General features: G+C 37.8%; 4 protein-coding genes and 13 pseudogenes across 17 annotated transcripts; all 17 read left to right on the plus strand.

Annotated features, from left to right (window-relative positions):
• The first annotated feature begins 77,653 nt into the window (after window positions 1-77,653).
• On the plus strand, window positions 77,654-78,725 carry LOC309558590 (annotated as a pseudogene). The gene is made up of 4 exons: window positions 77,654-77,785; window positions 77,945-78,153; window positions 78,308-78,417; window positions 78,559-78,725. The product of its transcript is annotated as an uncharacterized misc_RNA (transcript).
• Window positions 78,726-79,066: 341 nt separating this feature from the next.
• On the plus strand, window positions 79,067-80,139 carry LOC309558591 (annotated as a pseudogene). The gene is made up of 4 exons: window positions 79,067-79,198; window positions 79,358-79,566; window positions 79,721-79,830; window positions 79,973-80,139. The product of its transcript is annotated as an uncharacterized misc_RNA (transcript).
• A 341-nt stretch (window positions 80,140-80,480) lies between these two features.
• LOC309558592 lies at window positions 80,481-81,553 on the plus strand (annotated as a pseudogene). The gene is made up of 4 exons: window positions 80,481-80,612; window positions 80,772-80,980; window positions 81,135-81,244; window positions 81,387-81,553. The product of its transcript is annotated as an uncharacterized misc_RNA (transcript).
• A 341-nt stretch (window positions 81,554-81,894) lies between these two features.
• Window positions 81,895-82,967, plus strand: LOC309558593 (annotated as a pseudogene). Its single transcript has 4 exons — window positions 81,895-82,026; window positions 82,186-82,394; window positions 82,549-82,658; window positions 82,801-82,967. The product of its transcript is annotated as an uncharacterized misc_RNA (transcript).
• Window positions 82,968-83,308: 341 nt separating this feature from the next.
• On the plus strand, window positions 83,309-84,380 carry LOC309558595 (annotated as a pseudogene). Its single transcript has 4 exons — window positions 83,309-83,440; window positions 83,600-83,808; window positions 83,963-84,072; window positions 84,214-84,380. The product of its transcript is annotated as an uncharacterized misc_RNA (transcript).
• A 340-nt stretch (window positions 84,381-84,720) lies between these two features.
• Window positions 84,721-87,167, plus strand: LOC309558596 (annotated as a pseudogene). Its single transcript has 8 exons — window positions 84,721-84,852; window positions 85,012-85,220; window positions 85,375-85,484; window positions 85,626-85,780; window positions 86,119-86,265; window positions 86,425-86,633; window positions 86,788-86,897; window positions 87,040-87,167. The product of its transcript is annotated as an uncharacterized misc_RNA (transcript).
• Window positions 87,168-87,547: 380 nt separating this feature from the next.
• LOC309558597 (uncharacterized protein) lies at window positions 87,548-89,995 on the plus strand (the record flags this gene model as incomplete). The annotated part of the gene is made up of 8 exons (XM_082261669.1): window positions 87,548-87,679; window positions 87,839-88,047; window positions 88,202-88,311; window positions 88,454-88,608; window positions 88,947-89,093; window positions 89,253-89,461; window positions 89,616-89,725; window positions 89,868-89,995. 8 exons carry the CDS (start codon window positions 87,548-87,550, stop codon window positions 89,993-89,995), a joined length of 1,200 nt encoding a protein of 399 aa, XP_082117795.1.
• A 380-nt stretch (window positions 89,996-90,375) lies between these two features.
• LOC309558598 lies at window positions 90,376-91,448 on the plus strand (annotated as a pseudogene). Its single transcript has 4 exons — window positions 90,376-90,507; window positions 90,667-90,875; window positions 91,030-91,139; window positions 91,282-91,448. The product of its transcript is annotated as an uncharacterized misc_RNA (transcript).
• A 341-nt stretch (window positions 91,449-91,789) lies between these two features.
• On the plus strand, window positions 91,790-92,862 carry LOC309558599 (annotated as a pseudogene). The gene is made up of 4 exons: window positions 91,790-91,921; window positions 92,081-92,289; window positions 92,444-92,553; window positions 92,696-92,862. The product of its transcript is annotated as an uncharacterized misc_RNA (transcript).
• Window positions 92,863-93,203: 341 nt separating this feature from the next.
• Window positions 93,204-94,276, plus strand: LOC309558600 (uncharacterized protein; the record flags this gene model as incomplete). Its single annotated transcript, XM_082261670.1, has 4 exons — window positions 93,204-93,335; window positions 93,495-93,703; window positions 93,858-93,967; window positions 94,110-94,276. 4 exons carry the CDS (start codon window positions 93,204-93,206, stop codon window positions 94,274-94,276), a joined length of 618 nt encoding a protein of 205 aa, XP_082117796.1.
• A 341-nt stretch (window positions 94,277-94,617) lies between these two features.
• On the plus strand, window positions 94,618-95,690 carry LOC309558601 (annotated as a pseudogene). The gene is made up of 4 exons: window positions 94,618-94,749; window positions 94,909-95,117; window positions 95,272-95,381; window positions 95,524-95,690. The product of its transcript is annotated as an uncharacterized misc_RNA (transcript).
• Window positions 95,691-96,031: 341 nt separating this feature from the next.
• On the plus strand, window positions 96,032-98,479 carry LOC309558602 (annotated as a pseudogene). The gene is made up of 8 exons: window positions 96,032-96,163; window positions 96,323-96,531; window positions 96,686-96,795; window positions 96,938-97,092; window positions 97,431-97,577; window positions 97,737-97,945; window positions 98,100-98,209; window positions 98,352-98,479. The product of its transcript is annotated as an uncharacterized misc_RNA (transcript).
• A 380-nt stretch (window positions 98,480-98,859) lies between these two features.
• On the plus strand, window positions 98,860-99,932 carry LOC309558603 (uncharacterized protein; the record flags this gene model as incomplete). Its single annotated transcript, XM_082261671.1, has 4 exons — window positions 98,860-98,991; window positions 99,151-99,359; window positions 99,514-99,623; window positions 99,766-99,932. 4 exons carry the CDS (start codon window positions 98,860-98,862, stop codon window positions 99,930-99,932), a joined length of 618 nt encoding a protein of 205 aa, XP_082117797.1.
• A 341-nt stretch (window positions 99,933-100,273) lies between these two features.
• On the plus strand, window positions 100,274-101,346 carry LOC309558604 (annotated as a pseudogene). Its single transcript has 4 exons — window positions 100,274-100,405; window positions 100,565-100,773; window positions 100,928-101,037; window positions 101,180-101,346. The product of its transcript is annotated as an uncharacterized misc_RNA (transcript).
• Window positions 101,347-101,687: 341 nt separating this feature from the next.
• LOC309558606 lies at window positions 101,688-102,760 on the plus strand (annotated as a pseudogene). Its single transcript has 4 exons — window positions 101,688-101,819; window positions 101,979-102,187; window positions 102,342-102,451; window positions 102,594-102,760. The product of its transcript is annotated as an uncharacterized misc_RNA (transcript).
• Window positions 102,761-110,175: 7,415 nt separating this feature from the next.
• LOC309558607 lies at window positions 110,176-112,626 on the plus strand (annotated as a pseudogene). The gene is made up of 8 exons: window positions 110,176-110,307; window positions 110,467-110,675; window positions 110,830-110,939; window positions 111,082-111,236; window positions 111,578-111,724; window positions 111,884-112,092; window positions 112,247-112,356; window positions 112,499-112,626. The product of its transcript is annotated as an uncharacterized misc_RNA (transcript).
• A 384-nt stretch (window positions 112,627-113,010) lies between these two features.
• LOC309558608 (uncharacterized protein) lies at window positions 113,011-114,082 on the plus strand (the record flags this gene model as incomplete). The annotated part of the gene is made up of 4 exons (XM_082261677.1): window positions 113,011-113,142; window positions 113,302-113,510; window positions 113,665-113,774; window positions 113,916-114,082. 4 exons carry the CDS (start codon window positions 113,011-113,013, stop codon window positions 114,080-114,082), a joined length of 618 nt encoding a protein of 205 aa, XP_082117803.1.
• Between the last annotated feature and the right edge of the window lie 30,097 nt (window positions 114,083-144,179).

Genomic DNA, 144,179 nt, shown 5'->3' on the forward strand with positions numbered 1-144,179 from the left:
AATTTGACTGTGTTCTTCAACCAAACCCTGCTTGAGTTAATTCCTCTGGATATATCCTGCTCCTCCTACCAAGCAATGTAAGTACAAAGATAGCTAAGATAGAAAAAAAAAATGTCTATGGCTCATGAAAACTTTAAATGCTTGGCAGAATAAAAGATTTACAAGAGCCATAGACATGCTATAAACCAAATGTCTAAGACTTCTGAAAACTTTGAATGTTTGGAAGATTAAAAGATTTATAAGGAAAGCATACAAAGACAAATATTTAAGTCACAATCCCTGTTTTTCTCATCTATTTTGTTTTCTGAAACAGAGTGAAAGTATTTAGCCTTCAGTTTAGCTCAATGACAGATGACACAAGACAAGCAATCTATCAGTACTTCCTGAAACCATACTTGACAGCAAAGGTTACCACTTCCACAGGTACGTTTCCATGTCCCCTATTCTCTTGTGAGATGAAAGTGTTTCTTGTCTCTTATTGTGGTGAAAAAAAGTTTCAATTTCCTCTTCAACCTTGGAGCTTCTTTATGTCACATTGTTAAAAAGTTTCTGTGTTTACTTGTAGTTGTTTGTGATGCTGGAAGCTTCCATAGCTGGCGTGAAGTGAACTTTGGAGCCTTTTTCAACTTCTTCCAACTTGCAGAAATCTTACAACTCAATGAGAAGTTTACACCGGTAAGTCTAGCGCAAATGGACTGAGATTCATAGATCATGGATTGACAGTAAAAGGGCTAAAAGAGGTCAATAAAAAAGGCTTACCATGAAGTAAGATGATTAACAGCTATAGGTAGGCCTTAGCCACGTTATGTTACTGCACGCACCTTCCTTGTATCATAATGGGAGCATTGAAAAATGCTGGGGACAACCTCAAATCACTGTAAAAAAAGTCCAAATTATGTTTCTAGAATTGGTAGTTACAAAGGTTTGAGGGAATAGAACAGGAAATATCAAAGGTGGCACCTTTGCAAGAAATGAATAGAATGATTACAAATGCAAATAAAATTTAAACTACCGTAGCAATCGATTCCTAACATGGAATATGTCATAACCCTTTTCCAGGATGAAGTGGCTCCAGCAGACATGGCCTTACTCGTGACCAAATCTGAAGTTCTCCTCAATGAAACATTGCTGGAAAAATATCTAAGCGCTATTGCACCACAAAATATCACAGTCTTCCTGCAATCTATTTCTTCCGCAGCAACACAGGTATATAGAAAAGACCAGTTCTAAAAACATTGAGCTTTGACAAGAAGATATCTAAAAACATACTGTTTTGAGATACTCTGGTATTTATGCTTGATCAGCATGCAAGCAATAGCAACGTTTCCTTAACTTTTTTTTACAAATCTCTGATTTTTCCATGTAGGCAAGCCTGTCAGAGGAGCAAATAACAACAATAAAGACAACACTCCTAGCTACCCAGATCAGGGGTCTTCGGGCCGAGTTCTCTACTTATACAACTGAAGAGTGGACGGTCTTGTTCCAGGACTACTTGTTTAATTTGACTGTGTTCTTCAACCAAACCCTTCTTGAGTTAATTCCTCTGGATATATCCTGCTCCTCCTACCAAGCAATGTAAGTACAAAGATAGCTAAGATAGAAAAAAAAAAAATGTCTATGGCTCGTGAAAACTTTAAATGCTTGGCAGAATAAAAGATTTACAAGAGCCATAGACATGCTATAAACCAAATGTCTAAGACTTCTGAAAACTTTGAATGTTTGGAAGATTAAAAGATTTATAAGGAAAGCATACAAAGACAAATATTTAAGTCACAATCCCTGTTTTTCTCATCTATTTTGTTTTCTGAAACAGAGTGAAAGTATTTAGCCTTCAGTTTAGCTCAATGACAGATGACACAAGACAAGCAATCTATCAGTACTTCCTGAAACCATACTTGACAGCAAAGGTTACCACTTCCACAGGTACGTTTCCATGTCCCCTATTCTCTTGTGAGATGAAAGTGTTTCTTGTCTCTTATTGTGGTGAAAAAAAGTTTCAATTTCCTCTTCAACCTTGGAGCTTCTTTATGTCACATTGTTAAAAAGTTTCTGTGTTTACTTGTAGTTGTTTGTGATGCTGGAAGCTTCCATAGCTGGCGTGAAGTGAACTTTGGAGCCTTTTTCAACTTCTTCCAACTTGCAGAAATCTTACAACTCAATGAGAAGTTTACACCGGTAAGTCTAGCGCAAATGGACTGAGATTCATAGATCATGGATTGACAGTAAAAGGGCTAAAAGAGGTCAATAAAAAAGGCTTACCATGAAGTAAGATGATTAACAGCTATAGGTAGGCCTTAGCCACGTTATGTTACTGCACGCACCTTCCTTGTATCATAATGGGAGCATTGAAAAATGCTGGGGACAACCTCAAATCACTGTAAAAAAAGTCCAAATTATGTTTCTAGAATTGGTAGTTACAAAGGTTTGAGGGAATAGAACAGGAAATATCAAAGGTGGCACCTTTGCAAGAAATGAATAGAATGATTACAAATGCAAATAAAATTTAAACTACCGTAGCAATCGATTCCTAACATGGAATATGTCATAACCCTTTTCCAGGATGAAGTGGCTCCAGCAGACATGGCCTTACTCGTGACCAAATCTGAAGTTCTCCTCAATGAAACATTGCTGGAAAAATATCTAAGCGCTATTGCACCACAAAATATCACAGTCTTCCTGCAATCTATTTCTTCCGCAGCAACACAGGTATATAGAAAAGACCAGTTCTAAAAACATTGAGCTTTGACAAGAAGATATCTAAAAACATACTGTTTTGAGATACTCTGGTATTTATGCTTGATCAGCATGCAAGCAATAGCAACGTTTCCTTAACTTTTTTTTACAAATCTCTGATTTTACCATGTAGGCAAGCCTGTCAGAGGAGCAAATAACAACAATAAAGACAACACTCCTAGCTACCCAGATCAGGGGTCTTCGGGCCGAGTTCTCTACTTATACAACTGAAGAGTGGACGGTCTTGTTCCAGGACTACTTGTTTAATTTGACTGTGTTCTTCAACCAAACCCTTCTTGAGTTAATTCCTCTGGATATATCCTGCTCCTCCTACCAAGCAATGTAAGTACAAAGATAGCTAAGATAGAAAAAAAAAAAATGTCTATGGCTCGTGAAAACTTTAAATGCTTGGCAGAATAAAAGATTTACAAGAGCCATAGACATGCTATAAACCAAATGTCTAAGACTTCTGAAAACTTTGAATGTTTGGAAGATTAAAAGATTTATAAGGAAAGCATACAAAGACAAATATTTAAGTCACAATCCCTGTTTTTCTCATCTATTTTGTTTTCTGAAACAGAGTGAAAGTATTTAGCCTTCAGTTTAGCTCAATGACAGATGACACAAGACAAGCAATCTATCAGTACTTCCTGAAACCATACTTGACAGCAAAGGTTACCACTTCCACAGGTACGTTTCCATGTCCCCTATTCTCTTGTGAGATGAAAGTGTTTCTTGTCTCTTATTGTGGTGAAAAAAAGTTTCAATTTCCTCTTCAACCTTGGAGCTTCTTTATGTCACATTGTTAAAAAGTTTCTGTTTACTTGTAGTTGTTTGTGATGCTGGAAGCTTCCATAGCTGGCGTGAAGTGAACTTTGGAGCCTTTTTCAACTTCTTCCAACTTGCAGAAATCTTACAACTCAATGAGAAGTTTACACCGGTAAGTCTAGCGCAAATGGACTGAGATTCATAGATCATGGATTGACAGTAAAAGGGCTAAAAGAGGTCAATAAAAAAGGCTTACCATGAAGTAAGATGATTAACAGCTATAGGTAGGCCTTAGCCACGTTATGTTACTGCACGCACCTTCCTTGTATCATAATGGGAGCATTGAAAAATGCTGGGGACAACCTCAAATCACTGTAAATAAAGTCCAAATTATGTTTCTAGAATTGGTAGTTACAAAGGTTTGAGGGAATAGAACAGGAAATATCAAAGGTGGCACCTTTGCAAGAAATGAATAGAATGATTACAAATGCAAATAAAATTTAAACTACCGTAGCAATCGATTCCTAACATGGAATATGTCATAACCCTTTTCCAGGATGAAGTGGCTCCAGCAGACATGGCCTTACTCGTGACCAAATCTGAAGTTCTCCTCAATGAAACATTGCTGGAAAAATATCTAAGCGCTATTGCACCACAAAATATCACAGTCTTCCTGCAATCTATTTCTTCCGCAGCAACACAGGTACATAGAAAAGACCAGTTCTAAAAATATTGAGCTTTGACAAGAAGATATCTAAAAACATACTGTTTTGAGATACTCTGGTATTTATGCTTGATCAGCATGCAAGCAATAGCAACGTTTCCTTAACTTTTTTTTACAAATCTCTGATTTTTCCATGTAGGCAAGCCTGTCAGAGGAGCAAATAACAACAATAAAGACAACACTCCTAGCTACCCAGATCAGGGGTCTTCAGGCCGAGTTCTCTACTTATACAACTGAAGAGTGGACGGTCTTGTTCCAGGACTACTTGTTTAATTTGACTGTGTTCTTCAACCAAACCCTTCTTGAGTTCATTCCTCTGGATATATCCTGCTCCTCCTACCAAGCAATGTAAGTACAAAGATAGCTAAGATAGAAAAAAAAAAAATGTCTATGGCTCGTGAAAACTTTAAATGCTTGGCAGAATAAAAGATTTACAAGAGCCATAGACATGCTATAAACCAAATGTCTAAGACTTCTGAAAACTTTGAATATTTGGAAGAATAAAAGATTTATAAGGAAAGCATACAAAGACAAATATTTAAGTCACAATCCCTGTTTTTCTCATCTATTTTGTTTTCTGAAACAGAGTGAAAGTATTTAGCCTACAGTTTAGCTCAATGACAGATGACACAAGACAAGCAATCTATCAGTACTTCCTGAAACCATACTTGACAGCAAAGGTTACCACTTCCACAGGTACGTTTCCATGTCCCCTATTCTCTTGTGAGATGAAAGTGTTTCTTGTCTCTTATTGTGGTGAAAAAAAGTTTCAATTTCCTCTTCAACCTTGGAGCTTCTTTATGTCACATTGTTAAAAAGTTTCTGTGTTTACTTGTAGTTGTTTGTGATGCTGGAAGCTTCCATAGCTGGCGTGAAGTGAACTTTGGAGCCTTTTTCAACTTCTTCCAACTTGCAGAAATCTTACAACTCAATGAGAAGTTTACACCGGTAAGTCTAGCGCAAATGGACTGAGATTCATAGATCATGGATTGACAGTAAAAGGGCTAAAAGAGGTCACTTAAAAAGGCTTACCATGAAGTAAGATGATTAACAGCTATAGGTAGGCCTTAGCCACCTTATGTTACTGCACGCACCTTCCTTGTATCATAATGGGAGCATTGAAAAATGCTGGGGACAACCTCAAATCACTGTAAATAAAGTCCAAATTATGTTTCTAGAATTGGTAGTTACAAAGGTTTGAGGGAATAGAACAGGAAATATCAAAGGTGGCAACTTCGCAAGAAATGAATAGAATGATTACAAATGCAAATAAAATTTAAACTACCGTAGCTATCGTTTCCTAACATGGAATATGTCATAACCCTTTTCCAGAATGAAGTGGCTCCAGCAGACATGGCCTTACTCGTGACCAAATCTGAAGTTCTCCTCAATGAAACATTGCTGGAAAAATATCTAAGCGCTATTGCACCACAAAATATCACAGTCTTCCTGCAATCTATCTCTTCCGCAGCAACACAGGTATATAGAAAAGACCAGTTCTAAAAACATTGAGCTTTGACAAGAAGATATCTAAAAACATACTGTTTTGAGATACTCTGGTATTTGTGCTTGATCAGCATGCAAGCAATAGCAACGTTTCCTTAACTTTTTTTTACAAATCTCTGATTTTTCCATGTAGGCAAGCCTGTCAGAGGAGCAAATAACAACAATAAAGACAACACTCCTAGCTACCCAGATCAGGGGTCTTCAGGCTGAGTTCTCTACTTATACAACTGAAGAGTGGACGGTCTTGTTCCAGGACTACTTGTTTAATTTGACTGTGTTCTTCAACCAAACCCTGCTTGAGTTAATTCCTCTGGATATATCCTGCTCCTCCTACCAAGCAATGTAAGTACAAAGATAGCTAAGATAGAAAAAAAAAATGTCTATGGCTCATGAAAACTTTAAATGCTTGGCAGAATAAAAGATTTACAAGAGCCATAGACATGCTATAAACCAAATGTCTAAGACTTCTGAAAACTTTGAATGTTTGGAAGATTAAAAGATTTATAAGGAAAGCATACAAAGACAAATATTTAAGTCACAATCCCTGTTTTTCTCATCTATTTTGTTTTCTGAAACAGAGTGAAAGTATTTAGCCTTCAGTTTAGCTCAATGACAGATGACACAAGACAAGCAATCTATCAGTACTTCCTGAAACCATACTTGACAGCAAAGGTTACCACTTCCACAGGTACGTTTCCATGTCCCCTATTCTCTTGTGAGATGAAAGTGTTTCTTGTCTCTTATTGTGGTGAAAAAAAGTTTCAATTTCCTCTTCAACCTTGGAGCTTCTTTATGTCACATTGTTAAAAAGTTTCTGTGTTTACTTGTAGTTGTTTGTGATGCTGGAAGCTTCCATAGCTGGCGTGAAGTGAACTTTGGAGCCTTTTTCAACTTCTTCCAACTTGCAGAAATCTTACAACTCAATGAGAAGTTTACACCGGTAAGTCTAGCGCAAATGGACTGAGATTCATAGATCATGGATTGACAGTAAAAGGGCTAAAAGAGGTCAATAAAAAAGGCTTACCATGAAGTAAGATGATTAACAGCTATAGGTAGGCCTTAGCCACGTTATGTTACTGCACGCACCTTCCTTGTATCATAATGGGAGCATTGAAAAATGCTGGGGACAACCTCAAATCACTGTAAAAAAAGTCCAAATTATGTTTCTAGAATTGGTAGTTACAAAGGTTTGAGGGAATAGAACAGGAAATATCAAAGGTGGCACCTTTGCAAGAAATGAATAGAATGATTACAAATGCAAATAAAATTTAAACTACCGTAGCAATCGATTCCTAACATGGAATATGTCATAACCCTTTTCCAGGATGAAGTGGCTCCAGCAGACATGGCCTTACTCGTGACCAAATCTGAAGTTCTCCTCAATGAAACATTGCTGGAAAAATATCTAAGCGCTATTGCACCACAAAATATCACAGTCTTCCTGCAATCTATTTCTTCCGCAGCAACACAGGTATATAGAAAAGACCAGTTCTAAAAACATTGAGCTTTGACAAGAAGATATCTAAAAACATACTGTTTTGAGATACTCTGGTATTTATGCTTGATCAGCATGCAAGCAATAGCAACGTTTCCTTAACTTTTTTTTACAAATCTCTGATTTTTCCATGTAGGCAAGCCTGTCAGAGGAGCAAATAACAACAATAAAGACAACACTCCTAGCTACCCAGATCAGGGGTCTTCGGGCCGAGTTCTCTACTTATACAACTGAAGAGTGGACGGTCTTGTTCCAGGACTACTTGTTTAATTTGACTGTGTTCTTCAACCAAACCCTTCTTGAGTTAATTCCTCTGGATATATCCTGCTCCTCCTACCAAGCAATGTAAGTACAAAGATAGCTAAGATAGAAAAAAAAAAATGTCTATGGCTCGTGAAAACTTTAAATGCTTGGCAGAATAAAAGATTTACAAGAGCCATAGACATGCTATAAACCAAATGTCTAAGACTTCTGAAAACTTTGAATGTTTGGAAGATTAAAAGATTTATAAGGAAAGCATACAAAGACAAATATTTAAGTCACAATCCCTGTTTTTCTCATCTATTTTGTTTTCTGAAACAGAGTGAAAGTATTTAGCCTTCAGTTTAGCTCAATGACAGATGACACAAGACAAGCAATCTATCAGTACTTCCTGAAACCATACTTGACAGCAAAGGTTACCACTTCCACAGGTACGTTTCCATGTCCCCTATTCTCTTGTGAGATGAAAGTGTTTCTTGTCTCTTATTGTGGTGAAAAAAAGTTTCAATTTCCTCTTCAACCTTGGAGCTTCTTTATGTCACATTGTTAAAAAGTTTCTGTTTACTTGTAGTTGTTTGTGATGCTGGAAGCTTCCATAGCTGGCGTGAAGTGAACTTTGGAGCCTTTTTCAACTTCTTCCAACTTGCAGAAATCTTACAACTCAATGAGAAGTTTACACCGGTAAGTCTAGTGCAAATGGACTGAGATTCATAGATCATGGATTGACAGTAAAAGGGCTAAAAGAGGTCAATAAAAAAGGCTTACCATGAAGTAAGATGATTAACAGCTATAGGTAGGCCTTAGCCACGTTATGTTACTGCACGCACCTTCCTTGTATCATAATGGGAGCATTGAAAAATGCTGGGGACAACCTCAAATCACTGTAAATAAAGTCCAAATTATGTTTCTAGAATTGGTAGTTACAAAGGTTTGAGGGAATAGAACAGGAAATATCAAAGGTGGCACCTTTGCAAGAAATGAATAGAATGATTACAAATGCAAATAAAATTTAAACTACCGTAGCAATCGATTCCTAACATGGAATATGTCATAACCATTTTCCAGGATGAAGTGGCTCCAGCAGACATGGCCTTACTCGTGACCAAATCTGAAGTTCTCCTCAATGAAACATTGCTGGAAAAATATCTAAGCGCTATTGCACCACAAAATATCACAGTCTTCCTGCAATCTATTTCTTCCGCAGCAACACAGGTACATAGAAAAGACCAGTTCTAAAAATATTGAGCTTTGACAAGAAGATATCTAAAAACATACTGTTTTGAGATACTCTGGTATTTATGCTTGATCAGCATGCAAGCAATAGCAACGTTTCCTTAACTTTTTTTTACAAATCTCTGATTTTTCCATGTAGGCAAGCCTGTCAGAGGAGCAAATAACAACAATAAAGACAACACTCCTAGCTACCCAGATCAGGGGTCTTCAGGCCGAGTTCTCTACTTATACAACTGAAGAGTGGACGGTCTTGTTCCAGGACTACTTGTTTAATTTGACTGTGTTCTTCAACCAAACCCTTCTTGAGTTCATTCCTCTGGATATATCCTGCTCCTCCTACCAAGCAATGTAAGTACAAAGATAGCTAAGATAGAAAAAAAAAAAATGTCTATGGCTCGTGAAAACTTTAAATGCTTGGCAGAATAAAAGATTTACAAGAGCCATAGACATGCTATAAACCAAATGTCTAAGACTTCTGAAAACTTTGAATGTTTGGAAGAATAAAAGATTTATAAGGAAAGCATACAAAGACAAATATTTAAGTCACAATCCCTGTTTTTCTCATCTATTTTGTTTTCTGAAACAGAGTGAAAGTATTTAGCCTTCAGTTTAGCTCAATGACAGATGACACAAGACAAGCAATCTATCAGTACTTCCTGAAACCATACTTGACAGCAAAGGTTACCACTTCCACAGGTACGTTTCCATGTCCCCTATTCTCTTGTGAGATGAAAGTGTTTCTTGTCTCTTATTGTGGTGAAAAAAAGTTTCAATTTCCTCTTCAACCTTGGAGCTTCTTTATGTCACATTGTTAAAAAGTTTCTGTGTTTACTTGTAGTTGTTTGTGATGCTGGAAGCTTCCATAGCTGGCGTGAAGTGAACTTTGGAGCCTTTTTCAACTTCTTCCAACTTGCAGAAATCTTACAACTCAATGAGAAGTTTACACCGGTAAGTCTAGCGCAAATGGACTGAGATTCATAGATCATGGATTGACAGTAAAAGGGCTAAAAGAGGTCACTTAAAAAGGCTTACCATGAAGTAAGATGATTAACAGCTATAGGTAGGCCTTAGCCACCTTATGTTACTGCACGCACCTTCCTTGTATCATAATGGGAGCATTGAAAAATGCTGGGGACAACCTCAAATCACTGTAAATAAAGTCCAAATTATGTTTCTAGAATTGGTAGTTACAAAGGTTTGAGGGAATAGAACAGGAAATATCAAAGGTGGCAACTTCGCAAGAAATGAATAGAATGATTACAAATGCAAATAAAATTTAAACTACCGTAGCTATCGTTTCCTAACATGGAATATGTCATAACCCTTTTCCAGAATGAAGTGGCTCCAGCAGACATGGCCTTACTCGTGACCAAATCTGAAGTTCTCCTCAATGAAACATTGCTGGAAAAATATCTAAGCGCTATTGCACCACAAAATATCACAGTCTTCCTGCAATCTATCTCTTCCGCAGCAACACAGGTATATAGAAAAGACCAGTTCTAAAAACATTGAGCTTTGACAAGAAGATATCTAAAAACATACTGTTTTGAGATACTCTGGTATTTGTGCTTGATCAGCATGCAAGCAATAGCAACGTTTCCTTAACTTTTTTTTACAAATCTCTGATTTTTCCATGTAGGCAAGCCTGTCAGAGGAGCAAATAACAACAATAAAGACAACACTCCTAGCTACCCAGATCAGGGGTCTTCAGGCTGAGTTCTCTACTTATACAACTGAAGAGTGGACGGTCTTGTTCCAGGACTACTTGTTTAATTTGACTGTGTTCTTCAACCAAACCCTGCTTGAGTTAATTCCTCTGGATATATCCTGCTCCTCCTACCAAGCAATGTAAGTACAAAGATAGCTAAGATAGAAAAAAAAAATGTCTATGGCTCATGAAAACTTTAAATGCTTGGCAGAATAAAAGATTTACAAGAGCCATAGACATGCTATAAACCAAATGTCTAAGACTTCTGAAAACTTTGAATGTTTGGAAGATTAAAAGATTTATAAGGAAAGCATACAAAGACAAATATTTAAGTCACAATCCCTGTTTTTCTCATCTATTTTGTTTTCTGAAACAGAGTGAAAGTATTTAGCCTTCAGTTTAGCTCAATGACAGATGACACAAGACAAGCAATCTATCAGTACTTCCTGAAACCATACTTGACAGCAAAGGTTACCACTTCCACAGGTACGTTTCCATGTCCCCTATTCTCTTGTGAGATGAAAGTGTTTCTTGTCTCTTATTGTGGTGAAAAAAAGTTTCAATTTCCTCTTCAACCTTGGAGCTTCTTTATGTCACATTGTTAAAAAGTTTCTGTGTTTACTTGTAGTTGTTTGTGATGCTGGAAGCTTCCATAGCTGGCGTGAAGTGAACTTTGGAGCCTTTTTCAACTTCTTCCAACTTGCAGAAATCTTACAACTCAATGAGAAGTTTACACCGGTAAGTCTAGCGCAAATGGACTGAGATTCATAGATCATGGATTGACAGTAAAAGGGCTAAAAGAGGTCAATAAAAAAGGCTTACCATGAAGTAAGATGATTAACAGCTATAGGTAGGCCTTAGCCACGTTATGTTACTGCACGCACCTTCCTTGTATCATAATGGGAGCATTGAAAAATGCTGGGGACAACCTCAAATCACTGTAAAAAAAGTCCAAATTATGTTTCTAGAATTGGTAGTTACAAAGGTTTGAGGGAATAGAACAGGAAATATCAAAGGTGGCACCTTTGCAAGAAATGAATAGAATGATTACAAATGCAAATAAAATTTAAACTACCGTAGCAATCGATTCCTAACATGGAATATGTCATAACCCTTTTCCAGGATGAAGTGGCTCCAGCAGACATGGCCTTACTCGTGACCAAATCTGAAGTTCTCCTCAATGAAACATTGCTGGAAAAATATCTAAGCGCTATTGCACCACAAAATATCACAGTCTTCCTGCAATCTATTTCTTCCGCAGCAACACAGGTACATAGAAAAGACCAGTTCTAAAAATATTGAGCTTTGACAAGAAGATATCTAAAAACATACTGTTTTGAGATACTCTGGTATTTATGCTTGATCAGCATGCAAGCAATAGCAACGTTTCCTTAACTTTTTTTTACAAATCTCTGATTTTTCCATGTAGGCAAGCCTGTCAGAGGAGCAAATAACAACAATAAAGACAACACTCCTAGCTACCCAGATCAGGGGTCTTCAGGCCGAGTTCTCTACTTATACAACTGAAGAGTGGACGGTCTTGTTCCAGGACTACTTGTTTAATTTGACTGTGTTCTTCAACCAAACCCTTCTTGAGTTCATTCCTCTGGATATATCCTGCTCCTCCTACCAAGCAATGTAAGTACAAAGATAGCTAAGATAGAAAAAAAAAAAATGTCTATGGCTCGTGAAAACTTTAAATGCTTGGCAGAATAAAAGATTTACAAGAGCCATAGACATGCTATAAACCAAATGTCTAAGACTTCTGAAAACTTTGAATGTTTGGAAGAATAAAAGATTTATAAGGAAAGCATACAAAGACAAATATTTAAGTCACAATCCCTGTTTTTCTCATCTATTTTGTTTTCTGAAACAGAGTGAAAGTATTTAGCCTTCAGTTTAGCTCAATGACAGATGACACAAGACAAGCAATCTATCAGTACTTCCTGAAACCATACTTGACAGCAAAGGTTACCACTTCCACAGGTACGTTTCCATGTCCCCTATTCTCTTGTGAGATGAAAGTGTTTCTTGTCTCTTATTGTGGTGAAAAAAAGTTTCAATTTCCTCTTCAACCTTGGAGCTTCTTTATGTCACATTGTTAAAAAGTTTCTGTTTACTTGTAGTTGTTTGTGATGCTGGAAGCTTCCATAGCTGGCGTGAAGTGAACTTTGGAGCCTTTTTCAACTTCTTCCAACTTGCAGAAATCTTACAACTCAATGAGAAGTTTACACCGGTAAGTCTAGCGCAAATGGACTGAGATTCATAGATCATGGATTGACAGTAAAAGGGCTAAAAGAGGTCAATTAAAAAGGCTTACCATGAAGTAAGATGATTAACAGCTATAGGTAGGCCTTAGCCACCTTATGTTACTGCACGCATCTTCCTTGTATCATAAAGGGAGCATTGAAAAATGCTGGGGACAACCTCAAATCACTGTAAATAAAGTCCAAATTATGTTTCTAGAATTGGTAGTTACAAAGGTTTGAGGGAATAGAACAGGAAATATCAAAGGTGGCACCTTTGCAAGAAATGAATAGAATGATTACAAATGCAAATAAAATTTAAACTACCGTAGCTATCGATTCCTAACATGGAATATGTCATAACCCTTTTCCAGGATGAAGTGGCTCCAGCAGACATGGCCTTACTCGTGACCAAATCTGAAGTTCTCCTCAATGAAACATTGCTGGAAAAATATCTAAGCGCTATTGCACCACAAAATATCACAGTCTTCCTGCAATCTATTTCTTCCGCAGCAACACAGGTATATAGAAAAGACCAGTTCTAAAAACATTGAGCTTTGACAAGAAGATATCTAAAAACATACTGTTTTGAGATACTCTGGTATTTATGCTTGATCAGCATGCAAGCAATAGCAACGTTTCCTTAACTTTTTTTTACAAATCTCTTATTTTTCCATGTAGGCAAGCCTGTCAGAGGAGCAAATAACAACAATAAAGACAACACTCCTAGCTACCCAGATCAGGGGTCTTCGGGCCGAGTTCTCTACTTATACAACTGAAGAGTGGACGGTCTTGTTCCAGGACTACTTGTTTAATTTGACTGTGTTCTTCAACCAAACCCTTCTTGAGTTAATTCCTCTGGATATATCCTGCTCCTCCTACCAAGCAATGTAAGTACAAAGATAGCTAAGATAGAAAAAAAAAAAATGTCTATGGCTCGTGAAAACTTTAAATGCTTGGCAGAATAAAAGATTTACAAGAGCCATAGACATGCTATAAACCAAATGTCTAAGACTTCTGAAAACTTTGAATGTTTGGAAGAATAAAAGATTTATAAGGAAAGCATACAAAGACAAATATTTAAGTCACAATCCCTGTTTTTCTCATCTATTTTGTTTTCTGAAACAGAGTGAAAGTATTTAGCCTTCAGTTTAGCTCAATGACAGATGACACAAGACAAGCAATCTATCAGTACTTCCTGAAACCATACTTGACAGCAAAGGTTACCACTTCCACAGGTACGTTTCCATGTCCCCTATTCTCTTGTGAGATGAAAGTGTTTCTTGTCTCTTATTGTGGTGAAAAAAAGTTTCAATTTCCTCTTCAACCTTGGAGCTTCTTTATGTCACATTGTTAAAAAGTTTCTGTGTTTACTTGTAGTTGTTTGTGATGCTGGAAGCTTCCATAGCTGGCGTGAAGTGAACTTTGGAGCCTTTTTCAACTTCTTCCAACTTGCAGAAATCTTACAACTCAATGAGAAGTTTACACCGGTAAGTCTAGCGCAAATGGACTGAGATTCATAGATCATGGATTGACAGTAAAAGGGCTAAAAGAGGTCACTTAAAAAGGCTTACCATGAAGTAAGATGATTAACAGCTATAGGTAGGCCTTAGCCACCTTATGTTACTGCACGCACCTTCCTTGTATCATAATGGGAGCATTGAAAAATGCTGGGGACAACCTCAAATCACTGTAAATAAAGTCCAAATTATGTTTCTAGAATTGGTAGTTACAAAGGTTTGAGGGAATAGAACAGGAAATATCAAAGGTGGCAACTTCGCAAGAAATGAATAGAATGATTACAAATGCAAATAAAATTTAAACTACCGTAGCTATCGTTTCCTAACATGGAATATGTCATAACCCTTTTCCAGAATGAAGTGGCTCCAGCAGACATGGCCTTACTCGTGACCAAATCTGAAGTTCTCCTCAATGAAACATTGCTGGAAAAATATCTAAGCGCTATTGCACCACAAAATATCACAGTCTTCCTGCAATCTATCTCTTCCGCAGCAACACAGGTATATAGAAAAGACCAGTTCTAAAAACATTGAGCTTTGACAAGAAGATATCTAAAAACATACTGTTTTGAGATACTCTGGTATTTGTGCTTGATCAGCATGCAAGCAATAGCAACGTTTCCTTAACTTTTTTTTACAAATCTCTGATTTTTCCATGTAGGCAAGCCTGTCAGAGGAGCAAATAACAACAATAAAGACAACACTCCTAGCTACCCAGATCAGGGGTCTTCAGGCTGAGTTCTCTACTTATACAACTGAAGAGTGGACGGTCTTGTTCCAGGACTACTTGTTTAATTTGACTGTGTTCTTCAACCAAACCCTTCTTGAGTTAATTCCTCTGGATATATCCTGCTCCTCCTACCAAGCAATGTAAGTACAAAGATAGCTAAGATAGAAAAAAAAAAAATGTCTATGGCTCGTGAAAACTTTAAATGCTTGGCAGAATAAAAGATTTACAAGAGCCATAGACATGCTATAAACCAAATGTCTAACACTTCTGAAAACTGAATGTTTGGAAGATTAAAAGATTTATAAGGAAAGCATACAAAGACAAATATTTAAGTCACAATCCCTGTTTTTCTCATCTATTTTGTTTTCTGAAACAGAGTGAAAGTATTTAGCCTTCAGTTTAGCTCAATGACAGATGACACAAGACAAGCAATCTATCAGTACTTCCTGAAACCATACTTGACAGCAAAGGTTACCACTTCCACAGGTACGTTTCCATGTCCCCTATTCTCTTGTGAGATGAAAGTGTTTCTTGTCTCTTATTGTGGTGAAAAAAAGTTTAAATTTCCTCTTCAACCTTGGAGCTTCTTTATATCACATTGTTAAAAAGTTTCTGTTTACTTGTAGTTGTTTGTGATGCTGGAAGCTTCCATAGCTGGCGTGAAGTGAACTTTGGAGCCTTTTTCAACTTCTTCCAACTTGCAGAAATCTTACAACTCAATGAGAAGTTTACACCGGTAAGTCTAGCGCAAATGGACTGAGATTCATAGATCATGGATTGACAGTAAAAGGGCTAAAAGAGGTCAATTAAAAAGGCTTACCATGAAGTAAGATGATTAACAGCTATAGGTAGGCCTTAGCCACGTTATGTTACTGCACGCATCTTCCTTGTATCATAAAGGGAGCATTGAAAAATGCTGGGGACAACCTCAAATCACTGTAAATAAAGTCCAAATTATGTTTCTAGAATTGGTAGTTACAAAGGTTTGAGGGAATAGAACAGGAAATATCAAAGGTGGCACCTTTGCAAGAAATGAATAGAATGATTACAAATGCAAATAAAATTTAAACTACCGTAGCTATCGATTCCTAACATGGAATATGTCATAACCCTTTTCCAGGATGAAGTGGCTCCAGCAGACATGGCCTTACTCGTGACCAAATCTGAAGTTCTCCTCAATGAAACATTGCTGGAAAAATATCTAAGCGCTATTGCACCACAAAATATCACAGTCTTCCTACAATCTATTTCTTCCGCAGCAACACAGGTACATAGAAAAGACCAGTTCTAAAAACATTGAGCTTTGACAAGAAGATATCTAAAAACATACTGTTTTGAGATACTCTGGTATTTATGCTTGATCAGCATGCAAGCAATAGCAACGTTTCCTTAACTTTTTTTTACAAATCTCTGATTTTTCCATGTAGGCAAGCCTGTCAGAGGAGCAAATAACAACAATAAAGACAACACTTTTAGCTACCCAGATCAGGGGTCTTCGGGCCGAGTTCTCTACTTATACAACTGAAGAGTGGACGGTCTTGTTCCAGGACTACTTGTTTAATTTGACTGTGTTCTTCAACCAAACCCTTCTTGAGTTCATTCCTCTGGATATATCCTGCTCCTCCTACCAAGCAATGTAAGTACAAAGATAGCTAAGATAGAAAAAAAAAAAATGTCTATGGCTCGTGAAAACTTTAAATGCTTGGCAGAATAAAAGATTTACAAGAGCCATAGACATGCTATAAACCAAATGTCTAACACTTCTGAAAACTGAATGTTTGGAAGATTAAAAGATTTATAAGGAAAGCATACAAAGACAAATATTTAAGTCACAATCCCTGTTTTTCTCATCTATTTTGTTTTCTGAAACAGAGTGAAAGTATTTAGCCTTCAGTTTAGCTCAATGACAGATGACACAAGACAAGCAATCTATCAGTACTTCCTGAAACCATACTTGACAGCAAAGGTTACCACTTCCACAGGTACGTTTCCATGTCCCCTATTCTCTTGTGAGATGAAAGTGTTTCTTGTCTCTTATTGTGGTGAAAAAAAGTTTAAATTTCCTCTTCAACCTTGGAGCTTCTTTATATCACATTGTTAAAAAGTTTCTGTTTACTTGTAGTTGTTTGTGATGCTGGAAGCTTCCATAGCTGGCGTGAAGTGAACTTTGGAGCCTTTTTCAACTTCTTCCAACTTGCAGAAATCTTACAACTCAATGAGAAGTTTACACCGGTAAGTCTAGCGCAAATGGACTGAGATTCATAGATCATGGATTGACAGTAAAAGGGCTAAAAGAGGTCAATTAAAAAGGCTTACCATGAAGTAAGATGATTAACAGCTATAGGTAGGCCTTAGCCACGTTATGTTACTGCACGCATCTTCCTTGTATCATAAAGGGAGCATTGAAAAATGCTGGGGACAACCTCAAATCACTGTAAATAAAGTCCAAATTATGTTTCTAGAATTGGTAGTTACAAAGGTTTGAGGGAATAGAACAGGAAATATCAAAGGTGGCACCTTTGCAAGAAATGAATAGAATGATTACAAATGCAAATAAAATTTAAACTACCGTAGCTATCGATTCCTAACATGGAATATGTCATAACCCTTTTCCAGGATGAAGTGGCTCCAGCAGACATGGCCTTACTCGTGACCAAATCTGAAGTTCTCCTCAATGAAACATTGCTGGAAAAATATCTAAGCGCTATTGCACCACAAAATATCACAGTCTTCCTACAATCTATTTCTTCCGCAGCAACACAGGTACATAGAAAAGACCAGTTCTAAAAACATTGAGCTTTGACAAGAAGATATCTAAAAACATACTGTTTTGAGATACTCTGGTATTTATGCTTGATCAGCATGCAAGCAATAGCAACGTTTCCTTAACTTTTTTTTACAAATCTCTGATTTTTCCATGTAGGCAAGCCTGTCAGAGGAGCAAATAACAACAATAAAGACAACACTTTTAGCTACCCAGATCAGGGGTCTTCGGGCCGAGTTCTCTACTTATACAACTGAAGAGTGGACGGTCTTGTTCCAGGACTACTTGTTTAATTTGACTGTGTTCTTCAACCAAACCCTTCTTGAGTTCATTCCTCTGGATATATCCTGCTCCTCCTACCAAGCAATGTAAGTACAAAGATAGCTAAGATAGAAAAAAAAAAAATGTCTATGGCTCGTGAAAACTTTAAATGCTTGGCAGAATAAAAGATTTACAAGAGCCATAGACATGCTATAAACCAAATGTCTAACACTTCTGAAAACTGAATGTTTGGAAGATTAAAAGATTTATAAGGAAAGCATACAAAGACAAATATTTAAGTCACAATCCCTGTTTTTCTCATCTATTTTGTTTTCTGAAACAGAGTGAAAGTATTTAGCCTTCAGTTTAGCTCAATGACAGATGACACAAGACAAGCAATCTATCAGTACTTCCTGAAACCATACTTGACAGCAAAGGTTACCACTTCCACAGGTACGTTTCCATGTCCCCTATTCTCTTGTGAGATGAAAGTGTTTCTTGTCTCTTATTGTGGTGAAAAAAAGTTTAAATTTCCTCTTCAACCTTGGAGCTTCTTTATATCACATTGTTAAAAAGTTTCTGTTTACTTGTAGTTGTTTGTGATGCTGGAAGCTTCCATAGCTGGCGTGAAGTGAACTTTGGAGCCTTTTTCAACTTCTTCCAACTTGCAGAAATCTTACAACTCAATGAGAAGTTTACACCGGTAAGTCTAGCGCAAATGGACTGAGATTCATAGATCATGGATTGACAGTAAAAGGGCTAAAAGAGGTCAATTAAAAAGGCTTACCATGAAGTAAGATGATTAACAGCTATAGGTAGGCCTTAGCCACGTTATGTTACTGCACGCATCTTCCTTGTATCATAAAGGGAGCATTGAAAAATGCTGGGGACAACCTCAAATCACTGTAAATAAAGTCCAAATTATGTTTCTAGAATTGGTAGTTACAAAGGTTTGAGGGAATAGAACAGGAAATATCAAAGGTGGCACCTTTGCAAGAAATGAATAGAATGATTACAAATGCAAATAAAATTTAAACTACCGTAGCTATCGATTCCTAACATGGAATATGTCATAACCCTTTTCCAGGATGAAGTGGCTCCAGCAGACATGGCCTTACTCGTGACCAAATCTGAAGTTCTCCTCAATGAAACATTGCTGGAAAAATATCTAAGCGCTATTGCACCACAAAATATCACAGTCTTCCTACAATCTATTTCTTCCGCAGCAACACAGGTACATAGAAAAGACCAGTTCTAAAAACATTGAGCTTTGACAAGAAGATATCTAAAAACATACTGTTTTGAGATACTCTGGTATTTATGCTTGATCAGCATGCAAGCAATAGCAACGTTTCCTTAACTTTTTTTTACAAATCTCTGATTTTTCCATGTAGGCAAGCCTGTCAGAGGAGCAAATAACAACAATAAAGACAACACTTTTAGCTACCCAGATCAGGGGTCTTCGGGCCGAGTTCTCTACTTATACAACTGAAGAGTGGACGGTCTTGTTCCAGGACTACTTGTTTAATTTGACTGTGTTCTTCAACCAAACCCTTCTTGAGTTCATTCCTCTGGATATATCCTGCTCCTCCTACCAAGCAATGTAAGTACAAAGATAGCTAAGATAGAAAAAAAAAAAATGTCTATGGCTCGTGAAAACTTTAAATGCTTGGCAGAATAAAAGATTTACAAGAGCCATAGACATGCTATAAACCAAATGTCTAACACTTCTGAAAACTGAATGTTTGGAAGATTAAAAGATTTATAAGGAAAGCATACAAAGACAAATATTTAAGTCACAATCCCTGTTTTTCTCATCTATTTTGTTTTCTGAAACAGAGTGAAAGTATTTAGCCTTCAGTTTAGCTCAATGACAGATGACACAAGACAAGCAATCTATCAGTACTTCCTGAAACCATACTTGACAGCAAAGGTTACCACTTCCACAGGTACGTTTCCATGTCCCCTATTCTCTTGTGAGATGAAAGTGTTTCTTGTCTCTTATTGTGGTGAAAAAAAGTTTAAATTTCCTCTTCAACCTTGGAGCTTCTTTATATCACATTGTTAAAAAGTTTCTGTTTACTTGTAGTTGTTTGTGATGCTGGAAGCTTCCATAGCTGGCGTGAAGTGAACTTTGGAGCCTTTTTCAACTTCTTCCAACTTGCAGAAATCTTACAACTCAATGAGAAGTTTACACCGGTAAGTCTAGCGCAAATGGACTGAGATTCATAGATCATGGATTGACAGTAAAAGGGCTAAAAGAGGTCAATTAAAAAGGCTTACCATGAAGTAAGATGATTAACAGCTATAGGTAGGCCTTAGCCACGTTATGTTACTGCACGCATCTTCCTTGTATCATAAAGGGAGCATTGAAAAATGCTGGGGACAACCTCAAATCACTGTAAATAAAGTCCAAATTATGTTTCTAGAATTGGTAGTTACAAAGGTTTGAGGGAATAGAACAGGAAATATCAAAGGTGGCACCTTTGCAAGAAATGAATAGAATGATTACAAATGCAAATAAAATTTAAACTACCGTAGCTATCGATTCCTAACATGGAATATGTCATAACCCTTTTCCAGGATGAAGTGGCTCCAGCAGACATGGCCTTACTCGTGACCAAATCTGAAGTTCTCCTCAATGAAACATTGCTGGAAAAATATCTAAGCGCTATTGCACCACAAAATATCACAGTCTTCCTACAATCTATTTCTTCCGCAGCAACACAGGTACATAGAAAAGACCAGTTCTAAAAACATTGAGCTTTGACAAGAAGATATCTAAAAACATACTGTTTTGAGATACTCTGGTATTTATGCTTGATCAGCATGCAAGCAATAGCAACGTTTCCTTAACTTTTTTTTACAAATCTCTGATTTTTCCATGTAGGCAAGCCTGTCAGAGGAGCAAATAACAACAATAAAGACAACACTTTTAGCTACCCAGATCAGGGGTCTTCGGGCCGAGTTCTCTACTTATACAACTGAAGAGTGGACGGTCTTGTTCCAGGACTACTTGTTTAATTTGACTGTGTTCTTCAACCAAACCCTTCTTGAGTTCATTCCTCTGGATATATCCTGCTCCTCCTACCAAGCAATGTAAGTACAAAGATAGCTAAGATAGAAAAAAAAAAAATGTCTATGGCTCGTGAAAACTTTAAATGCTTGGCAGAATAAAAGATTTACAAGAGCCATAGACATGCTGTAAACCAAATGTCTAAGACTTCTGAAAACTTTGAATGTTTGGAAGATTAAAAGATTTATAAGGAAAGCATACAAAGACAAATATTTAAGTCACAATCCCTGTTTTTCTCATCTATTTTGTTTTCTGAAACAGAGTGAAAGTATTTAGCCTTCAGTTTAGCTCAATGACAGATGACACAAGACAAGCAATCTATCAGTACTTCCTGAAACCATACTTGACAGCAAAGGTTACCACTTCCACAGGTACGTTTCCATGTCCCCTATTCTCTTGTGAGATGAAAGTGTTTCTTGTCTCTTATTGTGGGGAAAAAAAGTTTCAATTTCCTCTTCAACCTTGGAGCTTCTTTAATTCACATTGTTAAAAAGTTTCTGTGTTTACTTGTAGTTGTTTGTGATGCTGGAAGCTTCCATAGCTGGCGTGAAGTGAACTTTGGAGCCTTTTTCAACTTCTTCCAACTTGCAGAAATCTTACAACTCAATGAGAAGTTTACACCGGTAAGTCTAGCGCAAATGGACTGAGATTCATAGATCATGGATTGACAGTAAAAGGGCTAAAAGAGGTCAATTAAAAAGGCTTACCATGAAGTAAGATGATTAACAGCTATAGGTAGGCCTTAGCCACCTTATGTTACTGCACGCATCTTCCTTGTATCATAAAGGGAGCATTGAAAAATGCTGGGGACAACCTCAAATCACTGTAAATAAAGTCCAAATTATGTTTCTAGAATTGGTAGTTACAAAGGTTTGAGGGAATAGAACAGGAAATATCAAAGGTGGCACCTTTGCAAGAAATGAATAGAATGATTACAAATGCAAATAAAATTTAAACTACCGTAGCTATCGATTCCTAACATGGAATATGTCATAACCCTTTTCCAGGATGAAGTGGCTCCAGCAGACATGGCCTTACTCGTGACCAAATCTGAAGTTCTCCTCAATGAAACATTGCTGGAAAAATATCTAAGCGCTATTGCACCACAAAATATCACAGTCTTCCTGCAATCTATTTCTTCCGCAGCAACACAGGTACATAGAAAAGACCAGTTCTAAAAACATTGACTTTGACAAGAAGATATCTAAAAACATACTGTTTTGAGATACTCTGGTATTTATGCTTGATCAGCATGCAAGCAATAGCAGCTTTTTCTTAACTTTTTTTTACAAATCTCTGATTTTCCATGTAGGCAAGCCTGTCAGAGGAGCAAATAACAACAATAAAGACAACACTCCTAGCTACCCAGATCAGGGGTCTTCAGGCCGAGTTCTCTACTTATACAACTGAAGAGTGGACGGTCTTGTTCCAGAACTACTTGTTTAATTTGACTGTGTTCTTCAACCAAACCCTTCTTGAGTTAATTCCTCTGGATATATCCTGCTCCTCCTACCAAGCAATGTAAGTACAAAGATAGTCAAGATGGAAAAAAAAACAAATGTCTATGGCTCTTGAAAACTTTAAATGCTTGGCAGAATAAAAGATTTACAAGAGCCATAGACATGCTATAAACCAAATGTCTAAGACTTCTGAAAACTTTGAATGTTTGGAAGATTAAAAGATTTATAAAGAAAGCATACAAAGACAAATATTTAAGTCACAATCCCTGTTTTTCTCATCTATTTTGTTTTCTGAAACAGAGTGAAAGTATTTAGCCTTCAGTTTAGCTCAATGACAGATGACACAAGACAAGCAATCTATCAGTACTTCCTGAAACCATACTTGACAGCAAAGGTTACCACTTCCACAGGTACGTTTCCATGTCCCCTATTCTCTTGTGAGATGAAAGTGTTTCTTGTCTCTTATTGTGGTGAAAAAAAGTTTCAATTTCCTCTTCAACCTTGGAGCTTCTTTATGTCACATTGTTAAAAAGTTTCTGTTTACTTGTAGTTGTTTGTGATGCTGGAAGCTTCCATAGCTGGCGTGAAGTGAACTTTGGAGCCTTTTTCAACTTCTTCCAACTTGCAGAAATCTTACAACTCAATGAGAAGTTTACACCGGTAAGTCTAGCGCAAATGGACTGAGATTCATAGATCATGGATTGACAGTAAAAGGGCTAAAAGAGGTCAATTAAAAAGGCTTACCATGAAGTAAGATGATTAACAGCTATAGGTAGGCCTTAGCCACCTTATGTTACTGCACGCATCTTCCTTGTATCATAAAGGGAGCATTGAAAAATGCTGGGGACAACCTCAAATCACTGTAAATAAAGTCCAAATTATGTTTCTAGAATTGGTAGCTACAAAGGTTTGAGGGAATAGAACAGGAAATATCAAAGGTGGCACCTTTGCAAGAAATGAATAGAATGATTACAAATGCAAATAAAATTTAAACTACCGTAGCTATCGATTCCTAACATGGAATATGTCATAACCCTTTTCCAGGATGAAGTGGCTCCAGCAGACATGGCCTTACTCGTGACCAAATCTGAAGTTCTCCTCAATGAAACATTGCTGGAAAAATATCTAAGCGCTATTGCACCACAAAATATCACAGTCTTCCTACAATCTATTTCTTCCGCAGCAACACAGGTACATAGAAAAGACCAGTTCTAAAAACATTGAGCTTTGACAAGAAGATATCTAAAAACATACTGTTTTGAGATACTCTGGTATTTATGCTTGATCAGCATGCAAGCAATAGCAACGTTTCCTTAACTTTTTTTTACAAATCTCTGATTTTTCCATGTAGGCAAGCCTGTCAGAGGAGCAAATAACAACAATAAAGACAACACTTTTAGCTACCCAGATCAGGGGTCTTCGGGCCGAGTTCTCTACTTATACAACTGAAGAGTGGACGGTCTTGTTCCAGGACTACTTGTTTAATTTGACTGTGTTCTTCAACCAAACCCTTCTTGAGTTCATTCCTCTGGATATATCCTGCTCCTCCTACCAAGCAATGTAAGTACAAAGATAGCTAAGATAGAAAAAAAAAAAATGTCTATGGCTCGTGAAAACTTTAAATGCTTGGCAGAATAAAAGATTTACAAGAGCCATAGACATGCTATAAACCAAATGTCTAAGACTTCTGAAAACTTTGAATGTTTGGAAGATTAAAAGATTTATAAGGAAAGCATACAAAGACAAATATTTAAGTCACAATCCCTGTTTTTCTCATCTATTTTGTTTTCTGAAACAGAGTGAAAGTATTTAGCCTTCAGTTTAGCTCAATGACAGATGACACAAGACAAGCAATCTATCAGTACTTCCTGAAACCATACTTGACAGCAAAGGTTACCACTTCCACAGGTACGTTTCCATGTCCCCTATTCTCTTGTGAGATGAAAGTGTTTCTTGTCTCTTATTGTGGGGAAAAAAAGTTTCAATTTCCTCTTCAACCTTGGAGCTTCTTTAATTCACATTGTTAAAAAGTTTCTGTGTTTGCTTGTAGTTGTTTGTGATGCTGGAAGCTTCCATAGCTGGCGTGAAGTGAACTTTGGAGCCTTTTTCAACTTCTTCCAACTTGCAGAAATCTTACAACTCAATGAGAAGTTTACACCGGTAAGTCTAGCGCAAATGGACTGAGATTCATAGATCATGGATTGACAGTAAAAGGGCTAAAAGAGGTCAATTAAAAAGGCTTACCATGAAGTAAGATGATTAACAGCTATAGGTAGGCCTTAGCCACCTTATGTTACTGCACGCATCTTCCTTGTATCATAAAGGGAGCATTGAAAAATGCTGGGGACAACCTCAAATCACTGTAAATAAAGTCCAAATTATGTTTCTAGAATTGGTAGTTACAAAGGTTTGAGGGAATAGAACAGGAAATATCAAAGGTGGCACCTTTGCAAGAAATGAATAGAATGATTACAAATGCAAATAAAATTTAAACTACCGTAGCTATCGATTCCTAACATGGAATATGTCATAACCCTTTTCCAGGATGAAGTGGCTCCAGCAGACATGGCCTTACTCGTGACCAAATCTGAAGTTCTCCTCAATGAAACATTGCTGGAAAAATATCTAAGCGCTATTGCACCACAAAATATCACAGTCTTCCTGCAATCTATTTCTTCCGCAGCAACACAGGTACATAGAAAAGACCAGTTCTAAAAACATTGAGCTTTGACAAGAAGATATCTAAAAACATACTGTTTTGAGATACTCTGGTATTTATGCTTGATCAGCATGCAAGCAATAGCAGCTTTTTCTTAACTTTTTTTTACAAATCTCTGATTTTCCATGTAGGCAAGCCTGTCAGAGGAGCAAATAACAACAATAAAGACAACACTCCTAGCTACCCAGATCAGGGATCTTCAGGCCGAGTTCTCTACTTATACAACTGAAGAGTGGACGGTCTTGTTCCAGAACTACTTGTTTAATTTGACTGTGTTCTTCAACCAAACCCTTCTTGAGTTAATTCCTCTGGATATATCCTGCTCCTCCTACCAAGCAATGTAAGTACAAAGATAGTCAAGATAGAAAAAAAAACAAATGTCTATGGCTCTTGAAAACTTTAAATGCTTGGCAGAATAAAAGATTTACAAGAGCCATAGACATGCTGTAAACCAAATGTCTAAGACTTCTGAAAACTTTGAATGTTTGGAAGATTAAAAGATTTATAAAGAAAGCATACAAAGACAAATATTTAAGTCACAATCCCTGTTTTTCTCATCTATTTTGTTTTCTGAAACAGAGTGAAAGTATTTAGCCTTCAGTTTAGCTCAATGACAGATGACACAAGACAAGCAATCTATCAGTACTTCCTGAAACCATACTTGACAGCAAAGGTTACCACTTCCACAGGTACGTTTCCATGTCCCCTATTCTCTTGTGAGATGAAAGTGTTTCTTGTCTCTTATTGTGGGGAAAAAAAGTCTCAATTTCCTCTTCAACCTTGGAGCTTCTTTATGTCACATTGTTAAAAAGTTTCTGTGTTTACTTGTAGTTGTTTGTGATGCTGGAATCTTCCATAACTGGCGTGAAGTGAACTTTGGAGCCTTTTTCAACTTCTTCCAACTTGCAGAAATCTTACAACTCAATGCGAAGTTTACACCGGTAAGTCTAGCGCAAATGGACTGAGATTCATAGATCATGGATTGACAGTAAAAGGGCTAAAAGAGGTCAATTAAAAAGGCTTACCATGAAGTAAGATGATTAACAGATATACTGTAGATAGGCCTTAGCCACCTTATGTTACTGCACGCACCTTCCTTGTATCATAATGGGAGCATTGAAAAATGCTGGGGACAACCTCAAATCACTGTAAATAAAGTCCAAATTATGTTTCTAGAATTGGTAGTTACAAAGGTTTGAGGGAATAGAACAGGAAATATCAAAGGTGGCAACTTCGCAAGAAATGAATAGAATGATTACAAATGCAAATAGAATTTAAACTACCGTAGCTATCATTTCATAACATGGGATATGTCATAACCCTTTTCCAGCATGAAGTGGCTCCAGCAGACATGGCCTTACTCGTGACTAAATCTGAAGTTCTCCTCAATGAAACATTGCTGGAAAAATATCTAAGCGCTATTGCACCACAAAATATCACAGTCTTCCTGCAATCTATCTCTTCCGCAGCAACACAGGTACATAGAAAAGACCAGTTCTAAAAACATTGAGCTTTGACAAGAAGATATCTAAAAACATACTGTTTTGAGATACTCTGGTATTTATGCTTGATCAGCATGCAAGCAATAGCAACGTTTCCTTAACTTTTTTTTACAAATCTCTGATTTTTCCATGTAGGCAAGCCTGTCAGAGGAGCAAATAACAACAATAAAGACAACACTCCTAGCTACCCAGATGAGGGGTCTTCAGGCCGAGTTCTCTACTTATACAACTGAAGAGTGGACAGTCTTGTTCCAGGACTACTTGTTTAATTTGACTGTGTTCTTCAACCAAACCCTTCTTGAGTTAATTCCTCTGGATATATCCTGCTCCTCCTACCAAGCAATGTAAGTACAAAGATAGCTAAGATAGAAAAAAAAAACAAATGTCTATGGCTCTTGAAAACTTTAAATGCTTGGCAGAATTAAAGATTTACAAGAGCCATAGACATGCTGTAGACCAAATGTCTAAGACTTCTGAAAACTTTGAATGTTTGGAAGATTAAAAGATTTATAAGGAAAGCATACAAAGACAAATATTTAAGTCACAATCCCTGTTTTTCTCATCTATTTTGTTTTCTGAAACAGAGTGAAAGTATTTAGCCTTCAGTTTAGCTCAATGACAGATGACACAAGACAAGCAATCTATCGGTACTTCCTGAAACCATACTTGACAGCAAAGGTTACCACTTCCACAGGTACGTTTCCATGTCCCCTATTCTCTTGTGAGATAATGGTGTTTCTTGTCTCTTATTGTGGTGAAAAAAAGTATCAATTTCCTCTTCAACCTTGGAGCTTCTTTATGTCACATTGTGAAAAAGTTTCTGTGTTTACTTGTAGTTGTTTGTGATGCTGGAAGCTTCCATAACTGGCGTGAAGTGAACTTTGGAGCCTTTTTCTACTTTTTCCAACTTGCAGAAATCTTAAAACTCAATGAGAATTTTACACCGGTAAGTCTAGTGCAAATAGACTGAGATCCATAGATCATAGGTTGACAGTAAAAGGGCTAAAAGAGGTCAATTAAAAAGGCTTACCATGAAGTAAGATGATTAACAGATATAGGTAGGCCTTAGCCACCTTATGTTACTGCATGCACCTTTCTTGTATCATAGAGGGAGCATTGAAAAATGCAGGGGACAACCTCAAATCAATGTAAATAAAGTCCAAATTATGTTTCTAGAATTGGTAGTTACAAAGGCTTGAGGGAATAGAGCAGGAAATATCAATGGCGGCTCCTTTGCAAGAAATGAATAGAATGATTACAAATGCAAATGATATGTAAACTACCATAGCTATCGTTTCCTAACATGGAATATGTCATAACCCTTTTCCAGGATGAAGTGGCTCCAGCAGATATGGCCTTGCTCGTGACTAAATCTGAAGTTCTCCTCAATGAAACATTGCTGGAAAAATATCTAAGCGCTATTGCACCACAAAATATCACAGTCTTCCTGCAATCTATCTCTTCCGCAGCAACACAGGTACATAGAAAAGACCGGTTCTAAAAACATTAAGCTTTGACAAGAAGATAGATCTAAAAACATACTGTTTTGAGATACTCTGGTATTCATGCTTGATCAGCATACAAGCAAAAGCAGCTTTTCCTTAACTTTTTTACAAATCTCTGATTTTTTCATGTAGGCAAGCCTTTCAGAGAAGCAAATAACAACAATAAAGACAACACTCCTAGTTACCCAGATCAGGGGTCTTCAGGCTGAGTTCTCTACTTATACAACCGAAAAGTGGACAGTCTTGTTCCAGGACTACTTGTTTAATTTGACTGTGTTCTTCAACCCAACCCTTCTTGAGTTAATTCCTCTGGATATATCCTGTTCCTCCTACCAAGCAATGTAAGTACAAAGATAGCTAAGACAGAATAAAAAAACAAATGTCTATGGCTCTTGAAAACTTTAAATGCTTGGCAGAATAAAAGAATTACAAGAGCCATAGGCATATACCAAATGTCTAAGATTCTTGAAAACTTTGAATGTTTGGCAGATTAAAAGATTTATAAGAAAAGCATAAAAAGATAAATATTTAAGTCACAATCACTGCTTTTGTCATCTATTTTGTTTTCTGAAACAGAGTGAAAGTATTTAGCCTTCAGTTTAGCTCAATGACAGATGTCACAAGACAAGCAATCTATCAGTACTTCCTGAAACCATACTTGACAGCAAAAGTTACCACTTCCGAAGGTATGTTTCCATGTCCCCTATTCTCTTGTGAGATAATGGTGTTTCTTGTCTCTTATTGAGGTGAAAAAAAAGTCTAAATTTCCTCTTCAACCTTGGAACTGATTTATGTCACATTGTTAAAAACTGTCTGTGTTTACTTGTAGTTGTTTGTGATGCTGGAAGCTTCCATAACTGGCGTGAAGTGAACTTTGGAGCCTTTTTCTACTTCTTCCAACTTGCAGAAATCTTAAAACTCAATGAGAAGTTTACACCGGTAAGTCTAGTGCAAATAGACTGAGATCCATAGATCGTAGGTTGACAGTAAAAGGGCTAAAAGAGGTCAATTAAAAAGGCTTACCATGAAGTAAGATGATTAACAGATATAGGTAGGCCTTAGCCACCTTATGTTGCTGCATGCACCTTTCTTGTATCATAGAGGGGGCATTGAAAAATGCAAGGGGCAACCTCAAATCACTGTAAATAAAGTCCAAATTATGTTTCTAGAATTGGTAGTTACAAAGGCTTGAGGGAATAGAACAGGAAATATCAAAGGTGGCACCTTCGCAAGAAATGAATAGAATGATTACAAATGCAAATGAAATGTAAACTACCATAGCTATCGTTTCCTAACATGGAATATGTCATAACCCTTTTCCAGGATGAAGTGGCTCCAGCAGACTTGGCCTTACTCGTGACTGAATCTGAAGTTCTCCTCAATGAAACATTGCTGGAAAAATATCTAAGCGCTATTGCACCACAAAATATCACAGTCTTCCTGCAATCTATCTCTTCCGCAGCAACACAGGTACATAGAAAAGACTGGTTATAAAAACATTAAGCTTTGACAAGAAGATATATCTAAAATTATAATGTTTTGAGATACTCTGATATTTATGCTTGATCAGCATGCAAGCAAAAGCAGCTTTTCCTTAACTTTTTTACAAATCTCTGATTTTTCCATGTAGGCAAGCCTTTCAGAGCAGCAAATAACAACAATAAAGACAACACTCCTAGCTACCCAGCTCAGGGGTCTTCAGGCCGAGTTCTCTACTTATACAACCGAAAAGTGGACGGTTTTGTTCCAGGACTACTTGTTTAATTTGACTGCATTCTTCAACCCAACCCTTCTTGAGTTAATTCCTCTGGATATATCCTGTTCCTCCTACCAAGCAATGTAAGTACAAAGATAGCTAAGACAGAAAAAATCTGTGTCTATGGCTCTTGAAAACTTTAAATGCTTGGCAGAATAAAAGATTTACAAGAGCCATAGACATATACCAAATGTCTAAGACTCTTGAAAACTTTGAATGTTTGGCCGATTAAAAGATTTATAAGGAAAGCATAAAAAGATAAATATTTAAGTCACAATCACTGCTTTTCTCATCTATTTTGTTTTCTGAAACAGAGTGAAAGTATTTAGCCTTCAGTTTAGCTCAATGACAGATGGCACAAGACAAGCAATCTATCGGTACTTCCTGAAACCATACTTGACAGCAAAAGTTACCACTTCCGCAGGTATGTTTCCATGTCCCCTATTCTCTTGTGAGATAATGGTGTTTCTTGTCTCTTATTGTGGTGAAAAAAGTATCAATTTCCTCTTCAACCTTGGAGCTGCTTTATGTCACATTGTTAAAAAGTTTCTGTGTTTACTTGTAGTTGTTTGTGATGCTGGAAGCTTCCATAACTGGCTAAATATCTAGCTAAATATTTTTATCTCTCTTTGCTTTGGCAAAGGTTTGAATTTTCTCTTTTGTTTTGTTTTTGGAGCTTTTTGCAAAGCATGGTGGCTTGCTGAATTTTGTCTTTTTTTGGGTCAGGTTTTCAGCAGGTTTCTGTAGCTCTAGCAATCAGTATCTTTGATTAAGGTCACAACATTTGCCAAGTCAGAAGTCTGTTCCATCTATTTACCAGTTTAATTGACCCAGTTCATCCCATGTAACAAACTGAGCATTGCGCATTGTATATACTTCAAACCGAAGTTCGCAGATAGTTTATTAGGACAATTCTTTAGCATACCTAAATGTCAGAGACTGTGCAGGTACAACAAGTAACAAACTAAAGTGTATTTAAACTCAATTATAGATTTCTCTTATTGCCTTACTTTTGGTCATGTATTTAGTGATAAATCAAACTACCTTGGGTTCGGTTCAAACAGAGGTCAGCGAACTTCAAAGTTTGAATGTTGAGCCAAAACCCCATTCAAATCAATAATTAAAATCAATCTTGGACTGTCAAATTAAAATTTCCCATTTTCAAGGCTAATAGGCAAGACAGTTTAATAAAAAATAGCACAGGGTTGTGCACTGCCCTGGGGAACATGTACCTATGCAAAAAAAAGAAAAAATTTAAATCCATTCAGCCAGAAATAGTCTTTTTTTAATGCCTACTGTTAAACATTAAAAATGTCCAATTCCTTTAATTAACATTCCTGGGATGTCCTAATCCTGCCTGCGAAGGAGCACATCTCTGTGATGTGCAGAAAGTGCTGCAACTGTGTTGACATCTACAAAGGAAAACAATGTTTTAAAATTGTGAGCAAATTACATGTCATTGACAACTTCTTTGTTTAAAAAAAAAAAAAAGGGACTGTTATGAATCATACGGTACTATTGGAGGGATCTGTGTGCTTTTTTTTTAAAGAAGCAATGAATGCTTTTTTGCAGCAGTTTGAACTGTGAAACAAGTTGCATACAGTGCCCCCCAAAATATATACCAGACCTTTAAGTCTGGTATCGGTTTCAAGCAGGTACCTCAAGCAAAAAAACAAAAACAAAAGTGTGAGGTCCCCAAAGAAATACATACAAAACCCTTAGGGCCTGGTACAGATTTTGAGGAGGAATCCATGCAAGGAAAAATGTTTGAGGTTCCACTAAAAATCAAAACCAGACCCTTAATCCAAGCGTGCAGCTTGGCAGGCCAGGGAAAGGGGGGGGCATTTGCCCCTCTTAACCATACCAGACCACACACCCTCACGGTGGGGGATGCCTTGATTTCATGTTGATGAGGACAAGGATTTCATACTTACAGCCGTTGTCAATGTTTGTGGGTGTCTGACGATGAGGGGCTTTTTGGAATCTAAAAGTGTAAAAAAGGGTGCGCTGATAAAATTAAATAAGCTGCAACCAAGAATCCAAATACTGGGTTTAGATATAGTGAAATGAAATAAATAATTTGGTGCACTAAAATAAAACTTGTGTCCCTCTAAATTGGTAAATCACAAATATACCAAAACAAATGTTAATAATCCAATATATTAAACATTGTGACAGTAATAATCCACAAATTAGATAAAATAAATAACGTGAAAGCCCCCTCTGGGGTGTGATTAAAAACTTAATAAAGTGTTGACACAATCCAATAAAATATTAGAATGTCTCAATTATTTCCACTGACAAGGAGGAAATAAAACATGTGCAATAACCCCACAAGGGGTGTGCAAAAAGTCCAGTGAATAGTGTCTCAGATATAAAAGTCCAAAAACTCCAAAACAATAAACAAAACGTGAACAACTTCAAGTGATGGATTAAGTTGAAATGAAAGGTGCTCCTAACAAACCACGTGTCTAATTCCTATAACATGTGTCCCACCATCTTCAGGATTTACTTCTTACCAGCAGGTAGAGATATAGGGCAAAACAAGGGGTTAAATGTGACCCTAGGGGAGTAATTCTAACTGTGGTGGGGCGTGGCTTCTGAGATAATTATAGAGACCTGCAATCCTATATAGAAGGATCACATGGGCTCTATGATCATTCCAGGGAGAAGAACGATCTGCTGTGTTTACAACAGCTTACTGTTCTTCTCTCTCAGCGGGGAGCAATCGCGCGTGTCAGGCAGCAATCGGAGCAGCCTGACACACGCATTGGTTTCCCCAGTAAATAGGAGGCGGGTGGTCGGGAAGTGGTTAAATAAGCTTCAGGGAAGGTCTGTGTTTGGTTTTATATACAACAAAGTAAATGATGAAAGAAAATAGCAAACATTTTTATATTTGATGAAATGACTCCAAATATGTAATTGAGGCAAATGGCAGTGCAATCTATGATATACAATACGTTGTTTAGAAAGTCAATAAGGGAATAAAATAATATCCACTGCTTATCCTTTTATTAGATCCCAATCCAAGATGCTACACAGCCGGTGACTATTCCTGGATTGTTCAATATCTGCAGACTTTTGTGACCTACTGTACTAGTGCAGAGCTTCAATCATTTAGCAGCAATGAAACACTGGTAATGTTAAAATGTTTTGCGTTTTTTTTTTTTTTTTTTACAGTATATATCATGCACCTAACCTGTTTATTTTTATGATTCCTCTCTTTTGGCTGAGCTGGTGTATCAGATTTTCTTTCAGCAGACTGTAGAATCTTCTTAGTAACAACAGTATAATGTGAGGATCTTATGGCATGAAACTGAAGAGAAAACTTATAAATGTAAAAGGGATGGTTCACCTTTGAAAACTCAAATCTTCATTTAACCACTTCTGGACCAGAAAGATTTACCCCCTTAATGACCAGGCCATTTTTTGCGATATGGCCTGCGTTACTTTAACTGAACATAGAAATTATTTTCACCATCCATACACTAATCATACCAGTCCAGGGGTTGCTAGTGTGTCTTCCTTCCAGATAATTGTATATAGTACAACTAAGTCGCTGCAGCTCCAGTCAGCTCCACTGGGTGACGGATCGGTAAACTGTGTAAATTATTTTAACTGACAATTGCGCGGTTGTGCGACGCTGTACCTAAAAAAAATGTATGTCCTTTTTTTTCACAAATAGAGCTATCTTTAGGTGGTATTTGATCACCTCTGCGATTTTTATTTTTTGCGCTCTAAACAAAAAAAAGCGGCAATTCTGAAAAAAAAATAAAAAACAGCATTTTTGCTTGCGCATGATTAAATGGTGGAAGTCAGCAGAGCTCCCCTTCATTTACTAAGCTGTGGAGCAACTGCACTTTGTAAAGAGCAACTGCATTTGCAAAGTGCACCACTTATTTGCCTTTAGTAAATCAACCCCAAAATGCCCATATGCTCAGTCATTTACAGTACTTAAGTGAAAAGATTATTCTTTCAAATCAAACTTATATAAAGCAATACGTCAGGAAAGAATGTAGTATATATGTGCTGTAAAGCTGCTGAAGCTCCAGCTGGTTGACTGTTAATATTTTGTATTGAAACAGCTTCAGCAATTTTCGGTGGACTCAAAAACTCTGGCTTTTATTGGGAATGTGACTCTGCAAGAAAACTTTAAGATATACTATGCACAGCTGCTCTCCATGGAAAATCCAACATTCTCTGTACAACTGTAAGTGTTATCATTTGTCTACTCACTTATTTTTGGAGTCATAAGATATAGTTACGGTTTTCACCTTTTTCGAAAAAAATAGTAATCATAATAAATAGTCCCTTCATTGCTGACAAGAAGAACCCTATACTTGAAAGGCAGATAGGAGGAGGACAAGTGAGTCCTAGGTGGGGACATTATTAAATGTTGCTTGTGCAATAAAATACTTTTCACATTGAAAATAATCTTCAGCAATTGCTCCATATGGTTTGGCGAGTTGTGAGCAGTGACGAGCTCCGGTATGGAGCCTGCACCCAGGGTGAAAAGAATGGAATCCAAGTGTTTCTTTTGGAGTTAGGTTTTGCCCTTAAATAGCGCATCTAGTGTAAGCAGTGAGAACGTATTGTGCCTGAGATGCACATGCAGCCCTAAGCAAAAATGTTCAGCCAGAACTACAATCCAGCAAACGTGTGCGTTCACAAGTTAGTATGACCCTCCTGATCTCAAATTTAAAAAAAGTATTTGTGAAAAGAAAAATAAAATTACACAGGCCCATGCACTGGCCCTGAGAATATGGTCCTGGGAATTATTGTTGCAACAGACTATGAGGTCAGTCCACTGAAACAAATATCCCCATATTGGTATTACTTTATACATCTGGGACTTGGTTTTATTTTAAAAATAATTTTACTGCATGCATATTTCCCATATGGATTCTCCCTTTACTTCCTGTAAAGGTGACAGTGTTCTCACCAAGGCAACCTCCCCAACAAGTACTAGAAAAACCTAAGAGAGACATTTGCCCTTCCCCACTTCATCCACAACTGTTATTCTTTTTCATCCATATACTTTGTTGCCTTAGATTTAAACTAACGTAGATCCCTTTGTTTTACCTTCTCTACAGCCTTCCAGAAAATATCCTTTGCTTTGCTGTTGGCCAGCTAGACCTTGGTAACTTATCCCCAGCACAGGCAAAGAGCACACTGCAGTCTTTGAAATCATGCGGTCCTAACGTCAACCTGGGGCAAGCAGTAAGTGTTTAAAGCCTGACTCTATGCTGTTTTTTTTTTTTTTTTTACGAACTTATCCCCCAGCAGTATTAAAATAAAAAAAAATCCAATATGCAATACTTCAATATAGAGCTCCCCCTGGCAGTAATTGCATTCCCCCTAAAAGTTGTCATCAGTCTTTTGAGTTGAAAGGAACTCAAGGTCACTCAACCCAGAAGACTGAAGATATGTTGTGAATGCATCATGGCCTTGCTGCATTCACTGTATATTCATGCAGAGAATGCAGCTCTCTGCATGTCCAAGGACTGCTTACCGATGGAGATGATCAGAAGAAGAAAATTACTAAGTGCATCACATGACTGTGAAGAAATGTAAGTATATTAAAATAAAAAAGAAATATCATAAATAAAAATATATCATAAAATAAAAATATATCATATAAACCAATGGACCTTTGGGGAGAAGGGGGTGGTCACTTGTGGGGTAGCAGAGTTGGGTTTAAAAATAACTTAAATACCTGCAGTTTTCTCTGTTTCTGTCTGTAGGTTGTTTATGGGAGACAAATGAAAGCTCTAGAAAGCAATCAGTGCACTTCAGTGATTTTTAATGGCCAGGCTGAATATTGTTAGACTGTTTACTCTTTATCCTTATTTAGTGTACAAAGCAATATATTGAAAGTGAGTCGCAGAGAGGGATTTACTAAAGGCTCGTACACACTAGGGATGATCGAACGGTTCGGGTCCACCATCGGTTCGGCCCGAACATTGGGTGTTCGAGGTTCGGCCGAATTTAGAACTTTTTGCCCAAAAAGTTCGGAATTCGGCAACCAGAACCGCCCAAAATGCAATGCTTCAGGAAATGGGCTTTAAAAGCCCGTGATTGGACCAGAACCATTAGCAAAAGCCAATTGAGGGGGCAGAAGAATGCTAGGAATGTGATTGGAGTGACTAGGGGGTCCCTAGACCAATCATTAGTGAATACGCCCCCCAGTATATAAGATCGCCCCCGCCATATTCCCAGCATTGTTATACTGGACATGGAAGAGAGTGGAAGCAGTTCTGTTAATTTTACTTTAAAAGTGTCATTTAGCTATTTTTAGTGTGAGGAAAGGGATATCTAGTGTAGTTAGAGTGCTCCTTTACACTTAAGTTAGCTTCAAAAATTTAGTTTCTGTAGGGAAAGTGTTAAGTGTCAGGGGACCGTAGTGTAGTGTAGGGTTAACTGACAGTGACTGCTATGGCAGGGTGACAAAACCCTTCCATAGCAGGGTGACCGCTATAGAGAAATGATCATTTCTCTGCTTCGGGACAGGAATGTGGCTTCTCACCAGCAAGCATTTTTTAATGCTGCAGGGGCTGCCACTGCCAGTGCTTTTTTGAGGACATGTTTGATGTCAGACATGACATCTGAATATGTGTATAGGGGGTATATATAGACATATATGTCTGAATATATACCCCTAGACATATATAGGTGTGATAGTAGCAGAAATAAATGCTTGCGCTAATGAAATCATTTACAGTAATATATTTCTGCTACTATCACACCTATATATGTCTAGGGGTATATATTCAGACATATATGCCTATATATACCCCCTATACACATGTTCAGATGTTTTGCCTGCCTCAAAAGAACCCCAAAAAATGCCAAAAAAACGCTAGTGTCAAAAAAAAAAATGCCCAGGTGTGTTTTTGCTGGCATTTTTTGGGGGGTTTTGGAGGCAGGCAAAACATCAGAACTTGTGCACAGTACCACTATACACAAGTTCAGATGTTTTGCCTGCCTCAAAAGAACCCCAAAAAATGCCAAAAAAAACGCTAGCGTCAAAAAAAAAATGCCCAGGTGTGTTTTTGCTGGCATTTTTTGGGGGGTTTTGGAGGCAGGCAAAACATCAGAACTTGTGCACAGTACCACTATACAGAAGTTCAGATGTTTTTCCTGACTGCAAAGAACCCAAAAAAATGCCTGCTATTAAACCGGCAAGGTGTTACAGCAGAGAAGCCATATTCCTGTGCTTAAAGTTTTCTAATACAAACGATCTTTTTTTTTATGGTTCTGGACATGCTACAGACCTGAAACTTCACAGGTACACCTTTTAGACCCCCCAGACACAAAATCACACAAAAAAAAGTTCTTAAAAATTGTCATTTTTGATAAAAAAGCCAATTATTGAAAAATTTAAAAAAAAAAAAAAAAAAAGAGATTTTTTGATTTTTACTTTGGATTTAGTATCTGGGGGGTCTAAAAGTGTACATGTGAAGTTTCAGCTCTGTAGCATGTCCAGAACCCCCCAAAAATTAGCATTTTCTTATAATTTTTATTAGAACAGGAATACGGCTTCTCTACGGCGCTTTTTCTTGCATTTATCGGGCATTTTTGGAGGCAGGCATGACTTTTTTTGGATTTAGTGTCTGGGGGGTCTAAAAAGTGTACCTGTGAAGTTTCAGCTCTGTAGCATGTCCAGAACCAGAAAAAAAGATAATTTTTCAGTAGAGCAGGGATGGTGGGACCCCTCTTTTACACTTACACTTATATGATCTTTTTTTGGGGTTCTGGACATGCTACAGAGCTGAAACTTCACAGGTACACCTTTTAGACCCCCCAGACACAAAATCACACAAAAAAAGTTCTTAAAAATTGTCATTTTTGATAAAAAAGCCAATTATTGAAAAATTAAAAAAAAAAAAAAAAAAAAAGAGATTTTTTGATTTTTACTTTGGATTTAGTATCTGGGGGGTCTAAAAGGTGTGCATGTGAAGTTTCAGGTCTGTAGCATGTCCAGAACCAGAAAAAAAAAGATTGTTTGTATTAGAAAACTTTAAGCACAGGAATATGGCTTCTCTGCTGTAACACCTTGCCGGTTTAATAGCAGGCATTTTTTTGGGTTCTTTGCAGTCAGGAAAAACATCTGAACTTGTGTATAGTGGTACTGTGCACAAGTTCTGATGTTTTGCCTGCCTCCAAAATCCCCAAAAAATGCCAGCAAAAACACACCTGGGCATTTTTTTTTTGACGCTAGCGTTTTTTTTGGCATTTTTTGGGGTTCTTTTGAGGCAGGCAAAACATCTGAACATGTGTATAGGGTGTATATATAGGCATATATGTCTGAATATATACCCCTAGACATATATAGGTGTGATAGTAGCAGAAATATATTACTGTAAATGATTTCATTAGCGCAAGCATTTATTTCTGCTACTATCACACCTATATATGTCTAGGGGTATATATTCAGACATATATGTCTATATATCCCCCCTATACACATGTTCAGATGTTTTGCCTGCCTCAAAAGAACCCCAAAAAATGCCAAAAAAAAACGCTAGCGTCAAAAAAAAAAATGCCCAGGTGTGTTTTTGCTGGCATTTTTTGGGGAATTTTGGAGGCAGGCAAAACATCAGAACTTGTGCACAGTACTACTATACACAAGTTCAGATGTTTTTCCTGACTGCAAAGAACCCAAAAAAATGCCTGCTATTAAACCGGCAAGGTGTTACAGCAGAGAAGCCATATTCCTGTGCTTAAAGTTTTCTAATACAAACGATCTTTTTTTTTCTGGTTCTGGACATGCTACAGACCTGAAACTTCACATGCACACCTTTTAGACCCCCCAGATACTAAATCCAAAGTAAAAATCAAAAAATCTCTTTTTTTTTTTTTTTTTTTTTAATTTTTCAATAATTGGCTTTTTTATCAAAAATGACAATTTTTAAGAACTTTTTTTGTGTGATTTTGTGTCTGGGGGGTCTAAAAGGTGTACCTGTGAAGTTTCAGCTCTGTAGCATGTCCAGAACCAGAAAAAAAGATCATATAGGTGTTAAAGTTAAAGGAGGCTCCCAAACCACATCCCTGTTCTACTGAAAAATTATCTTTTTTTTTTTCATGGTTCTGGACATGCTACAGAGCTGAAACTTCACATGCACACCTTTTAGACCCCCCAGATACTAAATCCAAAGTAAAAATCAAAAAAATCTCTTTTTTTTTTTTTTTTTAATTTTTCAATAATTGGCTTTTTTATCAAAAATGACAATTTTTAAGAACTTTTTTTTGTGTGATTAATAGTTAATGGGGCATGACCCAGAACCCTAGGCACTTTTTAGGGGCATTTATTGGGTTTTAGGGCTTAAAAATGGTGTTTTTTGATTACAGAAGTTCGGGTCCCATTGATTTCAATGGGGTTCTGAAATCCGGGCCGAACTTTCGTGAAGTTCGGGTGTTCTGGTCGAACCGAACTTTTCAAAAGTTCGATCATCCCTAGTACACACTATAAGAAAATCGGGCGAACATTTTTGTCCAAAGAATTTCATTACGGTTTTCGTATCGTGTGTACAGAACTTTCTACAGACGATGTCGAATTTTCGTACAAAAATTCTTGAATTGATAAACTCCAAAATGTTTCTCATATGGGAAAAAACAAATGATTTTCGATTAATGTGTACCATTTTCGTACAATTTTTGTACAAGAAAAATCAGAAAAGAAAGACTACGCATGATCAGAAACAATAAACAACAAAAAAAAGCCTTTGTCGTACGAGAATTTTCGTACGAAAATTCTTTCATGGGTTCTGCTTTGCTGTGAAACAACGTGGAAAATCGGACAATCATTTGCCCGATTTTCTTATAGTGTGTACCCCACTTAAAAGTGGTGCACATAGAATCTGGTGCAGCTATGCATAGTAACCAATCAGCTTCTAGGTTGTATTATCAAAGCTTAATTCAACAAGCTGAAGTTAGAAGCTGATTGGCTTTAATGCACATATGCACCAGATTTTGAGTGTACCATATTTAGTAAATCTCACCTGTGTGTAAGTTGGGGTACAGTAGACCCATTATCACAATTTACAGTTCACATAAAGCAGTTGGGAACCTGTCATCCTCTCACTTTTGCCTTGCCATGAATCAAAAACTGCTGCTTTTGAACTCTTTTATATTACCCAAAACCTGAGAGAAAATCACATGATCTTTTCCTCCAAAAGAACTGTGGGCTTTTCACATAATTAAAGACTGACAGGAGTATACTATCATCAAAACTGCCCAGTCCTGTACAGCATAGGATTCCAGTACTATGGGGATATGCAATGACAAACAGTTAGAAACTTTCATTTAGTGTTATTACTTCTCTCTGAAAGTTTATTAGCTGCCATATTAGTCCACATCCATACTCTTTGTATCCTGATATAAAATGTATATCTGGCTACTTACTAGAACTTTATCTTGTAGGAACTTGCTGGCCTGCTCTCCTCAGTAACTACCATCACATCAGGAACCCTGGCCTCCCTTGGCTCTCTAGCTGTTGGACTGTCACCATCCGTTTTGGAGAATGCAGATGGGAACGTTCTGAAGGAGAATCTTCAATCCCTGTCCACTGTCACTAGCTGGAGTGTCACACAGGCTTCTGTTATTGTATCAAAGATTGTTCAGAGTAATTTCCAGGTAACATTTCGGTTCTGTCTTCCTCTGCTGCACTAAAATCCCATGCAATGTTATTAGTTCTGTAAACAGAATATATTTCCCTAATGTTAGGCAGAAGAAGGAGAGAAGGGAAGTTTTTAGTTCACGTAAGACCAAACAGCCTAGGGTTAAAATGGATTCAGTACAATGAGTGAGTGATTGCACTCTAGGAAAGGAAGCCTGTTTTTGTTAAGCCCAACTGGTAAAAATAAAGAAAAAAAAGTTTAGAAGAAAATGATGCAGTCACCTTATTGAAGGATTGGTAAGTAGTTGCCTTCTTCTGATCTCCATATCAATGCTTTGTAGTGTAGTGATGTGGAGGTTGGCAGGAGGAGCCAGTGAGCACTGCAGGGGACACAGGAGATCAACACTCCTTGAAATGTCAGGTCCCTAGCAAACTTTGGGGTGGGGGGGTAATGTCTGATGACAGCTCAGATGAAAGTCATTCACCAGGTTTACTGTCAGCCCAGGTATGCTTTCTGGAGCACTGTTTATAAACTGTACTCCAGAAATGCCCAAAAATGCTTCCCAAAAAAGATAGGTTGATGGTAAAGGACTATTCATTGGTATTGCCTGTGGTTACCTCGCAGCTGATCAAAATTACTATACGTATGTCTCTGTGTGGAAATGACCATCCGGCTAGAGGCAGGGCTTTTTACTTCCTTATACCCCTCAATGGTGATTATCTAGGGACTTGTGGTGGATTCGCCATGGGATCACCTTTATAGGTGGCAGGAGAGGTGCCCATCCCCCCTCCCACCACTTTCTGGTCATTTTCCCTGTTCCAGCTGTCTGTAGCGAGGAAAACGATCCGATCCCCTCCGTTGCTGGGCAGGAAGTTGAGAAGCAAGATGGCCCCCACTCGACTCTATGCCCTTGGAGGACCGGAGCAATGTAAACTTCCGCCCAAAGGCCTTAAAGGGACAATTTTTTTTTGTTTTACTGATTTTAAGTGTAAATGTGAGATCTGAGGGCTTTTTGACCTCAGATCCCACATTAAAGAGGACCTGTCCTGCTTATATCCATTATAAGGGATGTTTACATTCCTTGTAATAGGAATAAAAGTGATCAAATGTTTTTTTTTAAGTGTAAAAAAATAAATAAAAAAAAATGTAGAAAAAAATTGAAACCACCCTGTCCCTCCGAGTTTGCGCGCAGAAGCGAATGCATACGAACACAAATGTAAACGGTGTTTAAACCACACCTGAGGTATCACCGCGATCATTAGAGCGAGAGCAATAATTCTAGCCCTAGACATCCTCTGTAACTCTAAACTCTTAACTTGTAGAAGTTTTCTAAAGCATCACCTATGGAGATTTTTAAGTATCAAAGTTTGTCGTCATTCCATGAGCGTGCACAATTTTGAAGCATGACATGTTAAGTATCAATTTACTCAACGTAACATTATTTTTCACAAAAAAAGTGTATTGCAAAAATCTCCATTTTATTATCTAGGGTCTCTGCTGAAAAAATATATAATGCTTGAGGGTTCTAAGTAATTTTTTAGCAAAAAATATTGATTTTACTGTAAACAAGTGTCAGAAATAGGCCTGGTCCTTACAGAAGAAACAATTTTCAGGCCACTGCTTAGGCACAATTAGCTTATCTAAATGTATTCTATAACATATAACATGTTATAACATATCAACTGTTTACTTTTTGTGTTTATAGGTTAATGTTGATTCTCTGAATAAACTGGGAAATCTGGTTATTGGCCTTCCATCTGCTGAACTAAACAAGCTGCAACCGTCAGACATTGTGAACCTTGCCACTAATGCCAATTTTACCGGCTATGTGGAACAAGCTCCAGAGGTGCTAAAGCAAAAATTTGTTCAGAAGGTAAGTGACCCCTGGCATTGCCACATAATACTGGTTGATGTCTGTTTAGCTCATTATAATCTCTCCCATACCTTACATGTCTGACACCTTGGTGGGCTGTTTTTTAACACCCCTCCACCCATACTTCAAAATTATTCTTAATAATAATCATGAAGTTAAATGATAAAAATGGTTGGTTAAGAGTGAAAAGCAGCAGATTTAAGAGTGGCTGCAAGTTTATATAGACATGAGTTTTAGCATATCAATCCACCACATGTATAGGAATTTAAAATGGTAATAAAGGTTTGTTTAAAAAAAAAAATACCAAACATGTCATTTTTACTTGGTCTGTGCAACGATTTGTGATCCTCTTTCTCTCAGGTCCCCTGCCGGTACTTTTAGCTCCTCCCCTTGATCAGTGCTCCCAGTAGCAAGCCTCTTGCTATTGGGGCACTGGTGCATGCTCACTCCCGAACCCCGCTATAAGGCACGTAGAGGCGCAGCTTGGCCCTGCCCTCATTAACTCATTGGCTGTTATTGACAGCAGTGGGAGCCAATGGCTCCCGCTGCTGTGTCTCAGCCAATGACAAGAAAGAGACCCTGGACAGCCGAGGCTGCCATGCACATCGCTGGATCAAGAGGGGCTAATGTGAGTATTATGGAGGGCTTTGGTGGGGAGTAGTACACATAGAATGCTGCCAACATTTGAAAACAGTTGGAAGGGACTCCTTGAATGGATAAAAATATGCACTGCTCTCTGAACACTTGGAGACTTGACCAATAAAATGGGTGTCACTTCACAGTATATGACTTGTAGTGTGTAATAAATTAAGCCCCATTATTGGTGTCAGGGGCAGTAAAAGTAACCCCTAGCATCAGTGTGATTTGCAGCAGTAATAATCCCCAGTCTGCGGAAACAAAAATAAATACTCTTTATAAGCTGCCAGTACAACAAAATCATCTATCCTTTTACTAGTAGTCAATTGCAATACTATATAAGCCCTCGGTGGTCAGTGGAAGTGGCCTTTCTCGGCTCTAGTAAAAAAATTTATTATTCTTTGTGCCACTGATGGTGCGATTTTCCATCACTACATGCTCAGTTTGACATCGAATGAGGACACAGAAAGTGGGTAAGACTTGACAGAGGTTCTTTCCCTTCCCCACTAAAAAAGTAGACTTCTACTTTCTATATATTTGTGGAGAAGAAAGATGATGTGGGTCCACCATAAAAAAAGTCTACACCACAGCTTTTATAGAAAACCCCAGCACAGAAGATGTTAAAATGTGTTCTGTGTGTTTTTCAGGTCATTCAGGCTAGCAGCATCTCAGATAAGACCATCTTCCAGCTTGTACCAGCTACACTGGCTAGTGCAATACCAGCATCCCGCTTACTGGTTTCCAACCTCAATGTCAGTGTAATAAATCAGATGAAATGGACCTCAAGCCAGGTAACAAACATTCATGAAAGCAGTACAATCTCTTGTGGGCCTAAATGTGGATTTCTGTTCTCATGTTTTGTGTTTGTCATTTTCAGGCTCAAGTGTTCTTCCACACCGTAATCACAAAAGTTTATGACTTTTCCATGTAAGTAACCATGTGTTATGCTGAAGCATAGCAGAACTCATGTATCAATACTATTGATGAGCGGAGTGGTATAGAAGAGAAACCCCTAAATTTTGGGGGTCATTATTGTTTTTAGTGCATTTAGGGTAGATTAATTTATTTTATTTAGTGTTTGCCACATGTGTGTGATTTTCTTGTTGTATGTATTTGATTATTATTTGTGTACTGCTGCTTCAAACTTCTTTATTTTACAAGTAAACCTGTCACAGCACACAAACCTTACTCATGTATGATACAGAGTAGAAGCTACTACACGGCATCTACTAACATTTATTAAAAACACGTTCCTTTTTGGTGACCAGAGATCCATCAATGCCATGTGCATTGTGTAATTGCTGCCCTGACCAAACAACTTTGGAACTATATCCTTGCCTACACTCATACCATCATACCTTCACCACCACTTCTGTCCAGCTAACCAATGAGAAGTTATCCATCAATATTAATTAAACAAAAAATACCAACGTAGCGCTAGAGTCCAATGAGTCTGTAAGAGCAAAGTAAAACCCCAACAAAATGAGTTGATAAATGATCAGCATTGTGCCTAACCAAGTCATAAAGCATTTACCAAGGAAGGGGTACACTTGGTGTGTATGATGTGCCGTGCTGCTTTGTCCACCAGCGGGATAACTGATAACTGCAAAAACAAAAAAAAAGAAAAGACAGAGTGCACCGGCTCCTAGTGCAGCACCATTTATTGTTTCAAATTAAAAGATAACAAAGTAACACAAAATTTTCAGAGAACAAGCCTGTCTATGTGAAACTGTAGTGGCTCTCCCTTGTGTAGGGTTCCAGGCTGGATCCAGGGTGAGCTGACAGCCAAATTTCTCAGTGTAAGCCACCCGCACACAACGAGGATCCTCCAATCACCAGGAGACTTGATCCAGATATACATCCAAGTGATCCTCGAGCAGTGCCAGCTGGTATATGACGCTAAGGTTGCTATGACCTCACACGAGAATCCTCCACTCAGTGTAAGCTGGCCGCACACAACAAGAATCCTCCAAGCCGCCCGCACACAACGAGGTCATAGCAACCTTAGCGTCAGATACCAGCTGGCACTGCTCGAGGATCACTTGGATGTATATCTGGATAGAGTCACCCGGTGATTGGAGGATCCTCATTGTGTGCAGGCGGCTTACACTGAGAACTTTGGCTGTAAGCTTACCCTGGATCCAGCCTGGATCCCTACACATAGGAGAGCCATTACAGTTTCACATAGACATGCTTGTTCTCTGAACACAATGTGAGTGTTTAGTGTTACTTTATGTTTTAATTTTAAACAATAAATGGTGTTGCACTAGGAGCTGGTGCGCTCTGTCTTTTCTATTCATATGCACCGTTATTAGCACCTGAAGTATTTTTATTAGTTGTTTGTCTCAAGAAGGGTGGCTGACCGGATTTATAAAACAAAACAAGTGTACGTTGAGGTCAAGTGGCCCCTAGTATTGCATAGGTTATGTTATGAATCACTATTATTATGGTTTTATTACATATAAGAGAAGACAGTAATGTTACATATGGTGCTAAAAATAAAGATAATTTATAAGTGTCTTAATGATTTAAATGTCAACTGTTAAATGTTGAAAAAGTAGCATGCTTTACTTATCTCAGCTTTTTTATTTCTACAGAAGAGCAGAATTCCCAGAGGGGTTTTAGCCCTTATTAGAAATTAGCGGTATTAAGATGGACAGGTCGTTAGATGAGCTGTTGTCATATACAGTATTTCCACAGAGGAATTTTAGTGGTCAAACACTGGACTCAACTTTTGTTGAAGGTCCAACTAAATCAAATGATTGTTATAGTGTGCCAGTTCTCTAATGACCAGGGGAATCCCAATGGGGTTTTTGGGAGAGTCAGCTTTTATGGAGAAAGACAATGTAAAGCTAAGCTAAAGGGATTGCTCCTAATATTATTTTTGTAGTAATTTTGCCACAAATAAAGGATCTATCAAGAGCTATTGATTGAAATTTGAAGTTCGATCAATAAAGTTTCTGAATATTGATCAAGTTTCCTAAGCAGGCTTCAAACTACAGTTTATAAAGAACTAAGGGGTTTGTGTATGACCCCTAAAATGCACTGGCTGTCAACTCTTGATTGACCCTATTATTGTGACAAATAAAAATTAATATCGCGCCTAATCTTTATATCTTGGGACTCTCATCCACTTTCTTCATAGATATAGATAATAGAAGAAAATTGGGATCTATACAGTGTTAAAACCCATTTGTCTCAGCATTACTGATTTCTGATAAGGATTTATGTTTCATACAGCCCTATACTTATCATTTAAGAACTACCTACTTTTATTCACTGAGTAGGCCCCTTACCATTTTCAAGAATAATTTCTGACAAATGTATGCTTTATTCTGAAGGTTACTAGAAATATAACATCTCTAAAGAAACTGATTATAAGTAATTAACATGCACTGATGTTGCTTTCTCTCCTAGGTTATCTGCCAACATCCTACAGGGATTTACCTGTGGAGCTTCAAAAATCTTAGCCAACAATCAGTTTACCAACCTAATTGAGTCTATGAATGGCAAAGCAGTTAAATTAGATGGTAGCCAAGTAAGTGCGTTTATATGAGTAAAGGTATGAATTGGGAATCACAGAAAATGTAATTACATTTAACTTAATTGATATTATTGCTTTAGGTGAGCTGCATGGCCAAGAGACTTACAAAAGGAGGAGCTTCAAAAGATTTCAACAGCTTTCCCAGCAATGTTCTGCTCTTCATGAGGTAATAAATTGCTATGAGTTATTACAGATTTTTATTCTGCCCATAACCCGGTTTTGTCACCCTGACTATTGAAACATCTTGCAACTCACCTGAATTTTTCTTGGGACATTCCTGCTTTTAAGATCCTACAAAAGACATAACCTACTTATAGAAAATCCTGAAGCTTGCTTGGGCAAATCAGGACTGGATTCATAGGGGTGGATTTACTATAAGCAAAACGACTGTTCACTTTACAAGGGAAGCTGCACTTTGCAAGGGAATTATCGGCAGAGCTTACTAAATGAGGTGATGCTCTACTGAATCATTAAACTGCATTTAATCAAATGCAAACAAAAAAGTGAAATTTCACCGTATGTACTAAGCTTTGGGAAAAAATCCTTTGCAAAGTGCAACTTTTTTGCCTTTTTGCCTTTTTTCATTTAATAAATCAATCCCAGAGTGTACATTCACCCAATTTTTTTTTAGTTATAGATGAAGCCTGGTGAACTCAGTCAGCCCTTGCCTTTATATAAATCTTGGGTGCTGCAATGCTAAGATCTCTGTCATAATTCCCAAATCTGTTTCTGTCCACATAGTTACAAAGTTAGTCTGGTTGGAAAAAGACAGAAGTCCATCGAGTTCAACTAATAGAAGGGAAAAAATGTTTATGCAATCCTATATGCATAATCCCATACCCACAGTTGAGCCACAGGAAGGCAAAAAAACCCCAATAAAACATGATCCGAATTGCTCCACTAGGGTAAAAAATTCCTTCCTGATCCCCAAAGAGGTAATTGGATGTTCTCTGTATCAACTTTACCTACGAATATTACTGTCCAGTTATGTGTATTTAGGAAAGAATCCAAGCCTTTCTTAAAACAATCTACTGAGCTGGCCAGAAGCACCTCTTGAGGGGTTCTATTCCACATTTTCATAGCTCTTACTGTGAAGAAACCTTTCTGTATTTGGAGATGAATCTCCCAGCTAGGAGATTTGGGTGTCCCCCAAGAGGTGTTCCAGCATTCCAGCATTTTAGTCTCTATAGTGTAAATTTTTGGGTGTGTCAAACCTTTAACTGTCCCAACTTTTGGTCTTTACTTGTAAGAAGGTATGGTTGTCACTGAACATTTTTCATCTTTCTAGGTAACAGTAGGTATAATAATAACATATATTAAATTACATAAATACTTTGATCTTGTGGAGGAAACCTGAAAATATACTGTTAATGGTGACAGGAGCTAAGGCGCTAAAATAGCTATTATTACTTCTAAACAGTTCTGCCGATAAACTACCTCCAACAAAAAAAAAACTGAAAAAAAAAAAACAAAAAAAAACCCTGATATTTAAACATGGGTGCAGTATAATAGAAAGTTCTAAAATCATACTTACATACAGCCTAAAGATTTGGAATGTAGTTTGGAAATTCTTCTCACATTATCATCCCTTTTCTGCTCCTTCTAATCATATATGAGTATTTTACTTATGACGTCTGATAGACCAACATATATTGGATCACTGATGGAAGCACAGTGAGGATGACACACAAGTATATTCACACTGCTTGCCATGATCGGTCTTAACACATAAAGTCAAAGTCCAGGCAATCATCTATACACAAAAAAGGAGCTGTTTAACCTGCCACGGTATCAATATTTCTGTCCATCTGAGCTATGCACAGCTAACATTGTGCAACTTTGGCAGAGCAAAAGTCTTTTCTTCCAAAATCAGCTAACACTTATGGGTCGTGGTCTCCCCTACTCTGGAACTGGATAATGAAAGGAGAAGCAGCAGATTGATGAGCTCATCTCTCTGTCACTCAGCTCTCTTTATTTCTTTCCATGTTCCTTGTTAGCACGTGAGCCCTACAGCACAACTGATTGGCTCCTTGTAATTCTTCTTCTCAAAATCTGACTTCTGCTGTACAGGGACTACAAAACTGATTGCATTTTAAAGATACGTGTTAGGATGTATTAGTGATTACATAGCTGCATTCATTTGTGTTTTTTTTTTTATTTGCCTATAGTCCATCTTTACAGTACAAAGTACAGAATGTTTTATTATGTTGTTATTATAAAGAATCAGCTGCTTACATTATTTTATTTTACCTTCAGCCCTGTCACCAGTAAATCTCAGTGTAAAGATTATTTTACACGTGTTGGACAGGGTAACATTGACCTGCTGCCTCAAGGATCTACAAAGAGGACCTCTCTACTCAGCAGTGCAATTAGCTGTCTGGTAAGGACAAATACTAAATCATATAAAAATTGTATATTTTCCCACAGCAAGAAATTAGTTTACAACTTACTTTTTCATTAATTTGTTGCTAATGAAGGAAGCACAAGACTATATGGACCTCTTGAAGCAACTTGTACTTTGTTTTGGTTTGTTGTACTTTATTTCTCTAGTATACACCATACGGCTAAAAATATATGTACACTTCTCAAATTTATATTGTTTCATGTAAAGGGTACTGTTACTATTACAGCAGTCAGAGATATTTTAAAAATTGTACTCTTCCAAACTTGTAGTAACATTTTAGGATAGACCCTGTTTCAGAATGAATGTGCTCATGTGCACAAAGCCAGCTTCATAAAAACATAGTTTGATAAGCTTGGTGTGGAGGAACTCACAGAGTCCTGACCTTAACTTTAGAGAAAAACTTTTGGGATGAATTGGAATGCCAATTTTGAGCCAGGTATTCTCACCTATCATAAGTACGTGACCCCCCAAATGCTTCTTTGGCTAAATAGGTACATTTTCCCACAGACATAGTCCAATAGATTTTGGGAAACCCAGAAGAGTGGAGTCTGTTATAGAAACAAAGTGTGTGTGTAGGTAGTGACAACTCCGTTTTAATGCCCATGGTTTTTGTAAAGGGATGTCCAACAAGGTTTTATAGGTCTGGTGTCAAGGTGTTTACAAATAGTGAATTTATAAGAATTCCTACGAGCAACCTTTTTATGGTATATTTTTTAAAAATGCCGCAGACACCTTACTTCTCATAAACAAGTGCAATTTAGCTAATAAATGTAAAATAGTATTGCGCAAAATAAAAAACCTATTAAAAGAGAATATATAGGTGATAAAATATGTGAATGAAATATTATATACTGGGTCCTATTTAAAATTAGATACATCTCTGTGGTCAAATGAATAAAATAAATACCTATAATTCCTTGAAAGTGTTCAATAAATTTTTCATAAAACCAAAATCCTTATTCAAATGTGGCAGTGAATAAATAGTGAATCATAAAACAATGTAATAATGATAATAAATGTTCAATGTCACCAGTAAAAATATTTGTGCACATAGTAAGCAATATACCATTGATAGTACAATATCACCAATAAAAATATGTGCAAATAGCAAATAATATCATAAGCGAATATATATAAATAAATTAGTAGTGTCCAATAAATTCCGTGATATAAAGTGCCAATAAACAGTCTGCTATATGTCCTCAAGCCACCAGATATGTGGCTGTGCTCCCGAAAACCAAGTGAGTGACAAGAGTGTCACAGCTGTTTCCTAATTGTGCACCCCCTTGTGATTGGGCACTCACCTTGTGTATAAAGTAAATGTGCTCAAATGCTGAATGCCTGACGACTCCAGATGATCTATTCCCATAGATTAGCCAATCTCCTCTTTAGCAATCTCGTATCGGATGTAATTGGGTATAAATGCTAGATATCCGGCAGATCCCGGTAATCTTATCCCCTTAGATAAACCATTTATCCTCACAGTGATCTGTATACATGGAATAGAAAAAGCTCACAATAGTGCTTATATCATTTTAAAACCTTCTTTATTCCATTAAAAAAGCGGTGATACACTCACATTTAACGGTGCATCCATGCACCTTTAGATAGCCCTTTAGATGATAATCCTCTTTACAATGCCGTTGTGCCGTTGTGGTATAGTGGGAGACGCCGCAGCTGAGTCCTTATCCCCTGCAGTGGATATCGCTAACAGCCCGACAGTCTCACAAACAAGTTCCGTGAAGCACTCCGTCCGTCCTTGCCCCTCCCCTACGTGTGACGACACAAGGGACCACGTGTCTTCCTCAGGGGGATTTTTTTGCCAATTTATTATCATTATTACATTGTTTTATGATTCACTATTTATTCACTGCCACGTTTGAATAAGGATTTTGGTTTTATGAAAAATGTATTGAACACTTTCGAGGAATTATAGGTATTTATTTTATTCATTTGACCACAGAGTTTTATCTAATTTTAAATAGGACCCAGTATATAATATTTCATTCACATATTTTATCACCTATATATTCTCTTTTAATAGGTTTTTTATTTTGCGCAACACTATTTTACATTTATTAGTTCACAAATAGTAACCCTATACTTTATATGGCTCCTTATTGGCTGCTTGTCAAAACAGCCAAGAACTAGTTTAAAAACAGATTTCCACTACACGCAAGAGCCCCAAGATTCAAAAACACTTGAACAACCAATATAATAATAAAAAGGTTTTTCAGATATCCACGTCATTGTATAGCTAGCTAGTAGTAGTTTAACAGGATAGGCTACAATCCAGATGATCATAAAGGAAGTAAATATCACTTTGACGTATCATAAACAGGTGCAAATTCATAAGCAATATTGAAAAAAAGGTCCAGAATGGCAAACTGAATACATATGCACAGTATAATACAAAACAGAATATGAAAGCTGCACAAATATGTAATCTTTAGAGCAACATATCAATGTCTTTGTGTGTTAGGGTAACATGTGGCTGCATAGCCTTTATAAGACCTTATAACAGTAGACAGTCTAGTTGAGAATCACTACTACAGTGAAACAGTTGAGAACACAATCAGTTGCTTGCACTTATCCTCATAAATAGCATCCATCTCAGAGAATCCAGGGTAGCTCAGGTCACACAGGTGGAGGGATGCAAGGCCTGAGAACACAGGAAGGGCACCCCACTGGCACTGGAGTACCCTGGTAGCAGTTAGAAGGTGACCTCCACAGTAACTCGGTCTTCCAGGGAAGTTGCATGCTCTTAGGCACTATTCACATCTGAGCATTTTGTAGCTTGAATTTACAAAATGGTCAACATCCATAATCCAATGGTTTTCAATTGTGACTGTTCACAACTGAGTGTACTATTGCTTGAAGCTCAAAAAAGTAACCTTATGTACTTTTTTCAGGCGCGGCCAAAGATTTCAATGGCCACGCTTGAAAAATGTACTAATATGTGCAAAAAAGTGAGACAATGCACATATCATGCAACTTAATAGTAAATAGTAACTAAATAGTGGATACATTTTCCTTGACTTAAAAAAATGAAGAAAAAACACTCAAGCCTGAGATACAAAAGCACTTGTACAAACACTCTAAAAAAAACTCCGCAATACTACTTAAGATGCTCAGCCCAAGTAGGCTTTTACCTTTTGCGTGGGTGGTTGCATTCCAATCCTGACAGTCTAGGGCCTCTCACCTGGTTGCAGATCACTTGCCCAGCTAGCGCTACCTCATCAGGTGTTGCTTCTCTGAGCTGCTGAGAAACGTATCTTTCCTGAGTGTGTTCAGGAACCCAGGGAATTGTGGCAGAATAAGTTAAAAGGCCTGTATCTTTATCTGCATCTGGGCATGGTAAGTGAATGGTTAGTCACGTTTAACTGGATTTTTCTGTAATATTGAACACTTTTGGATTGGATAAATAGGAAACATCTTCATCCTTACAGAGCAATTCCTGTTAAATGAGACTAACTACTATCAATACAAACATTATTTTTTTGTACCACAATTTTACTTTAAAAGTCAAAAGCCTTTCCATGTGTAATTGTGTGTTTTTTTTTCTTTTTTTACTTTTAGAACATAAACAGCAATAGTATCACTAAAGATAACCTGGTAACTTTGGGCTATCTGGCCTGTGACCTGTCAGGCAAAGAAATCATCGGTTGTGACTCCTATGTCTTAGAAGCACTGAAAAACTGTTCATCTTTTACCACCGATCAGAGAGCGGCCATTGTGACCAGGCTGAAATTAAAATATGGGTATGTATGGCAGCTGGCCTTGGCAGGGGCCTCTGTACCCAGATGTCTTTTACACCCATTTTCCATCTGCTTTCATTACCTCTTTCTTTTAATATCTGCAGCAAACTCTCAGTTTCCTTGCCTTTTTGTGCAAGAGAATGTTATTGCTCCTTTTCTTTTGGTCGTGTTTTCCTTTTTGAAAATACATGTTGCAATTCTCATCTCCTTAAAGAAAATATCATCAGAATGCACTGTGGGTAGTAAGGGTACAGTGTTAAAGCAGAAGTCCAAGTAAAAAATTAAAATTCAATTTGTGCAAAAAAAAAACTATTTGGGAACATCTAGTGAAACACTGAGATATTAATATCTAATGTATTCTGGCAAGGTTACACATATACAATATGAAAATACACAGGAATCTTTATCAATGTGTGTTGTGTATTAGCTGCTTCAGGATAGGGTCCATTCATGGTATGAAAGTTACACTTATTTCAGGATCTCATCTATTGGGGATTTGTTGAAAATAAAATGTTCAAACCCCCAACAAGGCATAAAGTCCCTCAAAAGCAAGATGAAATTCACATGGACTATGCTGTTCTAAATGTGAAGGCTGTGGACCACAGTAAAAGTTACCCCCTGCAATCCCATAAATGATTCACCTGCGGCTGCCACTGACACAACATACACACCCTCTCTATGTTGGCCAGTCGGCGTCCCACCTGCAAGATCCCAAAGATAAGAAACACCAGCGGAATTGGTCTGACTTTCATACCGTATATGGACTTCTGTAAAAAGCTGATATGCGTATTTTGATATTCCATATCTGTTTCTATTCTATATTTACGTAAGTACTGATTATTTGTACCCAAATAGGTTGATTTGTTTTTTGGCTTGTACATAATAAAATGTTGATATTGTCTACATATAGTGGTTGCAGTAGATGGCCCCAAATAGCTTTATATTTATTTACCTGGGTTGTAACTACTTAGATATACTGAAAGCATTATTACCGTTCCTCTAAATTTCTTAAAAAAGAAAAAAATAGTCTAGCAAAAATAGATTAAATAGATAAATTGGCAATGTTTGTAGCATCACCTCCTTCAATCCTGTTACTACACTGAGCAGAGTATGCAACATTATGTGAGCACCACTTAGTGCAGCAAAGGTAAAAATCAAGAGCCTGTGATGTCACTGGACCAGCCAGAAGACCCTTCAAAAGTGGTATTTGCTTGTCCCTTTCCCCTCCCTGTGCAGGGGGGGGGGGGCATAGAGAGGGGTTAGGGGCAGGGGGCATTATTGAAACAAATCCTGGAGTTTTGTTTTCATTACACCAACCTTTATGCTGTCCATCATGAAATACATCTCTGCGAAAACAGAGATGGGGCACAGAGGTACCAGAAACATTGGCTAAAGACGAAATTATTAGCATAGAGGTGATTGTAAAATAAGGTAAACCTCCCATTGTTCTTTCAGCTTATATTTCCTGGAGCTCACTTTTAAACTGCAGTTTGTGGGATACAGATTACAAATGCCATTTCCATTCAAACCTCAGTAATATTCAGAAAAAAATATTCCTGTTTTCATTTCTCCAGGGATCCCTCTACTTGGACTTTGTCAACCATGAACATGATAGGAAGCCTTTCTAGCACTCTAGATCGTGCCACCATGAAGTTAATCAGCATGGTAATTTACCCTGTAAAATATCACTGAAAGTTTTTTTTTTTTTACTTTTTGCATTTCAGTATAACTCGTGTCTGTTTTTACTTTGCAGACTGTAAAGATAAAGTTCTTCCCAGGACTGCTGAGTTCCCTGAAGGTGCAGCACAAAGCAACATTTACCTTTGTCCTCAGTCAACTTACAGTGTCATCTAGGATCAACACTCGTGATGTCTGTGAGTTCTAGATCTAGATTTCAATGTATTAGTTGTAGTTAATATTGTATTAGAGCCCTCTGAGAGTTGGTTTTGCTATAGGGCAGTCTAGCAGGTTCTGGGTGCTTCTCATAGACATGGGCACTGCTCACATCTAGAGCAGGTGAGAAAACATCCTTCAACATGCCTCAACTGTGTCCCTGGTTTGTATTATCCAAGACCGGGTGGATAGCAAACATTTCTCCCACCTTCTGCATTATTCCTAGCACTGTGGTATGCAGAATGCTTCTCCCATTTTTCCTTGACAACACTGGAAGTCAATGACTTTGCTGTCAGACCCCAGTTGTTTATTATGACCCATTAGAGAACTTGTGGTAGGACAAAGTCTAATTCAATATATTGAAAAGAAGAGAGGTAGTAGCGCTCAACAGAATATATCAATCAATTAAATCAAAAAAATCAAATAACATCGTGCAAATGAAATCGTGCAAATAATGTCTCTAGTGTCCAAAGCAATTGGATCAATCAGAACGGCCAATGTTGAAAACACAGACTTGATAGAAGTGATTCCTTTAACAAAGCCTTCACCTCCACACGATCACCCAGTGAGATGTATATAAATACCGCTTACCAGATCCACTGGGCCCCTTAATTACAGGGGGTCAAACACGCTGTGTATTTCACATCAAAATCTTGTGCATCCCATTTCCATAGGTGTACACACAACAGCCAGAACGATGCCACAATCAGGAAGCCAAGCCATAAATAGGGACATCAAAAAAAAAAAAAAGGGCACTCATGGTGCAGTAATTCTTAATAGTTATTCATTTATTTAAGATATAATGCACTTACTACAAACTGGTAAATAGAAAGCCTTCAGAGTAAAATTGTTGGCTGGGAATAGGAGACGCCGCTCCACGCTGCACTCCTCAGACCTCAGACCCGGAAGTGTATGGTCGCACGTTCCCAACTTTCAACTAATTCAATATATTAACCACTTTACCACCGGAGGATTTTCCTGCTGTACGTCCAGGCCTCTTTTTGCTATTCGGCACTGTGCGACTTTAACTGACAATTGCGCGGTCATGCAACGCCGTACCCAAACAAAATTTACGTTCTTTTTTTCCCACAAACAGAGCTTTCTTTTGGTGGTATTTGATCACCTCTGTGCTTTTCATTTTTTTGCGATATTAATAAAAAACTGCGACAATTTTGAAAAAATAACAATATTTTTCTATTTTGACAGTTAAAAAATATCCAATATATTAAATTTTTGTCATATATTTAGGCCAAAATGTATTTAGCTACATGTCTTTAACAAAAAAATTCTCAATGAGCGTATTTTTAATCGCTTTAAGACCGGAAGATTTTACCCCATTCCTGACCAGGCCATATTTTGTGATTTGGCACTGCGTTACTTTAACGGACAATTGCGCGGTTGAGCGATGCTGTACTTAAATTAAATGTATTCCCTTTTTTTCCCCACAAATAGAGCTTTCTTTTGGTGGTATTTGATCACCTGTGCAATTTTTACTTTTTGCGCTATATACAAAAAAAGAGCGACAATTTTGAAAAAATAACAATATTTTTCACATTTTTTTATATGAAATTCCCCCTCAAAAAAATGTAAAAATCTAATTTTTTTTAACATTTTAGGCCAATTTTTTTCTGCTACATATTTTTGGTAAAAAAAATCGCAATAAGCGTTTTTTGATTGTTTTGCGCAAAAGTTATCGCAGCTACTAACTACGGGAAATTTATGTCATTTTTATTGTTTTTTTTTTTTTAACTAGTAATGGCGGCGATCTGCGATTTTTTTTCCGGGACTGCGACATTGCGGTGGACAGATCGGACCCTTGACTGACATTTTTTACACTTTTGGGGGTACCAGTGACATTACTACAGTAATCAGTGCTATAAATATGCACTGTTACTGTAAAAATGACACTGGCAGGGAAGGGGTTAACTTTTATTGGTGATCAAGGGGTTAATGTTTGCCTGGTGCTTACTGAAGTGTGTGGGGGGAGGTGACTGTGTGACACAGGCACAGATCGCAGGTTCAGCTATGCTGAATCCTGCAATCTGACCCTGCCTGTCACTTAGGAGATCCGCCCGCTTTGTTTACACAAGCGGGCGGATCTCCACGCTCGATCCCCCACGATCGGGGAAGAGCGGCGGTGATCACCGCTGCTCCTCCCCTGGCCCGACTCCCGCTGTGACTGAATACAGCGGGGGCGAGCCTCCGGCGGCGCGCGCGCCGGCCACAAGGGGAGGAGTCCAGCGACGTAGGTCTTCATCGCTGGACGATAACGAGCCACTTTGCCGCAGTACCAGCTCAGTGAGCGGTCGGCAAGTGGTAAAGGCTGGAGTTTGTACTTCATACCTTCAGATATACATTAGGGGTTGTGTACTAAAACTGGAAAGTGCAAATTCTAGTGCAGCTCTGCACAGAGACTAATCAGCTTCGAGGTTTTACTGCCAAACCTTAATTGAACAAATTGAAGTTAGAAGCTGATTGGCTACCATACATAGCTGCACTGGTGAAGTAAAGAGTGTGGTCAGCAACAATTTTAGATAAGCTTTGGCATTCAAGTAGTGGTTGGCCGGTTAAATGAACAAGCCCAAACTACGCAAAAAAAAAAAAAAAAGAAAACATTTCCCACACCTTTTTCAGAGTAGAGGAAATTGTTTGGATAAGTAGAGAAATGTCTGCATATAAACATTTCCTACACTCTTAGACCACCAGCCAGGGCTGTTGACACAAGGGAGCGGGGGTACAGAAATTCACCAAATTTTGACCTTACCCTCTGTCAATGGGGATTCATAAGTCAATGCTTAATTTTTCTTGTCCTCAGCTGTTTAGTTTTGCTCTGTGGCTACCTATACCTAAAAAGTTAATAAAAAATATGTACCAGAAATAGGTCAAAATCTTTGGCACTGCAGTGCACTAATTGTACTGCAAAGCAATAGTGGGATCCTGGCCTATGGGATTTTAGAATTTCCATGTCCAAATTTGACACATTATGTATTGTTTAATTTTTGTGTCTTTTTACAGCTGTTTCATGTGACGAGGAGCTCACTATAGACATCATAAACAGCCAAATAGACCTCATTGCAGCTACTTACTCAGCTACTCAGCTAGATGCCTGCATCACCAATAAAACTTTAATAGATAGTTTATCTATCCTTGGAAGCTTGGCATTCACTGATGATCAGCTGCAAGTACTCAAGGCCAGACTGGATATGGTAAGATCAGGACAAACGTTAAATATAACGGCACTTTTTCTTCTAATAATGTATGGGTGCATGTCCTTCAATTGCTGAAAAAAGCCAGTATAATGGGTTACCTTTACTGAAAGTAAGCTCTGTTTCCAGCAGCACAGCATGCAGCCTCATTGCTTTTACATCATATTTTTGGAAAAGCTGCCCCAAGGAAATAAACTGCTTACTCAGCCCAATACAAAGCAGGTCTCCAACCTCAGGGTAGCAACCTCCAATGGTGGCTTGGAACATCTCCATAGCAGAACATAATGTAAACATTAAGTTTAGCAAACATCTAAAAGTGCCATTGAAATACATATAGGGGATCAGCTTTATTTGCCAATAGATTTGTGCTTATGTGCATTTAATCCTAGGATTTACACAGCACTGCCAGTCAACTCAGTCACCCTAATGTTCTCACTGTACTCTAGTGTAGTTAAAGTGGAACTTTATGAAAGAAAATAAATTGGCAAACATGCAGGATTTTAATACAGAAGAGACATAATCTCCTGCCCTAAAATTATATTACCTGCCTGTATGCCCTGTACAGCGAGCTGTACATGCGCAGTTTTTTTTAAAGCTACGTGAGTAAGAGCTTATAAGTTCCCCTTCAAAGTGAAAATTATATATATATATATATATATATATATATATATACATGTTGTAGATTTTGCTTTCGGTTTTTATATGCATGAACCAAGCAAAAAGAAAATTTAAAGTGACCCTGTCACTTCTTTAAACAAAAAAATGTGCTGCCAGCAGTCCCCCTGTAATAGAAGAGGCACTTCCCCTCTGTTGGGCTGTGGATTACATTTTTGCTGTCTTTATGATCTCCAGGCATTGATGCTACCCAACAATTTCAGGTGTGACCCTTGCTGGGCATTGTGGTTTCTCACAGTAGTGGCATAGCTGCCAGCAAGAGGATTTACAGCACACAGCGGTGGACACATTATCCGACACACCTGCAATTTTAGATTGCAGCAGGGCTCATAGCTTTGCAAATAGGCAAATATTTCACTTGCCAACTGATAGAGAGGCAATATTCAGCTTCTCCTATTACAGAGGACTGCTTGATGTTTTTTTTTTTTTTTTTTTTTTTTTATAGATACCTCGGGTTCACTTTAAAACCCACCTCCAGCTTGTAAAGCCCACTTTACTTTTGATTTAACACGTGTTTAGGAAATGGCCTTGCTTTTATTGAAAAAATCAGTTTTAGGTTTTAATTGAACCTTTAATTCCTCTGTAAGTAAATACCTAGTATTGAAGCATGTTTTTTTTATGTATTTTCACAGATCTTCTCCAATGGTATACCAGAACCGTATCTCATCCAGCTGGGAAATATAGCAAGAATGTACAGCGAGGAGGAAATTAGCCTCTGGAATATTAGATCTGTGGATACGTTAGCGACACTGATCCAAAGTGCATCCTGGAGTTCCAATGATCCCAAGGTACGTTTCTTTCTCCCAGCTGTGTTTCTAAGGCCTGTGGAATCCCAGATCATACCTTTTTTTTGGAAGCATTGTACAAATTAAAGTTGCATTCCGCAAATTAATGCGGATCTGTATTTATTAGTACATCAAAAAAACATTTTTTTTTTTAATGCAGTGTACAGACAAGTACCTAAATGTACCTTGGGATCAGTCTTTTGCAGTCCTTGTACTGCATAGCTTAGAGGAAGAGGTCAAAGGAACACAAGGTGCCCATTATTTGTAATGTATACAGGTGAATCTCATAAAATTAGAATATCATCAAAAAGTTAATTTATTTCAGTAATTCAATTCAAAAAGTGAACATCATATACTTTATATAGATGCGTTACACACAGAATGATTTATTACAGGCATTTCTTTCTTTTAATTTTGAGGATTATGGCTTACAGCTAGTGAAAACGCAACATTCAGTATCTTAGAAATTTTGAATATTACATAACACCAATGAAAAAAGATTTTTAATACAGAAATGTTGGCTTACTGAAAAGTATGTTCATGTACAGTATAGAATGCACTCAATACTTGGTCGGGGCTCCTTTTGTATGAATTACTGCATCAATGTGGTGTGGCATTAAGCCGATCAGCCTGTGGTACTGCAGAGGTGTTATGGAAGCCCAGGTTGCTTTGATAGCAGCCTTCAGCTCCTCTGCATTGTTGGTCTGGTGTCTCTCATCTTCCTCTTGACAACACCCCACAGATTCTCTATGGGGTTTAGGTCAAGAAAGTTTGCTGGCCAATCAAGCAAAGTGATACCATGATCATTAAGCCAGATATTGGTACTTTTGGCAGTGTGGACAAGTGCCAAGTCCTGCTGGAAAATGAAATCAGCATCTCCATAAAGCTGGTCAGCAGAGGGAAGCATGAAGTGCTCTAGAATTTCCTGGTAGAGGGCTGCACTGACTTTTGGACTTGATAAAGCACAGTGAACCAACACCAGCAGATGACAAGGCTCCCCAAAATCATCACGGACTGTGGGAAATTTTGCATTTCATTTGGAAATCAAGGACCCATAGTCTGGAGGAAAAGTGGAGAAACACAAAATCCAAGTTGCATGAGGTCCAGTGTGAAGTTTCCACAGTCAGTTTTTTTCTTTTTTTTGGTCTTATGTATTATTCTAATTTTTTTGAGATACTGAATTTTAGGTTTTTACTAGCTGTAAGACATAATCATCAAAATTAAAAGAAAGAAAAGCTTGATATATATTATTCTGTGTGTAACACACCTATATTTAATATATGAGTTTAATTTTTTGAACTGAATTACTGAAATAATTTAACTTTTTGATGATATTCTAATTTTATGAGATGCACCTGTATATAATAACAAAGATCATTCTGATAGGAGAAGAAAGCAGTACGACAGAGAAAGGAGCCCATTGGTTTCTCTTTTCCCTGTCAATTCACGGTTTAGGTAAGGGACAAGACCTATAAGTGAAACTTATTACGGCAGAGAAAAATCAGGTCCCCTGCCCTGGTAGGCAGGAGTGTGCTGTGTGGAAGGCAGTGTAATTCATCTGTGTATTAAGCTGTTTGCTCGGAGTTTAGCTTTTAGAGACTCTATAAACATGCAAAATCAACATAATGTAACGGACAATAAAACAAAGGTTTAAAAAATCAAGAGCCTAAAGTAACTTGTTCTTCTTTTTTATCCCCCATACTCTGTTTACCTGATTCGTTTGCTTAAATTCCTCACTTATTCCCAGTATATACATACCTGGCCTTCAATCCATGCTGCTCCATTAAGCATTTCATGTGGTAGTGCTGGGCCAATCCACACTGTCACTTGGGGAATCCAAAGCCCTTTGAAAGCATTGAGTCTGGTGGTTTTTAACTCACGCATGGCTTTGTTTTCATCCCCATTGATGTAGACAGGCAGTGGAAGGAGGGTAAATAATTACTTTTGTACATTTTCACCTGAATTATAGAGCTCTGCAAACAAGAGGACTTTTACAATAGGAGGTGAGGAGTGTAAGGGTGGCAGTATCAAAATCCATAGCTACTGCCAATATGTGATGACAGCATTCTCAGTCACACCCTGTACAAGAATTTTCCAGCTCACAGTACAGCAATTAAAGTGCAAGCAGACTGAAAGCAATCATCAATAGAATTAGTTAAGGATTTACACATAAACAATAGCTGCAACAATGTGTTTTAAATAAAATGTGTACAGTTTACAATATCCAATATCTGTAGCAATTTAAAAAACGTATGTGATACATGTCATGCCAGGCACAGATATAACAGAGGTTAAAATATAGTAATGCTCTTTAAGATACAGAGATTCTTTAAGCTCTGGTTTAAAGCATTTAGAGATAAAGCCAAATTTACTGATTTTTTAGATTTTTTTTTTGATAAAAAGGCAAAGTGAAAATGAAATATTTACAGAAAAAGATTAAAAAAAAAATAGTAACAGCAAAATAAATGGAAATAAAATTTGAAAAGTATGTACAGTAACAAGCTTTTGCTTGGTCTGTGATTCCAATGAGTCCAATCACTGCAGCACTACTCTGAAGTTCATGTTTTCTAGTCTGTGAGGAGGGCAATACAGAAATGACACAGCTAATCGAAGGATTTGAGGGGTGTGGGTGAGGAAAGTTAAAGTGTGTATGATATTCCAAAAATTCCATTTAAAAAAGACTAAATTTAATATTCATCAGATACCTATTTTACTTTAGAAGGCGGAGTGTGTCTAATTCTCCCCCTGCATATTGTAATATACTGGGCTTGGTCTTAAAATGATTGTAATCATCTTCCACATTTGGGTAGATAAATGTTATTAATGTCATTTTGTCATATCAGGAATTTTTATGCAAAGCCATAATGTCTCTGCTAAGGTATGTTTATGATGCAATAAATAGGGCTTGAAAAATAAATGTCTTTATAAATGGCTGATTACCTTATGCTTTAACTAATTGCCTAGCAGGGCAATGTTTTATTTTTTTTGCACGCATGTTAAAATCAGCATTGTTTGCTAGAAATTACTGTAAACCTCCTAAAAAGTATACATTTTCTGTAAGCAGAGACCCTGTAAAATATTCAAGTAGTTGAAATGTTTTATGCCACACGATATTTGCACATCCATTTATGAAACACATATTTTCAGGAAAAAAATACACTAAAATTAATTTTAGTGCAAACAAACACAATATTATACCCAATTATTTGGTAAACTATAAAATATTGGGTTGCGTTGAGTAAATAGATTCCAAACATGTCAAGCCTTAAAATTGCACATGCCATGGAAATCACCAAAAATGACAGTACCCAAAATGAACTGTTAACTGTAAATTATGACCCTAGAGTTATTGCTTTTACTCTTATTTACAATGATACCTCATATGTGAGGCACAATTGATGTTTACATAATTGTTCTTATCCAATGCTGCACTTTTTATATGGCGTGTATGCAGGAGTGATGGGGGAACTTTAACAGTTTTTGACAATTTTTTTAAAATCTTTCCCTTTTTTAGCCTTTTTAATTTTTTTAAACTTTATTGCTATTACAATTGCTATTGCTAACAAGTCCCCTATGCGATAGCATGGGTAGGTGACAGGTAGACTTTATGGAAACATTGGGGGACTATTAGACCCCCAATTTCTCTCCTGCCCTCCAGTGAAGCTATTCAAACACAGTTTATGCTTGAATAGCTGCATCCTTGACTACACTAACTGAGAAATAACACTTGTGACCTCAGAAGTAACGTAATATATGCCCTATCTGGGGTCATTAGTCACAGGAGGGATGACACTGACGTTCCCTAAGTTCCTCTTGCTTTCACTGTATGGGCAGTTTCCCACAGTCCTGGGCTCCCCAGAGGGTTTACTTTGAGAGCCCCAGTACCAAACTCCCAGCTTCAGCATCAGCAATAAGCTTGATTTAACCACTTGACTATTGTGGCATTTAAGGACCTTGGTAGAGAAAGGGTTGAGCTAGAATGTTTTTTTTACTAGCTTTATGATAGACTCAATACAAGTCTCTGGATTTTAGTGTTTTTTGGAAAGTGTTGATAACAACAGTAAATTTTACCACATGTTTGTGTGCAAGATGGTTCCTGCCAGGGGCTTTGCGAAGCTTCTTCTTGAGATAGGGTACGTACATACCTGTTCTTGGGAGGTTACTCCACCATCTTGTACCTCACTTTCTTCAGGTTTGAGACCCTCTCCCATCACAGTGCTCACAGTTTTCTGGCACAAGGCCTACCTTTCTCAACATCATACCTTCAGAATTGCAGTGCAGAAAATTCTTTGCCACCAACCTAAACTCCTAAAAACCAGCCATCTTCCCAAAGACTCTTTCACGAGTCCTCCAGTGGTGGGTCCTCCCATGGAATCTTTTCTATGGCCTAGGCCCAGTAGGCCTACCACTCTTTTGGGCTACAAACCTACATGCTGTAAGTCAGGGGCCAAGTCTAATCCACATTCTGCCCTGGGCCCAACCCACACCATAATTTAAAGGGCACAACACTCCACCCACTGACATCATTAAGGCAGTGTTCTCTCTTAAAGGGGTGCTACCATTTGCTTACATGTTCATTACAGGCTGTGGTAATGCGTTCCACTACTTAAAGCGGAGTTCTACTTTAAAGTGGAACTTCCGCTTTAAGTGGTCCTGACCCCCAGACATGCCACATTTGGCATGCCATTTTTTTTGGGGGGGGGGGGCGCGTACCTAGATTTGACAAGTACCTGCTCCCACTTTTGCTTGGGCTGCCTACGGCCTCCTCTCCAGGAACCAGGAGGAATGTATGGTATTGAGACTAATAAAATATATGCTTAAATCATCTGAAGAAGTAAACCTAAAATTAGACAGTGATTTAAGAAATGTGTTCTGAAAACAAAAAATACCTTTATATGTGTATTAATGAATTTTAGTAAGGACAAAACCCATATATGCATACATACACTACACACTAAGAGGGTGAAGAAAACCCAACCCATGATGTGAAAGGTATTCTCTGTCTCTTTTAGTTGCTGGATGAGCAGATATCCTGAGATTTTCCCATACTAATATTTGCATTTCTTTCCAGATCAATGACTTGGTTCTGCGATATCTTCAGCTCAACTATCCGAATGCTAGTTTGGATGGAACACTACTCACTGTCCTGGCTCCTTACATCTGTGGCCTAAATGAGACCCTAATTCAAAACATTGCTTATGAAAGTTTTGGGTAAGGTTGTGCTACTGAAATAGAGAAGTTGTTTAGACTTAGACAGGAACCTAAGGCCTGGTGGATTTTCAGGGGGCACAGCTACAACCTGCATTTATCTGGGAGATAAATGGCACAATTGGTGAAAACTGTGCACTTGCCTGGCACTTTACAAGGATGGATAAACTTGTGGGCAGTTGGTGTGCAATGGAATGCCTAATGTAATTGATACAAAACTTCCAGAATCTCTGACAGGACTCACAGAATTCCAGCCAGAACATCCGACCGTACTCACAGAATCTCAGGCAGTACTTCCTATGGTACTCACAGAATCCTTCCTAGTACTTGCAGAATCCCTGCCAGGGCTTTCAGAATGCCTGCCAGTGCTTTTAACTGAACTCATAGAGTACCTGTAAGGACTTCCAGAGTTCCTTATAACAGTGATGGGCATGTCCTCTGACCAAAAGGTTACTAAAGCTCCAGTCTTTGAAGTGCCTGGTGCTTTATCCTCAAACCAGCTACTTGTGAAAAATAGCTATCACACTGAAGCCTGTTATAATGTTACTGACCCTAACTTTCCTGACTATTTTTTCATCTTCTGCCTTCTTTATTTCTGACACAGACGACCTTTTGATTGCTGCCTGACAAGCCCCCCCAGCCTGAGTTTGACTTTTCCTCTCCTCTCAAGCCTAGTTTACATTCTACTTATTGCCACCCCCAGACTGTCTCATTCTCTTTTACATTTGCCAAGACCTCTGCCTAAGCTTGACGCTTTTTCCATCACCAGCCTATTTAATGGCCTACTTATTGCCAATCCAGACTGTCTGATATCTCCCGACTTGCCATCTGCCAAGACCACTCCTTAATTCCGAATGCACTTTGGGTCCCCTGTCTCCTTACCATAGCCTTTTTCTACCTGATACCCTTTGGTGAGGAAATCCCCAGTGCCAGTTGCAGTGGAGATTTCTAGGACCACTGGGATTTCCAGCTCATCCCCACCATACCAACTGGTACTTAGATTCTACACCTTGATAGAACCAGCACCAGAGGGAATAATGACATCAATCCTTATCAATGTCAGTCAAAAAAAATTGGGGTGTCCAAAGCATCTACCTTGCCTAGAGCCCCACCCCAATCCGGTTTGATCCATCTCTATAGAAGGGCAACACCACAAGCATATTCTCAAATACATTTTTTTAGCTTTTTACACTTACCTTTTTTGTTTTTTGAGATCCATAAGGCTAAGAAGGTGTATGTGAAGTGAGTGTGATTTACCAAAGATGGTTTCATTGGGGCTGGGGCTGGGGCTTTGGCTTTGGCTTTGGCAAATAGGGGGTATAGCTTATTCTGACTTTTAATCCTTGTAAGAGATAATGCAAGGCTGGGACCTTTGCCCTAACCCCATTTGACAGTGCTGGGCCAATCATTAAGCATCAGCGCTGGGAGAAGTGATTCAGATACACAGAAGTTCCAAGTTCCAGGTATTTCTCTTCAATCCCAGCAACTTCCTGCTCTATTCACTCCCAGCAACAAAGCATGGAGAGAGAATCAAATAAAAGGTGTGCAGCATTTGCCGCTTGGGATGGTATAAAAAAAAAAAAAATCCTGTTTCATTACTGTGCAAAAAATAAATTAAAAAAAAAAACTAGTGCAAGCACCTGAATTTGATTTGATTTGTGCCTCTGATGATATCTGGCACAGTAAGTATTGGTTAAGGGATTGGAGAAGCCTATCAAATGTGCTACATGCATGTGTGCTGGCACAGAACCTGATGACAGAAGAAGAGAGGCGGGTGATAAGCTCATGATTTTGACTCCCTCACTGTCCAATCACAAACTAGGTACGTGACCAGGCTGCATTTCTAACTGCAGTAAGGTCAGCTCACCAGACAGGGCTGTGTACTGTGGCAGAGCTGTGTAAATCTTACGACTAGTTGGACAGAAATACAAATTATTGGGAAGGTAGTCATTTGCCATACATGTATTTCATCTGTTTATATAGCTGTTTGGAGTTCTTAGGGATTATTAGGGATCTTTTTTTTTTCAGAATTTCTTCCCAACCACTTGAGATTTCAACATGTAGCCAAACCAACAAGAACCTCCTCTTCGACAAGATGAAGTTGCTCTACTCATCATATGATAACACTTCAAATGAATACTATCAGGTTATGCTGCCTGTAATTGGTAAGACCCAACTGTACTAGTTAGACCATTGACCAATTATATTTTCTTACAAATGTACCTGCAGAACTGGACACATTTCAATCAGTGCATGACCAGCCTTAGTCTGATTAGTATCTGTCAAAAATTATTTTTACAGAAAACTTTTCTAATAATGTAACCTATTGATTCTGCTTAAAGAGACACTGTCACCTTACTTATTTGGGGCAAAGTATCTGTGTAAAAGCCCCCCATGAATACCCAATATCCACTATGCCAGCACTCCACTGCCACTCCTGCTTCCGTTGCAATCTGTAACAATCCCCGGTGCTTTTGGTGATTGGAGAACATATGATCTTTTCCCCTGTGACAATGCTCAAGTCTAGCAACCAATTGCTAGGCCCAAGTGCTATCACATGACCAAGGAAGTAACAGCAACATTCTGACTAGTGTCTGACCCCAGTTGGCACTAGGGATTTTAGTATCACCTGCAATAGAGAAGGAGTGGCAGGGGAGCTCTAGCAAGGTGTACGTCAGAGATTCACAGTATACATATTACACAAACACTGTCGCTTCACCCCATATGGGAAAGGTACCAGAGTCTGTTTAAAATAGTAATAAAATAGTATTTATCAATATAATTAGAGAAACGCCTAAATTTAAAAGTCCTAAAATGATTCATTTTAGCGTGGGGGCGCAGTGCCTTGCATTGTTATAACATATGACCCCTGTTACCTTTTTTCTTTTTTTAATTTAAATATCTAAGTGAAAATGTATTCATTACTGTGAAAATGGATGGTGAGTTCCGGTGAGCTCTGGTGCATTCTGGAAAAATGGAGCATGTTTGCATGTTCACACAACGCATTGCAACCCACCTGAAGGCAGCATTGCAGTGTAAATAGCATAGTTATACAATATTTTCTATGTACCCTGGCAGTGAGTGGTTTTGATCAAATGCAGAAAAATGCCAGCCATCACACATAAGTTAGTTACTACAACTGGAGAGTACAAAATCTGGTGCAACTCTGCATAGAAATGATTCAGCTTGCATGTCTTAATGCTCAAGCCTTATTGAAAAAGCTGAAGTTGGAAGCTGACTGACTGCCATGCACAGCTGCATCAGATTCTGAGTGCACCCAGTTTAGTAAATCTACCCCGCAGTGTAAAGAGACCATTACTGTTTGTAGCCTTTGATTAGCTCCTCAATGATATATTCTAAGACACCAGTATAAAGAAAAGGGCTGCTGTTTTCTGTATTAGATCAGCAGATTTTCCTCATCTATCCATTGCAGCTCCTGCTGAGCAGTTTCTGTGTGCTTGCAATGCTTTAGTGGTGACTCAGCAGGGGACAGCCCTGTAGAACTTAAAAGATCTTGGGTGCTAAAACTATGAGATCTCCCTGCCATAATTTCCAAATCTGCTCCTGCCTACCCCACAATTGTGGGTGTTCCCATGCACCTTTATGAGTTCCAGATCCTCCTTTTATATTTGTATAAAATAAATAAAAAATTAATTCAAAATCCAGTAGAGAGAGGGAGGACCTCTCATAATGAGAGCATCAGGTGTGCAGGCACAGAAATGTCACCAACACACTCCTTGAGAGACAGAACAAAAGGTGGTTTAACACTCCAGTGTCTACCAAAAACCCATATGCCAGAATTGGATAGACTGGCCCTTTAATTGGCACTCCTAGATAATGATTTGTTTCTTTTTCTTCCACTGACTTGTACATTGCGATCAATGCATATGGTTAAAGGTCCACTTTACTGTCTTTCCTATAGGGGGTGCTAGAGCCAGCGACCTGATTGCATTTGCTAAAGGCTTTCCGGAGATGGATCTCACAACCTTTACATCTCTTAATCCAGATGAGGTGAAGGTAAGACTGCACAACTAAATAAATATTTATTTATTTTTTTTTTTTAATGGCAGCTGTTATATTTTGCAATTGCTCCTAATACAGTTTTTTTTCTGTAAGTCTGATTGTACAATCACCTTAATTTTAATAATAATTATACACAAAGATGACACACTGAAACAGTCCATTACTTTTACATCTAATGAGGCAGGAATTATTGTAAAATGTGGCCAATTTATAATATCATATCTAAACAACATCTGTGTGTGTGTGGCTAGCCTGGTGTTCTCTCTGAGAAGCCTTTTTGAGACTACTATGATTCTTTGCATTTAGTCTTGGAAGTTCACTAGTAAGGCCTTATTAACCAGGGTGTTGCAGTACTATGTGCCCGGTTGACTGTATCTGGCATCATGGAAATGGGTTTTCTTCCATGGCATCAATACTAAAATTTGAATAATATAATAGGGTGTGCTGACTCAAAATAAAAAGTGGCAGCAACTAGGATTCCAAACCTGGTTGGAATGAATTATGTAGTGAAAAAATTAAACTAGTGCGCTCAATTAATTAAATTTAATGGGAAAAAAACACATCCAATAAAAAGTATTTTGAAGAAACTCAAAAAACATGCAGGTGACAAATATATAAAGGGTGATGACATGCATTATATTAAAATATAATATATAACGTGAATAAGTCCAAAAATAACTAACGGTGACTCGTGATCGTGAATTTTCACTAAAGTGTTCCGAATACAATAAATGTCCCTTCCTAAAGGTCAGCAGGTTGGAATATCCCATGTAGCACAACGTGACCCAAACACTGCAGTGTGATGGCTCCTTACCGACTTTCCACCAAAATGTAGCATGTAAATCTACATCAAACCACTGGAGAAAAGGTCCACGAGCTACAGTGTCGTCCCCACACTCAGTGTGAAACCTCGTGTTAATAAATGTGCCTCTTACCAGATAACCATACATGGAAGCTTGGAATATTATTCCCATAAAGGGACCACAATGGGACCACAGAGATGGATAATTCTGGGTATAGTTGTTACTATCCACACAGATGGCTTCACAAAGGCTCTCTCCTATAGACAGATGCTGCTCCCATAAAGTAAACTTCACAGGTGCTGGATGATGAACTCCACACAAAGGAAAGGAAGAGCCGATAGTGCATTACCCAAATACAACATTTATTACACAAAAATGGACACTTACATTACTGAAAATAAATAACGCTTGTAGAGATTCAGTTACAGGTGATCGTGGCCGCATGCAGTGCGGACCGTGAGATATGAGGGCGCGGCCGCAATCACCTGTAACTGAATCTCTACAAGCGATATTTATCTTCAGTAATGTAAGTGTCCATTTTTAGTGTAATAAATGTTGTATTGGGGTAATGCACTATCGGCTCTTCCTTTCCTTTACTGTTGCATTTTGAATGACAATTGCGCGGTCATGCAACACTGTACCTAAACCAAATTTATGTCATTTTTTTCCCCACAAATAGAGCTTTCTTTTGGTGTTTGATCACAGCAAGGTTTTTTCTTTTTTGCTACACAAATAAAAAAAGACCGAAAAGTTTGAAAAAAAAAAGTTTTCTTGTTTATGTTAAAAAATTTTGTAAATAGATACGTTTTTTCCTGAACTGATGAGCACTGATGAGGCCGCACTGAAAGGCACAGATGAGGAATCACTGATGGGGTAGCACTGATGGGGTGGCATTAATATGCAGCACTGATGGGCACTGATAGGCGTCACTGATATGCAGCACTGATGGGCACTGATATGTGGCACTGATAGTTAGCACTGATATGCAGCATTGGTGGGCACTGAAAAGCGGCACTGATGGGCATAGATAGACAGCACTGATGGGCACTGATAGGCGGCACTGATGTGCAATGATAGGCTGCACTGATGGGCACTGATAGGTGTCACTGATGGGCACTGATAGGCAGCACTGATGGGCATTGATGGGCGGCACTGATTGGCACTGATGGGCACTGATAGGCAGCACTGGTGGGCAATGATGGGCACTGGTGGGCAGCACTGATAGATGGCAATAATGGGCACTGGTGGGCAGCACTGATAGATGGCAATGGTGGGCAGCACTGATGGGGTGAGCACTGGCAGGCTCCCTGATTGCCATCCCTGGTGGTAATGGGTGGGCATCCCTGGTGGTCATGGGTGGGCATCCCTGGTGGCTCTAGTGGTACCCCCCAAGGGTCTGTGCTGGTAATAAATGCTCTGATTACCAGCACAGACCCCCCCTGTCAGGGGAGCCGCAGATCGGCTCTCCTCTACTCGTGCCTGTCAGGCACGAACTGAGGAAAGCCGATCAACGGCTCTTCCTATTTACTATGTGACCAGCTGTGATTGGTCACAGCTGGTCACATAGTAAAGAGCCTACGTCAGTAGGCTCTTTACCGAGATCTGAGATGCGGTGTGTCAGAGTGACACACCACAGCACCGATCGCCGCTCTGCGCGCCCCCCGGGGGATCGCAGAGCGCATTGTCCTGCCCGACATCATATGACGGTGGGTCAGGATAATACAACCACCTTCCCGCCATCAATTGCCTATAGTGTGGGCAGGAAGTGGTTAAAGATCAAATGACGTCACAGAAATAGATATGTAGTCAGATTGACTTTGTATTAACAATTTATATTCTTACAGTCTTACCCCCATTTTCCTGTTAAATCAATTGTGTAGCATTTCTAAATATTCTTGCGTAGTCCAATAGGTAGTTAGACCTATTGCACTCTGTAATGTATCATACTCCAGCCATACCTCGTCAGATAACCCCTTCTTCCTCTCTACAATACAAGTCTGAGTGGGGACACGTGTGATTAGAGGTGTGGTTGTTACTTAGCTCTGCTAGCACAGAGTACTGCAGTGTGAGGATCAGGATTAGCATTTTCAATGAAAAAAAAAAGGTAATTTAAGATATTTCCTAAAAACATTCACAAATCATACCATGTGGTGGTAGGGGCTAGAAAAAGACAAAAAGCTGTGAAAGTTTAACTGAAATTTAAGAAAAATACATTTAAAAATACCCAATTTAAACATAATTTCCCTTTAGGTAAAAACATTCAGTTTATTAATAGTTTATGAATACAAGAAAAATTAATAAACATTAACAGAGAACAAAAATGCTGTTCATTAGGGTCTTTTGTGGGACTTGGATTTAAATGCATTCAGAAACAATGGACAATGGAAGCTTAGTTCTGATCTGTAACTGCAGAAGGATTGATGCAACCTAATACTTTTTCTCCACAAATTTCCATGCAGAAATTAAGTGTGCAAAACATTATGGACTTACTGGGAGATAACGTGATTGAAATTAACACAATATTCAAAAGCAGTGTGCTGCTAGCCTGGGCAGAAGCAAACAATCAGATGGAGGTCAACAATGCCACAGTCTTCCTGCAATCTATCATAGCCGCCCTCGTGACCAACACTGAAGTTCTCCTCAATGAAGCTTTACTTGAAACATATCTCAACATGATCGCACTGCAAAATGTCCCTGTCTTCCTTCAATCTATCACTTCAGCGGCAATACAGGTACATACAATAAGACAAACCTGGAACACATTGTGCTTTCACAAGAAGATGTCTAAACTTATGCTAATTATGGAGAGCCTGGTATTTATTTTTGACAAGCATATAAGTAATAGCATCTTTATCATAATATTTTCAAAAACCCCTAATTCTTTACATATAGGCAAATCTGTCAGATGATCAAATAAAAACAATAAGGACAACACTCCTTGCTGTGGAGCTCATGGCTCTTCAGGCTAACTTCTCTAATTATACAACTGAAGAGTGGACGGTCTTGCTCCAGGACTACTTGTTTAACTTGACTGTGTACTTCAACCAATCCCTTCTTGAGTTCATTCCTCAGAACATATCCTGTGTCTCCTACCAAGCAATGTAAGTACAATGATATCTAAAGCAAAAGATAAGTGTATATGGCTCTTGCAAACTATGAATGCTTTTCAAAATCAAAATGAAAAAGAAGGCATAAAACAAGAAGTATTTACGTCACACTCCCAAACATTCTCATCTATTTCTTTTTCTGAAACAGAATAAAAGCATTTAGCCTTCAGTATAGCTCAATGACAGACAACACAAGACAAGCAATCTATCAGTACTTCCTGAAACCATACTTGACTGCAAGAGCAACCACTTCCAGAGGTAGGTTTCTGCATCCACTATTATTTTGTTAGGTAAAGAAGGTTTTTAGTCTCACCTGGCTGTAGCAAAAGTTTCAATTTTCCATTTGGTTTTGGATTTGATATTAGCTTGCTTGGTAATAAGTATCTTTATTTTTTCATAGTGGTTTGCGATGCTGGAAGCTACCAGAACTGGCGAGAAGTGAACTTTGGAAGCTTTTTCTACCTCTTATCACTTGAAGAAATCATGACACTCAATCAAAACTTTACACTGGTATGTTCTTGCAAATAGGTTGCCATTACAAATCCAAGATAGATGGTGAACGGCTGAAAGATGGCAATTCAAAATAGGTACAGTGACATTGGGAGGTGAACTGCTATAGGTTTTTTTTCACCTGCGAAAACCAAACACATATTGCTTATGTCATAACGGGGGATTTGTGAAATACAAGTGGCAGTGTCAAATCTATGAAACCAAGGTCATAACTATGTTTCTGGGGTTGAGAGTTACAAAGACTTGAAGGCCTAGAGCAGAAAATATCCAGGGTGGCAGCTTAAAAATAAGGAAATTAATAAAATGGTAACAAAGAACCAGAGAATGTAAAACTCTTTTGCAATTGTTTCCTAAAAAGAAAAATAATATATATTTTTTTTCAGAATGACCTTGCTCCAATGGACATAGCTTCCTCCGTGACTAAAGCTAACATTCTCCTCAATGCAACCTTGCTGGAGATATATTTAAGTGCCATCGCACCGCAAAATATTACAACCTTCCTGGAAGCTTTATCTTCTGCAGCAATACAGGTACATATAAAAGAGAAATCCTGATACACCTTGTGCTTTCACAAGAAGGCTGCAAAATGTTCACTCTTTGAGAAGACTCTTGTATTTATGTTTGAACAGCATGCAAGCAATAGCAGCTTTTCTGTAACTTTTTCATAAATCCCTGATTTCTTCATGTAGGCCAACCTGTCAGAGGAGCAAGTAACAACAATAAAGACATCACTCCTAACTACGGAGCTCAGGGATCTTCGAGCCAACTTTTTTACTTTTACAACTGAACAGTGGACGGTTTTGTTCCAAGACTACTTGCTTAACTTGACTGTGTACTTCAATCAAACCCTTCTTGAGTACATTCCTCAGAACATATCCTGTGACTCCTACCAAGCAATGTAAGTACAATGATATCTAAAGCAAAAGATAAGTGTGTATATGGCTCTTGCCAACTATGAATGCTTTTCAAAATCAAAATTAAAAAGAAGGCATAAAACAAGAAGTATTTACGTCACACTCCCAAACATTCTCATCTATTTCTTTTTCTGAAACAGAGTAAAAGCATTTAGCCTTCAGTATAGCTCAATGACAGACAACACAAGAGAAGCAATCTATCAGTACTTCCTGAAACCATACTTGACTGCAAGAGCAACCACTTCCAGAGGTAGGTTTCTGCATCCTCTATAATTTTGCTCGGTAAAGAAGGTTTTTAGTCTCACCTGGCTGTAGCAAAAGTTTAAATTTTCCATTTGGTTTTGGATTTGATATTAGCTTGCTTGGTAATAAGTATCTTTTTTTTTTTATAGTGGTTTGTGATGCTGGAAGCTACCAGAACTGGCGAGAAGTGAACTTTGGAAGCTTTTTCTACCTCTTATCACTTGAAGAAATCATGACACTCAATCAAAACTTTACACTAGTATGTTCTTGCAAATAGGTTGCCATTACAAATCCAAGATTGATGGTGAAGGGCTGAAAGATGGCAATTCAAAATAGTTACAGTGACATTGGGAGGTGAACTGCTATAGGTTTTTTTTCACCTGCGAAAACCAAACACATATTGCTTATGTCATAACGGGGGATTTGTGAAATACAAGTGGCAGTGTCAAATCTATGAAACCAAGGTCATAACTATGTTTCTGGGGTTGAGAGTTACAAAGACTTGAAGGCCTAGAGCAGAAAATATCCAGGGTGGCAGCTTAAATATAAGGAAATTAATAAAATGGTAACAAAGAACCAGAGAATTTAAAACTCTTTTGCAATTGTTTCCTAAAAAGAAAAATAATATATATTTTTTTTCAGAATGACCTTGCTCCAATGGACATAGCTTCCTCCGTGACCAAAGCTAACATTCTCCTCAATGCAACCTTGCTGGAGATATATTTAAGTGCCATCGCACCGCAAAATATTACAACCTTCCTGGGAGCTTTATCTTCTGCAGCAATACAGGTACATATAAAAGAGAAATCCTGATACACCTTGTGCTTTCACAAGAAGGCTGCAAAATGTTCACTCTTTGAGAAGACTCTTGTATTTATGTTTGATCAGCATGCAAGCAATAGCAGCTTTTCTGTAACTTTTTCATAAATCCCTGATTTCTTCATGTAGGCCAACCTGTCAGAGGAGCAAGTAACAACAATAAAGACAACACTCCTAACTACGGAGCTCAGGGATCTTCGAGCCAACTTCTTTACTTTTACAACTGAACAGTGGACAGTTTTGTTCCAAGACTACTTGCTTAACTTGACTGTGTACTTCAATCAAACCCTTCTTGAGTACATTCCTCAGAACATATCCTGTGACTCCTACCAAGCAATGTAAGTACAATGATATCTAAAGCAAAATATAAGTGTATATGGCTCTTGCCAACTATGAATGCTTTTCAAAATCAAAATGAAAAAGAAGGCATAAAACAAAAAGTATCTACGTCACACTCCCAAACATTCTCATCTATTTCTTTTTCTGAAACAGAGTAAAAGCATTTAGCCTTCAGTATAGCTCAATAACAGACAACACAAGACAAGCAATCTATCAGTACTTCCTGAAACCATACTTGATTGCAAGAGCAACCACTGCCAGAGGTAGGTTTCCGCATCCTCTATAATTTTGCTAGGTAAAGAAGGTTTTTCGTCTCACCTGGCTGTAGCAAAAGTTTCAATTATCCATTTGGTTTTGGATTTGATATTAGCTTGCTTGGTAATAAGTATCTTTATTTTGTTATAGTGGTTTGTGATGCTGGAAGCTACCAGAACTGGCGAGAAGTGAACTTTGGAAGCTTTTTTTACCTCTTATCACTTGAAGAAATCATGACACTCAATCAAAACTTTACACTGGTATGTTCTTGCAAATAGGTTGCCATTACAAATCCTAGATTGATGGTGAAGGGCTGAAAGATGGCAATTCAAAATAGTTACAGTGACATTGGGAGGTGAACTGCTATAGGTTTTTTTTCACCTGCGAAAACCAAACACATATTGCTTGTGTCATAATGGGGGAATTGTGAAATACAAGTGGCAGTGTCAAATCTATGAAACCAAGGTCATAACTATGTTTCTGGGGTTGAGAGTTACAAAGAATTGAAGGCCTAGAGCAGAAAATATCCAGGGTGGCAGCTTAAATATAAGGAAATTAATAAAATTGTAGCAATTACCCAGAGAATTTAAAACTCTTTTGCAATTGTTTCCTAAAATGAAAAATAATATATATTTTTTTTTCAGAATGACCTTGCTCCAATGGACATAGCTTCCTCCGTGACCAAAACTAACATTCTCCTCAATGCAACCTTGCTGGAGATATATTTAAGTGTCATTGCACCGCAAAATATTACAACCTTCCTGGAAGCTTTATCTTCTGCAGCAATACAGGTACATATAAAAGAGAAATCCTGATACACCTTGTGCTTTCACAAGAAGGCTGCAAAATGTTCACTCTTTGAGAAGACTCTTGTATTTATGTTTGATCAGCATGCAAGCAATAGCAGCTTTTCTGTAACTTTTTCATAAATCCCTGATTTCTTCATGTAGGCCAACCTGTCAGAGGAGCAAGTAACAACAATAAAGACAACACTCCTAACTATGGAGCTCAGGGATCTTCGAGCCAACTTCTTTACTTTTACAACTGAACAGTGGACAGTTTTGTTCCAAGACTACTTGCTTAACTTGACTGTGTACTTCAATCAAACCCTTCTTGAGTACATTCCTCAGAACATATCCTGTGACTCCTACCAAGCAATGTAAGTACAATGATATCTAAAGCAAAAGATAAGTGTGTATGACTCTTGCCAACTATGAATGCTTTTCAAAATCAAAATGAAAAACAAGGCATAAAACAAGAAGTATTTAAGTCACACTCCCAAACATTCTCATCTATTTCTTTTTCTGAAACAGAGTAAAAGCATTTAGCCTTCAGTATAGCTCAATGACAGACAACACAAGACAAGCAATCTATCAGTACTTCCTGAAACCATACTTGACTGCAAGAGCAACCACTTCCAGAGGTAGGTTTCTGCATCCTCTATAATTTTGTTAGGTAAGAAGGTTTTTAGTCTCACCTGGCTGTAGCAAAAGTTTCAATTTTCCATTTGGTTTTGGATTTGATATTAGCTTGCTTGGTAATAAGTATCTTTATTTTTTTATAGTGGTTTGTGATGCTGGGAGCTACCAGAACTGGCGAGAAGTGAACTTTGGAAGCTTTTTCTACCTCTTATCACTTGAAGAAATCATGACACTCAATCAAAACTTTACACTGGTATGTTCTTGCAAATAGGTTGCCATTACAAATCCTAGATTGATGGTGGAGGGCTGAAAGATGGCAATTCAAAATAGTTACAGTGACATTTTGAGGTGAACTGCTATAGGTCTTTTTTCACCTGCGAAAACCAAACACATATTGCTTGTGTCATAACGGGGGATTTGTGAAATACAAGTGGCAGTGTCAAATCTATGAAACCAAGGTCATAACTATGTTTCTGGGGTTGAGAGTTACAAAGACTTGAGGGCCTAGAGCAGAAAATATCCAGGGTGGCAGCTTAAATATAAGGAAATTAATAAAATTGTAACAAATACCCAGAGAATTTAAAACTCTTTTTCAATTGTTTACTAAAAAGAAAAATAATATATATTTTTTTTCAGAATGACCTTGCTCCAATGGACATAGCTTCCTCCGTGACCAAAGCTAACATTCTCCTCAATGCAACCTTGCTGGAGATATATTTAAGTGCCATTGCACCGCAAAATATTACAACCTTCCTGGAAGCTTTATCTTCTGCAGCAATACAGGTACATATAAAAGAGAAATCCTGATACACCTTGTGCTTTCACAAGAAGGCTGCAAAATGTTCACTCTTTGAGAAGACTCTTGTATTTATGTTTGATCAGCATGCAAGCAATAGCAGCTTTTCTGTAACTTTTTCATAAATCCCTGATTTCTTCATGTAGGCCAACCTGTCAGAGGAGCAAGTAACAACAATAAAGACAACACTCCTAACTACGGAGCTCAGGGATCTTCGAGCCAACTTCTTTACTTTTACAACTGAACAGTGGACGGTTTTGTTCCAAGACTACTTGCTTAACTTGACTGTGTACTTCAATCAAACCCTTCTTGAGTACATTCCTCAGAACATATCCTGTGACTCCTACCAAGCAATGTAAGTACAATGATATCTAAAGCAAAAGATATGTGTATATGGCTCTTGCCAACTATGAATGCTTTTCAAAATCAAAATGAAAAAGAAGGCATAAAACAAGAAGTATTTACGTCACACTCCCAAACATTCTCATCTATTTCTTTTTCTGAAACAGAGTAAAAGCATTTAGCCTTCAGTACAGCTCAATGACAGACAACACAAGACAAGCAATCTATCAGTACTTCCTGAAACCATACTTGACTGCAAGAGCAACCTCTTCCAGAGGTAGGTTTCTGCATCCTCTATAATTTTGTTAGGTAAAGAAGGTTTTTAGTCTCACTTGGCTGTAGCAAAAGTTTCAATTTTCCATTTGGTTTTGGATTTGATATTAGCTTGCTTGGTAATAAGTATCTTTATTTTTTATAGTGGTTTGTGATGCTGGAAACTACCAGAACTGGCGAGAAGTGAACTTTGGAAGCTTTTTCTACCTCTTATCACTTGAAGAAATCATGACACTCAATCAAAACTTTACACTGGTATGTTCTTGCAAATAGGTTGCCATTACAAATCCAAGATTGATGGTGAAGGGCTGAAACATTGCAATTTAAAATAGTTACAGTGACATTGGGAAGTGAACTGCTATAAGTTTTTTTTCACCTGTGAAAACCAAACTCATATTGCTTGTGTCATAACGGGGGATTTGTGAAATACAAGTGGCAGTGTCAAATCTATGAAACCAAGGTCATAACTATGTTTCTGGGGTTGAGAGTTACAAAGACTTGAAGGCCTAGAGCAGAAAATATCCAGGGTGGCAGCTTAAATATAAGGAAATTAATAAAATTGTAACAAATACCCGAGAATTTAAAACTCTTTTGCAATTGTTTCCTAAAAAGAAAAATAATATATATTTTTTTTTCAGAATGACCTTGCTCCAATGGACATAGCTTCCTCCGTGACCAAAGCTAACATTCTCCTCAATGCAACCTTGCTGGAGATATATTTAAGTGCCATTGCACCGCAAAATATTACAACCTTCCTGGAAGCTTTATCTTCTGCAGCAATACAGGTACATATAAAAGAGAAATCCTGATACACCTTGTGCTTTCACAAGAAGGCTGCAAAATGTTCACTCTTTGAGAAGACTCTTGTATTTATGTTTGATCAGCATGCAAGCAATAGCAGCTTTTCTGTAACTTTTTCATAAATCCCTGATTTCTTCATGTAGGCCAACCTGTCAGAGGAGCAAGTAACAACAATAAAGACAACACTCCTAACTACGGAGCTCAGGGATCTTCGAGCCAACTTCTTTACTTTTACAACTGAACAGTGGACAGTTTTGTTCCAAGACTACTTGCTTAACTTGACTGTGTACTTCAATCAAACCCTTCTTGAGTACATTCCTCAGAATATATCCTGTGACTCCTACCAAGCAATGTAAGTACAATGATATCTAAAGCAAAAGATAAGTGTATATGGCTCTTGCCAACTATGAATGCTTTTCAAAATCAAAATGAAAAAGAAGGCATAAAACAAGAAGTATCTACGTCACACTCCCAAACATTCTCATCTATTTCTTTTTCTGAAACAGAGTAAAAGCATTTAGCCTTCAGTATAGCTCAATGACAGACAACACAAGACAAGCAATCTATCAGTACTTCCTGAAACCATACTTGATTGCAAGAGCAACCACTTCCAGAGGTAAGTTTCCGCATCCTCTATAATTTTGCTAGGTAAAGAAGGTTTTTAGTCTCACCTGGCTGTAGCAAAAGTTTCAATTTTCCGTTTGGTTTTGGATTTGATATTAGCTTGCTTGGTAATAAGTATCTTTATTTTTTTATAGTGGTTTGTGATGCTGGAAGCTACCAAAACTGGCGAGAAGTGAACTTTGGAAGCTTTTTCTACCTCTTATCACTTGAAGAAATCATGACACTCAATCAAAACTTTACACTGGTATGTTCTTGCAAATAGGTTGCCATTACAAATCCTAGATTGATGGTGAATGGCTGAAAGATGGCAATTCAAAATAGTTACAGTGACATTGGGAGGTGAACTGCTATAGGTTTTTTTTCACCTGCGAAAACCAAACACATATTGCTTGTGTCATAACGGGGGATTTGTGAAATACAAGTGGCAGTGTCAAATCTATGAAACCAAGGTCATAACTATGTTTCTGGGGTTGAGAGTTACAAAGACTTGAATGCCTAGAGCAGAAAATATCCAGGGTGGCAGCTTAAATATAAGGAAATTAATAAAATTGTAGCAAATACCCAGAGAATTTAAAACTCTTTTGCAATTGTTTCCTAAAAAGAAAAATAATATATATTTTTTTTCAGAATGACCTTGCTCCAATGGACATAGCTTCCTCCGTGACCAAAGCTAATATTCTCCTCAATGCAACTTTGCTGAACATATATTTAAGTGCCATCGCACCGCAAAATATTACAACCTTCCTGGAAGCTTTATCTTCTGCAGCAATACAGGTACATATAAAAGAGAAATCCTGATACACCTTGTGCTTTCACAAGAAGGCTGCAAAATGTTCACTCTTTGAGAAGACTCTTGTATTTATGTTTGATCAGCATGCAAGCAATAGCAGCTTTTCTGTAACTTTTTCATAAATCCCTGATTTCTTCATGTAGGCCAACCTGTCAGAGGAGCAAGTAACAACAATAAAGACAACACTCCTAACTACGGAGCTCAGGGATCTTCGAGCCAACTTCTTTACTTTTACAACTGAACAGTGGACAGTTTTGTTCCAAGACTACTTGCTTAACTTGACTGTGTACTTCAATCAAACCCTTCTTGAGTACATTCCTCAGAACATATCCTGTGACTCCTACCAAGCAATGTAAGTACAATGATATCTAAAGCAAAAGATAAGTGTATATGACTCTTGCCAACTATGAATGCTTTTCAAAATCAAAATGAAAAAGAAGGCATAAAACAAGAAGTATTTACGTCACACTCCCAAACATTCTCATCTATTTCTTTTTCTGAAACAGAGTAAAAGCATTTAGCCTTCAGTATAGCTCAATGACAGACAACACAAGACAAGCAATCTATCAGTACTTCCTGAAACCATACTTGACTGCAAGAGCAACCACTTCTAAAGGTAGGTTTCTGCATCCTCTATAATTTTGTTAGGTAAAGAAGGTTTTTAGTCTCACCTGGCTGTAGCAAAAGTTTCAATTTTCCATTTGGTTTTGGATTTGATATTAGCATGCTTGGTAATAAGTATCTTTATTTTTTTATAGTGGTTTGTGATGCTGGAAGCTACCAGAACTGGCGAGAAGTGAACTTTGGAAGCTTTTTCTACCTCTTATCACTTGAAGAAATCATGACACTCAATCAAAACTTTACACTGGTATGTTCTTGCAAATAGGTTGCCATTACAAATCCAAGATTGATGGTGAAGGGCTGAAACATTGCAATTTAAAATAGTTACAGTGACATTGGGAAGTGAACTGCTATAAGTTTTTTTTCACCTGTGAAAACCAAACTCATATTGCTTGTGTCATAACGGGGGATTTGTGAAATGCAAGTGGCAGTGTCAAATCTATAAAACCAAGGTCATAACTATGTTTCTGGGGTTGAGAGTTACAAAAACTTGAAGGCCTAGAGCAGAAAATATCCAGGGTGACAGCTTAAATATAAGGAAATTAATAAAATTGTAACAATTACCCAGAGAATTTAAAACTCTTTTGCAATTGTTTCCTAAAAAGAAAAATAATATATATTTTTTTTCAGAATGACCTTGCTCCAATGGACATAGCTTCCTCCGTGACCAAAGCTAACATTCTCCTCAATGCAACCTTGCTGGAGATATATTTAAGTGCCATCGCACCGCAAAATATTACAACCTTCCTGGAAGCTTTATCTTCTGCAGCAATACAGGTACATATAAAAGAGAAATCCTGATACACCTTGTGCTTTCACAAGAAGGCTGCAAAATGTTCACTCTTTGAGAAGACTCTTGTATTTATGTTTGATCAGCATGCAAGCAATAGCAGCTTTTCTGTAACTTTTTCATAAATCCCTGATTTCTTCATGTAGGCCAACCTGTCAGAGGAGCAAGTAACAACAATAAAGACAACACTCCTAACTACGGAGCTCAGGGATCTTCGAGCCAACTTCTTTACTTTTACAACTGAACAGTGGACAGTTTTGTTCCAAGACTACTTGCTTAACTTGACTGTGTACTTCAATCAAACCCTTCTTGAGTACATTCCTCAGAACATATCCTGTGACTCCTACCAAGCAATGTAAGTACAATGATATCTAAAGCAAAAGATAAGTGTATATGGCTCTTGCCAACTATGAATGCTTTTCAAAATCAAAATGAAAAAGAAGGCATAAAACAAGAAGTATTTACGTCACACTCCCAAATATTCTCATCTATTTATTTTTCTGAAACAGAGTAAAAGCATTTAGCCTTCAGTATAGCTCAATGACAGACAACACAAGAGAAGCAATCTATCAGTACTTCCTGAAACCATACTTGACTGCAAGAGCAACCACTTCCAGAGGTAGGTTTCTGCATCCTCTATAATTTTGTTAGGTAAAGAAGTTTTTAGTCTCACCTGGCTGTAGCAAAAGTTTCAATTTTCCATTTGGTTTTGGATTTGATATTAGCTTGCTTGGTAATAAGTATCTTTATTTTTTTTATAGTGGTTTGTGATGCTGGAAGCTACCAGAACTGGCGAGAAGTGAACTTTGGAAGCTTTTTCTACCTCTTATCACTTGAAGAAATCATGACACTCAATCAAAACTTTACACTGGTATGTTCTTGCAAATAGGTTGCCATTACAAATCCTAGATTGATGGTGGAGGGCTGAAAGATGGCAATTCAAAATAGTTACAGTGACATTGGGAGGTGAACTGCTATAGGTTTTTTTTCACCTGCGAAAACCAAACACATATTGCTTGTGTCATAACGGGGGATTTGTGAAATACAAGTGGCAGTGTCAAATCTATGAAACCAACGTCATAACTATGTTTCTGGGGTTGAGAGTTACAAAGACTTGAAGGCCTAGAGCAGAAAATATCCAGGGTGGCAGCTTAAATATAAAGAAATTAATAAAATTGTAACAAATACCCAGAGAATTTAAAACTCTTTTGCAATTGTTTCCTAAAAAGAAAAATAATATATATTTCTTTTCAGAATGACCTTGCTCCAATGGACATAGCTTCCTCCATGACCAAAGCTAACATTCTCCTCAATGCAACCTTGCTGGAGATATATTTAAGTGCCATTGCACCGCAAAATATTACAACCTTCCTGGAAGCGTTATCTTCTGCAGCAATACAGGTACATATAAAAGAGAAATCCTGATACACCTTGTGCTTTCACAAGAAGGCTGCAACATGTTCACTCTTTGAGAAGACTCTTGTATTTATGTTTGATCAGCATGCAAGCAATAGCAGCTTTTCTGTAACTTTTTCATAAATCCCTGATTTCTTCATGTAGGCCAACCTGTCAGAGGAGCAAGTAACAACAATAAAGACAACACTCCTAACTACGGAGCTCAGGGATCTTCGAGCCAACTTCTTTACTTTTACAACTGAACAGTGGACGGTTTTGTTCCAAGACTACTTGCTTAACTTGACTGTGTACTTCAATCAAACCCTTCTTGAGTACATTCCTCAGAACATATCCTGTGACTCCTACCAAGCAATGTAAGTACAATGATATCTAAAGCAAAAGATATGTGTATATGGCTCTTGCCAACTATGAATGCTTTTCAAAATCAAAATTAAAAAGAAGGCATAAAACAAGAAGTATTTACGTCACACTCCCAAACATTCTCATCTATTTCTTTTTCTGAAACAGAGTAAAAGCATTTAGCCTTCAGTACAGCTCAATGACAGACAACACAAGACAAGCAATCTATCAGTACTTCCTGAAACCATACTTGACTGCAAGAGCAACCACTTCCAGAGGTAGGTTTCTGCATCCTCTATAATTTTGTTAGGTAAAGAAGGTTTTTAGTCTCACCTGGCTGTAGCAAAAGTTTCAATTTTCCATTTGGTTTTGGATTTGATATTAGCTTGCTTGGTAATAAGTATCTTTATTTTTTATAGTGGTTTGTGATGCTGGAAGCTACCAGAACTGGCGAGAAGTGAACTTTGGAAGCTTTTTCTACCTCTTATCACTTGAAGAAATCATGACACTCAATCAAAACTTTACACTGGTATGTTCTTGCAAATAGGTTGCCATTACAAATCCAAGATTGATGGTGAAGGGCTGAAACATTGCAATTTAAAATAGTTACAGTGACATTGGGAAGTGAACTGCTATAAGTTTTTTTCACCTGTGAAAACCAAACTCATATTGCTTGTGTCATAACGGGGGATTTGTGAAATACAAGTGGCAGTGTCAAATCTATGAAACCAAGGTCATAACTATGTTTCTGGGGTTGAGAGTTACAAAGACTTGAAGGCCTAGAGCAGAAAATATCCAGGGTGGCAGCTTAAATATAAGGAAATTAATAAAATTGTAACAATTACCCAGAGAATTTAAAACTCTTTTGCAATTGTTTCCTAAAAAGAAAAATAATATATATTTTTTTTCAGAATGACCTTGCTCCAATGGACATAGCTTCCTCCGTGACCAAAGCTAACATTCTCCTCAATGCAACCTTGCTGGAGATATATTTAAGTGCCATCGCACCGCAAAATATTACAACCTTCCTGGAAGCGTTATCTTCTGCAGCAATACAGGTACATATAAAAGAGAAATCCTGATACACCTTGTGCTTTCACAAGAAGGCTGCAAAATGTTCACTCTTTGAGAAGACTCTTGTATTTATGTTTGATCAGCATGCAAGCAATAGCAGCTTTTCTGTAACTTTTTCATAAATCCCTGATTTCTTCATGTAGGCCAACCTGTCAGAGGAGCAAGTAACAACAATAAAGACAACACTCCTAACTACGGAGCTCAGGGATCTTCGAGCCAACTTCTTTACTTTTACAACTGAACAGTGGACAGTTTTGTTCCAAGACTACTTGCTTAACTTGACTGTGTACTTCAATCAAACCCTTCTTGAGTACATTCCTCAGAACATATCCTGTGACTCCTACCAAGCAATGTAAGTACAATGATATCTAAAGCAAAAGATATGTGTATATGGCTCTTGCCAACTATGAATGCTTTTCAAAATCAAAATTAAAAAGAAGGCATAAAACAAGAAGTATTTACGTCACACTCCCAAACATTCTCATCTATTTCTTTTTCTGAAACAGAGTAAAAGCATTTAGCCTTCAGTACAGCTCAATGACAGACAACACAAGACAAGCAATCTATCAGTACTTCCTGAAACCATACTTGACTGCAAGAGCAACCACTTCCAGAGGTAGGTTTCTGCATCCTCTATAATTTTGTTAGGTAAAGAAGGTTTTTAGTCTCACCTGGCTGTAGCAAAAGTTTCAATTTTCCATTTGGTTTTGGATTTGATATTAGCTTGCTTGGTAATAAGTATCTTTATTTTTTATAGTGGTTTGTGATGCTGGAAGCTACCAGAACTGGCGAGAAGTGAACTTTGGAAGCTTTTTCTACCTCTTATCACTTGAAGAAATCATGACACTCAATCAAAACTTTACACTGGTATGTTCTTGCAAATAGGTTGCCATTACAAATCCAAGATTGATGGTGAAGGGCTGAAACATTGCAATTTAAAATAGTTACAGTGACATTGGGAAGTGAACTGCTATAAGTTTTTTTTCACCTGTGAAAACCAAACTCATATTGCTTGTGTCATAACGGGGGATTTGTGAAATACAAGTGGCAGTGTCAAATCTATGAAACCAAGGTCATAACTATGTTTCTGGGGTTGAGAGTTACAAAGACTTGAAGGCCTAGAGCAGAAAATATCCAGGGTGGCAGCTTAAATATAAGGAAATTAATAAAATTGTAACAATTACCCAGAGAATTTAAAACTCTTTTGCAATTGTTTCCTAAAAAGAAAAATAATATATATTTTTTTTCAGAATGACCTTGCTCCAATGGACATAGCTTCCTCCGTGACCAAAGCTAACATTCTCCTCAATGCAACCTTGCTGGAGATATATTTAAGTGCCATCGCACCGCAAAATATTACAACCTTCCTGGAAGCTTTATCTTCTGCAGCAATACAGGTACATATAAAAGAGAAATCCTGATACACCTTGTGCTTTCACAAGAAGGCTGCAAAATGTTCACTCTTTGAGAAGACTCTTGTATTTATGTTTGATTAGCATGCAAGCAATAGCAGCTTTTCTGTAACTTTTTCATAAATCCCTGATTTCTTCATGTAGGCCAACCTGTCAGAGGAGCAAGTAACAACAATAAAGACAACACTCCTAACTACGGAGCTCAGGGATCTTCGAGCCAACTTCTTTACTTTTACAACTGAACAGTGGACAGTTTTGTTCCAAGACTACTTGCTTAACTTGACTGTGTACTTCAATCAAACCCTTCTTGAGTACATTCCTCAGAACATATCCTGTGACTCCTACCAAGCAATGTAAGTACAATGATATCTAAAGCAAAAGATAAGTGTATATGGCTCTTGCCAACTATGAATGCTTTTCAAAATCAAAATTAAAAAGAATTCGTAAAACAAGAAGTATTTACGTCACACTCCCAAACATTCTCATCTATTTCTTTTTCTGAAACAGAGTAAAAGCATTTAGCCTTCAGTATAGCTCAATGACAGACAACACAAGAGAAGCAATCTATCAGTACTTCCTGAAACCATACTTGACTGCAAGAGCAACCACTTCCAGAGGTAGGTTTCTGCATCCTCTATAATTTTCCTAGGTAAAGAAGGTTTTTAGTCTCACCTGGCTGTAGCAAAAGTTTCAATTTTCCATTTGGTTTTGGATTTGATATTAGCTTGCTTGGTAATAAGTATCTTTATTTTTTTATAGTGGTTTGTGATGCTGGAAGCTACCAGAACTGGCGAGAAGTGAACTTTGGAAGCTTTTTCTACCTCTTATCACTTGAAGAAATCATGACACTCAATCAAAACTTTACACTGGTATGTTCTTGCAAATAGGTTGCCATTACAAATCCAAGATTGATGGTGAAGGGCTGAAACATTGCAATTTAAAATAGTTACAGTGACATTGGGAAGTGAACTGCTATAAGTTTTTTTTCACCTGCGAAAACCAAACATATATTGCTTGTGTCATAACGGGGGATTTGTGAAATACAAGTGGCAGTGTCAAATCTATGAAACCAAGGTCATAACTATGTTTCTGGGGTTGAGAGTTACAAAGACTTGAAGGCCTAGAGCAGAAAATATCCAGGGTGGCAGCTTAAATATAAGGAAATTAATAAAATTGTAACAATTACCCAGAGAATTTAAAACTCTTTTGCAATTGTTTCCTAAAAAGAAAAATAATATATATTTTTTTTCAGAATGACCTTGCTCCAATGGACATAGCTTCCTCCGTGACCAAAGCTAACATTCTCCTCAATGCAACCTTGCTGGAGATATATTTAAGTGCCATCGCACCGCAAAATATTACAACCTTCCTGGAAGCGTTATCTTCTGCAGCAATACAGGTACATATAAAAGAGAAATCCTGATACACCTTGTGCTTTCACAAGAAGGCTGCAAAATGTTCACTCTTTGAGAAGACTCTTGTATTTATGTTTGATCAGCATGCAAGCAATAGCAGCTTTTCTGTAACTTTTTCATAAATCCTTGATTTCTTCATGTAGGCCAACCTGTCAGAGGAGCAAGTAACAACAATAAAGACAACACTCCTAACTACGGAGCTCAGGGATCTTCGAGCCAACTTCTTTACTTTTACAACTGAACAGTGGACGGTTTTGTTCCAAGACTACTTGCTTACCTTGACTGTGTACTTCAATCAAACCCTTCTTGAGTACATTCCTCAGAACATATCCTGTGACTCCTACCAAGCAATGTAAGTACAATGATATCTAAAGCAAAAGATATGTGTATATGGCTCTTGCCAACTATGAATGCTTTTCAAAATCAAAATTAAAAAGAAGGCATAAAACAAGAAGTATTTACATCACACTCCCAAACATTCTCATCTATTTCTTTTTCTGAAACAGAGTAAAAGCATTTAGCCTTCAGTACAGCTCAATGACAGACAACACAAGACAAGCAATCTATCAGTACTTCCTGAAACCATACTTGACTGCAAGAGCAACCACTTCCAGAGGTAGGTTTCTGCATCCTCTATAATTTTGTTAGGTAAAGAAGGTTTTTAGTCTCACCTGGCTGTAGCAAAAGTTTCAATTTTCCATTTGGTTTTGGATTTGATATTAGCTTGCTTGGTAATAAGTATCTTTATTTTTTTATAGTGGTTTGTGATGCTGGAAGCTACCAGAACTGGCGAGAAGTGAACTTTGGAAGCTTTTTCTACCTCTTATCACTTGAAGAAATCATGACACTCAATCAAAACTTTACACTGGTATGTTCTTGCAAATTGGTTGCCATTACAAATCCAAGATTGATGGTGAAGGGCTGAAACATTGCAATTTAAAATAGTTACAGTGACATTGGGAAGTGAACTGCTATAAGTTTTTTTTCACCTGTGAAAACCAAACTCATATTGCTTGTGTCATAACGGGGGATTTGTGAAATACAAGTGGCAGTGTCAAATCTATGAAACCAAGGTCATAACTATGTTTCTGGGGTTGAGAGTTACAAAGACTTGAAGGCCTAGAGCAGAAAATATCCAGGGTGGCAGCTTAAATATAAGGAAATTAATAAAATTGTAACAATTACCCAGAGAATTTAAAACTCTTTTGCAATTGTTTCCTAAAAAGAAAAATAATATATATTTTTTTTCAGAATGACCTTGCTCCAATGGACATAGCTTCCTCCGTGACCAAAGCTAACATTCTCCTCAATGCAACCTTGCTGGAGATATATTTAAGTGCCATCGCACCGCAAAATATTACAACCTTCCTGGAAGCTTTATCTTCTGCAGCAATACAGGTACATATAAAAGAGAAATCCTGATACACCTTGTGCTTTCACAAGAAGGCTGCAAAATGTTCACTCTTTGAGAAGACTCTTGTATTTATGTTTGATCAGCATGCAAGCAATAGCAGCTTTTCTGTAACTTTTTCATAAATCCCTGATTTCTTCATGTAGGCCAACCTGTCAGAGGAGCAAGTAACAACAATAAAGACAACACTCCTAACTACGGAGCTCAGGGATCTTCGAGCCAACTTCTTTACTTTTACAACTGAACAGTGGACAGTTTTGTTCCAAGACTACTTGCTTAACTTGACTGTGTACTTCAATCAAACCCTTCTTGAGTACATTCCTCAGAACATATCCTGTGACTCCTACCAAGCAATGTAAGTACAATGATATCTAAAGCAAAAGATAAGTGTATATGGCTCTTGCCAACTATGAATGCTTTTCAAAATCAAAATTAAAAAGAATTCATAAAACAAGAAGTATTTACGTCACACTCCCAAACATTCTCATCTATTTCTTTTTCTGAAACAGAGTAAAAGCATTTAGCCTTCAGTATAGCTCAATGACAGACAACACAAGAGAAGCAATCTATCAGTACTTCCTGAAACCATACTTGACTGCAAGAGCAACCACTTCCAGAGGTAGGTTTCTGCATCCTCTATAATTTTGCTAGGTAAAGAAGGTTTTTAGTCTCACCTGGCTGTAGCAAAAGTTTCAATTTTCCATTTGGTTTTGGATTTGATATTAGCTTGCTTGGTAATAAGTATCTTTATTTTTTTATAGTGGTTTGTGATGCTGGAAGCTACCAGAACTGGCGAGAAGTGAACTTTGGAAGCTTTTTCTACCTCTTATCACTTGAAGAAATCATGACACTCAATCAAAACTTTACACTGGTATGTTCTTGCAAATAGGTTGCCATTACAAATCCAAGATTGATGGTGAAGGGCTGAAACATTGCAATTTAAAATAGTTACAGTGACATTGGGAAGTGAACTGCTATAAGTTTTTTTTCACCTGTGAAAACCAAACTCATATTGCTTGTGTCATAACGGGGGATTTGTGAAATACAAGTGGCAGTGTCAAATCTATGAAACCAAGGTCATAACTATGTTTCTGGGGTTGAGAGTTACAAAGACTTGAAGGCCTAGAGCAGAAAATATCCAGGGTGGCAGCTTAAATATAAGGAAATTAATAAAATTGTAACAATTACCCAGAGAATTTAAAACTCTTTTGCAATTGTTTCCTAAAAAGAAAAATAATATATATTTTTTTTCAGAATGACCTTGCTCCAATGGACATAGCTTCCTCCGTGACCAAAGCTAACATTCTCCTCAATGCAACCTTGCTGGAGATATATTTAAGTGCCATCGCACCGCAAAATATTACAACCTTCCTGGAAGCTTTATCTTCTGCAGCAATACAGGTACATATAAAAGAGAAATCCTGATACACCTTGTGCTTTCACAAGAAGGCTGCAAAATGTTCACTCTTTGAGAAGACTCTTGTATTTATGTTTGATCAGCATGCAAGCAATAGCAGCTTTTCTGTAACTTTTTCATAAATCCCTGATATCTTCATGTAGGCCAACCTGTCAGAGGAGCAAGTAACAACAATAAAGAAAACACTCCTAACTACGGAGCTCAGGGATCTTCGAGCCAACTTCTTTACTTTTACAACTGAACAGTGGACAGTTTTGTTCCAAGACTACTTGCTTAACTTGACTGTGTACTTCAATCAAACCCTTCTTGAGTACATTCCTCAGAACATATCCTGTGACTCCTACCAAGCAATGTAAGTACAATGATATCTAAAGCAAAAGATAAGTGTATATGGCTCTTGCCAACTATGAATGCTTTTCAAAATCAAAATTAAAAAGAATTCATAAAACAAGAAGTATTTACGTCACACTCCCAAACATTCTCATCTATTTCTTTTTCTGAAACAGAGTAAAAGCATTTAGCCTTCAGTATAGCTCAATGACAGACAACACAAGAGAAGCAATCTATCAGTACTTCCTGAAACCATACTTGACTGCAAGAGTAACCACTTCCAGAGGTAGGTTTCTGCATCCTCTATAATTTTGCTAGGTAAAGAAGGTTTTTAGTCTCACCTGGCTGTAGCAAAAGTTTCAATTTTCCATTTGGTTTTGGATTTGATATTAGCTTGCTTGGTAATAAGTATCTTTATTTTTTTACAGTGGTTTGTGATGCTGGAAGCTACCAGAACTGGCGAGAAGTGAACTTTGGAAGCTTTTTCTACCTCTTATCACTTGAAGAAATCATGACACTCAATCAAAACTTTACACTGGTATGTTCTTGCAAATAGGTTGCCATTACAAATCCAAGATTGATGGTGAAGGGCTGAAACATTGCAATTTAAAATAGTTACAGTGACATTGGGAAGTGAACTGCTATAAGTTTTTTTTCACCTGTGAAAACCAAACTCATATTGCTTGTGTCATAACGGGGGATTTGTGAAATACAAGTGGCAGTGTCAAATCTATGAAACCAAGGTCATAACTATGTTTCTGGGGTTGAGAGTTACAAAGACTTGAAGGCCTAGAGCAGAAAATATCCAGGGTGGCAGCTTAAATATAAGGAAATTAATAAAATTGTAACAATTACCCAGAGAATTTAAAACTCTTTTGCAATTGTTTCCTAAAAAGAAAAATAATATATATTTTTTTTCAGAATGACCTTGCTCCAATGGACATAGCTTCCTCCGTGACCAAAGCTAACATTCTCCTCAATGCAACCTTGCTGGAGATATATTTAAGTGCCATCGCACCGCAAAATATTACAACCTTCCTGGAAGCTTTATCTTCTGCAGCAATACAGGTACATATAAAAGAGAAATCCTGATACACCTTGTGCTTTCACAAGAAGGCTGCAAAATGTTCACTCTTTGAGAAGACTCTTGTATTTATGTTTGATTAGCATGCAAGCAATAGCAGCTTTTCTGTAACTTTTTCATAAATCCCTGATTTCTTCATGTAGGCCAACCTGTCAGAGGAGCAAGTAACAACAATAAAGACAACACTCCTAACTACGGAGCTCAGGGATCTTCGAGCCAACTTCTTTACTTTTACAACTGAACAGTGGACAGTTTTGTTCCAAGACTACTTGCTTAACTTGACTGTGTACTTCAATCAAACCCTTCTTGAGTACATTCCTCAGAACATATCCTGTGACTCCTACCAAGCAATGTAAGTACAATGATATCTAAAGCAAAAGATAAGTGTATATGGCTCTTGCCAACTATGAATGCTTTTCAAAATCAAAATTAAAAAGAATTCATAAAACAAGAAGTATTTACGTCACACTCCCAAACATTCTCATCTATTTCTTTTTCTGAAACAGAGTAAAAGCATTTAGCCTTCAGTATAGCTCAATGACAGACAACACAAGAGAAGCAATCTATCAGTACTTCCTGAAACCATACTTGACTGCAAGAGCAACCACTTCCAGAGGTAGGTTTCTGCATCCTCTATAATTTTCCTAGGTAAAGAAGGTTTTTAGTCTCACCTGGCTGTAGCAAAAGTTTCAATTTTCCATTTGGTTTTGGATTTGATATTAGCTTGCTTGGTAATAAGTATCTTTATTTTTTTATAGTGGTTTGTGATGCTGGAAGCTACCAGAACTGGCGAGAAGTGAACTTTGGAAGCTTTTTCTACCTCTTATCACTTGAAGAAATCATGACACTCAATCAAAACTTTACACTGGTATGTTCTTGCAAATAGGTTGCCATTACAAATCCAAGATTGATGGTGAAGGGCTGAAACATTGCAATTTAAAATAGTTACAGTGACATTGGGAAGTGAACTGCTATAAGTTTTTTTTCACCTGCGAAAACCAAACATATATTGCTTGTGTCATAACGGGGGATTTGTGAAATACAAGTGGCAGTGTCAAATCTATGAAACCAAGGTCATAACTATGTTTCTGGGGTTGAGAGTTACAAAGACTTGAAGGCCTAGAGCAGAAAATATCCAGGGTGGCAGCTTAAATATAAGGAAATTAATAAAATTGTAACAATTACCCAGAGAATTTAAAACTCTTTTGCAATTGTTTCCTAAAAAGAAAAATAATATATATTTTTTTTCAGAATGACCTTGCTCCAATGGACATAGCTTCCTCCGTGACCAAAGCTAACATTCTCCTCAATGCAACCTTGCTGGAGATATATTTAAGTGCCATCGCACCGCAAAATATTACAACCTTCCTGGAAGCGTTATCTTCTGCAGCAATACAGGTACATATAAAAGAGAAATCCTGATACACCTTGTGCTTTCACAAGAAGGCTGCAAAATGTTCACTCTTTGAGAAGACTCTTGTATTTATGTTTGATCAGCATGCAAGCAATAGCAGCTTTTCTGTAACTTTTTCATAAATCCTTGATTTCTTCATGTAGGCCAACCTGTCAGAGGAGCAAGTAACAACAATAAAGACAACACTCCTAACTACGGAGCTCAGGGATCTTCGAGCCAACTTCTTTACTTTTACAACTGAACAGTGGACGGTTTTGTTCCAAGACTACTTGCTTAACTTGACTGTGTACTTCAATCAAACCCTTCTTGAGTACATTCCTCAGAACATATCCTGTGACTCCTACCAAGCAATGTAAGTACAATGATATCTAAAGCAAAAGATATGTGTATATGGCTCTTGCCAACTATGAATGCTTTTCAAAATCAAAATTAAAAAGAAGGCATAAAACAAGAAGTATTTACATCACACTCCCAAACATTCTCATCTATTTCTTTTTCTGAAACAGAGTAAAAGCATTTAGCCTTCAGTACAGCTCAATGACAGACAACACAAGACAAGCAATCTATCAGTACTTCCTGAAACCATACTTGACTGCAAGAGCAACCACTTCCAGAGGTAGGTTTCTGCATCCTCTATAATTTTGTTAGGTAAAGAAGGTTTTTAGTCTCACCTGGCTGTAGCAAAAGTTTCAATTTTCCATTTGGTTTTGGATTTGATATTAGCTTGCTTGGTAATAAGTATCTTTATTTTTTTATAGTGGTTTGTGATGCTGGAAGCTACCAGAACTGGCGAGAAGTGAACTTTGGAAGCTTTTTCTACCTCGTATCACTTGAAGAAATCATGACACTCAATCAAAACTTTACACTGGTATGTTCTTGCAAATTGGTTGCCATTACAAATCCAAGATTGATGGTGAAGGGCTGAAACATTGCAATTTAAAATAGTTACAGTGACATTGGGAAGTGAACTGCTATAAGTTTTTTTTCACCTGTGAAAACCAAACTCATATTGCTTGTGTCATAACGGGGGATTTGTGAAATACAAGTGGCAGTGTCAAATCTATGAAACCAAGGTCATAACTATGTTTCTGGGGTTGAGAGTTACAAAGACTTGAAGGCCTAGAGCAGAAAATATCCAGGGTGGCAGCTTAAATATAAGGAAATTAATAAAATTGTAACAATTACCCAGAGAATTTAAAACTCTTTTGCAATTGTTTCCTAAAAAGAAAAATAATATATATTTTTTTTCAGAATGACCTTGCTCCAATGGACATAGCTTCCTCCGTGACCAAAGCTAACATTCTCCTCAATGCAACCTTGCTGGAGATATATTTAAGTGCCATCGCACCGCAAAATATTACAACCTTCCTGGAAGCTTTATCTTCTGCAGCAATACAGGTACATATAAAAGAGAAATCCTGATACACCTTGTGCTTTCACAAGAAGGCTGCAAAATGTTCACTCTTTGAGAAGACTCTTGTATTTATGTTTGATCAGCATGCAAGCAATAGCAGCTTTTCTGTAACTTTTTCATAAATCCCTGATTTCTTCATGTAGGCCAACCTGTCAGAGGAGCAAGTAACAACAATAAAGACAACACTCCTAACTACGGAGCTCAGGGATCTTCGAGCCAACTTCTTTACTTTTACAACTGAACAGTGGACAGTTTTGTTCCAAGACTACTTGCTTAACTTGACTGTGTACTTCAATCAAACCCTTCTTGAGTACATTCCTCAGAACATATCCTGTGACTCCTACCAAGCAATGTAAGTACAATGATATCTAAAGCAAAAGATAAGTGTATATGGCTCTTGCCAACTATGAATGCTTTTCAAAATCAAAATTAAAAAGAATTCATAAAACAAGAAGTATTTACGTCACACTCCCAAACATTCTCATCTATTTCTTTTTCTGAAACAGAGTAAAAGCATTTAGCCTTCAGTATAGCTCAATGACAGACAACACAAGAGAAGCAATCTATCAGTACTTCCTGAAACCATACTTGACTGCAAGAGCAACCACTTCCAGAGGTAGGTTTCTGCATCCTCTATAATTTTGCTAGGTAAAGAAGGTTTTTAGTCTCACCTGGCTGTAGCAAAAGTTTCAATTTTCCATTTGGTTTTGGATTTGATATTAGCTTGCTTGGTAATAAGTATCTTTATTTTTTTATAGTGGTTTGTGATGCTGGAAGCTACCAGAACTGGCGAGAAGTGAACTTTGGAAGCTTTTTCTACCTCTTATCACTTGAAGAAATCATGACACTCAATCAAAACTTTACACTGGTATGTTCTTGCAAATAGGTTGCCATTACAAATCCAAGATTGATGGTGAAGGGCTGAAACATTGCAATTTAAAATAGTTACAGTGACATTGGGAAGTGAACTGCTATAAGTTTTTTTTCACCTGTGAAAACCAAACTCATATTGCTTGTGTCATAACGGGGGATTTGTGAAATACAAGTGGCAGTGTCAAATCTATGAAACCAAGGTCATAACTATGTTTCTGGGGTTGAGAGTTACAAAGACTTGAAGGCCTAGAGCAGAAAATATCCAGGGTGGCAGCTTAAATATAAGGAAATTAATAAAATTGTAACAATTACCCAGAGAATTTAAAACTCTTTTGCAATTGTTTCCTAAAAAGAAAAATAATATATATTTTTTTTCAGAATGACCTTGCTCCAATGGACATAGCTTCCTCCGTGACCAAAGCTAACATTCTCCTCAATGCAACCTTGCTGGAGATATATTTAAGTGCCATCGCACCGCAAAATATTACAACCTTCCTGGAAGCTTTATCTTCTGCAGCAATACAGGTACATATAAAAGAGAAATCCTGATACACCTTGTGCTTTCACAAGAAGGCTGCAAAATGTTCACTCTTTGAGAAGACTCTTGTATTTATGTTTGATTAGCATGCAAGCAATAGCAGCTTTTCTGTAACTTTTTCATAAATCCCTGATTTCTTCATGTAGGCCAACCTGTCAGAGGAGCAAGTAACAACAATAAAGACAACACTCCTAACTACGGAGCTCAGGGATCTTCGAGCCAACTTCTTTACTTTTACAACTGAACAGTGGACAGTTTTGTTCCAAGACTACTTGCTTAACTTGACTGTGTACTTCAATCAAACCCTTCTTGAGTACATTCCTCAGAACATATCCTGTGACTCCTACCAAGCAATGTAAGTACAATGATATCTAAAGCAAAAGATAAGTGTATATGGCTCTTGCCAACTATGAATGCTTTTCAAAATCAAAATTAAAAAGAATTCATAAAACAAGAAGTATTTACGTCACACTCCCAAACATTCTCATCTATTTCTTTTTCTGAAACAGAGTAAAAGCATTTAGCCTTCAGTATAGCTCAATGACAGACAACACAAGAGAAGCAATCTATCAGTACTTCCTGAAACCATACTTGACTGCAAGAGCAACCACTTCCAGAGGTAGGTTTCTGCATCCTCTATAATTTTCCTAGGTAAAGAAGGTTTTTAGTCTCACCTGGCTGTAGCAAAAGTTTCAATTTTCCATTTGGTTTTGGATTTGATATTAGCTTGCTTGGTAATAAGTATCTTTATTTTTTTATAGTGGTTTGTGATGCTGGAAGCTACCAGAACTGGCGAGAAGTGAACTTTGGAAGCTTTTTCTACCTCTTATCACTTGAAGAAATCATGACACTCAATCAAAACTTTACACTGGTATGTTCTTGCAAATAGGTTGCCATTACAAATCCAAGATTGATGGTGAAGGGCTGAAACATTGCAATTTAAAATAGTTACAGTGACATTGGGAAGTGAACTGCTATAAGTTTTTTTTCACCTGCGAAAACCAAACATATATTGCTTGTGTCATAACGGGGGATTTGTGAAATACAAGTGGCAGTGTCAAATCTATGAAACCAAGGTCATAACTATGTTTCTGGGGTTGAGAGTTACAAAGACTTGAAGGCCTAGAGCAGAAAATATCCAGGGTGGCAGCTTAAATATAAGGAAATTAATAAAATTGTAACAATTACCCAGAGAATTTAAAACTCTTTTGCAATTGTTTCCTAAAAAGAAAAATAATATATATTTTTTTTCAGAATGACCTTGCTCCAATGGACATAGCTTCCTCCGTGACCAAAGCTAACATTCTCCTCAATGCAACCTTGCTGGAGATATATTTAAGTGCCATCGCACCGCAAAATATTACAACCTTCCTGGAAGCTTTATCTTCTGCAGCAATACAGGTACATATAAAAGAGAAATCCTGATACACCTTGTGCTTTCACAAGAAGGCTGCAAAATGTTCACTCTTTGAGAAGACTCTTGTATTTATGTTTGATTAGCATGCAAGCAATAGCAGCTTTTCTGTAACTTTTTCATAAATCCCTGATTTCTTCATGTAGGCCAACCTGTCAGAGGAGCAAGTAACAACAATAAAGACAACACTCCTAACTACGGAGCTCAGGGATCTTCGAGCCAACTTCTTTACTTTTACAACTGAACAGTGGACAGTTTTGTTCCAAGACTACTTGCTTAACTTGACTGTGTACTTCAATCAAACCCTTCTTGAGTACATTCCTCAGAACATATCCTGTGACTCCTACCAAGCAATGTAAGTACAATGATATCTAAAGCAAAAGATAAGTGTATATGGCTCTTGCCAACTATGAATGCTTTTCAAAATCAAAATTAAAAAGAATTCATAAAACAAGAAGTATTTACGTCACACTCCCAAACATTCTCATCTATTTCTTTTTCTGAAACAGAGTAAAAGCATTTAGCCTTCAGTATAGCTCAATGACAGACAACACAAGAGAAGCAATCTATCAGTACTTCCTGAAACCATACTTGACTGCAAGAGCAACCACTTCCAGAGGTAGGTTTCTGCATCCTCTATAATTTTCCTAGGTAAAGAAGGTTTTTAGTCTCACCTGGCTGTAGCAAAAGTTTCAATTTTCCATTTGGTTTTGGATTTGATATTAGCTTGCTTGGTAATAAGTATCTTTATTTTTTTATAGTGGTTTGTGATGCTGGAAGCTACCAGAACTGGCGAGAAGTGAACTTTGGAAGCTTTTTCTACCTCTTATCACTTGAAGAAATCATGACACTCAATCAAAACTTTACACTGGTATGTTCTTGCAAATAGGTTGCCATTACAAATCCAAGATTGATGGTGAAGGGCTGAAACATTGCAATTTAAAATAGTTACAGTGACATTGGGAAGTGAACTGCTATAAGTTTTTTTTCACCTGCGAAAACCAAACATATATTGCTTGTGTCATAACGGGGGATTTGTGAAATACAAGTGGCAGTGTCAAATCTATGAAACCAAGGTCATAACTATGTTTCTGGGGTTGAGAGTTACAAAGACTTGAAGGCCTAGAGCAGAAAATATCCAGGGTGGCAGCTTAAATATAAGGAAATTAATAAAATTGTAACAATTACCCAGAGAATTTAAAACTCTTTTGCAATTGTTTCCTAAAAAGAAAAATAATATATATTTTTTTTCAGAATGACCTTGCTCCAATGGACATAGCTTCCTCCGTGACCAAAGCTAACATTCTCCTCAATGCAACCTTGCTGGAGATATATTTAAGTGCCATCGCACCGCAAAATATTACAACCTTCCTGGAAGCGTTATCTTCTGCAGCAATACAGGTACATATAAAAGAGAAATCCTGATACACCTTGTGCTTTCACAAGAAGGCTGCAAAATGTTCACTCTTTGAGAAGACTCTTGTATTTATGTTTGATCAGCATGCAAGCAATAGCAGCTTTTCTGTAACTTTTTCATAAATCCTTGATTTCTTCATGTAGGCCAACCTGTCAGAGGAGCAAGTAACAACAATAAAGACAACACTCCTAACTACGGAGCTCAGGGATCTTCGAGCCAACTTCTTTACTTTTACAACTGAACAGTGGACGGTTTTGTTCCAAGACTACTTGCTTAACTTGACTGTGTACTTCAATCAAACCCTTCTTGAGTACATTCCTCAGAACATATCCTGTGACTCCTACCAAGCAATGTAAGTACAATGATATCTAAAGCAAAAGATATGTGTATATGGCTCTTGCCAACTATGAATGCTTTTCAAAATCAAAATTAAAAAGAAGGCATAAAACAAGAAGTATTTACATCACACTCCCAAACATTCTCATCTATTTCTTTTTCTGAAACAGAGTAAAAGCATTTAGCCTTCAGTACAGCTCAATGACAGACAACACAAGACAAGCAATCTATCAGTACTTCCTGAAACCATACTTGACTGCAAGAGCAACCACTTCCAGAGGTAGGTTTCTGCATCCTCTATAATTTTGTTAGGTAAAGAAGGTTTTTAGTCTCACCTGGCTGTAGCAAAAGTTTCAATTTTCCATTTGGTTTTGGATTTGATATTAGCTTGCTTGGTAATAAGTATCTTTATTTTTTTATAGTGGTTTGTGATGCTGGAAGCTACCAGAACTGGCGAGAAGTGAACTTTGGAAGCTTTTTCTACCTCGTATCACTTGAAGAAATCATGACACTCAATCAAAACTTTACACTGGTATGTTCTTGCAAATTGGTTGCCATTACAAATCCAAGATTGATGGTGAAGGGCTGAAACATTGCAATTTAAAATAGTTACAGTGACATTGGGAAGTGAACTGCTATAAGTTTTTTTTCACCTGTGAAAACCAAACTCATATTGCTTGTGTCATAACGGGGGATTTGTGAAATACAAGTGGCAGTGTCAAATCTATGAAACCAAGGTCATAACTATGTTTCTGGGGTTGAGAGTTACAAAGACTTGAAGGCCTAGAGCAGAAAATATCCAGGGTGGCAGCTTAAATATAAGGAAATTAATAAAATTGTAACAATTACCCAGAGAATTTAAAACTCTTTTGCAATTGTTTCCTAAAAAGAAAAATAATATATATTTTTTTTCAGAATGACCTTGCTCCAATGGACATAGCTTCCTCCGTGACCAAAGCTAACATTCTCCTCAATGCAACCTTGCTGGAGATATATTTAAGTGCCATCGCACCGCAAAATATTACAACCTTCCTGGAAGCTTTATCTTCTGCAGCAATACAGGTACATATAAAAGAGAAATCCTGATACACCTTGTGCTTTCACAAGAAGGCTGCAAAATGTTCACTCTTTGAGAAGACTCTTGTATTTATGTTTGATCAGCATGCAAGCAATAGCAGCTTTTCTGTAACTTTTTCATAAATCCCTGATTTCTTCATGTAGGCCAACCTGTCAGAGGAGCAAGTAACAACAATAAAGACAACACTCCTAACTACGGAGCTCAGGGATCTTCGAGCCAACTTCTTTACTTTTACAACTGAACAGTGGACAGTTTTGTTCCAAGACTACTTGCTTAACTTGACTGTGTACTTCAATCAAACCCTTCTTGAGTACATTCCTCAGAACATATCCTGTGACTCCTACCAAGCAATGTAAGTACAATGATATCTAAAGCAAAAGATAAGTGTATATGGCTCTTGCCAACTATGAATGCTTTTCAAAATCAAAATTAAAAAGAATTCATAAAACAAGAAGTATTTACGTCACACTCCCAAACATTCTCATCTATTTCTTTTTCTGAAACAGAGTAAAAGCATTTAGCCTTCAGTATAGCTCAATGACAGACAACACAAGAGAAGCAATCTATCAGTACTTCCTGAAACCATACTTGACTGCAAGAGCAACCACTTCCAGAGGTAGGTTTCTGCATCCTCTATAATTTTGCTAGGTAAAGAAGGTTTTTAGTCTCACCTGGCTGTAGCAAAAGTTTCAATTTTCCATTTGGTTTTGGATTTGATATTAGCTTGCTTGGTAATAAGTATCTTTATTTTTTTATAGTGGTTTGTGATGCTGGAAGCTACCAGAACTGGCGAGAAGTGAACTTTGGAAGCTTTTTCTACCTCTTATCACTTGAAGAAATCATGACACTCAATCAAAACTTTACACTGGTATGTTCTTGCAAATAGGTTGCCATTACAAATCCAAGATTGATGGTGAAGGGCTGAAACATTGCAATTTAAAATAGTTACAGTGACATTGGGAAGTGAACTGCTATAAGTTTTTTTTCACCTGTGAAAACCAAACTCATATTGCTTGTGTCATAACGGGGGATTTGTGAAATACAAGTGGCAGTGTCAAATCTATGAAACCAAGGTCATAACTATGTTTCTGGGGTTGAGAGTTACAAAGACTTGAAGGCCTAGAGCAGAAAATATCCAGGGTGGCAGCTTAAATATAAGGAAATTAATAAAATTGTAACAATTACCCAGAGAATTTAAAACTCTTTTGCAATTGTTTCCTAAAAAGAAAAATAATATATATTTTTTTTCAGAATGACCTTGCTCCAATGGACATAGCTTCCTCCGTGACCAAAGCTAACATTCTCCTCAATGCAACCTTGCTGGAGATATATTTAAGTGCCATCGCACCGCAAAATATTACAACCTTCCTGGAAGCTTTATCTTCTGCAGCAATACAGGTACATATAAAAGAGAAATCCTGATACACCTTGTGCTTTCACAAGAAGGCTGCAAAATGTTCACTCTTTGAGAAGACTCTTGTATTTATGTTTGATCAGCATGCAAGCAATAGCAGCTTTTCTGTAACTTTTTCATAAATCCCTGATTTCTTCATGTAGGCCAACCTGTCAGAGGAGCAAGTAACAACAATAAAGAAAACACTCCTAACTACGGAGCTCAGGGATCTTCGAGCCAACTTCTTTACTTTTACAACTGAACAGTGGACAGTTTTGTTCCAAGACTACTTGCTTAACTTGACTGTGTACTTCAATCAAACCCTTCTTGAGTACATTCCTCAGAACATATCCTGTGACTCCTACCAAGCAATGTAAGTACAATGATATCTAAAGCAAAAGATAAGTGTATATGGCTCTTGCCAACTATGAATGCTTTTCAAAATCAAAATTAAAAAGAATTCATAAAACAAGAAGTATTTACGTCACACTCCCAAACATTCTCATCTATTTCTTTTTCTGAAACAGAGTAAAAGCATTTAGCCTTCAGTATAGCTCAATGACAGACAACACAAGAGAAGCAATCTATCAGTACTTCCTGAAACCATACTTGACTGCAAGAGTAACCACTTCCAGAGGTAGGTTTCTGCATCCTCTATAATTTTGCTAGGTAAAGAAGGTTTTTAGTCTCACCTGGCTGTAGCAAAAGTTTAAATTTTCCATTTGGTTTTGGATTTGATATTAGCTTGCTTGGTAATAAGTATCTTTATTTTTTTATAGTGGTTTGTGATGCTGGAAGCTACCAGAACTGGCGAGAAGTGAACTTTGGAAGCTTTTTCTACCTCTTATCACTTGAAGAAATCATGACACTCAATCAAAACTTTACACTGGTATGTTCTTGCAAATAGGTTGCCATTACAAATCCAAGATTGATGGTGAAGGGCTGAAACATTGCAATTTAAAATAGTTACAGTGACATTGGGAAGTGAACTGCTATAAGTTTTTTTTCACCTGTGAAAACCAAACTCATATTGCTTGTGTCATAACGGGGGATTTGTGAAATACAAGTGGCAGTGTCAAATCTATGAAACCAAGGTCATAACTATGTTTCTGGGGTTGAGAGTTACAAAGACTTGAAGGCCTAGAGCAGAAAATATCCAGGGTGGCAGCTTAAATATAAGGAAATTAATAAAATTGTAACAATTACCCAGAGAATTTAAAACTCTTTTGCAATTGTTTCCTAAAAAGAAAAATAATATATATTTTTTTTCAGAATGACCTTGCTCCAATGGACATAGCTTCCTCCGTGACCAAAGCTAACATTCTCCTCAATGCAACCTTGCTGGAGATATATTTAAGTGCCATCGCACCGCAAAATATTACAACCTTCCTGGAAGCTTTATCTTCTGCAGCAATACAGGTACATATAAAAGAGAAATCCTGATACACCTTGTGCTTTCACAAGAAGGCTGCAAAATGTTCACTCTTTGAGAAGACTCTTGTATTTATGTTTGATCAGCATGCAAGCAATAGCAGCTTTTCTGTAACTTTTTCATAAATCCCTGATTTCTTCATGTAGGCCAACCTGTCAGAGGAGCAAGTAACAACAATAAAGACAACACTCCTAACTACGGAGCTCAGGGATCTTCGAGCCAACTTCTTTACTTTTACAACTGAACAGTGGACAGTTTTGTTCCAAGACTACTTGCTTAACTTGACTGTGTACTTCAATCAAACCCTTCTTGAGTACATTCCTCAGAACATATCCTGTGACTCCTACCAAGCAATGTAAGTACAATGATATCTAAAGCAAAAGATAAGTGTATATGGCTCTTGCCAACTATGAATGCTTTTCAAAATCAAAATTAAAAAGAATTCATAAAACAAGAAGTATTTACGTCACACTCCCAAACATTCTCATCTATTTCTTTTTCTGAAACAGAGTAAAAGCATTTAGCCTTCAGTATAGCTCAATGACAGACAACACAAGAGAAGCAATCTATCAGTACTTCCTGAAACCATACTTGACTGCAAGAGCAACCACTTCCAGAGGTAGGTTTCTGCATCCTCTATAATTTTGCTAGGTAAAGAAGGTTTTTAGTCTCACCTGGCTGTAGCAAAAGTTTCAATTTTCCATTTGGTTTTGGATTTGATATTAGCTTGCTTGGTAATAAGTATCTTTATTTTTTTATAGTGGTTTGTGATGCTGGAAGCTACCAGAACTGGCGAGAAGTGAACTTTGGAAGCTTTTTCTACCTCTTATCACTTGAAGAAATCATGACACTCAATCAAAACTTTACACTGGTATGTTCTTGCAAATAGGTTGCCATTACAAATCCAAGATTGATGGTGAAGGGCTGAAACATTGCAATTTAAAATAGTTACAGTGACATTGGGAAGTGAACTGCTATAAGTTTTTTTTCACCTGTGAAAACCAAACTCATATTGCTTGTGTCATAACGGGGGATTTGTGAAATACAAGTGGCAGTGTCAAATCTATGAAACCAAGGTCATAACTATGTTTCTGGGGTTGAGAGTTACAAAGACTTGAAGGCCTAGAGCAGAAAATATCCAGGGTGGCAGCTTAAATATAAGGAAATTAATAAAATTGTAACAATTACCCAGAGAATTTAAAACTCTTTTGCAATTGTTTCCTAAAAAGAAAAATAATATATATTTTTTTTCAGAATGACCTTGCTCCAATGGACATAGCTTCCTCCGTGACCAAAGCTAACATTCTCCTCAATGCAACCTTGCTGGAGATATATTTAAGTGCCATCGCACCGCAAAATATTACAACCTTCCTGGAAGCTTTATCTTCTGCAGCAATACAGGTACATATAAAAGAGAAATCCTGATACACCTTGTGCTTTCACAAGAAGGCTGCAAAATGTTCACTCTTTGAGAAGACTCTTGTATTTATGTTTGATCAGCATGCAAGCAATAGCAGCTTTTCTGTAACTTTTTCATAAATCCCTGATTTCTTCATGTAGGCCAACCTGTCAGAGGAGAAAGTAACAACAATAAAGACAACACTCCTAACTACGGAGCTCAGGGATCTTCGAGCCAACTTCTTTACTTTTACAACTGAACAGTGGACAGTTTTGTTCCAAGACTACTTGCTTAACTTGACTGTGTACTTCAATCAAACCCTTCTTGAGTACATTCCTCAGAACATATCCTGTGACTCCTACCAAGCAATGTAAGTACAATGATATCTAAAGCAAAAGATAAGTGTATATGGCTCTTGCCAACTATGAATGCTTTTCAAAATCAAAATTAAAAAGAATTCATAAAACAAGAAGTATTTACGTCACACTCCCAAACATTCTCATCTATTTCTTTTTCTGAAACAGAGTAAAAGCATTTAGCCTTCAGTATAGCTCAATGACAGACAACACAAGAGAAGCAATCTATCAGTACTTCCTGAAACCATACTTGACTGCAAGAGTAACCACTTCCAGAGGTAGGTTTCTGCATCCTCTATAATTTTGCTAGGTAAAGAAGGTTTTTAGTCTCACCTGGCTGTAGCAAAAGTTTAAATTTTCCATTTGGTTTTGGATTTGATATTAGCTTGCTTGGTAATAAGTATCTTTATTTTTTTATAGTGGTTTGTGATGCTGGAAGCTACCAGAACTGGCGAGAAGTGAACTTTGGAAGCTTTTTCTACCTCTTATCACTTGAAGAAATCATGACACTCAATCAAAACTTTACACTGGTATGTTCTTGCAAATAGGTTGCCATTACAAATCCAAGATTGATGGTGAAGGGCTGAAAGATGGCAATTCAAAATAGTTACAGTGACATTGGGAAGTGAACTGCTATAAGTTTTTTTTCACCTGCGAAAACCAAACATATATTGCTTGTGTCATAACGGGGGATTTGTGAAATACAAGTGGCAGTGTCAAATCTATGAAACCAAGGTCATAACTATGTTTCTGGGGTTGAGAGTTACAAAGACTTGAAGGCCTAGAGCAGAAAATATCCAGGGTGGCAGCTTAAATATAAGGAAATTAATAAAATTGTAGCAAATACCCAGAGAATTTAAAACTCTTTTGCAATTGTTTCCTAAAAAGAAAAATAATATATATTTTTTTTCAGAATGACCTTGCTCCAATGGACATAGCTTCCTCCGTGACCAAAGCTAACATTCTCCTCAATGCAACCTTGCTGAACATATATTTAAGTGCCATCGCACCGCAAAATATTACAACCTTCCTGGAAGCTTTATCTTCTGCAGGAATACAGGTACATATAAAAGAGAAATCATGATACACCTTGTGCTTTCACAAGAAGGCTGCAAAATGTTCACTCTATGAGAAGACTCTTGTATTTATGTTTGATCAGCATGCAAGCAATAGCAGCTTTTCTGTAACTTTTTCATAAATCCCTGATTTCTTCATGTAGGCCAACCTGTCAGAGGAGCAAGTAACAACAATAAAGACAACACTCCTAACTACGGAGCTCAGGGATCTTCGAGCCAACTTCTTTACTTTTACAACTGAACAGTGGATGGTTTTGTTCCAAGACTATTTGCTTAACTTGACTGTGTACTTCAATCAAACCCTTCTTGAGTACATTCCTCAGAACATATCCTGTGACTCCTACCAAGCAATGTAAGTACAATGATATCTAAAGCAAAAGATATGTGTATATGGCTCTTGCCAACTATGAATGCTTTTCAAAATCAAAATTAAAAAGAAGGCATAAAACAAGAAGTATTTACGTCACACTCCCAAACATTCTCATCTATTTATTTTTCTGAAACAGAGTAAAAGCATTTAGCCTTCAGTACAGCTCAATGACAGACAACACAAGACAAGCAATCTATCAGTACTTCCTGAAACCATACTTGACTGCAAGAGCAACCACTTCCAGAGGTAGGTTTCTGCATCCTCTATAATTTTGTTAGGTAAAGAAGGTTTTTAGTCTCACCTGGCTGTAGCAAAAGTTTCAATTTTCCATTTGGTTTTGGATTTGATATTAGCTTGCTTGGTAATAAGTATCTTTATTTTTTTATAGTGGTTTGCGATGCTGGAAGCTACCAGAACTGGCGAGAAGTGAACTTTGGAAGCTTTTTCTACCTCTTATCACTTGAAGAAATCATGACACTCAATCAAAACTTTACACTGGTATGTTCTTGCAAATAGGTTGCCATTACAAATCCAAGATTGATGGTGAAGGGCTGAAACATTGCAATTTAAAATAGTTACAGTGACATTGGGAAGTGAACTGCTATAAGTTTTTTTTCACCTGCGAAAACCAAACATATATTGCTTGTGTCATAACGGGGGATTTGTGAAATGCAAGTGGCAGTGTCAAATCTATGAAACCAAGGTCATAACTATGTTTCTGGGGTTGAGAGTTACAAAGACTTGAAGGCCTAGAGCAGAAAATATCCAGGGTGGCAGCTTAAATATAAGGAAATTAATAAAATTGTAACAATTACCCAGAGAATTTAAAACTCTTTTGCAATTGTTTCCTAAAAAGAAAAATAATATATATTTTTTTTTCAGAATGACCTTGCTCCAATGGACATAGCTTCCTCCGTGACCAAAACTAACATTCTCCTCAATGCAACCTTGCTAGAGATATATTTAAGTGCCATCGCACCGAAAAATATTACAACCTTCCTGGAAGCTTTATCTTCTGCAGCAATACAGGTACATATAAAAGAGAAATCCTGATACACCTTGTGCTTTCACAAGAAGGCTGCAAAATGTTCACTCTTTGAGAAGACTCTTGTATTTATGTTTGATCAACATGCAAGCAATAGCAGCTTTTCTGTAACTTTTTCATAAATCCCTGATTTCTTCATGTAGGCCAACCTGTCAGAGGAGCAAGTAACAACAATAAAGACAACACTCCTAACTACGGAGCTCAGGGATCTTCGAGCCAACTTCTTTACTTTTACAACTGAACAGTGGACAGTTTTGTTCCAAGACTACTTGCTTAACTTGACTGTGTACTTCAATCAAACCCTTCTTGAGTACATTCCTCAGAACATATCCTGTGACTCCTACCAAGCAATGTAAGTACAATGATATCTAAAGCAAAAGATAAGTGTATATGGCTCTTGCCAACTATGAATGCTTTTCAAAATCAAAATTAAAAAGAATTCATAAAACAAGAAGTATTTACGTCACACTCCTAAACATTCTCATCTATTTCTTTTTCTAAAACAGAGTAAAAGCATTTAGCCTTCAGTATAGCTCAATGACAGACAACACAAGAGAAGCAATCTATCAGTACTTCCTGAAACCATACTTGACTGCAAGAGCAACCACTTCCAGAGGTAGGTTTCTGCATCCTCTATAATTTTGCTAGGTAAAGAAGGTTTTTAGTCTCACCTGGCTGTAGCAAAAGTTTCAATTTTCCATTTGGTTTTGGATTTGATATTAGCTTGCTTGGTAATAAGTATCTTTATTTTTTTATAGTGGTTTGTGATGCTGGAAGCTACCAGAACTGGCGAGAAGTGAACTTTGGAAGCTTTTTCTACCTCTTATCACTTGAAGAAATCATGACACTCAATCAAAACTTTACACTGGTATGTTCTTGCAAATAGGTTGCCATTACAAATCCTAGATTGATGGTGGAGGGCTGAAAGATGGCAATTCAAAATAGTTACAGTGACATTGGGAGGTGAACTGCTATAGGTTTTTTTTCACCTGCGAAAACCAAACACATATTGCTTGTGTCATAACGGGGGATTTGTGAAATACAAGTGGCAGTGTCAAATCTATGAAACCAAGGTCATAACTATGTTTCTGGGGTTGAGAGTTACAAAGACTTGAAGGCCTAGAGCAGAAAATATCCAGGGTGGCAGCTTAAATATAAGGAAATTAATAAAATTGTAACAAATACCCAGAGAATTTAAAACTCTTTTGCAATTGTTTCCTAAAAAGAAAAATAATATATGTTTTTTTTTCTCAGAATGACCTTGCTCCAATGGACATAGCTTCCTCCGTGACCAAAGCTAACATTCTCCTCAATGCAACCTTGCTGGAGATATATTTAAGTGCCATTGCACCGCAAAATATTACAACCTTCCTGGAAGCTTTATCTTCTGCAGCAATACAGGTACATATAAAAGAGAAATCCTGATACACCTTGTGCTTTCACAAGAAGGCTGCAAAATGTTCACTCTTTGAGAAGACTCTTGTATTTAAGTTTGATCAGCATGCAAGCATTAGCAGCTTTTCTGTAACTTTTTCATAAATCCTTGATTTCTTCATGTAGGCCAACCTGTCAGAGGAGCAAGTAACAACAATAAAGACAACACTCCTAATTACGGAGCTCAGGGATCTTCGAGCCAACTTCTTTACTTTTACAACTGAACAGTGGACGGTTTTGTTCCAAGACTTCTTGCTTAACTTGACTGTGTACTTCAATCAAACCCTTCTTGAGTACATTCCTCAGAACATATCCTGTGACTCCTACCAAGCAATGTAAGTACAATGATATCTAAAGCAAAAGATATGTGTATATGGCTCTTGCCAACTATGAATGCTTTTTAAAATCAAAATTAAAAAGAAGGCATAAAACAAGAAGTATTTACGTCACACTCCCAAACATTCTCATCTATTTCTTTTTCTGAAACAGAGTAAAAGCATTTAGCCTTCAGTACAGCTCAATGACAGACAACACAAGACAAGCAATCTATCAGTACTTCCTGAAACCATACTTGACTGCAAGAGCAACCACTTCCAGAGGTAGGTTTCTGCATCCTCTATAATTTTGCTAGGTAAAGAAGGTTTTTAGTCTCACCTGGCTGTAGCAAAAGTTTCAATTTTCCATTTGGTTTTGGATTTGATATTAGCTTGCTTGGTAATAAGTATCTTTATTTTTTTATAGTGGTTTGTGATGCTGGAAGCTACCAGAACTGGCGAGAAGTGAACTTTGGAAGCTTTTTCTACCTCTTATCACTTGAAGAAATCATGACACTCAATCAAAACTTTACACTGGTATGTTCTTGCAAATAGGTTGCCATTACAAATCCAAGATTGATGGTGAAGGGCTGAAACATTGCAATTTAAAATAGTTACAGTGACATTGGGAAGTGAACTGCTATAAGTTTTTTTTCACCTGCGAAAACCAAACATATATTGCTTGTGTCATAACGGGGGATTTGTGAAATGCAAGTGGCAGTGTCAAATCTATGAAACCAAGGTCATAACTATGTTTCTGGGGTTGAGAGTTACAAAGACTTGAAGGCCTAGAGCAGAAAATATCCAGGGTGGCAGCTTAAATATAAGGAAATTAATAAAATTGTAACAATTACCCAGAGAATTTAAAACTCTTTTGCAATTGTTTCCTAAAAAGAAAAATAATATATATTTTTTTTCAGAATGACCTTGCTCCAATGGACATAGCTTCCTCCGTGACCAAAACTAACATTCTCCTCAATGCAACCTTGCTGGAGATATATTTAAGTGCCATCGCACCGCTAAATATTACAACCTTCCTGGAAGCTTTATCTTCTGCAGCAATACAGGTACATATAAAAGAGAAATCCTGATACACCTTGTGCTTTCACAAGAAGGCTGCAAAATGTTCACTCTTTGAGAAGACTCTTGTATTTATGTTTGATCAGCATGCAAGCAATAGCAGCTTTTCTGTAACTTTTTCATAAATCCTTGATTTCTTCATGTAGGCCAACCTGTCAGAGGAGCAAGTAACAACAATAAAGACAACACTCCTAATTACGGAGCTCAGGGATCTTCGAGCCAACTTCTTTACTTTTACAACTGAACAGTGGACGGTTTTGTTCCAAGACTACTTGCTTAACTTGACTGTGTACTTCAATCAAACCCTTCTTGAGTACATTCCTCAGAACATATCCTGTGACTCCTACCAAGCAATGTAAGTACAATGATATCTAAAGCAAAAGATAAGTGTATATGGCTCTTGCCAACTATGAATGCTTTTCAAAATCAAAATTAAAAAGAAGGCATAAAACAAGAAGTATTTACGTCACACTCCCAAACATTCTCATCTATTTCTTTTTCTGAAACAGAGTAAAAGCATTCAGCCTTCAGTACAGCTCAATGACAGACAACACAAGACAAGCAATCTATCAGTACTTCCTGAAACCATACTTGACTGCAAGAGCAACCACTTCCAGAGGTAGGTTTCTGCATCCTCTATAATTTTGCTAGGTAAAGAAGGTTTTTAGTCTCACCTGGCTGTAGCAAAAGTTTAAATTTTCCATTTGGTTTTGGATTTGATATTAGCTTGCTTGGTAATAAGTATCTTTATTTTTTTATAGTGGTTTGTGATGCTGGAAGCTACCAGAACTGGCAAGAAGTGAACTTTGGAAGCTTTTTCTACCTCTTATCACTTGAAGAAATCATGACACTCAATCAAAACTTTACACTGGTATGTTCTTGCAAATAGGTTGCCATTACAAATCCAAGATTGATGGTGAAGGGCTGAAACATTGCAATTTAAAATAGTTACAGTGACATTGGGAAGTGAACTGCTATAAGTTTTTTTTCACCTGCGAAAACCAAACATATATTGCTTGTGTCATAACGGGGGATTTGTGAAATACAAGTGGCAGTGTCAAATCTATGAAACCAAGGTCATAACTATGTTTCTGGGGTTGAGAGTTACAAAGACTTGAAGGCCTAGAGCAGAAAATATCCAGGGTGGCAGCTTAAATATAAGGAAATTAATAAGATTGTAACAAATACCCAGAGAATTTAAAACTCTTTTGCAATTGTTTCCTAAAAAGAAAAATAATATATGTTTTTTTTTTTCAGAATGACCTTGCTCCAATGGACATAGCTTCCTCCGTGACCAAAGCTAACATTCTCCTCAATGCAACCTTGCTGGAGATATATTTAAGTGCCATTGCACCGCAAAATATTACAACCTTCCTGGAAGCTTTATCTTCTGCAGCAATACAGGTACATATAAAAGAGAAATCCTGATACACCTTGTGCTTTCACAAGAAGGCTGCAAAATGTTCACTCTTTGAGAAGACTCTTGTATTTATGTTTGATCAGCATGCAAGCAATAGCAGCTTTTCTGTAACTGTTTCATAAATCCTTGATATCTTCATGTAGGCCAACCTGTCAGAGGAGCAAGTAACAACAATAAAGACATCACTCCTAATTACGGAGCTCAGGGATCTTCGAGCCAACTTCTTTACTTTTACAACTGAACAGTGGACGGTTTTGTTCCAAGACTACTTGCTTAACTTGACTGTGTACTTCAATCAAACCCTTCTTGAGTACATTCCTCAGAACATATCCTGTGACTCCTACCAAGCAATGTAAGTACAATGATATCTAAAGCAAAAGATATGTGTATATGGCTCTTGCCAACTATGAATGCTTTTCAAAATCAAAATGAAAAAGAAGGCATAAAACAAGAAGTATTTACGTCACACTCCCAAACATTCTCATATATTTCTTTTTCTGAAACAGAGTAAAAGCATTTAGCCTTCAGTATAGCTCAATGACAGACAACACAAGACAAGCAATCTATCAGTACTTCCTGAAACCAAACTTGACTGCAAGAGCAACCACTTCCAGAGGTAGGTTTCTGCATCCTCTATAATTTTGCTAGGTAAAGAAGGTTTTTAGTCTCACCTGGCTGTAGCAAAAGTTTCAATTTTCCATTTGGTTTTGGATTTGATATTAGCTTGCTTGGTAATAAGTATCTTTATTTTTTTATAGTGGTTTGTGATGCTGGAAGCTACCAGAACTGGCGAGAAGTGAACTTTGGAAGCTTTTTCTACCTCTTATCACTTGAAGAAATCATGACACTCAATCAAAACTTTACACTGGTATGTTCTTGCAAATAGGTTGCCATTACAAATCCTAGATTGATGGTGGAGGGCTGAAAGATGGCAATTCAAAATAGTTACAGTGACATTGGGAGGTGAACTGCTATAGGTTTTTTTTCACCTGCGAAAACCAAACACATATTGCTTGTGTCATAACGGGGGATTTGTGAAATACAAGTGGCAGTGTCAAATCTATGAAACCAAGGTCATAACTATGTTTCTGGGGTTGAGAGTTACAAAGACTTGAAGGCCTAGAGCAGAAAATATCCAGGGTGGCAGCTTAAATATAAGGAAATTAATAAAATTGTAACAAATACCCAGAGAATTTAAAACTCTTTTGCAATTGTTTCCTAAAAAGAAAAATAATATATGTTTTTTTTTTTTCAGAATGACCTTGCTCCAATGGACATAGCTTCCTCCGTGACCAAAGCTAACATTCTCCTCAATGCAACCTTGCTGGAGATATATTTAAGTGCCATTGCACCGCAAAATATTACAACCTTCCTGGAAGCTTTATCTTCTGCAGCAATACAGGTACATATAAAAGAGAAATCCTGATACACCTTGTGCTTTCATAAGAAGGCTGCAAAATGTTCACTCTTTGAGAAGACTCTTGTATTTATGTTTGATCAGCATGCAAGCAATAGCAGCTTTTCTGTAACTTTTTCATAAATCCTTGATTTCTTCATGTAGGCCAACCTGTCAGAGGAGCAAGTAACAACAATAAAGACAACACTCCTAACTACGGAGCTCAGGGATCTTCGAGCCAACTTCTTTACTTTTACAACTGAACAGTGGACGGTTTTGTTCCAAGACTACTTGCTTAACTTGACTGTGTACTTCAATCAAACCCTTCTTGAGTACATTCCTCAGAACATATCCTGTGACTCCTACCAAGCAATGTAAGTACAATGATATCTAAAGCAAAAGATAAGTGTATATGGCTCTTGCCAACTATGAATGCTTTTCAAAATCAAAATGAAAAAGAAGGCATAAAACAAGAAGTATTTACGTCACACTCCCAAACATTCTCATCTATTTCTTTTTCTGAAACAGAGTAAAAGCATTTAGCCTTCAGTATAGCTCAATGACAGACAACACAAGGCAAGCAATCTATCAGTACTTCCTGAAACCATACTTGACTGCAAGAGCAACCACTTCCAGAGGTAGGTTTCTGCATCCTCTATAATTTTGTTAGGTAAAGAAGTTTTTAGTCTCACCTGGCTGTAGCAAAAGTTTCAATTTTACATTTGGTTTTGGATTTGATATTAGCTTGCTTGGTAATAAGTATCTTTATTTTTTTATAGTGGTTTGTGATGCTGGAAGCTACCAGAACTGGCGAGAAGTGAACTTTGGAAGCTTTTTCTACCTCTTATCACTTGAAGAAATCAAGACACTCAATCAAAACTTTACACTGGTATGTTCTTGCAAATTGGTTGCCATTACAAATCCTAGATTGATGGTGAAGGGCTGAAAGATGGCAATTCAAAATAGTTACAGTGACATTGGGAGGTGAACTGCTATAGGTTTTTTTTCACCTGCGAAAACCAAACACATATTGCTTGTGTCATAATGGGGGATTTGTGAAATACAAGTGGCAGTGTCAAATCTATGAAACCAAGGTCATAACTATGTTTCTGGGGTTGTGAGTTACAAAGACTTGAAGGCCTAGAGCAGAAAATATCCAAGGTGGCAGCTTAAATATAAGGAAATTAATAAAGTTGTAGCAAATACCCAGAGAATTTAAAACTCTTTTGCAATTGTTTCCTAAAAAGAAAAATAATATATATTTTTTTTCAGAATGACCTTGCTCCAATGGACATAGCTTCCTCCGTGACCAAAGCTAACATTCTCCTCAATGCAACCTTGCTGGAGATATATTTAAGTGCCATTGCACCGCAAAATATTACAACCTTCCTGGAAGCTTTATCTTCTGCAGCAATACAGGTACATATAAAAGAGAAATCCTGATACACCTTGTGCTTTCACAAGAAGGCTGCAAAATGTTCACTCTTTGAGAAGACTCTTGTATTTATGTTTGATCAGCATGCAAGCAATAGCAGCTTTTCTGTAACTTTTTCATAAATCCCTGATTTCTTCATGTAGGCCAACCTGTCAGAGGAGCAAGTAACAACAATAAAGACAACACTCCTAACTACGGAGCTCAGGGATCTTCGAGCCAACTTCTTTACTTTTACAACTGAACAGTGGACAGTTTTGTTCCAAGACTACTTGCTTAACTTGACTGTGTACTTCAATCAAACCCTTCTTGAGTACATTCCTCAGAACATATCCTGTGACTCCTACCAAGCAATGTAAGTACAATGATATCTAAAGCAAAAGATATGTGTATATGGCTCTTGCCAACTATGAATGCTTTTCAAAATCAAAATTTAAAAGAATTCATAAAACAAGAAGTATTTACGTCACACTCCCAAACATTCTCATCTATTTCTTTTTCTGAAACAGAGTAAAAGCATTTAGCCTTCAGTACAGCTCAATGACAGACAACACAAGACAAGCAATCTATCAGTACTTCCTGAAACCATACTTGACTGCAAGAGCAACCACTTCCAGAGGTAGGTTTCTGCATCCTCTATAATTTTGCTAGGTAAAGAAGGTTTTTAGTCTAACCTGGCTGTAGCAAAAGTTTCAATTTTCCATTTGGTTTTGGATTTGATATTAGCTTGCTTGGTAATAAGTATCTTTATTTTTTTATAGTGGTTTGTGATGCTGGAAGCTACCAGAACTGGCGAGAAGTGAACTTTGGAAGCTTTTTCTACCTCTTATCACTTGAAGAAATCATGACACTCAATCAAAACTTTACACTGGTATGTTCTTGCAAATAGGTTGCCATTACAAATCCTAGATTGATGGTGGAGGGCTGAAAGATGGCAATTCAAAATAGTTACAGTGACATTGGGAGGTGAACTGCTATAGGTTTTTTTTCACCTGCGAAAACCAAACACATATTGCTTGTGTCATAACGGGGGATTTGTGAAATACAAGTGGCAGTGTCAAATCTATGAAACCAAGGTCATAACTATGTTTCTGGGGTTGAGAGTTACAAAGACTTGAAGGCCTAGAGCAGAAAATATCCAGGGTGGCAGCTTAAATATAAGGAAATTAATAAAATTGTAACAAATACCCAGAGAATTTAAAACTCTTTTGCAATTGTTCCTAAAAAAAAAAATTAATATATATTTTTTTTTCAGAATGACCTTGCTCCAATGGACATAGCTTCCTCCGTGACCAAAGCTAACATTCTCCTCAATGCAACCTTGCTGGAGATATATTTAAGTGCCATTGCACCGCAAAATATTACAACCTTCCTGGAAGCGTTATCTTCTGCAGCAATACAGGTACATATAAAAGAGAAATCCTGATACACCTTGTGCTTTCACAAGAAGGCTGCAAAATTTTCACTCTTTGAGAAGACTCTTGTATTTATGTTTGATCAGCATGCAAGCAATAGCAGCTTTTATGTAACTTTTTCATAAATCCCTGATTTCTTCATGTAGGCCAACCTGTCAGAGGAGCAAGTAACAACAATAAAGACAACACTCCTAACTACGGAGCTTAGGGATCTTCGAGCCAACTTGTTTACTTTTACAACTGAACAGTGGACGGTTTTGTTCCAAGACTACTTGCTTAACTTGACTGTGTACTTCAATCAAACCCTTCTTGAGTACATTCCTCAGAACATATCCTGTGACTCCTACCAAGCAATGTAAGTACAATGATATCTAAAGCAAAAGATATGTGTATATGGCTCTTGCCAACTATGAATGCTTTTCAAAATCAAAATTAAAAAGAAGGCATAAAACAAGAAGTATTTACGTCACACTCCCAAACATTCTCATCTATTTCTTTTTCTGAAACAGAGTAAAAGCATTTAGCCTTCAGAACAGCTCAATGACAGACAACACAAGACAAACAATCTATCAGTACTTCCTGAAACCATACTTGACTGCAAGAGCAACCACTTCCAGAGGTAGGTTTCTGCATCCTCTATAATTTTGCTAGGTAAAGAAGGTTTTTAGTCTCACCTGGCTGTAGCAAAAGTTTCAATTTTCCATTTGGTTTTGGATTTGATATTAGCTTGCTTGGTAATAAGTATCTTTATTTTTTTATAGTGGTTTGTGATGCTGGAAGCTACCAGAACTGGCGAGAAGTGAACTTTGGAAGCTTTTTCTACCTCTTATCACTTGAAGAAATCATGACACTCAATCAAAACTTTACACTGGTATGTTCTTGCAAATAGGTTGCCATTACAAATCCTAGATTGATGGTGGAGGGCTGAAAGATGGCAATTCAAAATAGTTACAGTGACATTGGGAGGTGAACTGCTATAGGTTTTTTTTCACCTGCGAAAACCAAACACATATTGCTTGTGTCATAACGGGGGATTTGTGAAATACAAGTGGCAGTGTCAAATCTATGAAACCAAGGTCATAACTATGTTTCTGGGGTTGAGAGTTACAAAGACTTGAAGGCCTAGAGCAGAAAATATCCAGGGTGGCAGCTTAAATATAAGGAAATTAATAAAATTGTAACAAATACCCAGAGAATTTAAAACTCTTTTGCAATTGTTTCCTAAAAAGAAAAATAATATATGCTTTTTTTTTCAGAATGACCTTGCTCCAATGGACATAGCTTCCTCCGTGACCAAAGCTAACATTCTCCTCAATGCAACCTTGCTGGAGATATATTTAAGTGCCATTGCACCGCAAAATATTACAACCTTCCTGGAAGCTTTATCTTCTGCAGCAATACAGGTACATATAAAAGAGAAATCCTGATACACCTTGTGCTTTCACAAGAAGGCTGCAAAATGTTCACTCTTTGAAAAGACTCTTGTATTTATGTTTGATCAGCATGCAAGCAATAGCAGCTTTTCTGTAACTTTTTCATAAATCCTTGATTTCTTCATGTAGGCCAACCTGTCAGAGGAGCAAGTAACAACAATAAAGACAACACTCCTAACTACAGAGCTCAGGGATCTTCGAGCCAACTTCTTTACTTTTACAACTGAACAGTGGACGGTTTTGTTCCAAGACTACTTGCTTAACTTGACTGTGTACTTCAATCAAACCCTTCTTGAGTACATTCCTCAGAACATATCCTGTGACTCCTACCAAGCAATGTAAGTACAATGATATCTAAAGCAAAAGATAAGTGTATATGGCTCTTGCCAACTATGAATGCTTTTCAAAATCAAAATGAAAAAGAAGGCATAAAACAAGAAGTATTTACGTCACACTCCCAAACATTCTCATCTATTTCTTTTTCTGAAACAGAGTAAAAGCATTTAGCCTTCAGTATAGCTCAATGACAGACAACACAAGACAAGCAATCTATCAGTACTTCCTGAAACCATACTTGACTGCAAGAGCAACCACTTCCAGAGGTAGGTTTCTGCATCCTCTATAATTTTGTTAGGTAAAGAAGTTTTTAGTCTCACCTGGCTGTAGCAAAAGTTTCAATTTTACATTTGGTTTTGGATTTGATATTAGCTTGCTTGGTAATAAGTATCTTTATTTTTTTATAGTGGTTTGTGATGCTGGAAGCTACCAGAACTGGCGAGAAGTGAACTTTGGAAGCTTTTTCTACCTCTTATCACTTGAAGAAATCAAGACACTCAATCAAAACTTTACACTGGTATGTTCTTGCAAATAGGTTGCCATTAGAAAATCCTAGATTGATGGTGAAGGGCTGAAAGATGGCAATTCAAAATAGTTACAGTGACATTGGGAGGTGAACTGCTATAGGTTTTTTTTCACCTGCGAAAACCAAACACATATTGCTTGTGTCATAATGGGGGATTTGTGAAATACAAGTGGCAGTGTCAAATCTATGAAACCAAGGTCATAACTATGTTTCTGGGGTTGTGAGTTACAAAGACTTGAAGGCCTAGAGCAGAAAATATCCAAGGTGGCAGCTTAAATATAAGGAAATTAATAAAATTGTAGCAAATACCCAGAGAATTTAAAACTCTTTTGCAATTGTTTCCTAAAAAGAAAAATAATATATATTTTTTTTTCAGAATGACCTTGCTCCAACGGACATAGCTTCCTCCGTGACCAAAGCTAACATTCTCCTCAATGCAACCTTGCTGGAGATATATTTAAGTGCCATTGCACCGCAAAATATTACAACCTTCCTGGAAGCTTTATCTTCTGCAGCAATACAGGTACATATAAAAGAGAAATCCTGATACACCTTGTGCTTTCACAAGAAGGCTGCAAAATGTTCACTCTTTGAGAAGACTCTTGTATTTATGTTTGATCAGCATGCAAGCAATAGCAGCTTTTCTGTAACTTTTTCATAAATCCCTGATTTCTTCATGTAGGCCAACCTGTCAGAGGAGCAAGTAACAACAATAAAGACAACACTCCTAACTACGGAGCTCAGGGATCTTCGAGCCAACTTCTTTACTTTTACAACTGAACAGTGGACAGTTTTGTTCCAAGACTACTTGCTTAACTTGACTGTGTACTTCAATCAAACCCTTCTTGAGTACATTCCTCAGAACATATCCTGTGACTCCTACCAAGCAATGTAAGTACAATGATATCTAAAGCAAAAGATAAGTGTATATGGCTCTTGCCAACTATGAATGCTTTTCAAAATCAAAATTAAAAAGAATTCATAAAACAAGAAGTATTTACGTCACACTCCCAAACATTCTCATCTATTTCTTTTTCTGAAACAGAGTAAAAGCATTTAGCCTTCAGTATAGCTCAATGACAGACAACACAAGAGAAGCAATCTATCAGTACTTCCTGAAACCATACTTGACTGCAAGAGCAACCACTTCCAGAGGTAGGTTTCTGCATCCTCTATAATTTTGCTAGGTAAAGAAGGTTTTTAGTCTCACCTGGCTGTAGCAAAAGTTTCAATTTTCCATTTGGTTTTGGATTTGATATTAGCTTGCTTGGTAATAAGTATCTTTATTTTTTTATAGTGGTTTGTGATGCTGGAAGCTACCAGAACTGGCGAGAAGTGAACTTTGGAAGCTTTTTCTACCTCTTATCACTTGAAGAAATCATGACACTCAATCAAAACTTTACACTGGTATGTTCTTGCAAATAGGTTGCCATTACAAATCCTAGATTGATGGTGGAGGGCTGAAAGATGGCAATTCAAAATAGTTACAGTGACATTGGGAGGTGAACTGCTATAGGTTTTTTTTCACCTGCGAAAACCAAACACATATTGCTTGTGTCATAACGGGGGATTTGTGAAATACAAGTGGCAGTGTCAAATCTATGAAACCAAGGTCATAACTATGTTTCTGGGGTTGAGAGTTACAAAGACTTGAAGGCCTAGAGCAGAAAATATCCAGGGTGGCAGCTTAAATATAAGGAAATTAATAAAATTGTAACAAATACCCAGAGAATTTAAAACTCTTTTGCAATTGTTTCCTAAAAAGAAAAATAATATATGCTTTTTTTTTCAGAATGACCTTGCTCCAATGGACATAGCTTCCTCCGTGACCAAAGCTAACATTCTCCTCAATGCAACCTTGCTGGAGATATATTTAAGTGCCATTGCACCGCAAAATATTACAACCTTCCTGGAAGCTTTATCTTCTGCAGCAATACAGGTACATATAAAAGAGAAATCCTGATACACCTTGTGCTTTCACAAGAAGGCTGCAAAATTTTCACTCTTTGAGAAGACTCTTGTATTTATGTTCGATCAGCATGCAAGCAATAGCAGCTTTTCTGTAACTTTTTCATAAATCCCTGATTTCTTCATGTAGGCCAACCTGTCAGAGGAGCAAGTAACAACAATAAAGACAACACTCCTAACTACGGAGCTCAGGGATCTTCGAGCCAACTTCTTTACTTTTACAACTGAACAGTGGACGGTTTTGTTCCAAGACTACTTGCTTAACTTGACTGTGTACTTCAATCAAACCCTTCTTGAGTACATTCCTCAGAACGTATCCTGTGACTCCTACCAAGCAATGTAAGTACAATGATATCTAAAGCAAAAGATATGTGTATATGGCTCTTGCCAACTATGAATGCTTTTCAAAATCAAAATTAAAAAGAAGGCATAAAACAAGAAGTATTTACGTCACACTCCCAAACATTCTCATCTATTTCTTTTTCTGAAACAGAGTAAAAGCATTTAGCCTTCAGTACAGCTCAATGACAGACAACACAAGACAAGCAATCTATCAGTACTTCCTGAAACCATACTTGACTGCAAGAGCAACCACTTCCAGAGGTAGGTTTCTGCATCCTCTATAATTTTGTTAGGTAAAGAAGTTTTTAGTCTCACCTGGCTGTAGCAAAAGTTTCAATTTTCCATTTGGTTTTGGATTTGATATTAGCTTGCTTGGTAATAAGTATCTTTATTTTTTTATAGTGGTTTGCGATGCTGGAAGCTACCAGAACTGGCGAGAAGTGAACTTTGGAAGTTTTTTCTACCTCTTAACACTTGAAGAAATCCTGACACTCAATCAAAACATTACACTGGTATGTTCTTGCAAATAGGTTGCCATTACAAATCCAAGATTGATGGTGAAGGGCTGAAACATTGCAATTTAAAATAGTTACAGTGACATTGGGAGGTGAACTGCTATAAGTTTTTTTTCACCTGCGAAAACCAAACACATATTGCTTGTGTCATAACGGGGGATTTGTGAAATGCAAGTGGCAGTGTCAAATCTATGAAACCAAGGTCATAACTATGTTTCTGGGGTTGAGAGTTACAAAGACTTGAAGGCCTAGAGCAGAAAATATCCAGGGTGGCAGCTTAAATATAAGGAAATTAATAAAATTGTAGCAAATACCCAGAGAATTTAAAACTCTTTTGCAATTGTTTCCTAAAAAGAAAAATAATATATATTTTTTATCAGAATGACCTTGCTCCAATGGACATAGCTTCCTCCGTGACCAAAGCTAACATTCTCCTCAATGCAACCTTGCTGAACATATATTTAAGTGCCATCGCACCGCAAAATATTACAACCTTCCTGGAAGCTTTATCTTCTGCAGCAATACAGGTACATATAAAAGAGAAATCCTGATACACCTTTTGCTTTCACAAGAAGGCTGCAAAATGTTCACTCTTTGAGAAGACTCTTGTATTTATGTTTGATCAGCACTGAAACAATAGCAGCTTTTCCTCTAAGTAGAAATTCCACGTAAAACTAGCTAACTCTTAATCTACTGGCTGCCACTTTCCAAGACTAATGTACAGTATCTCACAAAAGTGAGTACACCCCTCACAATTTTGTAAATATTTTATTATATCTTTTCATGTGACAACTCTGAAGAAATGACACTTTGCAACAATGTAAAGTAGTGAATGTACAGCTTGTATAACAGTGTAAATTTGCTCAACACACAGCCATTAATGTCTAAACTGCTGGCAACCAAAGTGAGTACACCCCTAAGTGAAAATGTCCAAATTGGGCCCTATTAGCCTTTTTTCCCTCCCCAGTGTCATGTGACTCCATAGTTTTACAAGGTCTCAGGTGTGAATGGGGAGCAGATGTGTAAATTTGGTGTTATCCCTCTCACTCTCTCATACTGGTCACTGGAAGTTCAACATGGCACCTCATGGCAAAGAACTCTTTGAGGATCTGAAAAAAGAATTGTTGCTCTACATCAAGATGGCCTAGGCCAAAGGAAGATTGCCAAGACCCTGAAACTGAACCGCAGCACAGTGGCCAGGATCATACAGTGGTTTAACAGGACAGGTTGCACTCAGAACAGGCCTCGCCATGGTCGGCCAAAGAAGTTGAGTGCACCTGCTCAGCGTTATATCCAGAGTTTGTCTTTGGGAAATATCATTGCTGCAAAAGGTTGAAGGGGTGGGGGGTTAGCCTGTCAGTGGCCAGACCATATGCCGAACATTGCATCAAATTTGTCTGCCTGGCTGTCATCCCAGATGGAAGCCTCTTCTAACGATGATGCACAAAACAAGCCTGCAAACCGTTTGCTGAAGACAAGAAGACTAAGGACATGGATTACTGTAATCTGGTCTGATGAGACCCAGATAAACTGTCAAGCATGTGTGGAGGCAACCAAGTGAGGAGTACAAAGACAAGTGTGTCTTGCCTACAGTCAAGCATGGTGGGGGAGTGACATAGTGTGGGGTTGCATGAGTGCTGCCAGCACTGGGGAGCTACAGTTCATTGAGGGAACCATGAATGCCAACATGTACTGTGACATACTGAAGCAGAGCTTGATCCCCTCCCTTCAGGGACTGGATATTCCAACATGATAATGACCCCAAACACACCTCCAAGATGACCACTGCCTTGCTAAAGAAACCGAGGGTAAAGGTGATGTACTGGCTAAGCATGTCTCCAGACCTAAACCCTATTGAGCATCTGTGGGGCATCCTCAAATAAAAGGTGGAGGAGCGCAAGGTCTCTAACATCCACCAGCTCCGTGATGTAGTCATGGAGGAGTGGAAGAGAACTCCAGTGGCAACCTGTGATGCTATGGTGAACTTCATGCCCAAGAGGGTTAAGGCAGTTCTGGAAAATAATGGTGGCCACACAAAATATTGACACTTTGGGCCCAATGTGGACATTTTGACTTAAGGGTGTACTCACTTATGTTGTCAGCGGTTTAGACATTAATGGCTGTGTGTTGAGTTATTTTGAGGGGACAGCAAATGTATAATTTTATACAAGCTGTACACTCCCTACTTTACATTTTAGCAAAGAGTAATTTCTTCAGTGTTGTCACATGAAAAGATATAATAAAATATTTACAAAAATGTGAGGGTTGTACTTACTTTTGTGAGATACTGTATCTACCCCCTGTAAAGCAAACATCGCTATACATACCTTTTTTCTGCAGCCATTCCAGTCTGGTCCCACATTGAGCTGTCAGCGGTGGCTTCTCTGGATAGGCAGGTGCAGAAGAGGCAGCCGACAGCAGAAGCCCTATATTAAGTCTATAGATGATGTCACTTCCCAGGCATTTCACTGCCATTGTTGTCTGTCTCTCTCTATACAGCAGCCACAGCTGCAGAAAAGGTATTTATAGTGATTTCTTGTTTACAGGGTTAGAATAGAATGTAGCTGGGAGTAGATTTAGAGTTAGTTAGTTTTAGGCTGAACTTCTAGTTTAACTTTTTCACAAATCCCTGATTTTTACATGTAGGCCAACCTGTCAAAGGAGCAAGTAACAACAATAAAGGCAACACTCCTCGCTACAGAGCTCAGGGGTCTTCAAGCCAACTTCTCTACCTATTCAACAGAAGAGTGGATGGTCTTGTTCCAGGACTACTTGTTTAACTTGACAATATACTTCAATCAAACCCTTCTTCAGTTAATTCCTCTGGATATATCCTGCCTCTCCTATCAATCCATGTATGTATAGAGCTAGGGAAGAAAAACATAGCAAAATGTCTACTGCCTTTGCAAACTATGAACATTTGGCAGAATAAAAGATCTAATAGCATAAATTGTCAAATGCCCACCTTACAACACCAAATTTTCTCATCTATTTATTTTTATGAAACAGAGTGAAAGCGTTTAGCCTTCAGTTCAGCTTAATGACAGAAGATACAAGTGGAGCAGTCTATCAATACTTTGTGAAACCATACTTGAACAATAATTCTGCAGGTACGTTTCCACATCCCCTAATTGTTTGTTAGCTGAAGGTGTTTCTTGCCTCTCTTTGCTGTGGTAAGAAAATATATTTCCTCTTTAATCTTGGAATTGGCTTAAAAAAAAAAAAGTATTTCCTGAACCCTTGCTTGACTGCAAAGTCCAGCATTTCTGTAGGTAATTTTTCATAGCCCTTATTCTCAAGTTATATAAAGGTGTTTGTTTTCTCTCCTCTCTGTGGTAACATTTTGACCTTTCTCATTTTAAAAAGTGTCTTTGTTAGAACAAACTTTTCAACAGGATTCAACAGTTCTAACACTCAGGCAAAGACCCTAACTGAAGCCTGTTTCAGTTCATTGGTGTAGCAGGGTCAGGTGCTTTGACGGCTCTGCACCTGCTCTCAGTCCATTCTTCCCCCTTGTTTGCCTTACCTCACAGCCACCACAAGGAGGATTGGAGCAGCTGCTGTGATAAGGGAGGAGAGCAGTTGCGGGGGCTCTCTCTCCCCTTCTCTGTTGCAGAAGAGGGAGACAGAGCTGCTCTCATTAAGGATCATTCTCACTCGCTCCTGGCAAGCAGAACAAAGAGCTGATCAGCAAGGAGGTATGAGCACCCCTGGATTAGATTGGGAGTTCTGCAGCAGCCTAAGGATGGATATGGTCTAGCCATCCCCAATGCTGGATTGTACTACCTGGCATCACAACTTAAACATTTAAATGTTTGGAATGCTATAGACTCTGAGGACCCTATACAACAAATTATACTTTTCAAACTTTCAGTGGAGCCACTGGTGCTGTTAATAGTAGCTCATCATTTTTTTTATAGTAAATGATGCTTCCCTACATTCCAATTAATTCATAATGTTTGGACAACGATCAAACAACTTATTTCTCATGAGGGATATACCCAATTTATGTCCATATGGAACAATTTATTATTACCAGAAGTAGTGAAACTTAAAAGCTTTGACTCATGGAAAAGGCTGGTGTTCTTCTCCATCAGCTTTTTGATAAAGAGGCTAAACAACCATATAATAAACTGGCAGAGAAATGCCATCTATCTAACAAATTATTTTTTCATGTAGACGAGGTGTGACTAGTTCAGATGATCAATATAGAACACAGTAACACTAACAGCGCTTAAATATATACATATTTACTAATAGTCACCAATAGTCAGGGGTTCATAAAATGAATTGTTCAATGCTCACAATATACAGCAATGCCAATTTCCTATGAAGTAATGCTGTCATACATTTCTGTTGCAACAGCTGTAAATCTGCCTCTTCACACTGGTCCAAAAGCTTGGCGTATGAGTCAAAGCTTTTAAGTTTTATGAACCCCTGACTATTGGTGATTGTCTGTGTGGGAGCCCTAAGGAGAGTGTCTTGTTGAGATATCCCTATGTGGATGCGATGTGTTTCACTATTAGTTTAACACCAGGAGAACTTTCGTTATCGGACCGGTGGAGACATACCATTTATCTGAAAGCCTTTATGACCCATCTGTTGATTCAAGGGTCTTGGTGTTGAGGCGTGAGTTGTATTTGCTTTTGGGACACATATCTTCATTGGAGTCGGGGTGCAGCTGAGCCTTATCCTTTGGTGTATTGTACCATAGAATTGGTCTATACAGGCGCATAATTATCTACCTCTGGTGAGTGTCCATTCTTACGGGGGTGGCACAGAGTGGCGGTGGAGGTGCACTGGTGTATAGAGGAAGCACATATTTCAACATATTATATGTCTAAGGATCTTGCACTCTTGTTGGACTTTTCTTTGTTTGAGAATCCAGCTACTGGGAATCCAGCCTCTGTGTATTTCCTACACCTGCATGCTGCACAATAAGACTGTGTCCCTATTTGCTTTTATTTGATGCATTTCATTTATTTATATATGTTATTATTTTAGCGCTGCTAGTGTTACTGTGTTCTATATAGATCATCTGAACTAGTCACACTTCGTCTACATATATTGTGATTTTATAGCAGCAGCTTATCTGCAGTATTTGTCGCTTTTTGTTTATTGTTATACCCTTTTAAACAATTTTAGCGCTGTGTGAGTGGGTTATTTTTATATATTTTCCTACTCCCTTTTTTTTAAATTATTTTTTCAGTATTTGTAGTTGTGGCATGCTCTGCAGAGTCAGGCAGCGACTTTCCCATTAAAATATACTCCTTCTATAAGCATAACCTTCGCAGTATGCACAAGAAGTTCCAGACAGGGACTTGTTAGTGACATATATTCCTCTCTACATACTACAACTAACACTAGTGCACAGGGTGGTAGTCGTGAGTGGTGGCATAGGAATATGGAGACTATTAGGGATGAGGAATGGAAGCTAGCCTTGGAGAATTTGACCAGAGTCTCCTTATCCTCCTCACAGTGTCTGACCCAGCTATTTATTATTCACAGGTCTCACTATACTCTTAAAAAATGAGATACCTGGGGCCAAGTAGCTATGCTAAACTGCCCAATATGTACTACCGAAACATGCACACTTATACATATGTTGTGGCGTTGCCCCTAACTACATCGATATTGGGAGTATATATTTGATACCCTAAATACACTAGCTCTACACATGTTCATGCAGATCCAAAAATAGCTCTGTCAGGGATTATATTGGAACATATTCTCCTACCTGAAATACATGTGATGTGGTTGAGGTCTATGTATATAGCCCCTAAACTAATACTGTAGAAATGGGTGTCAAACTCCCCACCAACAACTACCCAATGAATTGATGCAATTATTATTAATTTAGGAAGGGAGGAATTGGTATATAAACATAGGAAAAGCCCACGAAAATTCTGGAAAATGTGGTCTCGATGGCTAGACTCCAATTTGTTCAAGAAAATATGTTAAGCCTATCGATAAGTAGATTGAATGTTAACAGAGGAATACATATCTGACATGGGATAGCAGTACATATAAGCCAGTAAGATGTAAATGTTAAACTAAACATAATGGCCAGTCTTACAATGTAGTTGAATCTATATATGAAGAGTGTAATCATTAACTCATTGAAATGTTGAAAGATTGTAAGATACAATGATAGCATAATTAGAAAGCTACATACACGTACATGCGCGTACATGTATAACTAAGTGGGTGTGTGTCTATTTTCCGGTTTTAACTCACAGATAAAAGATATTTATACTTGAGGTCTATATTTGTGCTTGCTGTGACATTTATTCAACCAGGTGTGTTGAAGGGATTGAGCTTGGATTTGAGGCACAGAACAGAGAACACAAAATTACCAAGCTGCTCCTTCAGGGGTGGTGCTACAATGGGAACAAATTTCAACACAGAGCTCTCAACTGTGAATGTACACAGCCCATCGGCAGGTCCCAACCTTGAATCATCGGATGGGATTTGCTAACAGACTCCTGCTGTGTACAATCACAGTGGGAGCCGGCCACACGCACACATCCTAAACCTGGAAGTAGGCAGCAATGTACCAGTACATCTATTTACCTACAGCAGCCACCCGTCCACAGTACAATGCATGCGGCCATTAAGTGGTTAAGGTGACTGTGTTATCTGTAAAGATTTAAATGTTAGAGTATGTTCCCAATACTCATTAGAACTGCGGAAATTCCTTGGATAAGCTAAAAACATTGGCAGGTTTACATAAAAAGTCGAGTGCGACTGATTAATACTAGATATACTAAGATTTGAATAAATGAGAACCTTCACAGACTTAACAAAAAACTTGAATATATACAGTAATTAAATCCACTGCTTTTCTGTTTTTTAGGTCCCAATCCAAAATGTTACAAAGTCGGTGACTATTCCTGGATTGCACAATTTTTGCAGAAATTTGTGACCTACTGTACTAGTGAAGATCTTCAATCATTTAGCAGCAATGAAACACTGGTAATGTGGGAATGTTTATTTTTAATGCACCTACATGCACACAAACCTTTATCCTGCAGACAGACCAATTGCCTCTCTTTTTTCTGAGCTGGTATATCAGATTATGTTATTGCAGATTGTACAATCTTCAGATTTATCAATAAATATGTAAGGTGAGGGCATTTTGTCTTGAAAGTTAAGAGACAACATACAAATGCTTAAAGAGGAACCAAACTCCCAAATATACTCAACTCTACCTTCCACAGATGCAGCGGTTACATCCCATGCTGGCCACTGTCACCTTCTCTCTAGGTGCTGGTTTCCTGTCTCTTCATTGACTGGTGTGGGGTGATGTCATTACATATAAGAGTTAGTCATTCCTGCACATCTGGAGTGTGTTGAGAATGCACTCTGAGCTGCGCATGCATTAGATATCTTGGAAACACTACACCTTATATAGGAAATAATATACATTTTAAGGGGTCCTATGACCCTAAGAGGGGCCAGCACAGGAAGGTTTTATTCTTTGGTGTTACCTGTGCAGTGCTGCTCTTTTTGTGTGAGTTGGTAAAGATTGCATTGAACAAGTTGAATAAGATATCTACAATCATGTATGTCCACTGTCTAGATAGTATAGTTTTTTTGACAGAACAAACACCGTTGAGAAATAGTAGATACATTATTTGTAGCAGTAATGCAGGTGATGGCAAGTTTCATAAGATCCATTACTTTTTTGAACTGCTGTAAATAATTTTGATACACAGGAAGGGTGACAGTAAGTCAATAGACTGTTATTTCAAAAATAACTTTACTGTTTGGGTATTATGCACATGCCCTAAGACTTGAAGGATAAGTTTATCTTTTAAATAAAAATAATAAATGCACATTTTTTTGCAGGTGAAAAAAGATTGCATTCATTTTTTTTTTTTTTTTTGGAACCTCTATGCACCAGCAATCTGCTGATCAGGTTTCCTGCAGATCTGTCAGTGTATCCGTATGCCCATACATAGTATGGGAAAGCAAAGATAATCTGATTGGAAAACTCAGCGCTCCACAGCTTTGGTAGTTCATTGAAAACTACAGGCCGACAGCCGCAAAGGCTGTTGGGACTTGTAGTTTTCCATTCCCAGAACACTGTGAATGAGTGGGGCAGGAAGGCGGGCAGAGCCCTGCTTAGCCGTTTTTTTTTTTTATTATTGTGACAGCTACTGGGGGAGAAGATCCCTGCTGTCTAAATGGGGGATCAGGGGGAACAGGGTCGGTCAGTTTGTAACATGTTACACCCTGAATATGGGTGTAACATGTAACATGTTATGAAAGGTAAACTTTTACTTTTAAGCTATCACAGTTCTGGGCTAGGCTGTTGATGCTCCTGTTGACTGACCGTTCAAATTTTGTGTTGAAACAGCTTCAGCAATTTTCGGTGGACTCACAAACTCTGGATTTGATGAGGAATTTGACTCTCCAAGACAACTTTATGATATACTATGCACAGCTGCTCTCCATGGAAGATCCAACATTTCCCTTACAACTGTATGTGTTATAATTCGTCTACTCAAATCAGAATACTTTACATACTATATTATAGATATTAAGATATTTTATAGTCATAAAATATAGCTAAGGTTTTAAAAACATGTTAAATAGGCCCTTAATGTTTCACCAGAAGAATCTTAGACATGAAAAGCAGGTATGAGGAGGGAAGGTGGTTCCTAGGTGGGGTGAATATTGGGTTTTTTCATGTAAAAAAAAAAGGATTTTTTCCATTGAAAATGATGTGCTGCAATTGCTGAATATGGTTTGGTGAATTGTGAGTTCTGCACTCAGGAGTGCCTGCACTCAAAATAGAAAGCAGAGCTTCAAATAGCCTATCTGGGTACCAATGTCTGCAGTGAGCAAGTACTGTGTGTGAAACACACAAGCAACCCTAGGCAGATAGGTGTAGCTATTCTATGTGGAGAACCACAAGACTGCAATGACTTGCATGTTCAGAGGTTGGTATGACCTTTCTAACACCATATATAAATATGGGTATTTGTGAGAGGAGACATAAAATTACACAAGCCCGTGCCTTGGCCCAGGCTATGAGGTCAGTACACTGAAACATAGCCTGTATTCCTATTAACCACATCCCGCCCGCCCTATAGCAGAATGACGGCGGGAATGTGGTTGTATTATCCTGACCGGGCGTCATATGGCGGCGGCAGGATAATATGCTCTGCGCACCCCCCGGGGGCGCGCAGAGCGGCGATCGGTGATGCGAGGTGTCAGTCTGACTCCCTGCATCTCCGATCTCGGAAAAGAGCCTACTGACGTAGGCTCTTTACCATGTGACCAGCCGTGTCCAATCACGGCTGGTCACATAGTAAACAGGAAGAGCCGTTGATCGGCTTTCTTCAGCACGTGCCTGACAGGCACAAGTAAAGGAGCGCCGATCGGCGGCTCCCCTGACAGGGGGGGTCGGCACTGGTAATCAGATCATTGATTACCAGTGCAGACCCTCGGGGGGGGGTGCCACTAGAACCACCTGGGATGCCCACCCATGACCCCAGGGATGCCCACCCATGACCCCAGGGATGCCCACTATGGCCACCAGGGATGGCAATCAGGGCTCAGGGAGCCCCCCATTGCCCTCCCCATCAGTGCTGCCCGCCAGTGCCCTCCCTATCAGTGCTGCCCACCAGTGCCCATTATTGCCATCTATCAGTGTCGCCCACCAGTGCCCATTATTGCCCACCAGTGCCGCCTATCAGTGCCCATGAGTGCCCATCAGTGCCACCCATCAGTGCCGATCAGTGCCGCCTATCAGTGCCCACCAGTGCCATCTATCAGTGCCCATTAGTGCCCATCAGTGCCACCTATCAGTGCCCATCAGTGCCCATCAATGCCGCCTATCAGTGCCCAGCAGTGCCGCCTATCAGTGCCCACAAATGCTGCATATCAGTGCTACCTATCAGTGCCGCCTATCAGTGCCCACCAATGCTGCATATCAGTGCTACCTATCAGTGCCGCCTATCAGTGCCACCCCATCAGTGCCACCCCATCATTGCCACCCCATCAGTGCCTCCTCATCAGTGCCTGTCAGTGCAGTCTAATCAGTGCTCATCAGTGCAGGAAAAAACTTATTTATTTACAAAATTGTATAACATAAACAAAAAAACTTTTTTTTTTTCCAAACTTTTCGGTCTTTTTTTTTATTTGTTTAGCAAAAAAGAAAAAACCTTGTGGTGATCAAATACCACCATAAGAAAGCTCTATTTGTGGGGGGAAAATGACATAAATTTGGTTTAGGGTACAGTGTTGCATGACCGCACAATTGTCATTCAAAATGCAACAGCGCTAAAAGGGGAAAATTGGCCTGGGCAGGAAGGGAGGAAAGTGCCCTATATTGAAGTGGTTAATGTGCATTTGCTCATTTCTTTAAAGTTTTTTTTAAATTGCAGATTGGTTTCTATGTTTCTAATAGTTTATTACACATGATTCCCATTTGGAGATTTTCCCCATGATTTCCTGTCCAGGTGACAGTGCTCTTACCAGGGCAACTTCCCCAGCAAGGACAGCAACAAAACCTGAGAGAGATTTTTGTCATTTCCTACTCTATCCAAAACTGTGATTCTTTTACATCCATAGACCTTGACTCCCTGGATTTAAAACCTTTTGTTTTTCATTCTCTACAGCCTTCCTGAAAATGTCCTTTGCTATGCTGTCGGCCAGCTAGACATTGGCAACTTATCTCCAGCACAGACAATCAGCACCCTGCAGTCTTTGAAATCATGCGGTCCTAACATCAGCCTCGGGCAAGCAGTAAGTGTTTAAACCCTGACTCTGGGCCAATTTTCAGTATTAAAAAAAATTTAAAAAGCAGCTAAGGATGCAATGCTTCAACACAGAGCAGCCCCTGGGAGTAGTTCTACTCTGCTAAAAGATGTAATCAGTCTTTCAGGTTGAGAGACAATCTGTGTGACTCAACCCAGAAGACTAAGGACATATTATAAGTGCCATGGGGCTACCCTTGTCACCACTGCATCCTGCATTCACTGCATATTCATGTAAAGAATGGTGCTATTTGCATCTCCAAGGACTGTTCACTGGTGGAGGTGATCAGGACAAGAAGAGGTCTAAGTGCATCACTTAAGAAAAAGAAACGGCTGCACTACAGATGAAGTCAAATTCTAGATTTATTGACTGGACATCCCAACGCGACAATAGTGACAAGGTAGACGCGTTTCACACACTATTGTCACACTATTGTCACTATTGTCACGTTGGGATGTCCAGTCAATAAATCTGGAATTTGACTTCATCTGGAGTGCAGCCATTTCTTTTTCTTCAATGATTATCCACGGAGGCGAGCCGGGGCGTGCACCGGTGTATGTCATCTGGCTTATAGTCCACCTTGAGCAGTGAGTTCTTTTTCTTTAAGTGCATCACTTGACTGGCCAAAAGGCATTAGAAAAATGTAAGTATATTAAAATAAACATATGATATACAAAGCGGGGGGGCCTTTGAGGAGAAGGAGCAATCACTTGTGGGGGCAGCAGAGTTTGATTTTAAAAACACCCATTAGTATTGGATGCCAGCAGTTTTCTCTATTCCCAAATGAAGGCATACCAATACATAGTTCTAGTTATAGTGCATGCATTTGTGTACATTTGGGTGTAAAATGGGATAAAATAGACCCCTAATCACATTTTACAGTTCCCATGAATCAGTAGGGAACCTGTCAACCTTTCACTTTTGCTTTGCCTTCAGTCACAAACAACTGCCTTTGAACTATTTTTTGTAGCTTAAAATCTGAGTGAAAATCACATGGTCTTTTGGCTCCCAAAATCACTGTGGGTATTTCAAATAATTCAAGGTTGACAGGAATTTACTAACACACCCCAGTCCATTAAGAACATTAAGGAGTAGTGGAACAGAAGTGCTGTCCTGCTATGCAAGGGTGCACTGTATGTTAAGGATCTTCTATGAAAGTATAAACAAAGGCTGCAATGAAATAGGACATTTTTATTTTTAATAGGAATTCCTCATATAGGATAATTCTTTGTATTGGGTGATTTTCTTATATACAACCACCCTTTTATATAATGTGCATATGTGAATAGGATCTCCTGTACTATAGTGATGTGCAGCAACAACCAATATGAAGCATTTTAATTCAATGTGATTACTTCTCTCTAAAAGGTCTGCTGACCCCAAGACCTTGTAGCAGTTAGACAGCTGAAAGAATAATTGGTGCCCCTCTCCCTTCCATCATGGACATTTTCCAAACAAAGCTACTAGTATCTTAAGGGATCCCACCCATCCCTCCAACAGTCTCTTTCAGCCCTTGACACTGGGTAGAAGGTACTGGAGTAATAAAACCCATTCTGTCAGACTGTTCAACAGCTTTTTTCCCCCAGGCTGAGAGCTCTCAATTCAAATCCCCTTTGAAACCTTTATTTTACAAAAACATATGCACTAGGACACTTTTACAAACACGTGATGCTACAAAGACTCAATAAGAAATATATAGTGCTTTTTCTATTTTTTAAGTTCTTTGTTGTGTTTTATTTTTGTATATTTTTAATCAGTGTGTAGTACTGTGGTCCTGTGAGACATAACATTTGATTTCATTTTATGTCTTCACGTGTAGTGGAATGACAATAAAGTTTGATTGACTTGATTGGTGCAATATTTCTATACATAGATACTCTTCATATCATGATTTCAAATGAACCCCCATTTTTTTTATCTGGCTACTTACTAGAACTTTATCTTGTAGGAACTTGCTGGTCTGCTCTCCTCAGTTACCACCATCACATCAGGAACCCTGGCCTCTCTTGGCTCTCTAGCTGTTGGACTGTCACCATCCGTTTTGGAGAATGCAGATGGGAACGTTCTGAAGGAGAATCTTCAATATCTGTCCACTGTCACAGGCTGGAGTGTCACACAGGCTTCTGTTATTGTATCCAAGATTATTCAGAGTAATTTCCAGGTAACATTTACTGATATGCAATATTTACAGAAAGAGATGGTACAGACTTAGTAGTATATTTGTGAAAAATGTAAAAAAAAGAAAACCTATTCAGTACATTTCTGTAATGTATGCACATTTCCCCATGTTTTTTCCTCATTATTATTGAAACCCCATGCATTGTTATCAATTCTTCCCAATTCAGCTCTGTAGACCAAAGAATCTCCAACTTATGTTAGGGAGAAGAGGAGATGAGGGGGTGTTTTACAGTCCAAGTAAGGATCAAAGAGCCTAGGATGAAAAGCATTATTCCTCCATAAATTCAGTACAGTGACAGTATTTTAACCCTAGGACAGGAAGCCGGTTATTGTTAGGTCCATCCAGTTACAATAAAAGGAAAAAGCCCCAAAAATTGGGTAGCCACCATATATAATACCTGGTAAATTGCTTTTCCCTTTTGATCCCCACATCATTCCTTGGTTCTGTAGTAATGTGACTGTTTACAGGAGAAACCAGTGAGCTAGCAGACTTGGTGGGGGGGGGGGGGGCATGTCCAAAGCACTGCCCAGATCACAGCCTTTCATGGGTGCACTGGCAGCCCATGTGTGCATTCTGTAGCTCCGTTTGTACACTGTGCTCCAGAAGTAAACATTTACTAACCCGGAATTTTTAAATGTTAAGGTAGTAAGTGGTTAAAAAGAGGATCTGAACTCTCAACGCTGTGCCCCCCCCCCCCCCCCCAAAAAAAAAAAAAAAAAAGATCAGCTGAAACCAGCTCAAACATGTGCATGTGTGTATGTGTGTGTATGTAAATGTATGTATGCTCAAACACATATGCGTGTGTGTGTATATATATATATATATTTACAGTATAGTGATAGTGTGAGGCCCTGCAAAGGTGTGAGTTTAGAAAATTGGTATAAAAAGGACACAGGATTCTCAAAAGGTGCAGTTGGAATGGTGTCAGTAGAGCAGAGGACGGTGTCAGTAGGTCAGGGGACAGTATCATTAGGGCAGAGATTGGTGTTAGTAAGGAAGTGGATTGTGTCTATAATTTTTTATTTTTATTATTTTACTATATTTATTTACTATATATATATATACAGATTAGCAGTCAGAGGCAGCAGTGCCTTAGATCTCACACTGCAGTTACTGTATATAGCTATGAGGATGTAGGCATAGTCAAATACCAGGAAGGAATTCTTTTTTTTTTTTTTTTTTTTTAGGGCACTGCTCAGACACAATTAGCTTTTCTAAATGTATTCTATAGCATAGCAAATGTTCACTTTTTGTGTTCAGGCCTACTTTAAGAAATAATAAGACTAACATGCTGTACATGGTTTGATTTTTACAGGTTAACGTGAACACTGTGGTTAATCTGGGTGAGCTGGTTATTGGCCTTCCATCTGCTGAAATAAACAAGTTGCAACCATTAGACATTGTAAACCTTGCATCTAATGCCAAGTTTACCAGCTACATGGAACAAGCACCAGTAGTGCTAAAGCAAAAATTTGTTCTGATGGTAAGTGACCCTTATCATTGCCACATAATACTGGGTAACCTCTGTTTAACCTTCTTTATTCTGTGGCGTAACCTAGCATATTTGACACATGGGGCAAGCCATTTTTTAACACCTCCCACCCATACACCAAATTATTTGCTGTAGTAATCATGAAATTAAACATTATACATCTTGCATGCTGGGGATGGGAGTAAAATGGCCAGTTAAGGACAGACAGAAGAGATGTAAGTGTGGCTGCTGAGAATAATATTAGCAAATCTGACCCAGATGTAGGAACTTAAAGACACTGCCAACAATTGAAAACAGAAAGGCCTCCTTGAAGGGTTAAAAAAAAAAATGTTGGTGCCCACTGAACACTTTGAGACATGACCAATAAAGTGGGTGTTGCTTCATAATGTATGGCTTGTGGTTTGGGAGTAAATTAAACCCCATGTCAGTGCCAAAAATAGTCCTTTCCAGTACTGGTGTAAGTGGCCGCAATAACAATCCCCGGTATTGGTGCCTGTGGAAAACAAAAATAAACACTCTTTATTGGTAGCCAGTTGGAGGAAAAATAACCCCCCTTTCACTGGTAGTCAACAGCAGTAATATTAAAGCCTTTTCTACATTGGTGGTCAGTGCTAGTAATGTTGCTGGCGCTCAGTGGCAGTAATTTTAAAGCCGCCCTCTTCATTAATAGTCAGTGGTAGTAATAGTCCCCCCCCCCTCCACTGGTGTAAGTGGCCACAATAATATTCCCCAGTAGTCAATAATATTTCATCAGTAGTCAACAGCAGTGGTATTGTAAAATTGTATACGAGCAACTCTTTCCTCACCAACTTTACACCAATATAAAAATTGACAGAATTATCCTATTGCATGAATGTGCCCTGCTGCATTTAGGTCTATGATAAAAAAAGGTTTCAGGAGTCATGGCTTATACAGGGTAATGGACTCACCATATGCCAGTGCTAATTGGCCCAGCATTGTCCCATGCGGTGCGTAACATATTCCTCCATACCTAGAAGTACTGGCTATTTCCTTCAGCTCTTGGCAGATGGAACATTTTCTCCAGAACATCTGTAAAATGTGTGGTTCTCTTGTGCATTTCTACTTCTACACCTTTTTGTTTTTGTTAGCTATTTTTTTTTTTATTTCTGTATAAAAAAAATGTTTTAAACTGGTTAAAACCTTATCCAACAACTCGTTAGCACAAAGGTTTTTTCTCTTCAGTTTAAGAATTATGCAGAAGAATTCAAATGTTTGGCAGGTTTTTATTGTTGACTGTGTCTCCACCAAGAAGTTTGAATTTAGTTTCTCAGGTGGCACCAAGTAACTGGGAGGAGAAGAGAGGGAAAACCTACCTAATGAGTCAAAGACAGCAAAAATGTCTATCAAAGGATAACACTTTCTTTGTTTATGTTTTTTCGCTGTATGTCGTCATTTTCTCGCACTTCCTGTCACCATTGGCACCAGTCCCCAAAACAGCCAGTTGGAATTTTCCCAATGGAGATATAAATGGGAACAAAAACCTCACAGAAATTATAGCCCTTTTCCTCTCCATTAAAAAAATGTATTATTCTTTTTTGCCTATGATGGCAAATCTTTCCTTCACCACATGCCCTGCCTGGCACCCATTAAAAGGACAGGAAGTATGCTAAATCTTCATACCGAGGATACAGAGAGCAATAAGACTTGACAAAGGCTCTTAGCATTCCCCAGTAAAAAAAAAAAAAAAATTAAGACTTTTACTTTTATATTTTGTGGGAAACAAAGGTGATGAGGTCCACCGTAAACAAATTTCCACTACAACATTTATAGAACAGCCCCAGCACAACAGATGTTAAAATATGTACTGTGTGTTTTTAGGTCATTCAGGCTAGCAGCATCTCAGATAAGACCATCTTCCAGCTTGTGCCAGCCACACTGGCTGGTGAGATCCCAGCATCCCGCTTACTGGTTTCCAACCTCAATGTCAGTGTGATAAATCAGATGAAATGGACCTCAAGCCAGGTAAAAACATTAAAAAAAGGAGCACAATCTCTCGGAAGCTGAAACGTGGATTTCTGTTCTCATGTTTTATGTTTTGTCATTTTCAGGCTAAAGTGTTCTTCTACAACGTAATCATAAAAGTTTATGACTTCTCCATGTAAGTACTTAGGATGATGGGATTGATTTTAAATAAAAACTTTTCGGGTGTGTGTTATTGTTTTTAGTGTATTTAGTTTAGATTCATTTATTTCAGTTCATGTTCATTACATTTGAGTGTTTAACTTTTTATGCATGCATTTGATCATTCGTTGAGTATTGCTTTATCCTTTTTTTTTTTTTTTTCTACGGTTCATTTCTGTTTTTTTTTCTTTTAGTAAAAAAAACCCCCATATAATAATGAGGGTCTGTTTTTATTGCATGAGAACAGGTTCAGGATTCCACCTTGTGAATAAGTGCTCTCAGTGCCAATGAGCAAAAAAAAGTGCTCCAGAACCAGTGCTAGCCCACATGCAAAGCTTCTTACCGAGCCACAAGATCTCAACACAAGGAGATCTAATAGTACTTTATATATAACACAGCAGGTGGTTCTACTGGTTGGCTCCCAAAATGTACTCTCACAGAGATATTTAGAACAGACACTTTTCTACAGTTGTCACATTTTGGCCTCATGCAGTTTTACCATTGAAATAAAACATAGGAGAAGCCTCATAGTGCAGTAAAATCAAACCCTGTTTAATATAAGGAATATACACTTACACAGCATAAAGTGAAACAAACATGGTATACAATCCAAAGCACCACTGTGGGACCCGCCAGTGTGCGTGATGATGTCACAGAACAGCTCCACCCAATGTGCTACTCCTAAGCAAGCATCATCAGGAAAGGAGTAAATAGTTAGAGTTTAAGCCTGGTAGCAGGGACTCTCCGGGGATGCAAAAACTGGGTGTCCTATAATACAGGCAGTTCAGAACAGCTCATGCTTGTTCCTACTCTGTATGGCAATGTAAGGAGCCCCTAGACAGGTTGAGGCTATGAAAAGAGAATATAATGACTAGATTGGTTTTAATATATGAACCGGGAGCCAGTAATGGTGCATATGGAGTTTAAATCAATAATTAACACAATTGAGTGCCTTCATTTTTTCACTGTCAACGGTTAAACATTACAAAATGTAGCGTGATTTACTTACCTCAGCTTATCAAGTTCTTCAGAATAGAAGAAGTCCCAATGAGGACATAGTCCTTATCTGTAATTAGTGGTGCTGAGATGGACAGGGTGTTAGGTGAGCTTTTGTCATAGATATCTATAGAGAAATTGAAGTGGTCAAGTGATGGACTCAAAGTTTGGTGGGAGTTCCAATTAGATCAAATGATTGTTATAGTGGGGTTGATTTACTAAAACTAGACAGTGCAAATCTGGTCTAGCTGTACATGGTAGCCAATAAGCTTCTAACTTCAGCTTGTTCAATTAAGCTTTGACAAAAAAAAACCTAGAAGCTGATTGCAGCTGCACCAGATTTTGCACTCTCCAGTTTTAGTAAATCAGCCCCAATGTGCCAGCTTTCTATTACCCACTGGTGCCCCAGTTTCTGGAATAGTCAGCTTCTAATGGAGAGGGACATTGAAAAGACCAAGTCAAAGGGATTGGTCCTAATATTAATTGGTATTCATTGTATCACAATAAAAGGGTAAAGAGCTATTGATTTAAGTTTGAAGTTCACACAATAAAGTTGTCTGGCAGGTTTACTGATCAGGCTTAAAACTACAGTCTGGAACCAAAGTTCTGAATTAAACAACTTTTGATATTGATTTTGGACAATAAATCCAAGCCCTCTTGAAAGAGCACTTGTGTATGAGCACTAAAATGTGTATATTGTCAGCTCTTCAATGACCCTATTATTGTGACGAACAAATAGAAAAATTAATATCTAACTAATCTCTGCAACTTGGGGCTCTCGTCCACTTTCTCCATATATACTGTAGATATAGATATTATTAGTAAAGATAATTCTATTCAGTGCTAAAATGTTTCTTAGCAATACTGATTTCTGATAAGAACTAAAGGGCCATACACACTATAAGGTTTTCTGAAGACTTTTTCCTTCAGATTTACCTTTTCTATGTAGTGCAAAGGCCTGCCAGATTGCATACAAATTGAAAGTGTTTAGGTTTGACCTCATATTATATGGTTTTGGTAAGTCTAAAGGAAAAAGTCTTCAAAAAATCTTATAGTGTGTATGGCCCATAAGGCTTCATACAAACCTTCACTCTTCATTCAAGAGCTGCCTGCTTTCATTCGCTAAATAGCCATTTTTACCATTTTAGGGATAATTTTGACAGCTGTTTAATGTATTCTGATAGTTAGCAGAATGATAACATTTCTAAACAAGCAAAGCATATGTAATTAACATGCACTGATGTGGCTTTCTCTCCTAGTTTATCTGTGAACATCCTACAAGGATTTACCTGTGGAGCTGCAAAAACCTTAACCAATGATCAGTTTGTCAACCTAATTAAGTCTATGAATGGCAAAGCAGTGAAATTTGCAAGTAACCAAGTAAGTGCCTTTATATGAGTAAAGGAACAGTATCATTGTTAGAATATGGGAAAATGTAATTACATTTATTCTAATGGATAATTTTGCTTTAGGTGAGCTGTATAGCCAATAGACTTACAAAAGGAGGAGCTTCAAAAGACTTCAACAGCTTTCCCAGCGATGTTCTGCTCTTCATGGGGTAAATAAATTGTTATGACTTTTCAAAGAATTTTATTCAGCTTAGTTTTGTCACCCTAACTATTAAAAAAACCTTACAACTCTACAGGATTTTTGCATAGTAAAAGTCCTGCTTTTAGGATCCTGCAAAGGGCAAGACCCTACTCTTGGAAAAAGTTGAAGCATGCTTGGACAAATCAGGACTGAACTCAGAGGGTTGATTTATTAAAGTCAAATAGACTGTTCAATTTACAAGGGAAGGTGTACTTGCAAGGATATTATATGCAGAGCTTAGTGAATGATGTAAAGCTCTGCTGACTACCAACCACGTACAAGCAAAAATTGTGTTTCTTTTATTTACCTTGAAAATGAATTGGTATTTTTGCAAAGTGAAATTACACCAAATCCCCTAAGCCCTGAGATTATATATTTTTTTCCAGCAGGTTAAATGAATCAGAATGACTTGATTCCCCCATCCACACATTTGAGGTGGATGGGAAAATCTCTCCTGCTGAGCTATTGTATTCTGACAGTGAAGAAACTTCCCCGCCATCAGAATACATTGATCAGCACCACCGGTTATAAGTAATACTGATTTAGTGAAAATCTTCCAAACAGGCTGGTTGTACGATTGATAGATCAGCTTGTGTACAAGCAGCCTGCACATACATGGATCGAAATTCAGCTGGTCCCTGTTGACCTTGTCTAATTTTGATCCATGGATGGCCGGCTTTTAAATGTCTCAAATTTTTGTCTTTATATGTAAGAAGGAATTGTTGTCACTGAACATTTTTCATGTTTCTAGGTAAAAGTTGGTATATTAACATATATTAAATTGACCTCACAAACACTTTGATCTCGTGAAGAGAATTTGAGAATATACTGTTAATGGACTTTAAAGACAAAAGCAAAGAGAATAAGGCTGCTATTAATATTTGCCAGTATTACTACTGTACTTAAAAATGGCCTCCAACAAAGAGGAGGATTTCTACATTTGGGTGCAGGATAATAGCGAGTTCCTAATTCTTACATATAGTCCAAAAATTTTAAATTTAGAATTGAAGTTCCCTCTGCACTGCCATCCTTTTCTTGCTCCTTCTACTCATGTATGAGTATTTTACTCGATGATGACGTCCAATAGACCAACAAAAAGTTTTGACTCACTGAGGGAAGTACAGCGAAAATGAACTTATATGTATAGGCATACTGCCTACCACCATCAGTCTTAGCTCCAGCATATGGTGGTGTCACTGGATGACATCCCAGGATGGGGTGACTTTCCAGTAAGGTCACATAGAGATGATACCTTTAGCCCAGACAACCATCAGACCTAACTGACTCGACATGTAAAGCTGAAGTCCAGACAATCATCTCTACACAGATAAAATATGTATGTATAAAGGAGCTGTTAAACCTGCCAAAGATTTTCTATTTTTGTTCAGGGACTGCAACACTGATTGAATTTAAAAGGCATGTCAGGATGTATTAAAGATGACAGAGTTGCATAAATGTGTGTCTTTTATATCTACCTAGAATCTAAGTTTGCAGTACAAATTACAGAATGTGTTTTATTATGTTGTTTCTATATAGAATCAGCTGCTTACATTTTTCTTTTATTTCACCCTCAGTCCCTACATTAGCCAATCTCAGTGTAAAGATTATTTTACACGTGTTGGACAGGCTAACATTGACCTGCTGCCTCAAGGATCTAAAAAGAGGACCTCTCTATTCAGCAGTGCAATAAGCTGTCTGGTAAGGAAAAAGACTAAATCACATGAAAGCTGTATGTTTTCCCATAACGAGATATTAGATTACAACTTACTTCAACATTTCTTTGTTGCTAATGAATGAACCACGTGACCATATCAGCCTCTTGAACCAACTAAGATTTTGCTTTGTTTTGGTTTGTACAAATGATGTTGTTTCTAGTAAAGAATACTGTTAATTCTACAGCATTCAAAGACAATTTAACACCCTTGTGGCACCAGTTAGGGGAAGGCCCTTTTCTGTTCCAAAATGATTGTGCATCTGCCAGCTCCATAAAGAATAAATGATTTGATGAGTTTGGTGTGGAGGAACAAGTAACCTTCACAGAACCCTGCCCTCTTATAGGACACCTTTAAGATAACATAGAATTCTGCTTTTGAGCTTGGTCTTCCCATTTAGCATCAGTACCTGACCTCACTATTGGCTGAATGGGCACAAATTTCTTGGAATTCCCAGAAAAGTGGAGCATGTCATAGCCACAGACTGTGTGTGTTCGGGGGGGGGGGGGTTGGCAACTCCATATTAATGTCCATGGTTTTGGAAAGGGATTTCCAACAACTTCCTTTAAGTCTTGTGGTAAGGTGTCCAAAAATGTTGAACCCTATTGGATGTGTTTCAAAACTTCTTAAGTCTTTTTAACAAAAAATTGTTAAAAAATCAAACTTCCAGCTTGAAAAATGTATGGTCCCAATAGTTTCTGGTTCAATCTTGTTTTATTGAGGTTTTTCTAATAGGAGATATATAGATACAGAGTATAAGAAAGAACAGAGGTAGTATGGTTCCATAAGTAGTACAGAGGTATTATCTTCCAATAACCATAGAAGGTACACATCAAATATTTTTTATGGATACATGAATTCCCATGATGAGAGACAAAAAGCACTAGTGATCAAACACAACTAGCTTGGGTTATCTAGGAGATACTGTAACTGAGGAAAAGACAACCCAACCACTTGGCGGAAATAGATTTTAATACGTGCGAACATGTGCGATAAAAACATGCGAAAACACACATATCACACACTAACTAGATTTTCTTTGGTTTATAATAGAAAACAAGTTCAAACCTCAGACACCTTCAAAAATACACAAAAAATGTCTTTACAAATGTTCAGAAAAAAAAAAAAAAAGATTTCAAAACTACCAAAGGCATTCAACTCAAGTAGATTTTTGTATGGTTGGCTGCACTCCAATCCTGACAGTGGAGGGCCTCCCACCTGACTGCAGAACACTTGCTCAGCTATCTCTACCTCATCAGGTGTGGCCTCTCTGAGATGCTGAGGGAGGCAAGCTGAGAAACTTACTTTCTCTTGATGTATCCAGGAACCCAAGTAGTTGTAGGTCTTAAATGGGTTAATGAGTGAGTTATATGGGCTTTTACCTGCACCTGGGCATAGTGAGTAAATGGGCACTTGGTTAGTCACATTCAGCTGGACCTGTTCTTTAATTCTGGACTAATTCTGTTAATTCCTGAAGACTTTCCATTGAACAAAATGTGAAACATCTTTATTCATACAGTCTAATTGAAAGAGACTAAAAACTACTAACATATGGGCATTTATTGTTTTTTAAAACCCTGAACAACATCAGTAAAGAAAAATATTTCTATTTATGTGAAAAAAATGATAAAAATTTCATATGGGTACAGTGTAGCATGACCGCGCAATTGTCAGTCAAAGTGTGAGAGCACTGAAAGCTAAAAATTGGTCTGGATGGGAAGGGGGTTTAAGTGCACAGAAGGCAAGTAGTTAAAATACCACAATTTCATTGTAAAAATTCAAAAGGCTTTTCCATGTGTAATGCTGTTTTATTTTTTTTTTTACTTTTAGAACATAAACACCAATAGTATCACTAAAGACAACCTGGTAACTTTGGGCAATTTGGCCTGTAGCCTGACAGGCACAGAAATCATCGGTTGTGACTCGTACATCTTAGAAGCACTCAAAAGCTGTTCATCCTTTACTGCCGATCAGAGAGCGGCCATTGTGACCAGGCTGAAAGCAAAATATGGGTATGTATGCAGCTGGCCTTAGCAAGGGCCTGTGTACCCAGATGTCTTTTACACCAGTTTGCCATCTTCTTTCATTCCATTTTTCTTTCAAAATCTGCAGCACAGTCTTGTTTTTTGCCTTTTTATGCAGGTGAATGTTAATATTGATATTTTTGGTTAGTTCTCTTTTTTGAAACTTCATGT

This window comes from Pelophylax lessonae (assembly GCF_965119305.1).
Source record: "Pelophylax lessonae genome assembly, chromosome: 6".
Taxonomy (NCBI): Eukaryota; Metazoa; Chordata; class Amphibia; order Anura; family Ranidae; genus Pelophylax; species Pelophylax lessonae.